We start from the raw sequence: 144179 nt of genomic DNA, 5'->3' as shown, positions 1-144179 counted from the left end.
AACGGGAAACCCATTGAATGAGAACTGTGCTTTGCTTACTGCCTGCTATTACATACACACGATACATATACACAGCTGCTAAAGCCGGGCAGCTTGGCCGGTGCTTGTTTGCCGGTGAAATGAAGGAATATATTCTTGTTGCTTTTGCTACATACACACGCACAGCTTAGCCGTGGTTGTTTGCCGGCGAATTGAATTGAAGGAATGTTTTTTTTTGTTGTTGCTTTTACTGCATACACACGCACAGCTCGGCCGTGGTTGTTTGCCGGTGGATTGAAGGGATTGAATTAGAAGGATGTTTTTGTTGTTGCTTTTGCTACATTCACACGCACAGTGCTCGGTTCGCTGGCTGCCTGTTGTTGGCCGGTATTTATTTCCATCCTTCTTCGTCTTGTGATGCGATAGGGAGGGACGTGAAAGCGTTTTTATTTTGTTTCTTTCAGACATACGCAATTCGGTTAACTTGGGAGATTAATGCCGGTGGGAGCAAATCGAATCAGCACCGGTCGCGTTATCTTCTTGTACCAATGATGCTATGTAATTGACTACACGCCATTGGCACAGAGGCTGAATTTTGGGTGTAGTTAATGTCAGTTTTTGATTTTTTTTTCCAATAACTTATTTGTTTATATCTTGTTTCATACGACGTAATGAAAGCTCACGCGAGAATTGAGGCCTTTAAAGCTGAAATGTCCACTTTTGAGCAAAATATTAACCAAACAAAGAAACCCAAATTAAGGATCATCTTACTCCGTATGTGAGAAAACCATCGGGTTTGTTTGTGTTTTCTGTATTCAAATTCAGCAGTTTGATCAAGTCTTTTCGCTACTCATCATATTTTTCAATTGTATCACATCCCATTCTAGTCATCTATCAGGAAAGTCTCAAGTTTTCACTTAATTTTTCTTTTTTAACCACGCGAATGTTAGATCCTGATCCGTTCTTCAGTGTAAAAATAACATTATTTGAAGTTTGGTGGTTTGTAACTCTTTATTCGGGTGCATCCAAATAAAAAAAATCTTGGGGGGCCCTCAATTAATTCTTAAAGTCTTTAATTTTGCATCATTATGAACACAACCTGAAAGCCCCGGAAAAAAACTCTGTGATCGGACCTGACACTTCTCGCTAATAATCGCTATATCTCTCTTGTTTCTCAACCGATTTTTACGCAATTTATAGTTTTGGAAACCTCATGATTTAACTCAAATATGTTATTCAGACAATATTCTGCTACAATACTTCAGTTTTTCCGTTGTTCAATGTCTAAGGAAAAAATTCTGAGAAACATGCTTCGGATAAAAAATTGTAGATTAGCTACGGAATTATCGAAAAAAAATTCTCTCCAAAAAACTGAAGTTGGAAGCTACATATACGTCTCTAATAAATATATATTTTTTGCAATTTTATAAGATCATGACGACAAAAAAGGTTAAAAAGTTGTAGTACATTTCAATTAAGGAATCGTCAATAATGTTTAAGTCACACCCGATAAATTTTGAAAAGAGGGTTGAAAAGTTTACGTTATTTAAAAGATTTTTGCATTTTTAGATTGTCAAAATACGAAACACAGAATTTTTGACGAATTTTCAAATTTATACCAATTTCATAACGATTCTAAAAGTGTAATAACATAAGCGCTGCGATACTTGACAAAAATGTTGGGATTGTTTAAGGACTATTTAGGGGCTGTTAAGGTACTGTAATGGGTAAAAGTTTCAGGGACGGATGAGGGTTAAGGTGCTAATCTTGGCCTTATTCCCCCACACAAATATGTCAAAATAAATATATTATAAACAAAAATTGATGCTTCAAAAATTGTATAACCTATTAAATAGACAGAAACTTTTCTCACTAAACTATTGAAATTTTCAGGAATTTTTATTTTAAAGAAAAATTTAATCCGCTTTCTTCAATAACTCAGTTTAGCGATACCTTAAACATCAAAAAATGTAACGGCCCTGCACAAGCTTTTGAAAGTTCTGATCACAATCTTGAAAATATTCATATGAGCAATTTAACAGACATAAAAAAAAACAAGAAATTTTCGGTTCTGTACATTTTATTGATTTTTTCAATATGTATCTATTATAATTTCTTCAAATATTGTTTTAAAATTTTTCTTTTTTATGGAAAGATAAAAGATGAGATTACAAGCCTAGAACTATGATAAAGAACGTTTCAAAATAACTTATATGACTTCATCATGAATTATTTTAACAAGTCTTCCAAGCTCAGTCGACAGAACGTATATTTCCTGGGTCGAGGGTTTCTATTTCAAACCCAAAAAAGACATCAAATAAAATTTCGTAAGTGTCCTTAGTTGTGAAATAGACAATAGCTGAGAAAAGCTGTTGAATATGAGACATAAGTTGTTCCTTCAATTTTTTAGACTTGACACGAATTTTTTAATTTTTGACTTATTTTTCTAATTTTGCAACAAAAAAATCTGGATTTAATTGGCCAATTGAGAGCCAAATGAGAATCATACGTTGAATTTTCTATTATTTAGGTATCGATTTATTCCTTTCGATATAAGTGAAAGTTTCAAATAATAAAGTTTGTTACACCGATAGGCAGTTTCTACTTACTGGAAAATTTTCGAGTTAGACATTTTTTGCGGCCCGCGAAGCTTTTTTTTAAATTGAATTTATTTCGCCGCATTTTCCTGCAAAAGATTGATTATTATCATATTTCAATTCTAGTCCACACTAATCCGATAATTATAAATATGTTATTTGCTGACTTGTTTGAATATCCACTTCACTCATTTTTATATGCATTCATCCCACAATTTTTCGGTCTTGTCACCTTTTTTCTAAATATTAGAACATTTATTATCTTTTTTACAGAGTTCAGTGCAATCAACATATTGCAAAAAACTGTTTTTTTATTCCGAATAATTCACAAGAGCATGTCTGTTAAATAAAGAAAATTATCAGAAGACAACGGATGAGCAATGGCATTTCTAAGCATAGCGTAAAAAATATGATTTTTTTAACGGTACTTTAAATGATAAAATATGATAAATGTTCTCAGCACTCCTGTAATCCGGAGTAATATTGATCACTTTTTTGAAAAATTTTCGGTTTTTTTCCTGTTAAGGAGAATGTGGCATGTTTCATATTTTTAAAATCAGTACTGGACCCCAATGAACGTTAAACATGGTTGAAGAAATTTATTAGACCACTTTAAATTTGATTAAAATATCGATTTTGTCTCTGTCTTGAATTTGATGCTTTGGGGTTACATTGATCAGTCTCTATTTTGACGGTTTTAACGAGTTTTCTCGACCATAAAGGATACAAAACACCTTCATAATATTTACAAATGCTAGTTTATCAATTTTATCTTGCTTTGTAACGTTTTCTTTTAAACATTTACAGTGAGGGGCAAAATAAAGTGTCCAAATTATTTTTTTATCATTTATTTTATTTTTCTGGTTAATATTCACCGAAAACACATCGTAATCATTTTTAAAATATTGTTTTTTATGTTCTTTTTAATTTTTGTTAATGTTGCGCTGGTAAAAAAAGAAAGTTTTTCTGATAGAAAAAAAAAAAACAATTAATATTCCAAAAAAACATGGGCAAAATAAAGTGTCCAACTCAAAAATCAATATAATTTCGATAAGTTTCCATCGCGAGGCCCCTCGAATTTGTTTGTTTTGTGTATTTTGACGTTTCATAAACAACTGGCTTGGCTCTGGAGTATTCAAACAGGTGTCTACATTCGAATAAGTTGTAAAATATGGAGAACGCATAAATTTCTAGTTAAATTCCGTTGTCCATCCGGAAACTGGTTGTTCGTGATGTGAATAACGGTCAAACGCACCGGAAAGTGGCCAAGCACTACATCAGCAAGACAGCGGTATCAAATACCATGAAGAAGATGAAAACGTTCGGATCGGTGATGGATCGCCCAGGAAGAGGACTGAAACCCAAGACAGATGCCAGAACGGACAAGAAAATCATTCTTGAAGTGAAGAAAAACGCAATAATAACGATCCGGCAGATACAGGAAGAGCTCCAATTTTCGGTATTGCGTTGTACTGTCCGTCGCCGCATCCATGCAAAGGAGTACCATAGAAAGATCGCAGTGAAAAGGCCTTTCATCAGCCAGGTGAACAAGGCTAAGCGGCTCAAGTTCGTCAAGGAGCACGCCGATAAACGGCTCGAATACTGGAAGACATTGTTGTGGGCCGACGAATCCAAATTCGAGCTATTTAACCGGAAGAAGCGGGATAATATGTGGCGCAAGTCGGATGAGGAGCTCCAAGATCGCCATATCCAAGGAACAGTCAACCACGGAGGAGGTAACGTGATGGTGTGGGGGTGCTTTTCTTGGGGTGGGGTGGGCAATTTGGTAAAAATTGGCGGAATCATGACAGCTGAGTCATATTCCAATATCCTGCGGTGGTATCCCTCATCAAGACGGGCCTCGAAGAGCGCTTCGTTTTACAGCAGAATAACGATACGAAGCATACGGTCAATCTGATGAAGTCATTTCCCCGTTCCTGCCGCATCAAACCCCTTGAATGGTCCCCACAAAGTCCTGATCTGAACCCCATCGAAAATCTGTGGCTCTGATTGATAAGACTGGTGTGACAAATTAAAAATACTTATTTTGATGCCATGGAGCATGCGTGGGAGGAACTCGACCCACAACACTTGCACAACCTTGTTGAAAGTATACCGAAGCACTTGCAGGAGGTGTTGAAGGCCGAAGGAGGCCATACCCATTATTAAATCGTTCTTGTTTGCCTTCAGTTTGAATCAATTTGAAGCTGTACCGATCTGGACACTTTATTTTGCCTCTGTTTTTTTTTGGAATATTAACTGTTTTTTTTTTTTCTATTAGAAAAACTTTTTTTTTTAGCAGCGCAACATTAACAAAAATTTTAAAAGAACATAATAAACAATATTTAAAAAATTATTACGATGCGTTTTCGTTGAATTTTAACCAGAAAAATAAAAGAAATTGAAAAAAAATAATTTGGACACTTTATTTTGCCCCTCACTGTATAATTGAAAAAAGTACTTTTATGTTGCGTATATTTCGGGGCAAAAATGAAAACAATTGCTTAATAGTTTGAGCTAAAAAATAAAAATGAAATTTTACCTTAACACATTCCTCTAGGCCCACTCACTATTTCCATTTTCATTTTTTCTTCAAAATTAACCATTTGATAAGGTTTCTATTCATTTGTCCAATACGGGCTTATTCTTCAAAAATGTCCTTATTTTATAAATATCAAAAATTTATCTCTGAAAGACTATAAAAATAGCACAATAAATTTACATATACATAGAAAAAAGTTGTTCTTTCACATTCAACAACCCGTTTGCTTCTAAATGCTTTTTGGTTTCATCAGGAGGGCTGTTTGTTTGCAAGCATTGGAAAAATAGATATTTTAAGATATTGAAATCATGTTTTTATTAACAAAAAAATATTTCAAATTCATACCAAATTTTGTCTATTTGATACTCAACTAATAGGCTTTCAAACGTAGAAAATAGTTTTCAAAAATTCAAACTATAGACTGAGTTATTGATGATAATGTTGATGATAAATTTATTGTTGGTCAAAGATACTCCGGTGATCAAAGTTACCCCGTATTACGGTACCAATGAGTTATGCGGAATATTAACAAGTACTATTTTCAGTGTGGCCCGCTGAAAAGATTTCCAATTAAAATGGACCCGTTAGTTGAAAAGGTTACTCTCCCCTGCTTAAAAAATGATTTTGAATTTGGAATCAACATACTGTATGTTTAAATTTAATATTCCAAGCTAATTACTTAAAACTAACATTGTTCAGCTTAAATCGAATCATGAATACAAATTACAATGCAGTATCTGAAATTTGAATATTGCAATTAAGATATTAGCTTCAATATTGTATTCATTAAAAATGAGTGTATAATAGAGCATTTTAAGGCAAAACTACAGAATATTGCAAATATTATGAAAACAAAGGTTTTAACTCAATAATTAACTTTTACGAAGACTTTTGCTTAATTTTTCTCCATTCAGTAAGATACGTGAATTTTGACGTGATCGAATAGCTTCAAAATAACTTTTTGTATTTTCTTTAAGTACTTTGTTAGTTCAACATTTATCAACGATTTGACTTCCCTAAAAACTGAAACTGGTGTTTAGAATTGTAAAACTTCTAAACGCCATATCAAAACAACTAGCGGTGATATACAAAATCGAAAATGATTCGAGTGAAGGACGCAAAAATCTTCCAATATCAAATATCAATACAAAGGCACAAGGTTGGCGAAATCACAAAAAAAAATCTCTAATTTCACAGAATTATGAGCAAATTTTCATCTCAGAATCTGTGTCACAGAACACAGAATTTTGAAAATATTCACAGATTTCACAGATTTTAAAATGTTGTACGTATTTCCAAAATCACAAAAGTATTGTCAACATAAATTTTGAAATTCTAACTTTGTTTTGGAAAAACATGCTAAGATTAATAATTTAAAGTGATTTTTCTTTAGTGAAATGTGAAAAAGACTCATTTCTTCATGAACTTTCTAGCAAATTTATGCTGTTCCCATCACCCAAAACCATAACAGAATTTCTGGGTAGATTCCATTGGGTGTTTGAAAGGACCCAACAGTTTATTTTTCTTCAGATTTACCAATAATGTCTTTGATAATTTGGATTCCTCTCATATATCACAAAACATTAGGTTTACTTCAGTAATAAAAGTATTCCGTACACAAAAGCTTAGCTCATTTAGAAATGGGAGACTTTCTATTGGTAGTAGTTAGCCAAGTTCCTAGTCAACGAATATGCAAAATATTGATAGCGTGTTGTTGCCTGTAAAAAGTATTGTCTTGCTTTTTTTTCAAATTGAAACCAATGTATTTCCGAGATGTTTTAGATGCAAGAGAAGAAGACAAAAATAATTGTGCACAATTTCCTTAAAAACCTATCATAATCACATCGAGAGCTGGCGACACCGTTATTTAAACAAAAAATTACAATTTAAGTGATGAAAAAGCATGAAAACATCATCAAGAATGTTCAAAAAGTTGAAAATATGGAAAGTTTAGAAAGATAAAAAAATATTCATTTGGTTGCCACAATTTTTTTTTTTTGACTTTCCCTTGATAAATCAAGCGTTCGACAAAATAGTAACTTATTTTTTTTATATTTTTTATCTTTTGACGAGGAAGAAAATTTATGATGAAAACATTCAGAGAAGATTCACTTTTCCCGAGTTCAACCCTCGGATCCACATCTGCACCCGAGGGCCCTTGTTCGTGGCCGTCCAAAACATGTTGCCAAACTGAAGCAGCATATCCATTACACACATTGCACAGCACATACCCTTTGCTTGTTCCAGACCGTAAGTACTTAAGCTGATCTCGTTTTTTTTTTGTTCGATCTCAGTTGGTTATCACCAGATCATACACGCATTTTTTGGGCTGCTGTGAATATTCTTCTGAATGACTTTAGCAAAAGGAGACATGAGCCGGATTACCATCAGCACCCAGAAAATTTCGTCAAAAATTCAAAACCCTTCTGTAATCGTGTCGTCCGATTCGTTCCGTTTCTTAACGACGCGTGTAATACTGGAAAAAATCATCTGGAAGTAATGAAAATTTATCTCACGGTGATTAATAACTACACCAGGTTCCCGTCGGCTTTGGGGCGCTCGATAAGCTCGATGTCCACATTACGCGTATGGGTAATTAATTTAGCGAATCCCCCGAGGGGTGGAATCAGGAACATGCAGTTTCGATAACAACTCTGACATCGCGCGCCACTCGATCGATGATGATTGATCATCCTTCGCACTTTTGCGAGCTGTACCAGATAGAGAAGGAGATAAATGACGTCTTCGTGTTTACCTTCCGGAGGTGAAATCTCTCCCCGATGGGATCCTTGCTTCCTGGGGTCCGGGGGAATATGATTGAGGATAGTTTTTGGGCCAGGAAGATCACTAAATTTTACCTTCCTGACAGGTCGTCAGCCATTGATCGTCGTTGTCGTGGTCCATTATTTGCATTCGAGGACTTCAATATTGAATCAACCAATCCACCAAATTATCGGTGATAAATTTTCCTCCAGTTGACTCTCAATTCGGCGGCTCGACAGAATCTCATAACATATCGCTTCACCAAGAGCCTTTCGAACGGGTATATTTCGTGATTGCAAATTAGATGACGATTTATGGAACCTTTGTTTTCCAATGTTGAATATGCATTGGCCTCGAAAATGAACGACAAACCCATCGGTTGACCAGTCGGGGAAAAAATTCAAGACCAATAGCCGTACAACGAATTAATCCGGTTCAAGACCCTAATCACATTCACGGTTCAGCGTTCCCAAACTTTCACCAGGGAACTGAATTTGAAATTGTAATATGTGGACATCAAAAAAATGCTCTTATCAAAAATTGTTCAGGTAAAAAGAAAACTCCCACGTCAATACCCAAAATAAATCCTAAAAACCCGAAACTTGTACAAAACAAACTTTGACAGAGAATGGTCACCATTGAAAATTTCGATGCATCTTTGAAGTTGGTAGCACTGCCCACGACGAAACTCCAACCGCAACCCTTTTTGTCGGTCATCGGACCCAAGAGGACATAAATCACGATTGATTAGAGAGATCCGACCAACAACTCGTCAAGGAGAGAAAATTGTTATTGCGGTGAAAATCTCCATCTAACAATTACGCTTTCCGAGTCGCTTAACAAGCTTGTTGTACATGGGATGGAACAAGACGCTTCCTAGTGTTAGTTGTCCATCCGTTGACGAAGTTCGCCTATTTGCTAAAGGTAAGTTCCAACTGGCGGAGATATTTATCAGTATGGTTCTACGGTGAGATCGGAAGAAAAAGCGAAAATTTGCCGCAATTGGAAATTACCTTGCAAGATGCCACTGAAAGCCAGACTAAAATTTGAGGTCAGAAGCTTGCGGGTCTGGCAACAAAGTTTTAGGACAACGACGACGAAGACGGTTTCTTAGGGTGACTTCAATTATGGAGCGCTTTATAAAGCGACGAACCCTGACCACGAACCAACTTCTCGGCGGCCTGGCATGAGGCAAGGCCGTTATGAGATTGGATGGGTTGTTGGTGATTTATCGGCCTTGTGTGGTTCGTTATCTGATGTGCAGGCATAATCTGTTAGGAAAAATATAATTTCTCTCCCCGATAGAGTGATGATGACTTGCTGACAATAATGATTTGCTTCCGGAAAGCGATTGTGGTCGGTCCGATGTGGTTGGATCTGTTAAGATTGATGATGCTTATGAGTGATGTAATTAAACATTACAATCCCTTAAGTTTAATCTTTGGCTGGATGGAAAATTTTTAATTTAGAAATTGGTTATGGAATTTGAAAAAAAAGTTAAATTCATTCAAAGACATATTTATTTGTCGTTAAATGCGTAGATATAGCTGACTTTTCAAAAGACACAATTTAAGTCCCTACGCATATTCAAACCAAAAACGGAGATCGAAAATCAAAATTTAGGACCTAAAAAACCAACATAATCATTCAGTCTTTTTAAAGAATAGTCATTGTTGATATGTTACTTAGATGCTTCTTATTATAATAATTTTATAGGTGTTGGAATTGAGAAAAACAAAAGTTTATGAAAATTTCATAAGAGCGTATGAAACCCTTTAACCCACATTAGTTAATTGACTTGCTATTATTTCTTCCAGCAAAGTAATTGATGCGTTTACCGAAATGCCAATCAAAATAACGAATCAAAATAAGCGAAGTTTAAATAAGTAATCTTTATTTTTATTTTTCATGGTTACTGAATTGATGTCCCTATTCAGAAGCAAACTATAAAAATGAAAGTTTAACTTCAAATCGAATGTCTTGAGATTGAATGTCGAAATGATTTGGCAACCCCTAAATGTGAACTGAAGTTTTGCTTCTTGGGCCTTGGCTCATTGTTGTTTGATAGCTCAATTTTTCACAGTTAATGCATCTCAAATTTTAACTACAAGTACAGATGATCTCCTCTTAGTTGAGGTGTCCAAACTAAGTAATCTAGAATTTTCCCCGGTTGAGAAAGTGGTTATGAAATTTATCTTGGAAATAAAATCGATGCGGAAAAATTGAATATGTTCAAAGCTCTATAGCATATTTGGTAATGTATCGGTCAGAAAGCCGAAAATTGCGCGTTCAAATCCTGCACATTGTAAATGGTAACTTTTTCAACATTTTCCTGATATATTTTTTTTCTTTTAACTACTCTTAAAACGCTTGTGAACTGTTTTTTACAGATTTATCCAAACTTCAGCATAGATTCAACAAAAATGTGTGCACAAATTTTATACTTACCTACTGCATATATGCCGGGGCCGTAGGAAGAACCAGCTTTTACTAGAAATTCATGATATTTACTGCTTATGTTCTCCTTTTCTTTGACCCTCATATTTCTCTAATATTTTCCATCAACTTGAAAATTTGATAATTTTTAGGTACGAAATGTACCGATAAAGAATTATAAGATTTGATCCCCTGTGAACAAAGCCGTGCAAACGGGGTGGGGGGGAGGTTTATTAGGGGTTTATCCCTTCCCCAAAGAGATTTTTTACAAGTAAAATTTTCACTGTATCAAGAAATTACTCGATCTTAGGAGGTGTTAAAAAACAAGTGTTAACAAGTAACTCAGAAATTTGATTCGCTTCCGTTGGAATTGAGGCTCAAATCACCCTAGGCTTGAAACATGTCATTTTACGTAACTATAAGACGTTCACAAATTGGAACAAATTTTTATTTGTAAATTTCAATTACGATTCAATCAACTTTTTCTATTGGAACTAAAAACTTGACATAAAAAACCCCTACCCCATCTTTCGAATGAGTTTTTATTAAGAAGTGTAACTAAACAAGAACAGAGTTCGAAACAAACCATTTTAACTTCAAAACTAATTTAATCTCTCGCGATGGTAAACAAAACAAGCAAAAAATCTAAAATCTGATTTCCTCTACTTTATTACTAAAAATTTCGATTAAGGAAATCGTTTTGTAATTACAAATGTTATGCTGATATCAAACATTTTTCAAGAAACCAAATTCAGTCCCAATTTTATTTAGTTTTTCTTTATCATCTAAATGCTCTACATAATATTTAAAAACGTTTTAATAAATTTCACAAAACCAAGAAAATTGCATTTCGAAATTTACATAAATCTTATCGTTTTTCAGGTTTCAACAAACTTTTAGATCATGCATCACCATTATTCTTTAATTGAATGAAGTATAATAAAAAGAATCCGATTCAAAATTGATAAGAAAAACATAGTTTCTACCTTCTGATCTTTCCAGGCCCCAATATTTCAATTGAAAGTTACAAAATCTCCAGAGCTTGAAATTTTAAACATCAAAACCTGCAGTTGAAAATTTATTAACGTTTCATTTGTTTATATAATATAAAATCATTTTCATTGAAACGATCATGATTTTTTAATTAACCTTGAAAAAGTTTGAAGAATGATCTGAAGTTCTTTAAAACTTTATTTTAATGAGCAATGTTAACTTAATTGGTTTTTGCTTCGTTCTTTCAATATTTACAATAAAACTTGGAATTTCTTATTTGTTTATTTTGGATCAGTTTTTTATTAACTGATCACAAAATCACCAATTTTCCACCATTTCCATTTCAGTATTATTGAACATAAACATATTCTTCTTCTCATAAAATTAAGTTAAACCATCAACTATTCAATAAATTCGCCTAAGTTCAAGATTGGTTCTTTGCCCTTATCGAAAATTTACAATACATATCATCGCAATCAAATATTTTTTGTTCAAATTCAAAATACTACAGCGAAATTGTTGAAAATTAAGAAAGTTGAAAACGAAGAAAAGAAATCTAAACTAAGATGAATAAGAAATAAACATTATGATCACTCTCCTTACAATCCTTCACGGTTAATTTTTTATCTGATCGTATTGTTATTTTAGAATTCAGTTTTTTAGATCTGCATTTTGGAAATGTACGGACCTGCCTGTGAATAAATTGAAAAATCAAAAAAAAATCTTTAACTTGAATCCAGATCTTTTTGGTGACTTCTACCAGGTTTGTGTTTCTTAACTGACTCTGATTGCAAATAAAAATTTAATTTTCAATAAAGAACCAAAGTTATGAAACTACGTTCTTCTTCAATTTGAATCCTAAATGAAATTCTCATATTGATAGTTCATTCTTGATTGTAAAACTTCAATTCGAGCTGAATTTGATTACAAATTTCGAGACTTAAATGAGAATTTATATTCCAGGTATGAATTCCTAAAAATTTAAAATTAAAAAGCAAAATTTGATCAGAACCCTCAACCAGAGATCTCCTACTTGATTCTGAATATGTGGGTTTAAATATATATTTTTTTTGTTAATCGCTCGTAATTGAACTTGTTAATTTGAACCAAAGTTTTGAATGAAGAAATTGTTTCAGATTTTTTAACTCCGAACTCATTGAACTTTCATATGTTCCTTTCTGCCTATGAATTAAGGATTAAAAATGTATCTCCAAATAAAAAAAAATGTTTAAAATTTTTAATATTTCTTATCAAATTCCGAAAAGATGAGTGTTTTTTTCGTACGTTTTGTTTAACGAGGAAGTAACCAATTGTTTTCACCCTTACCAATGATGACTGTTGAATATGAAAAATGCATCTTATTTTAGTTTAAAATGCAAAACCAAGATTCGAAACAGAATATTATCCCAATAATGATCCAAACTGAAAATCAAGAACTATAATCTAGGCAGGACTAACTAGAAATTTTTTCACAAATATCTGGGCTGGACAAATCCGGGTTATGTTATGTTCAAACCTTGCGTAAATTGGGCATATTGTATAAAAAAATTCTCCAGAATTCGACCAATATCCAGGCATATTTTGGAATTATTCCATTGAAATCAAGAAGAAAAACACTTGAAAGAATATTTTTTATCGAAACAAATCAGCCAATTTTGAATCATATTTAAGGCTTGTTTTTGTTCATTTTGGCAAAATTGGTCCAAACAATTTTTTTGGACGCAAAGTACATAATTCTAAGGAATCATTTTAAATTTATGTGTAATTTTACAAGTAAAATGAAAAAATCTGTGCATACCCTGGCCACCGGCAAGCTCAGTCTAACTTTTTGGAGTCTGTTAGACTTTTTGGAGTCTAGCTTTTGGAATCCAATATTCGGGACTAAATTGCTATTAACAAGTGAGAAACTTTTTGTAAACTGAACTAGACTGAACTTGACTTAGTTCTGAATCGAAATTGTTACTCTTGATTGTTGTTCATCAAAATTTGTATAAGATTTGAACATTTTAAGTTAAACGGCGTAATAAGTTTTTTCGTGTAGGGCCAAAGGGCCTAACTTCACAACTAAAACAAAATTGGCCGGTCAATCGGACGAAAAGGCGAAACTGGAATCGAAAACAAAAAAGGACGAAACTTGAAAATATTTTGATTTTAGTGAAAGAAGTTAAAGATCTTAATAATCAACGAACAATATCTGAATTTAATGCACATTTCTTGATTTTCTTGACCAAAAATTGTTTTATTTTTTAAATAGGATTTTAAAAGATCAAGGTTGCCAAATTGCCTGGTTTGTCCGGGTTTACCCGGATATTTAATAAAAAATATGGGAACAGTCCGGCCTGGCCCGGTTACCCAGATTTTATTTAAAAAACGCCCAGATTTTGCTTGGAGTTATTCACTTTATAAGTCAAATCAAACCAAAAAAAAAAACAAATTGTGTTGTAAAAATATTTTATGTATGCCTCCAAAACGATTTTTTTAGCTAGTTTTTAAAATAATCATGAAGGTTTTTTGAAAACCTAAAATAAAATTTAAAATCTGTCGATAAGTTTTGATTAAAACAAAAAAAAAATTTTTTTCTTGATTTTTGTTGAGTAATTTCTGGGTTAAGACAAAATTTGCCCGGATATTGCCCAGATTGCTGGTCGTCAATTTTGAAATCAAATGCCCGGATTTTCCCAGGTTTTATATAAAATTGCCGGGATTTGTCCGTGCTGAAAAAAAAACCTGGCAACCTTCGATTAGATGTAACGTAGTTTCAAACACGTTTTTCTTGTTTCGTGCAAAGTGCTGGTTTCGCCCTTATGAAATGTTACGCGAGAGTTTTTAAATTGGGAATGGGCGTACTAGCAATCCCAGTATACAAATTCCCATGTGTTAACACGTTCGCCGCCACGCTTATTTTGTAGTTTTAATAGCCGGACCGGGCCCAAAGAAATACTCGGCGCGACAGAATAAAAAAGGAGAGCTCCCAACTTCGCAACATGTGACTAAACTGAGCTGCGAACATGAATAAGAGAGCGTCACACGTTTTTGATGTGGCAGGGCCTCTCAGGGAATACACCCGTCACCCGAACATGGGTCCCATGGCGACGAACGTGTTAAACAGAGAAAGCAATAGCCTTCTCACTGTAATCTCGCTTGATGAGACTAGCTTTGCTTATGTTTACGTTTTGGCTGCTGAAGGTCTCCGATACTTGTCGGGAGACTTGAGAAAGGCATCTCTTCGTCTAGTTCAAAATATAAATTTAAACAAGTCCCAGCAACTTAAATCGCAGTTCAATTTGCAGGGTGTGGACGAGGCTTAAGAGTAAAGAGCTTTTATTCTTTTTAGCAGGCCCAAGTCCAATAGCGATAATGAGAGCGAGAGAAAAGAAAGCCTTACTACCCGATAGGAAACAAATCCTACTTTTTATCATATTTATTCGGGTCTCGTAGAGTGCGACGGCCGATTTTTGTTCTGATTAATAGACCGATTGCTACATGGACACTTATGCGAGTTTTTGCTGGACATCAGCCGATTAATCAGCCAACTGATTTATTGGATGATTGTGTAAGAACCTACTCAATCGGGTGATTGATATGGCGACAAGGTCACCCTACGAAAACAACTTATTATGTCAATTGATAGATGAATTAGACTTCGTGATTATTTACTCAACCCAACTAAATCGGGTCATTAACTATCCGTTTTTCCGGCCCATATTTTACTGTGACCGGGTCATTGCAGTATGAGTAATATAAATATTATATGCCAGCTCAATCATTCGTCGGCTGGGCAAAATTTGTTAAAATTTCCAAAGATAGGTTAGGTCAATCATTGAGCCTTCAATCCTTCATCGCATACTGCTTTAGCGATTGTAGGTTCATAAACCATTTTCTTGGAAATAGGTTGAAAGTTTTCCAACGTAATAGTAACCTACGAAAACCTATTAATTTCAACGATTCTTTCCGATTCATTCGATCAACTTACTGCGCTACTAAATCATATCCAAACTAACCCGATTGAAACTTAATAGGGTCATTGATTTGGGAGGGCGACATAGCCAGACTTAATCGGCACTCTACTAAATAGAATGGACAGCGAAATTTTTCAGCTGTCAAATTTCCTACCAGGTAGGCGGGAAAGAATATGATAAAAAACAATAGCAAACCACAACAGTTAAATCGCGCTAGGTGTAAAGTTTTCTGATTGTTACTCATCGTGAAGATCCTATTTCTATTGCATTTGCTAACTTAATCTTACAAATAGAGGTAGGCTTACATGTAAATATTCTAAATATTCAAGTGTGTTTCAAATAACTCGAAATGTTTAAAATTTAGGACAACATTCCAAACGCCCGCGTTCCAAGGAAGACCGGAGTAGAACCTTTTAAAGTAGAGATGAAGTTTCCATTTAGAAATGTTTAAAACGTAATGTAACGTAACGTAATGTAACGTTTACTTAATTGGAAATAAAGTTTTCCTTGTTACCCGTGATCCGCAAGTAACAAAATTAATAACAATAATAACAGATAACAGTCTTTGAAAAAGATTGAAAGCAGAAAGAAATTCTGGTCTCTCTAGAAAAAGTTAACAAATGTTATCTGAAAAGATTGAAAATTGAATGTGATTGTCGAAAAATTTCTCATAACAACGCTTCACATTTCCTTTTCATAGGGTCAACAGCTTCCGAAATGTTTTTTTGTTTGTTGTTTTATCAACAGTCATGCTGCCCAGCTTTCCATTGGCAAAAAAAAAACAAAACAAACGGTTCGCTACCGGGCCTTGGATGGTGGTTGACCATTGCCGAAAAGTTTAGAGCCAAGCCAAACATGCCGCCCGATTGATCTTTCGACAAAAGCTACATTTCTATCGTATAGCATCACCACCAGCAGCATCTTTTTGAAGTGTCGAAGAAAACATGCGTTCCAATGACCTGCACAACTTTATAGCGATTTTCCCACGCACCTACATACATCTACGATTGTGTGAAGGAGGGATACCACAAAACGATATAACTAGTCCACATTTGCGGGTCATCACCAAACGGTACCAACCTTTTGCTGAATGGACGGACATCGCGGCGATTTGAATCGGTACAAATTAGTTTCGGTTCGGATATCTCAGATCAACGTGGACGCACGTGTGTTTTTTTTTCTCTCTCGTTTTACTTTATGAGCCGATGGGAAAACATCAACATGGTTCTTTTTTTCGTTTTTAAATAGTCTGTTCGTCATCAACTTTTTCGGTTCAGCAGATTTGCACAACTTGGATTCCGGGGCTGGGATACTTTTGGAACGACAACAGGGACCATGCGTTTAGTCAGGGGTTCATGTGAGGAAGCTCTTGTTGGCAAAAGCGAAAGTGAAGACGCTCACTCTTGTTTGCTGGCTGGCTGGGGTCCGAATCTTGGGATTGCAGATTTATTGTTTTATGTTTTTTTTCGGGGGATTTTGGAAGACCTGTTCCGAGGATTGAGCCTCCCGTTCGGTTTGGATTTTGCGATTGTAAAGGTGATGGCGATTCGTTTGATTTTATTTTTGGCTGGTTATGACTTATGTAATCCAAGCCGATTTCGAAAAAGCCCACATGTGATGGTCGAAGAAGCGCTCAGGCCGGTTTCGTCGTTTTTTTGAGTTGATAAACTATGATAAATGAGTGGCACGGCTTTTCGTGCGCATACCTCAAAGAACATAACTCTTGCAAAGTTGATCTTATCAGAGGAACACGCTATGAATATTAATGTGTTCGAGGAAATTTATCCATAAGTTCGTCAAACTCTGCGTGAGAAGTGTCTCATCCGACCGAAAGACCCTTCGGTGATTGATGAGTGCTTGGATTTTGTCCTCCGGAGATTCAGATCAATCAATAGGGCTCATCAGAAAACCACTAAAATTCCATGCCCAAGTAGTGGATAGCCAGGCCATCTTCAAAGGCCCCCTTAAATCAACATAATTGAGCGGAATTAATCACGACTGCCAATGACCCCGAATCGTGCCACCGTTTGAGGTGAGTTTGCGCCTAGCCAGGCCAGGAAGGATGAAACCGATACCGAATCCAATCATGATCCCCCGTCTCCATTCCTGAAGTCCAACCCAAGTCAACACCCCGGTCGGTACGGGTACCGGTCAAAGGGTGATAAACTAGAGTTCTCCCCAGCAGCTCCGGCGATCGAGAGCGAGAAATCAGGCGCGAATTTTGCATAAGTATCCAATTACCTGCCAGTAATGGTGTCCGGAGTCAGCGATCGAAGTCGGACCGAAGGAAGGAAAAAAAAATAAGCCGCGCGATAGCAATTTGAAATAATAATCCGAACGGATCACACAATTCTTCTGGCGTTTCGGTTTTCGGTTTGGGATTCAGCGGCCAGCGGGCAGAACCGTGTCGTAGGACAGAAGCATCACGGTCATTCGGAGCACAACCATTCGATCGAACCTTCGAACCGAGGAATCGATTGGAAAGCCATTTGCCGGGGGCTATAAACGGTTGACTTTGCTATGCAACACGTATTGTCGCCCGAATCATCCAATTTGAATCGGGTGAAGCAAATCGTCTTGACTAAAAAAAAATTTTTTATTTTGAAGTCTTCTAATAAAGACGAGATTTGACTTTTTCGAAATGGGCTCAGGTTTGTTTGCGAAATTGGGCGATTGATTCGAATGGAGACTATAAATGTTTGATGAAGCCGTTGATGCAAATATGTCAGGTGTTTTATGTTCGCATCAACTCTGTGGTTTCTTTCCACATCATTTTGTGGTATTCCATCTTCTTTTTTTCAGCTTATTTAGATATGATATCAAGATCTGCGTGATAATTTCCATGTTATTTTACATTTTCAATAATACCAAACAAAAAAATAGACGAGAAAATACGTCATGATATATTACTAAAGGATAATTTAAACTATGATTTTCTACAAATAAATAACTGATACTAAAAACGCTGGATATATTTTATCACGATCCATGCTAAATCCATCTAAATAAAGGTTGTCAGATTGCCCGGTTTTATCCGGATTTGCCCGGATATTTAATACACAAGTTGAGAAAAGTCCGGTACGGCCCAGTTGCCCGGAATTAATCGAATAAATCCCAGATTTTGCCCGGATCTATTAACTTTATTTGCCAAACCTATATATCTAATCTATAGATATAAAAAAGGATTTCTGTCTGTCTGTCCGCCTGCCTGTTTCCTATAGATTCGGAAAATATCGAACCGATTTGCGTGAAACTTGGCAGGTGAGCTTCTGGGATGCCGTAAAAGGTTCCTATCATAGTTTAAGAACCCTCCCCCTCACAGGAAGAGGGGAGGGGGCCTTCCAAACAAAAAACAAATGTTTGCATAACTCGAGAACCGATCAAGCAAATGATACCAAATTTGGCATGGGAGAGTCTTTGAGTGCGGGAAGTTCCATGTTATTATGAAACTTCTTTCTTTTTATAGGGATAGGAAGGGGGAGGGGGCTCTCTAACAAATTTTTACATAACTCGAAACTTATTCAAGCAAATGGAACAAAATTTGGTATGGGATGATAGACGGGTCCGAGGAATGTTTAAAACAATATTCCTTCCCTTCTTCCAGTGGAGAAATAGGAAGAGGAGCGAAGGAAATAGGAAGAGAAACTGCAGAATAAATCGAGCAAATGGAACCAAATTTGGCGTGGAGAGTATTTGGGTACGATAAATGTTTCCCTGATTCTGATATCCCTCCTCCCTGCCACTGGGGAGATAGGAGGAGAGATCGGGACTCCTTTACAATTTTTTACATAACTCGAAAACTATTTAAACAAATTGAACCAAATTTGGCATGGGTGAGTATCTATATACGAGAAATATTTCTATGATAAATTGACCCCTTCCTTCTTCTATTAGGCAGATATGAAGGAAAGAATGGGGTTTCCATACAGTTTTTATAGCATATCTAGAGAACAATTAGAGAGAATGGAACAAATTTGCCATGACAGGATATTTGAGAACACAGGAGATTCATATTAATATTTGGTACCACAAGGGTCCTAATGCAATAACGTTGGCTTAACTTGCGAATTTATCAAGCAAATGGAATCGAATTTGGCATGGGAAAGTACGAGATATGTTTCTATGGTTGTCCTCGGAGTTGGCGGAGTGACCCTTCCACCTTGCCGAGATGAGAGAGGCGAGAAGAACTTTGTTGTATCGCTTAACAACTTATCAGTCAATGGAATCAAATTTGATGTTGGAAGGTTTTTGGGTACGAAAATGGGTATGATTATTAGAAACGTGTCCCTCCTGCAAGTAGTGGGGGATGTGAGGAAGGAAAGGAAGGGCTCCTAAACAACTTATTTTGGCGTAAATTGAGCACTTATCACTGGAAAGGGACCATCTTTAATAATAGAGGTTGTTTGCGTACGAATAATTTGAAACCCTTCCTTTATTCAGAGCAGAGTCGGAAAATACACAATTTTCTTTCATATTTTATTTGGATTAACTCAAAAACATATCAAACCAATAATGACGCCAAATCGTGTATATGACAAAATTCAGATACTAACAATGTTTACTGGTAGTTTATGAGCTCTTCTCATTTTTGAAGACGAAAAGGGTGGAGAATCCATTCAAATTATACATGCATTTTGGCATAATAAAAGAACTCATGATACTTATAAAAACAAGTGAAAATTTCATAGCTTGAAAATCAAATTTAATTTAATTTAACTGAATATCGAAACATCAGTTTCAGTTCTGATTTTAAAATACTGAAATTGATATAAAATAATGCCTAGTAAAAGAAATCAAAACTTAAATATTTTTTACAAATTTCATTTATTTTAAGCAGGTGTAGCAAAGCACACCGGGTCTGCTAGCAATACATTTAAAAAAAAATATGTTATAAAAAGTATATATTTATGAGTTCAAATCAACATTAGGAGCAATTTTTTAAAAAATCATGAAGGTTTTTGGAAGCCTGAAATACGATTTAAAATATGCTGATGAGTGTTCATGAAAAAAAAAATAGTTTTTTTTTCTTTATTTGTATTGAGTAATTCTAAGATTTTCAAAATAATTTCCAGGATATTTCCCGGATTTTTGGGTAGCATTTTCGAATCTAATGCCCATATTTTGCAGGTTTTATAGATAAAATAGTCCGGATCTGTCTGGCCCGGATACGTGCTAAAAAAATGCTGGAAACCTTATTCTAACTATATAAAGTGCCTCTCAAAAAATGGTATTTATTTCTGTCACTTAAAGTAAAAAAAAGCGTTAAAAGCATTTTTGATTAATTATTCAGCCCAAATAAATCAACTTTTTATTAGAATAAATAATTAAGTGGTTAGGGTCATATGTACTCGGATTACTGTTTATAATATACATAAACATCAAAACTACTGAACGGATTTTCATAAATTAAACCGTTCTGGAATTAGTGTGGTGATGTACGGCCCGCTTAATACATTAAGGACTACGAAGAATTCTAAGCTGAGAAACACAGAAATTCTGCATTCTTTATTTCATAACGCACAGGACTACATTTGACCGAAAGTATTGTGTTCAAATTTGTCAGAATAGAGAAAAAACGAGATTTCTCGTTTTCTATTCGCAATGTGCTAAAAAATCGCCGAGATCTCTCACAATTTTACATTTTTTGTACTGGTTCTACTGCTTTGTGTCTATTTGACTTTCATAAATTGTTTTTTTTTCGTCTAAACTATAAAGAGTAGCAGTTTTAAACATTCAATTGAAGTATACTTTTGTTGTGCCATTCAAAGGAAACATCTACTACATTTTTAAACGCTTCAACATTTCCGGTTGTTTTCATTTTCAGAAGTAAATAGTTTATTATCGTCAGCAAATACATATTAGGTATTCAATCCGTTTAAGAATGAAGAAAATGTCATTAAGGAACAGTTTGAAAGGAAGAGGTCTTAGATGATACCCCTGAACCAATTCAGAGGCTACAACTACGGGTTTCTATAATTAGTTTTCGAAGCAAACGATTTGTGTTAGATCGGCTTAGTATGATTGTAGCCAGGAGAAAACATTTTTCTTCATCGAGTACGTTCGTAATGGAACAATTTCGTCGGGAAAGGACAGAAAAGAAAAAATAGATGCTCTCTAGCTGCTCCATTTCACTTCGTACTGATAAGTTCTTCAGGTGATTCGTACGCTCTCATACTCACTGTGGTGTGGTCTTGTCTTAAACGCTCTACACAGTGGGGTAAAATTGGTGAAAAAATTTACACAGAGTGTGTAGGTCATAACATCATGTGTGGTGCGACCACTATTATTGCCCACCATTTTAGCCCATCGTAGTTAGCTATCGCTAACGCAACGGATCGTTCTTGAATTGTTCTTTTCTTTGAAGAGATCTAATTGTACTTAACTCTAAGTACAACTTTCAAGGATATGACTGCTAGCATTTCACAAATGCTAAAACCACCACTATGTATGCCGTGACCGAGATTGTACTCTTTTTGGTGTTGCAGGATATGGTAACCCTAAGCTAAGTCCCTAAGCAGCCTAAGGTGTAAATAAAACTATAGGCAGCGCTTAGTGATAAGACTCATTCTGAAGAGGGATGTATAAAATTTCACATAAATTTATGCTCACGATTTTCATTATTAAAGTTCCTAGATCGCCAAACATGATCTAGCCTTCTAAATTATGAGCCAAAAATCATTATGAAGCCCTCGAATAGGACACTTTGCAGCCCACTAACGAGGCAATAAATGCAATTATTTATTTTTTATTGTGGCACCGTTCCTAAATCTGTTCCCAACAACTGATGTATATTAGCTACTCATAACAAAATCACAGAAGGAAGCAGAAAAACACAAAAGTCTGTCTAACCTAAAATCGTGCATCCCGGTGCACCGTGATGTTTCACTGGACCCTTCAACCCGTAGGTACGGATCGTCATAAAAAAGGGGTCCCATGTAAATCTACCCCATCATCATCATATCATTAATTACCCGGGCCAATCCAAGTCAACTCCAATTGATTGTATAATTGTGATTAATTACCTGCAAACGCTACTATCCTCGAGATGACGAGACGGCCTGGACTATCCTCGTTTGGGGAGGAAACCTTCAAGATTTGAAGCTTGTTGGGGGAGAAAATCCATCACGACCTGTGTTGAGGCTTATGGTACAGATCCGCACTTAGCAGGTAGAAGCAACTGTTGTAAATAGCTGTCATTCGGGATCCCTGTCACAGTTTTGCGCCCCTCGCGGAAGAAAGTGAACCGTACCGATTTCGCGCTGTCGCCGCGGCAATTCGCCCTGCAGGGCGTGATGACTCCCATCGTCGTCATCATCATCATTACTGGAGGCGGCGGCACGGCGAGTATCAGTGGCCCCAATCCGGGCGCAGTCCCTACTTACTATTTAGAAGTTGCCATGTAGTTTGGTTATGTCGCATTCATGTTCCACGGCGATATCTGAGTATGGTTTTATGGGCCCCGCGGAATCCATCTGCTGGCGCGGGGGAGTATTTAAAGTACCTCCAAAGAGTCCACAGCTAGAGCTTGGCTCAGCTTCGAAATCTATCTGGTTGGCTGCTCGTGACTTTTTGTCTTATTTCATAAGTATCATCTACATGTGCCAGTACAAGCGTTGCAACAACTGACACGACTTCTACTTTTTTTCTACTACTCTGCGCCACATCATCCAATATTTCTCGCGTTTTTTTTCGGTAAGTCGATTAGAAACCATACTTCTGGAACCGTAAACCATGTCCGGAGCTACCATCGAGACCTGTTTTTCTGCCAAATCAGTTCCCTGGTGATCTACGGCCATCGGTTATTTTGTTATTGAAATATGTCTACAGATGGAAATCCTTCGTCCGAACTCCCCCTCCAGTTTGAGGCCGCGCATATCCGCCGATATACAGAAAGCAACTATCATTTCACCGCCCTCAACTCAATTTATGGCTTCATCGATCCAGCCAAACATTCTCCAAAGAAAATGGCTTGAGCCAATAAACCTGCCGCTGCCGTGCTGCCGTGCGCGAACGAAGTCAAAACGTAATTACTAATTTCCTTGGTTACCGATGGAAGTCAATTGAATAATTATCTCAGAAGCAGCAACGAAGAGTGCCTTCCTTCTCTCGGTGGAATCTCCGGTGAAATCTGTTGGCCGTAGGGAATCATATGACCATTTGACCTGGCGCAAATATTTAGGTAGATACATGAATGAAAAAGTGGACGGGATCGGGTGAAGGTTTTGGATTCTGTTGGGTTCAAATACGTGTCGATTTGGGAGGTCCTATTCGGGATTGCGAGTTGAAAATATCTCACTCAAAGAGATTACGAGCATCTTTACTTGTTGTTCATCAATTGAGACTTAAATACATATTTCTGAAGGTTGATGACAATAGAAAATAATTAAATATTGGTCGAATTTGAGAAATAGAACTCTTTCTTAAACTAGACACCCCCGGTAAATATCAGTAAGGTTCATCTTGAACCGTAATAAAGTAAAATAAATGTAAAGTTGAAAATATTTTTCCAAATATTTTTCTCTTCAAATATTTTTTTTTCAGGGATCTTTGTTCTTAGGGGATGATTCATCCCGGAATTTATTTTTTTCAAACGATGTAACGATTTCAAGCCTAACGTTCGTGAATTCCAATTGGTCAAAATCCTAAATATTTGATATGTCCCCTCAACTCGCTTTTCACTTTCAATATGGTTTTTTTTTTTTTTCTGTCCCCGGTTAAGATTTTTACCCTCAAAAATCTAAGCCAATAGTCTTGGTAGCCTCAGAAAAACTTGGTCCGTGGTTTTTCGATCTGAAAAATATATTGCAGGTTTTTTTAAAGCTATAACCATTCTGGTATTTTTGGTTTTTTTTTTAGAAAAGACGGTTCTAAGTTAGGCAGAAGGGATGAAACATAAACCTCGTCTTAAGGCGGGATTGAATAAAATGACAATAAATTTATGTTGATAGTTTTTCGTATAAGTTGAAATATTTCAGTTATTTGTGGAAAAACTTTAACAATAAAAAAATATAACAATAAAAATTTAAAATGTTTCAATATTGAGGAAGAAATGATAGAAGTGCAACAACCAAATGAATAACGAAAACAAAGTTCTTTATGTGCAGTGATTATGCAATTTCATAAAAAAAAAGTTGAAGAAATTTCTCTACGATAAAGTGGATTGCAACCATAAAACAAAATTTCAGTAAATTCTTCAGCTAAACGAAAAAATCTAAAAATAGAATTTATTTAGATATTTATATGAGATTCGTTTCTTTTTTTCTGAATTCGTATTCTTAAACCAAAATACGATTTTAAAGAAAAAAGTGGTTTGATTTCGGTTTTCCAACAACAAAAGTTTCTCTGAGCTGTTCTGCCTTTTTTTCTGTTGTCCAAATGATTAATTGATTTAGAGTTATTTAGAGCGCTGAATCCAAATATACTGTTACTATTTTTTTCTATCAGCTCTAGTTTTAAGGATTTAAAAATTACCTTTTGAAAATTGGCAAATATTAATTTCTAAATTTTGTGTTTTTCATTGAAAAGACAAAAGATATTCAAATAAATTTTTATATATTGAAAATAAAAGTTTTGAATTTCTTTAAAAGCTTGAAAAATTTCGACTTTTGGCAATTAATATTTTCAAAAAATTCTTTTTATTTTCCTTTTTTTTTCGGGGAAATACGGGAGTTTTAATGAAATTTTCAAGAAATTCAAAACCAAAAAGTGTTGGATATTATTCGAAGCCTAAGTTAAGAGAAGATCTTAAGAGGATTCGATTTCTCTTTAAAAACTTAAGAAAGATTCCGATTTTTTGTGTAGTGAACAATACGGGAGTTTTAATGATTTTTTTCAAGAAATATGAATCAAAATTATACGTAAGATGTGAAATTAAAGCATTGGTAAACACGTTTTGTAGTTTTCAGCAAAGTTTTACAATAAATTAAATTCTTTAATATCGAAAACTCTAAAACGTTCAGTAGCTTTGTCAAAAAAGTTCTATTGTATACTTTTGAGTTTCCTATAAATTGTGATTTTTTTTTTTCAAAACGTCGTATCCCTGAAACTACAACCTTTATTCTAAATTTGATTCTTTGATTGAACGAAGAAGAATGTGTAGGCCAAAATTAGTTTTCGTTTAAAACGCTTTGAAGTTTTGATTGATTAAACATTCAAAAATTAATTTAATTGGGATTCTTAACTCAAAATGTTCATAAAACACAAAAATAAATTCAATAAAATGTTTTGCTTTCGATAAAAATGGACTTTATTGTAGAGAATGTTCCCTTCAAAACGAGTTTCTTGATAGAATTATTGTAAATTTGTTATAGTTAACGTATGTTTGTAAATCACAAACCATATTTAATGGACCATTTAGATTTAGACCTAGCTTTTCGGAACGATCTTAGTTAACAACATTGCCACACATGGCACTGCTATACGGCTGATTTTGTGTATACAGGTTTGTGAAAGAAAAATTTCGCTAATCGAGTCAAATCTGAGCAACTGCACTCAAATTGGTAGTAAACTTATTAAAATAATGTTTAAGTACCAAAACATGAGCTTCTGTTCCAACCCAAAAGACAGTTTGGTACCAGAAGGCCAGTTTGGCTCCCAAAATAAAGTTTGACAGTGCTAATCTTTTTAACCCTTCGTTTCATGATTTTTTATTTTTCCTCAAAAATTATTTCAAACAGTTGGAAATGATGCGTACATCAAGAAAAAATAGATAAAATAAAATACGATTTTTCCATTTTTCCATACATTAATTGTTGCAAATTTGTTACTTTATGAAACGATGGGTTAATTTCCTTCGGCTTTACAATATCTTGACTCTCACTTATAGAGGTTTTTGTCTGTTGAAATGACGGGTCCTGGCTAATTCTCTCACTTATAGAGGTTTCTCGCTTATCCATGTTCGACTGTACACTTCACTGACAAAATTTAAAAAATGGAAACGTTTTGAAAAACAAAAGATCATCTCATAATCATAACAACCAGTTTTCATCTTGTTTATTGAAAATCTCTTAATTTTTTTTTTATTTGTGCAGCTTATTGCAGCGTTTATGTAATTACCACTAGAATTGGTATGAAATTGCCTTTCTGGTGAACATAAATTTATAGCGGAAATCTTGAGTTCATATGCTAAAAACTCATTGCAAAGTTTAATATAAGTCTTTGAAAATCAAATCTAAAGAAATTGCAAATTGACAAAAAGTTCGAGCAACAACTACCTTTTAAAAATCTTCAAACATTCCTTGTTTCGTAAAAATCTAAAAATGCAAAAATGTGCCAAATTACGTCAACTTTCCAATCCTCTTTTCAAAATTTATCTGGTGTGACTTTAGCAATTTTGACGATTTATTGATTGAAAAGTACGGTTTTACCTCCACTATTTTACATTTTTGCGGCCATGATTTCAAAAACTTTTATGAAGAGATTAACCACCGTAATTTTTGTTTTGTTACTTTGATTTATCGGCCTAGCGGTGAAAAGTGATGTCCTTTTTAGTAGGGACATCTAAAGATTAGGAAATTTTTATATAGATGGATAGAAGGTTAGAAGAAATGAAAGATGGTGAAAATGAGCGGGTAGAATTTGTCTAGAAGCATTACCATCACATACCAAATTTTTGTTCCTCACGAGCCTACTACTATGAAGTGGTAGATACAGATAGAGTTGCATCTACCACCACACATTAGTAGGCTTAGCGTGGTCCGCCCCACAAGCGAGAACTTGTAGTGCGGACGAACTACAAGTTCTCGCTTGTGGGGCGGACCACGCTAAGCCTACTAATGTGTGGTGGTAGATGCAACTCTATCTGTATCTACCACTTCATAGTAGTAGGCTCGTGAGGAACAAAAATTTGGTATGTGATGGTAATGCTTCTAGACAAATTCTACCCGCTCATTTTCACCATCTTTCATTTCTTCTAACCTTCTATCCATCTATATAAAAATTTCCTAATCTTTAGATGTCCCTACTAAAAAGGACATCACTTTTCACCGCTAGGCCGATAAATCAAAGTAACGATTTCAAAAACTTTCAAAAAAATATATCCTTGTGTGCAGTGTATAGCTTTTAATTTCAGTGTTCTTGGACACTAAGTAAAATTTTGTTTAAGAATTCCGCAGCAGATCTACAGTCCTTTTTCCGGAGCATGTTTTTTGGATTTTTTTTTCTTACACTTCGAATAACAGAAAGCTGAAGTATTATAGCTGAATATTGTCTGAGAAACATTTTGGAGATATATAACAATAGAGATATATTGGTTTTGGTCAGGAGTGTCAAATTGATATTCTAGGGACTGTAACACTTCGGGTTAAAACTAAAAACTATTTCATTTGTGTATCGATACTTTAATGTATGCCAAATTTGATCAAAGTCATTTTACAAATGTACTGCTGTTTTTATATTCAATCTGAATTGGATGGTGTATACTGAAGTGCATACGGTTTGAAAAATCTTGATTAGGCAAGAAAAAGTTAAAATATTAAAAAATAAAATCTATCTTTATAAATGTAATTAATTGTAAATAAGTTGTACTAGTTTTATAGGCTTTTGTACAGCATAAAAACACTTTATTTATCAGGACTCCTCTTATGGCTTTAAAAATCACCTTTTTTTTGTTTCGTCAAGACCTTTCGAGCCGTGTAGGGGAACTGGGGGTATAATGCCCAGTGTGGGCAAAACGCCCCACTGCGATATCTAGCTAGATTTACACTTATTTTAAGAATTCGGTACGCTATTCCCTTCTAATTAACAGAAGAAACCTTTTGTACAAAAAATTAGCATCAAGTGTGCGATAAATCCTTGCAAAAATCCAAAAATACTTTTCAAGCCATATTCCTTGCAATTTGTGCCTTGACTTTCGTAAGGAATTACGGTATCTATCGACAAAAAAAAATTACCTGGCATCTGTTGTAGATGAACACTGGTCTTGAAAATAATCACAAAACGAAAAATTTCCTTATTCAATTATTTTTCCTGTTATTTTGAACGAGTTTTAATAAACATGTCTAGGTAGGGCAAAACGCGCCATGTCCGTTTATCTCTAAGCATGTTTAATATTTGTTTAAATTTATATGCAGTTTCATCACAACAATTTTAAAGATATTTATAAGTTGTATTGGAAAACATATCTTGAATATAAACGAATATATTTAAAATTCCTAAATTTCATATAGATTTTATTAACTATTCACAAGAATTTCAGTATATTTGGCAGCACTGCGCGTAGCAATACATTTTTCCATCTGTGAAGTAGAATAGAAGTGTTTTTACCTGGCAAACACTTTCGGAGGCACTTGGATCAAAATACACTTATTAAACGTTAAACGGCGCGATTGGGTACACACATATGCGCATTATGCCCCTACTGAATCTGAAATCCAGTTTTCAACCTGCTCTTTAAACTTTATTAAATTTGTGGCCTTTTTTGACCTTCCAGTTATTCTAGCTATCAGATTTAGACAAAGAATAAACCAAACTTCCAAACACAATCGAAAATTAAAGTTAATCTTTTCAAATGTATTCTAAAACAAGGCTTTCTTCTTAACGTGGGCATTATGCCCCCTCTTCCCCTACATCCAAAAACCAATTAACCCATTCTCCTGTGATAAAAACCACTAGATTTTTTTCGGTTTTTGTAATATTTTATGTTTATTTCCTAAAAATAGCCTTCCGTCCCTCCGGTAAGTGTGGTTTGTAGCTTACTATAGAAATCATTCCTAAACCCAAAGAAGAGGTTGCAAAAATTAAATGCCACTCGGCGCTAACTATTTTTCAAAAAATGCGCTGAATGGTGTACTGCACCCAAGATGATCTGATTGAAAAAGCACTACTGGCATAAAGACTCGAGCAAATGATGCATGACCACTACATTCAAGCGAAACGGGAAAACATTTTATGGGATTCTCATCATATTGGTTTATTTATTCCAAAATTTAAAAAAAAAACGACATTCGAATTAAACGCAACATTCTTATTTCGACTTGCCAGTCCGATAACTTAACCATTGTACCAACTGAGCCAGTAAGCAAATGAAGGTTTATTGTTAAAATCCTTCTCCGAAACTACAAGATAAAACAGACTGCGTTGGCCGTCTGCCGTTTCGCCGGTGAATATTTTCATCCTCCTTAGTCGCTGATGGGAATGAGAATGGGAATGGGAATGGGAATGGGAATGGAATCGGAATGGGAATGGGAATGGAATCGGAATGGGAATGGGAATGGAATCGGAATGGGAATGGGAATAGGAATGGGAATGGGAATGGGAATGGGAATGGGAATGGGAATGGGAATGGGAATGGGAATGGGAATGGGAATGGGAATGGGAATGGGAATGGGAATGGGAATGGGAATGGGAATGGGAATGGGAATGGGAATGGGAATGGGAATGGGAATGGGAATGGGAATGGGAATGGGAATGGGAATGGGAATGGGAATGGGAATGGGAATGGGAATGGGAATGGGAATGGGAATGGGAATGGGAATGGGAATGGGAATGGGAATGGGAATGGGAATGGGAATGGGAATGGGAATGGGAATGGGAATGGGAATGGGAATGGGAATGGGAATGGGAATGGGAATGGGAATGGAAAAGGAGAAACTGTTTTCTATTGCAGGTTTACATACACACAGCACAGCTGCTTACTGCTGGATTCTTAGCTGGTGATTGTTTTTCGGGGGTTGGAAACAAAGAAATGTTAATTTTCTAATGTCTGTTAGTGCCGGCCCGGCATAAAATCTTATGCCGTTAATTCCACACCCAAGGAAGTTCATTATTTGAGTAGAGTCTGCTTTGTTGGTGTAGCCTCAAAACTACCATCTACCAAATTTCATGTTGAGGATTAAATAGTTTCCGTGTCTAAGGGAAAAACAGACAAAAAAAAATTTTTTGTGTGTCTGCCAAAGGTTAGTCCGGACTTTCCAAGCAGCATTGGACCCCATTGGTTAACGAGGGCAGTCAATTACTCTTATGACCATGAGTTTAAGGCAATAAGATACTGCGAAAATTTAAACAATTTACTTTTTGACAATTTTTTCTCATGTATTGAACAAATACGGAATGTTTTACCGTTACACTTCTTTAAGCTTAAGTTTCTTTTTTTTTTGGAAGAATCTGTTGAACAAGTATAAGAAACAAAGAATATTTCAAAATAAAAAGAGTAACTCCGATGCTTGAAAACGAACATAGAAATCGAGACGATACAAAATTTGTAAGCAAACCGAAAACAAACAAAAACCTCACTGATGCAAATAGCTTCGTTCTGCCTCAATCACATTGATCTGCAACAAGGTTGACATGACTTGAACAAATTTCACCAACATGCTCAAATTTTCCCACCAAACCTTACCTGACAACAACAGAAAGCCCGGGCCAAGGGGGAAACAGAAAAAAATCGTGATGTAATTAAAACAGCAAACACTTCAGTTTGGCTCGTCCCAGGGCATTGCTGCTCTGGAATAGATACTGGGCTACCGATGCATGGTGGCGACTCCACTGGACGAATGGGCGAGGACCTGCAGGTTGCCTCTTCTAATCAGTCCATCCTCATGGCTCCATTTTGGCCGGCCAAAAGGCATCTTTCAGCTGCCATGCCGCCGGGTGCATCTCCTACTTGATTTGGCGGCCTGTTGAAGTCTTTCGACTTTAACCGCACATGAACCTTCGCGTCGTCCGTCGAAACCGTCGAGGATTAACGTTTAGCTATGATAATTTTAATCAACTTCAATAAAACATTTCTCTTCGAACCGACGATGCTGCTGACGGATCACTGAAGGAGCTAGCGTCAGAAGACGTGAAGAAGTTTGCTGAATTTGCGCGCTAGCGCGCTTCACCAGATGCGCCAATTTTCTCACACTCGAACCTAGATGCATGTGCCAGCATCCTCAAGAAGTCGGCATGAATTGATGAGTCCCTAGAGAAGGCCGGAAGAGATTTAGGTTGGTTTTAGGTCCACTGTTGATAGGTGACCGCGGAGTGCAATCAATCAGGCTGCGGGTGTAACTGTAGTTACCTTGGTACTTTGTGCCGCGCAGCCAAGTTAGAGCCTGCCGTTTGTGCGGTACCATTTCTAGAAGCTTTTCGTTGTTTGGCTCGGTTGAGACCGCATCATCAATCAAGATTGCAATTAGGTTTACTGCTGCTGCAGCTCATGGGATAGATTTAAGGGGGAGAAAATCAGCGGTAACCACAAAAAAAAATCTCGTGGATAAAAGTTTTCTTGAGAATCCAGTCGATCGATTTGAATCATGCTGCCGATCGATCCTTCAAATGAAGGCGAACACCGGTAGCAGCCAATCATGCGTCCAGGAATATAATTAAACAAACTGCTGATCAGAAATAAATTAAATCTATCTTTCCCACGGGGAGCAGTGAGAGCTTTCCACGCACTAACCTGCAATCAGAAATATATACCAATAATTATGTTCGTTGATATCAGGTTTCAAGCGTTGGAGTTAAATTGCCCAGAGCCGAACTCAGATTATTCATTCAGCTGACGAAATTTCAATTCCCTGAAATTGAAAGGGATTTTAAAGTCCTAAGCTTTCATGACTGTTTGTTTGAAAACACTGTTTGGAAGCAAATCTTGTATAATGAAGTGAAATTTGGTATCCGAGGATTTTTCGGGTCAGAGATGGTTTGTATAATAGCCTCGAGAATCTCACTTTTTTTAGAGAGAGGGTATCTCATGCTAAATCGACTTGAAATGGGACACAACTCGAAAAAAAGTTCTGACTATTTCCAACAAAATTCTCAAGCTCGAAGAAATTAAAGACGTGTAGATGAAATTATATATTTTCCAGCGATATATTAAGTTAAAGATAAAACGAAGTTCACCGGGTCAGCTAGTTTATTTAAAAAAAAAACTAATGAGTAGATATGTATGAGTATGTTTTGTAATGTTAGACCACAAAGCAAAACCACTTTCAATTTTTTTTTTAAATTTTGATAACAGAGGTTAGATATTTTTGTACCAACTAGCCATCAGAAAACTTAATAAACTAAACATTTATTTATTCTTCTACGGAAGTACATTTGAGATATGAGTAGGGTGGTCGGTTTTATCGTGTGTTTTTTTTTTCAAATCTGGGATTTCGGTTTTTGTAATTAATAAAACCAATAAAATCGGTGTTTTTTCCAAAATATATCGAATTTATGAAAAAGTTTCGTCTAATTTCAGTAGTCATGGAATTTTATGTTTTGAAATAAAGTAGGAAGTTTCTTATCAATTTTCGAAACTTTTGGTTCTAAATTTTAAATTTGTGAAATCCCGGCAGCGCTTAGAACGATTTTTTATAAATTTTGGCCTGTTAAAAAAACATTTTTAAATCTTTTGACAAAATTCTAGTTTTTTTTATGAAAAATTCTGTGACAATTGAGAAACAATCTCAAATTTCCTTCAGCTGTATCTTTTTTCAGTCAATGTACACTTGTACAGTCTTTAAATGTAGTGACGCGATGGTTGGATAGCTGAACTGACATGTGTGTAAATTTCATGAAAATATATCAGCTAAGAGAGTGATGGCAGCATGTCAATGCTTTTATGAATGCCACTATAGTTTTAATTCAAAAAATTACTTCGAAAAGTTTTAGTAATAATGAAATCTCACATTTATTGAGCGTAGATTTTGAAGCTGATTGAGCAAAATTTAAGTATTTGGACTCATACATATTTCATAAAAAAAAACATTTAGGTACCTGTGTCAATTTTATGACAATGCCAAAGAATGATAAAACATTTACCGGAAATACCGATTTTAACCGAAAAAAAAACGGTATTTCTGGTATTGAGAAAATTGACGGTTTTACCGGTTTCGATAAAACCGTTTAGATCACCTTAGTAATGAGAGAATTAGTATTTCGCACGTTGCTAGCCCATCGGATAAATAAACTTTGATGGTTAAAATCCCTTGAGAAAAAAAAATGCTAGCCTCCATTTCAAATTTCCTCTCATCAACATGTGTTATAGGGTAAAATATAACTACAGTATGATTCAACAAAATCTGAATTTTGAAAACAACTCCATATAAATAATATTTGAGTGAAAAGAAATTTAAAAAAAATAGAAATGAAACATCCATTACATCGTCAAAGTTAACAAAATTTGAGCACAATGTTTAAACGCATATAAAAGTCGATTTTATGCATCTGCTCTCTGTGTTCAATCAACGTAGGATGAAAAGAGATACTTCCAAGTGAGCTTTCAATTATGTGAAAACTTAATATAGAAATATATACCTACTTAGTTCATCAAAACCTTTGATCAAAAACATGTTTCTGAGATAATGCATTAAATACAATATTCCAAAACAAATCCGCTGTCGAAAAAATCTTTGTTAATCAGACGTACCTCTTTATGTTTTTAATATTTTTTTCAACGATTAACCCACTCAAACTTTGCCAACAAACTGAAAAAAAAACCATGCCTCTAAAACTGCATGCCTCTCAAGCAAGAAAAATAACCGCTTATATTGTTTATGTCAAAGCTAAATCAACTTCAAACTTAAGTTATTTTTGTTAAAATTTAAATTCCAGAACAAGATTGATGAGAAACGTATCCTTTTAGCGTTAACAAAAATAAACAAATCCTTTTTGATAGATTCTACGTGAATGTTAATTAGCAATCTAAATAAGGTTGCTAAGTTTCCAAACCTGTTTTTCTCGAAACATCCTAATTGGACATGGACCCTTTTAACGTTTAGTACTGATTTCTAATTCTTAAAGGTTCTGCTAATTTCAAAACTATGGCAAATGAAGGGAGCCATTCTAGAAAAATAAAATGGATTGAAAAAATACAAATACATAAATCTGCAAGAAAAAGAAATTGGGAAAATATTACCGGAAAAATATCAAGACTGCAAAAAATGTTAGAAATGCAGACCTCGACTCGCACTTGCGCACAGAAAAACCTTCGGTAAAATCTGATGATATTCTGTATCATCAAAAAGTGTTTTTGTCGTGTTATTTTTTGTCGTGTTTTGTCGTGTTTACCTATCATAAACTCGCAGTTAATTTAACTTGTGCTGCCAGGTCTTTTCTTTTTGACGCTGAAGTTGTGCGGTAAATTTTTGAATCTTTGAACAATTTTGCATTTATTTTGTTAAAGTGAATATAGTAGAATGTAAATGTGATGCGGTCTTTAAGAAAGTTGCAAAACAGGTTGAAATTTTTAACATAAAAAAACCTAAAAAACCCAAGAAAATACATATAAAAATCATCAACTTGAGCCAGTCATGGATGGCATAACTCCTCCGATCGGCTTGTGCAGTGAAAGAGAATGCAATTTTTTTCCTCTGCTCCCTCTAAGCTGTTTGGGAAGAGACAAATCACACTGCAAATAAGAGTGCGATTATCCACACATAACAGTGGGTGAGAGCATTTACAAGTCACAACCGCTGATGAAGAGAATTTCCTTCTCTGGAAAAATCTAGCGCATAATATTGAAGAGAAAACTGAGAGCAAAAGGAGTTTTTTTTGGTAGGTACGTTTGGTTTGCACGTTTTGAACTAGGAAGTAGAAACCAAATCAAACGATTATTTCATTGAAACATAGACAGAATTCAGATTTGTGTAAAGGTAGTTAATGAGGTCGTTCTGAAAATAATATTATCGCGCCAGCACTAAATTTTACTTCTGAAGTCCCTAGTCTGCGTTCCGGTTCTGCCGTTTCGGCCGCAAATTTCTCGTGAAAGTTTTATGCATTCAAATGTGCCCGCGATCAGAGAACGAAAGAGTTGCGTGTGTTGAACCCTGGTCCTGGTCCTGGAATTCCGTCTTCCGAACTTACTTCCAACAAAGAAAACTGAAATTCCAAATTGTCAAAAGTCTGTGTTTTGCTGTCAATTCACCGGTGACGTTTCAGAAAACTTGATTACAATGGACAATATCACTGTTGAAGTAGCTTCCAGATTTAAAAACACCTTTGAAGTAATAAATTAATTTAAATGGTATTAACCGTCAAACAATTTTTTTCGAATGAGAGTAGATTTCAATAAAAAAAAATTTGTTATTATTTGTACTATGTGGGGTGGGAGTTAAAATATTTTGTTCACCATTTATAATGCGGTGTATGAGTATGACTGAAACACTCTTGGCCAAAATTAAACCTCTCAAATCCGTAGGTTGGGCAAAAACGAAAAATTCAATGATTTTGAACTTGATGACGTTTTTTTTTTGGTCGTCAGGTAGAACTTTTGTTTATCCGTATAATTCCCTGACAATTTTCGATAATATGTAGAAAATCCGGAGGGAATGCTGAAAATCCGTAGAATTCTAACATCGATCCGTAGATCCGTAGGAGTTCTCAAAATCCGTAGATCTGGCAATACACCCAGAACTCACTTTCTCTCATTCAGATGCGAGAGCTCTCACATTTGCTGTCCGGTAACAGCTTACAGCTCGTGTAAATTCGAATAACGACGCGAACATGATCGGCGGAAATCGCACTCGGAAGCCGAACAGAAAACAAAGCTGTTATTCCCGACTCTTAGTTGTTTGGGAGGTTAGTTAATATTGGAAGTTTTTTTAAATTTTTGATTTCAAGTTCCGGAAACAAAAAATCAAGAAATAAAACCTGTAGCCCTGTTTTTATTTAGAGTTGAATATTTGTGAAACCATGATAGGGTTCTCAAAACACCTAACATTACTTTCTCAGCATTGCTCTATCTTAACCAGTCGATCCCTAGATCCCTCTCATGTCGCTACCAGCACCTATGAAAGTTCCACACCGCATAAGATCGCACGCCCCCAGCATCCCCTAGGCCGCCTTCATAAAAATTATTTAATTTCCCATTAACAGCAAGAGGCCCGTGTCAAAGTGTGCTCATAGGCACCAGGGAACTCTCGAAAGGGGGAAAAAATAACGCCGGTAATAACACCACACACCAACACCGCCGATTATCATTATGAACCTCATAATTAATAAAATAAACGAATTAAACCAAATTATAGAGAAGGCCGCACCGAACTTTGTGGTTTTCATCGTCGTCGTCGTCGTCGTCAGCCTCAAGAAGCTACCCGTGTTTCACCGCGGATTGCTTCCAGCCAAAGTTGGTCAAGTTATAGGTATAGTTCGATTGGAAATAAAAACCAGCACAAATATGGAACCTAAACCACAGAGAACCAGAGAACGGGCCCCGAACAAATATGTGTCGAATCCGTGTGTAAGAATTTGAATCGTCGGCCATTTTAAAACCGTTAAAATTGGCCTAAAAACAGCACCACCTAGTGGCTCTTAGCTAAGTGACTCAGCTGTTGTTGTCGATTTTTTTTGTCAACAGTTGAGAACACTCAGAACATAAATAACCCAAAATTTACTTCCAGGTCGCACCAAAACAGAGTTCAGTTAGTTTTCTTTATTTTTGGGGTGTAGAAAAAGCAACATAATGAAATTTGCAGCAGGAACTATATGCTCTTTAAACGAAATCTTTTTCTTTTGGCAATGCTGCCTCATTTGGCACTCGTTTTGTATTGAGCCACTGATTTTGTTTGAGAAAAAAAGCAAACATTTTTTAGTTGTTTGAAGAGAAAGTTAATATAAGATTTAAATTATGTGTTTGTTTTAATATGAATAATAATTTCAAAAATAGTTCAGTCAGGATTTCTGTATGATGTGTTAATTTATGATACCCCTCTAATGGGTAAACTCCACTTTTTGTTTAGGATCAAATTTTTTTAAATCAAATTTCACTCATAACGAAGCATTTCAAATCTAATTAATCGAAAGTATCACCACCCATCTTCGTTCGAACATTGCGAAATTCTGGCATGTAAACATCGCGTCATTTCTGCCAGGATAGGACTTCAGTGCCTACTTCCGAAAATATCCGAAAATTGGAATAGCTTCTTAATATCGAATTTGGCCTCTTCGACAGAGCAAAGTAATTGCATAGAGGTTACCCGGACACCTAAGAATCCCAAAAGTTTAAGGGAATAGCAATAGGCATTAAAAACTAACTTGATATCAAAATTTTATAAATTCTTCAAATATCCCCCCCCTTCTATTATACTTATTACAGATATCCGATAACACCATGCGCCAATTTTTCACCGATCCTACCGAAATAACAATTTTGTGAAAGAAAAAAGATTATTGAACGAATTTTTAAATTTGTGTTCATTATCTAAATTTATTCTAAATTTTTAAAAAGAAATCAATTTAGTCTTGATGTAGTGAATTTCATGTCGACAAAAACAAACGCTATACAATTATTTTAATACCCGATTGAGTGACTGAAAATAAATTTGGCTTTGAGCGCATTTTTCATTCGTTGAAGGTACTATCGCCTGAGCGTGTAAAAAAAATGGAAAAAATAAAAGTACCGGTAACGACATCTGGTGGCTCTTAGCTAAGTTGCAAAAATGGGGTTGTTTATTTCGAAATCACTGTTGGTATTTTTACACACGGTTGGGGCTCCAGCCCGAACTCTGGTTCTCTGTGCCTAAACTACACACGGGCATCGTTTCTTTGATCCGCGTGGATCATCGCGCGGTAATGTCCGTCCATCCCTTGGAAACAACCGAAACCCTCGATTTGTTGTGCAGTAGCAGCTCTCTTATTTTAAGCTTGAGCAAAAAAAAACACTCATGAATTCGATCAGGATTGTTCAATACTCGAATCGATCAGGTTGCTTCCAAGGTATGTAAATTACAGTCTTTTCTTGAAGAAGTTCAACCAGGAAAAAAACTGAATAAGGTAGTGAAACCATGACTTTTTTTAGAGAAAAAAAATCTTTCATTTGACATATGGTGACTTCAAAGCACCTTCTGTTAAAAAGAACATCAATTTTTAAAATGTTCATCTCATGACATTAACGAAGAACTGTTACTGTTGAAAAAACAAAACAAATATAATAATAACGTCGGATTACAACTATTGTACCAAATCGTTGATGTTTCAATCTGATGGAATTCCCATGCATAATACGTAAAAAAAAGTAACTTTGAGGAAAGATCATGAGCAAAATCTGGCTTCAGGGAATCTTAAATGAGGATGCATCTTAATTTATAAATTAGGTAGTTGAGACGTGTTATTTTTTAATTTTACGCATGATATATAAAATCGATACTACCAATATGATTCGAAAGCTTCAGGTGTGATTTAAAAAAATCCGTGCAAACTGTCGTCTAACTCGCAACGAATACATTTTACTCATTGTGTTTGAGACGACAACTTGTGGCCAAAATACCATCTTTAAACCGCATTAACTTTTTTGTTATAATTCCAATCGATCAGGTGATATGTTTTCAATTCAAAAGTTTTAATAAACTTAACATTCATTCGATTGGTTGAGAAAAACATATTTGATGAAATACCAGCTTTTTATGCTTCTACAGAACACAATGTCTCAGAATCTTTTTCACACTTAAGATTCAGTACAACCCCTTCCATTTGTCAAATTTAGCTCAAATTTGGTATATGGCTTTCTGATTATTTCCTCAAATCAGTTAAGTCTTTTCAGCGATTGTTTCGTTTTTCAAGTAGTCATTGATTAAGTCGAATTTGTTAAATTTAATTAAAAATCCTAAATTTTCATAAAACAGTGATTTTTATCAAGGTTTGAATCGTAAATTTGATTTCACATGATGATACAAACGATATACTTTGTCCAGAAAAATCTAAGTGCACAAAAATCTGCATCTTATGATGGCAACGAGATAAAAAAAATTCCACGCTAGGTACACGTTTTGGTCAGAAATTGCTTATTTTCTGAAAAAAGCTTTATGATTTTAAAAATTTAGATCATTTAGAACTCAGATTTCTTTAAAAAGGAACTTCAAACATGATTTTTTCTAGTTTACCCCATACAAAAGTTTGTTCTCCACACCCTAATCTATCATTTAGAGTTCGAGCCCCCTGATTTTTAGACATTATCTTATTTTGGGACACCCTACTCTACTTGAACGGTGCAATAAAAATGTCTAAAACCATTTCTTCTAACTTACCAACTTATTCTTTTTCGAAAAATCAGCTAAGAATACAATACTTCAAATTTTAAAGTGAAAAATATGCAAATCAACTCTGAAAAAATACAATCTAGTTAAGGTGTTGTTTCAAGCTTTTTTTAAAATAATTACTGTCGGATGTATTCACTTTTTTGGCAAATCAAGCAAAAAAAAACAAATTGTGATGTACATTTCCTTTATTTGTGCCTCCAAAACGAAATTGTTTTGAGCAAGTTTTTTAAAAATGATCATGAATTTTTTTGAAGCCTAAAATACGTTTCAAATCTGTGGACAGGTATTGATGAAAAAAAATTTCAATTAATTTTTTTTTGTTGAGTAATTGCAGGGTTTTCATAAAATTTGCCCGAATTTTGCCAGGATTTATGGCCATCAATTTCGAAATCAAATGCCCGGATTTTTCCAGGTTTCTATATGAAATTGCCCGAATTTATCCGGCCCGGGTAGGTGCTGAAAAAATTCTGGCAACCTTATAGTTAACTATTAACACAAACAAACGATTAATTTAATTATAATTTTAATTTAATTTAGATTAAATCCTTATTTTCAAACCGATTAAAAATAAGGCCGGACAAAATTTCGAATCCTTCTTTTGTCGTTTAGAGTCAAAACATCACGGTGGGAGAAATACTAAAAAAATCATTATTTTCAAAAAATTAGAAAAATTTTAACAACAGCTTGCATGCAAAAAACTTGCATGAAACAACTTGCAATCTACATTCTACAAAACCGAAAAAAATATTTATTTAAGAAAAAAATTGGAAAAAATCTCGAATACAAAAATTAATACAACCCCTACAATTTTAACTTCTCTCTTTTAACAGTTGGACTGTTTAAATTTTCGAAGAATTTATCATTTTTCTCCATAAAATACCTTCAACATTATTTATCCCCAACCCCCCCCCCCCCCCTAAAATGAAAGATTTTAATCTGTATTACAATTTTATTGAACAAAAACTTAACGTTTTAACTTATGCTTCTATATTTTTTTCTCGGAATTCAAAATAACTCGCGCTTTTTAGGAAAGTTGATCGTTGAGTTTAAACAAGTATGTCAGTATTGCCCCCAAATTAGTCCAAATCAGATCTTAAACTATTGGCACCTACGCGGTATAATAGAAATTTTGTTGGCTTGTGAAATTAGCGATATTGAAGGCTGGTCTTAAATATTTGAAATTCACAAAAAAAATCTAATGATCTTGAATGAAAAAGAAATGAAGAATTAGATATTTGAAAATTGATCTCAATAATTTTGAATGTCTAGATCTTTAGAACTACATGGCTAGAAGTTTGAAAAAAACACTCCTAGGAGCTTACTCAGCCCTTCCAAGAAGGCTCAGCATGTTATGCAACTTGAAAATTGAAATCATATCCATATCTCTTAACCTCATATATAAGTCAAGAAAAGTTATTAATTTTTCTGGAAACTCACAAACAGAAATTTAAAGTTTTTTCTAATCACCAAAATTATAAAATTTATATTTTTCAATTTGAAAAAGCTGGCTAATTAAATTGAAAAGTTCCAAATGTATAACCAACGGTTAGTAATTGAACGGTTAGTAATTAAACATATTTTTTTTAAATCAACTATTCTGAAAGGTCGAAACTAGGTTTATGAGAGATAATGCCTTCAATATACATTGGTACCCTCTATAATGCCAAATGATAGCTTTGAACGCTACTTTTTGGTACTTGGGTATATCCATTTGACAGAATCTTAAGCCTAGTCAGCGTTAATAGTAAAAAAATAGTTCTATTTCAGTTATGATCTGTATTTTATCGTTTGAACTTTTATGTCACTTAATGTTTATGATCTTCTGAATAAAACAGCATCAGACAAATTTCAAGTCTATATTTCAGCACAGGACGTCGGATTCCTTGGAAATCAGTTATTCAAACACCGAATTATTGTCACCTTGTGTGATGTAACTTGACTGCAGATTCAAAATTTTTAAAGTGAAATTCAACAACAGATTTGTCATATGAAATATTCCAATTTTTCCTTCCAAATATAGATAACAGGTTTAAGGAACGCTATTATTTTTTCCCCGCATCGTTTCACTTCGTTTCAAATCTAAAATTCAGTCAGGATCAACTCCTATGGTGTTTATTTTTCAGCAATGGATTTTCAAATGAAAGACACATGTTTTGTGCTTCTTGGCCCATCTGAAAATAAATTTCCTCCTGTAGCTGCTAGCCAGAAGCCGACATCGATAACTTCGCCATAGATAATGAACTCGCTAAATATCACTGATTTTTATAGCTCCAAAGGGAGAAGCTTTTATATTCCTATATTTACTCGACACGGAGTTGCCTATCTATAGCGATAGCGATCAAAACGCCTATTTATCATAACCAAAACAAACCCTCGCTCGCTCCCCTCCCCGCTTGATTCCTAGATAGTCAACACTAAACGGACCTGAGTTCTATCGGAATAATTCATTCTAGCCGTTCAGCAATATAAAGGGAGAAAAATAGCAACGCGACAGAATGAGCGTGAAAATCGCAATCGGCAGCTAGCTACAGACAGACACTCACACCCTTTGCGCGGACTATTATTATTACTATATTCGTAACACCTGCCCGACCCACCGCGAAATCAACGGAGGAGAAAAAAGCGCCTCAACGCTACCGACGACGAGGACCCTGATTGCTTCAGAGGGAAGGTTGCCCGGCCGAAGAAGATGATGGACGATATGACACATCGCGGTGTTTACGAATCGCGCAACGGGTATATGGAAATTCTAATAGTTATAAAAATAATGGCAAACTGCTGTCAAGCAAGGGAGATTCACTACTCGGTGTGCGCACGGTGGCTGAGCAGGAGAGCCGATTTGGGCCACTCCCATCGACAAAATTTCCAATCCGCTGACTGGCTGGCCAAGGACCGACTTGTGCCGGGTCCAACTGTCAGCGGTAGTCTTATTCAAATTTCTTCTCAGCTCGCGGAACGACATCGGTTTTTGGGGCCCGGTACGGATCTCGACAAAAGAGATTTACTGTGATTATGTGATGTAATAAAATACTATTAAAATAAGGCGCGTTATCGATATTGGTGGTCTACTGAAAGGCGTCCGAGAAGATTTATTGGGTATGAATTAGAATATTGAGCGATCGTTCCACGAGCTGCCCGATTCTTCGCAGTAGTGATCGTAGCTGTCAGTGATCGGTTGTTAAATTATGTAGATTGATTCTGTTCGTTGTATATAACTCGCCAATTGGATAAAGTGTTTTAAAGACCGAGGAAATCCATCAAAGCAGATCTTCCCACGTGAATTATGATCTATTATGGTACATCCAGCAGCCACGCAGTGATTCATCGTTCGAAGATAACTCTAACCAAACTATTTTTCTCTTTTCCCCTACAGGTGCTCAACAACTTCTGCAGCAAGTTGTAACCTCACCGGTACCACCACCAAGCGGTATCCAATCGTCGACAATCCCTGCAGCTGTAGTATCTGCAGGATCTGCTACAACTTTGTCGACGGCGACTACAACGACGGCAGTTGCTGCGAGACCTTCTACCGCAAACAACAACAACAGCAACAGTGCCGTCAGGTTATCGGGCACCAGAACAGCCGTAGAGAAGCAGAACCTTCGCGAGTCGTCGTCCCAGCCGCTGCGGAAGGAATCGGACGAACGGGCCGGAACGATCGAGAGCGGTAGCAGCAACACCAGCATGTTACTGCTGCAGCCACAGGTGAGTTGGTTTTATGAGAAATTCCTTTGAGAATGCTGGTTTGAAGAGCCAAAAATACATGAACAATTTGAGGAAGGCACCAAATATTCCGTGATGCTTAAACCAAATTGAAGACATCTGTAACTGTTTAACATAAATGGGTCAATGAAAGCTATCAACTCACCTTTATCGATCCAACTTATTGAACTCAAACCAGGTTGATAAACTCGTCACCTTCGATACCAAAATTGGCAACATCTCTTCTATTCTGTCATAGTCACTTTTCTTACTACATAATTTTAGTTTGCCTTAAACTGTATTTCACAGAAAATTGTTTCTCGTATCTTCTTGAGGTTACATTTGATATATTTAGAGAACAATACCCTAAACATGCAACACTATCTTTTGTGAATAGCTGCTATATGCATAGATCAAAAGAAAGTTTCACATGTGCAATCGATCAAGTTGTTTTCGATACATGTACCTTCAAATTAAGAAATGCATCGCTCCACGTGCGCCGTATTTATTGCAAACTATGAATCACTTCTGTTCTAAATCATGGCTATTTTTGATGACTTTCTCTATTCATTTGAGTTTGTTTTTTGAAATAACAAAGAATTTTCTAGTTAATCGAATATATGACGAAGGTAGAAGGTAGATCTAGTGCAACACTAAAACAAAATCGTTACTTCCAAAATAAGGCGAATCAAAACAAAGCCTACTTATCGAGACACATCTTAAAAATTGAACGCAACGATAAACAAGATCACTCTACTTTCTGGAAATATGTCAAGGGTCGCCGTCTTACCAAACACCGTACCATCGTCTGTGTCGTTTCGAGATCGCAGGTTGGAAAGCGTCAAAGAGTTCGCTGATATGTATGCCAAGATATTTAGCAGCGTGTATAGTCTTCAAACTCGAAACTGTGCTGATATCTATTTTGATACTCTATCAAACTATCACATAAGACTGCCACTGCTTCATTTTACTGCCCAGGATATTAGTAAGACTCGTCAAAAGGGCCCGGTCGCGATGAAATTCCGCCGTCGTTGGCATCAAAACTCGCAACCTCTCTTGCCACACCGCTTAGTAAGATATTGAACCGATCGAGAACTGAATATGTTTTTCCAAGCCTTTGGAAAATGGCTGCAATATCTCCAATTCATTAGTCTGGAAACGCTCATCTTGTTAAGAACTAAAGATCAATATCAGTTCTTTACTGTTTCTTCCAAAGTTTTTGATGTTTTGATATATGAAAGGTTTTTTACTGCAGCTACTCCGATTATAACCGAATTTCACTGTGATTAACCTTATGTGTTATGTTAATGAATTACACACCGCAACTGATAAGAAAAAGCAGATAGAGTATATCTACATCGACTTCGCGAATGCTTTCGACCCTGTATCCCACAACATTGCTTTGATGAAACTAGAGCGCTATGGTTTTCCTACATGGGCAACTAGATGGCTGCACTCGTATCTGATGAATCTTCGAGGCTTTATCAACATCCGTGTAACACATTCTTCAGTGCTCGATATGCCGTTTTGAGTCCCACAAGGAAGTCACATGGGACCGTTAATTTTCGTGCTTTTTGTGAATGACTTGGCAACCCTTCTCAATTGATGAGTTCTGTATGCTGATGATCTGAAATTCTACAGAGTCATTGACTCAATTGTGGGTTGCGCAGCGCTTCAAGAGGATATCGAAAAGTTACTTTCCTGGTGTGGAACAAATGAAACGAAAATGAATGCCGAAAAGTGTAAATGTATGAGCTTTTTCAGAACCAGAGCTACAGTTACCTTCGACTGCATGTGTCACGACACTAAACTAGAAAGAACAACCATGAAAAAAGAGCTTGGAGTAACATTGGATCAAAATATCTCTTTTGCTCAGCATATGACAACAACAAAAGCAAAGGCTTTTGCTTTGTTCGGATTCTTTCGCCGAAATACTGCCAGTTTAAAAGACACTGTTCGCACAAAATATTAGTCGGCACAGTTTTGGGTGTACTCGCGCCACACCAAATTTGCATGTCTCACGAAGAAAGCGCGCATTCTATGTAATGAAACGAAAACTTAGGTCACTTCGCTGGAAGACCGAACATCCGCACAAAGCGGAGAATAAAAACAATTCAATTTGGTCTGTAGTATCAAACGCGCGCAGTTGTACCTATTGTACTTATCAGTTCCGTATCAATCCCGTTGTCGCTTGCAATAAAGTTTATTCAATTAGTAACCTGTTCGGGTTATTAAACGGAAATTAAACCTAGACTTGATTTTTTGAATCTAAGTCCGAAACTTCGGAACCGGTAGAAACAGACTCTTATGCTCCAAAAGTTGTGTTCTGTTCGCTCTTACGCAGTGTCTTGGAATGCGCCGTAGAGGGTCCAAAAAAGATTTCTCCGTTTCGCATTGCGTCGTCTGCCCTGGCGAGGTCCCGTTCGATTGCCACCTTATTCCGAAAGATGTGGTCTACTATCGTTGACGTCTCTAAGCCAAAGCAGAACTTATCTACAACGAATGTTCGTCTATGATTTGTTATCGATATCATTACGAATATTATCGATTGCCCGCAACTGCTTCATTTTTTGAACCTACACGTTCCAGCACGACAACTACGACCCTCTTCGTTTTACCAAGAAGCAGAAAAGTCTTTCTCCAAAATCTTCCACTACAGCGATGCTTCCAAGTTTTTAGCGATGTTTCTCAGTTTTTCGACTTCAATGTATCCAAACAAAATTTAAATGCTCAATTCGTAATGAAATCTTATGTTAAGCCGACTTTTTAACCTAATTTAAGATTCACTAATCACTAATCACTAATCGTACTTCCACAGCCAGAACTTATGTCTGAGTCCCAAAGAATAATAAAAGTGAGTTACTATTCTTCTTGTCTTTGTTCATGCTTTTTATCATTTTAACATAAAAACATTAAAATGATGAAAAACATAAAATGTTTGGGCCTACCATGGAGCAGAGAACGCAGAGACATCTGGAACACAGGAACAGAAGAAACGTGGACCACCAGTACCATACGTTTCGAAGGGCATTATCGTTGGAAGCATGCTAAGAAAAATGCTCCTTGATGGAAATACCACGCGTTATTTGAAGTAACTCCACAAATCACAGGGGTTCCTCTTCAATGACTGGAAATGATTCATTTTGTACACAGAAATCACAAAACATTAGACTAAATGCATTTTGTAGAAGTGATGTAACAAATATAACGATTTTAAAATTCTGAGATTTTTTATTTTCATTCAATTGTTTTGGATTTTGATGTACAATCATTTCTGGTTATCGACCAAGGATAAAGCGCCTTTACTCGCTCTTGAAAATAAAAAAGAGAATAGGAAAATATTATAAGAACATAAAACCCTTCGAGGTATGTTACGAACTCGAAAGATTTTTTAAAAATTAACCCTTATAATAGAAATAAATAAACTATAATAATAATCTCCAAATTCAAAACTTTGAAATGGTACAATTGTGTCCTGGTCACCAAAGCTAAAAATTGAACTTCTTGGAAGAATGTTTCACACAAACAAACTATCGGTAAAAATGAAACACATGATAATGAAGCACACTCAACCATGAATGAACAATGTTCTGGAAATCGCTGAGCCAGAAATTTCAGGAATCGATTCCCTGCAGTCGATAATATTCAAATGAAACCTAAATCTGGAGAATAAAGGATGGGAACACTCATAATCTAACCCTTATTTAACTTCATGTTAGTAAAATAAACATCATGGAACGAACTCACCAAATAAAAGTAAAACATCTGGCCTGTGTTAATTGATGGTGGATTTCTCTTTCCATTCTGCTCTCAATGATTTTCAGTTCCGTACAGGGCTTTAGTGGAACGCGGCTCAAAATATTCATCTTGCCACTCTTGACGATCACACTCAACTATCAATGATTCCCCCCTAAAATCTAAAACTTAGTACAGTTTCAAGCCATTTTCAGCACTTGGATATTGATTATCAAACGGGCCCGCCGGCCTTCCACAAACCACATACGCACAAGAATGAACGACCAAAAGAAAAAATTTGGTCGCAGCAAGCTGAACAAATGCATCGTGCCAAAGCACAGATTGAAAACTCACAACACTACTTATCCAATTTATTATAATTTTTCCATATTCCCTGTCACAGTTGTCTTTGGAAAAATTCACAAATAATATTCACAATATTGCAATGATAAGCGACACATTGAACACTAGAAAATCACCCATAATCAAACCACGCGGAAAAACCAAATCGAAGAGCAAAGACGACGTCGACACAAAAAACAAACCGTCCATTTTCGATCACCTTTGGATTTTCCATTTTTATCCAATGGGTCCACCCCAAGATTTGACTTGTCCACTTTAAGGCATCTTTTATCAACACTCCCAAGGCTTTATTTTGTTAATTCCCAATATAATTTCACCATAAACACTCGATTTTCTAAAAATTTCGACGGACGAGAAAAAAAACGCGTGCACTACTCCGGACCGACTTTTTAACCTAATTTAAGATTCAGTTATAACTGAGTCTGTATGAATACAGTCAAGGACACCAATAAATAATAATTATAAAAAGAATTTCTGGCTGGAGAGCTACCAGGGGCACGCTAAAAAGTACGTATTGCAGTCCATTTAAGAGATTTTTGAGATTTCATCCGCTAGCTGTCCAAGTTTCTTGCGCACGATTTGACCACCGTCTTCTGATAGTTTAAGCTTTTTTTACCTTGTTGACATGAGTTTTGGTTCCTTTTTATTTCTTCCTTGTCAAACCAGGTAGAAAAAATGACCTTTTTTACCACTTCTCCAAACGAAAAGTTTGAATCGCGCCATATTAAACCCTCAAGCTTTGAGGCCTTCATTGAATCGATCATCTTCGCTTTTATTCGAATTATAGCTCCACGAACGATTTAACAACATGTACCATTAGACCGAGTCGATTTGGAGTCATTTTTGAACTTCTCAAACCCTGGAGTCTATAAAGCTCCGCTTTGGTTCAAAACTGATCCATGATTTTTTGAAGAATTTTTAAGTAACGTTTACATGAGTAAATTTAAACTTTTATGTTTGTATGGGATAATTGAATATTTTGTACTGAAAATTCACCATAATTTTTGTTTGTTCTGTGGAACCAAGCTTGCTCATGGATTTTGTACCAATTCATAAAATCTTTAAGGGAAATTTTCTGCGAAACAACTTTTTTGAGATCCGTAAATTCGTATCTTATTAGACAAAAAAGTTGCAAGCTGTTTAACAGGGGTATGTTTTTTGGCATTGAAAAACAATAAATTCAATTGACATCACTGCTGGGTGCTAAGCGAGGTATTGCATGACTACTTTTCATACAATACTTCGCGGGACTTATTGTGACTATTCACAAAACAAAATTGCATTCTTAACGAGAACAATTTTTGGCATTTTATGCGAATTCATGTACTTGGGTTCCACCTGGACGTTGTTTGCTGCATCCCACTTCACTACCTCTTTTCTTGATTTAAACAACAAAAAATCAGTTGGAGGAACTTAACAAGACGCTCATAAGACTGAGTAAATTCGTGGTCTTTTTTTTGGATTTTCCAGCATTGGAGGTCAGAAGTATTATGATTTTAATAATAATAAAGTTTACATGCGTTAATCTGGATTATTATATACGTTTGTATGGAAAAAAATCATGGTTTGTTCTGAAAAATTATCATGAGTTTGCTTTCTCCTATGAATTGAAGTATTCTAACGTGTTTTGTAAAATTTTATTAAATTTTCCGCCTAACAACTTTGCCGCACATTTCTTTAAAGGCCAACTGGTGAATAGAGAAATGTTTTACCACTCGTATGCTCTTTCCAATTACTATGAATGTTTTGTGTTGTTTTTAAACAACACTTTGCATTAACAAGTTAAATTAGTAAAAATCAATATTGGAGTAGATTGCAAGTAAGAATTCGTTTTTACATTGTCGTTTTGTTCATCTTCTTATGAAATCTAAGATATAATTTGTAATTTTTTCCACAGATTAAAACCATCATAGCTGGGACTTTTTCAAATATTTTATCAATGAAGCTAGTAACTTATAATACAAACATCAACGTAAATGAAATTTACGTAAATGAAAACTTTGACCATTATGTTAAAGTCTTTTTTCTAAGTTTGTTTCCTTGAAACTGCAGCAACCTTCTCAAGATGTTGAGAATATCTACGATTCAATTGGGTTGAAAATGCTCCTGAAATTTTGATCAAATTGCTCGTCTTTTGCTGAATTGGAAAAAAATAATCAAAATTCAAACTCTTATAACTTTTTTCTCAAGTGTTTTGTTCTCTCGCGGTCTTCATTGTCAATCTTCATCGGTTAATCATTGAATTAAAACCTTTTTTTTTATCTTTGTAAGTTTTGTCAAGAATTGAAAAAAAAATCCTTCAATAGATTTTTATTAATTTTTAGAAGTTGTTTAGAAATTAAAAGGTGATAAAAAAAACTGAATGTAACTTTGGAATCAATGCTCCAAAATTAGTCAAACTTGATTCTTAAATTCTATGCACCTATGAATACATGAATTTTGTAGCGTTGTGTAATTCATCGTTCTACAGCTTCATCCTGCGAATTTAAGTGTAAGTTTAAACATTTTTGTTAATTGACTGCAACTTAGGATCATCCTTTATCTTACACCAACGTCGATGGCTTCGAATGATAACCAATAAAAAAAATAATTTGATTAAAAGGAGACATCGCTTGGTGAACACTCATATCAAACATAATAAGACTTTACAGATTTATCATGAATTACTCTACAAGCCTTTACTCCTTTGCACGCATTCTGAAAACATTTGAAGCATTGAAATAAGATGTACACGCTGTTTTATCCTACGAATCTTTAATCTACGTCGCAGACACCATTTTCCTTGTATAAAACTTTACGCAATCGATCCTTATTTTGATTTGAATAAAATTAGGCTTTTGGTTAAAATAACTGCAACTTTTTAGTTGCGATGTGAGACCAATTTCTATATCTGAACCTAATTTTTCTGTACCTACATATTTATATTTAAAATTTCTAATAACTTAATATTAGTTCAAAAGAGTAAAAAAAAATTCTGTTTTATCACCCCAGGAAAATCTGATTCCGATAATTTCATTATACCTACCTTGAGAAAGTGGTTCACCCAGAACAGTAACCCCTACGCTATGCCTGATGTTTGATTCGATATCAAATGATGGGATTTTATTACCGAATCTCATTCGGCTCTTCCCATCCACAATGCTAGGCGCAAACGTCGTCGTCGTAGTGTCGTTTAATGGTCGAGTTTTATGACTTGTTGCCAATTTTCTCCAGCCCACGTGACGAGGCTTGGGTTCGTCGTTTTTACCTTGCAGAAAAATTTATTCTCTCCGATCGACCAAAACACATCATCATCCTTAAAAGATAAATTAGACCGCATAGTGACAATAGGAATCCATAATGTGGCTATAATGTTCGGCAACTTTGGCCTATTGGAGCCTAGAGTATACCTATAATGCACACGATATAAGAGTCAGTTAGTCACTCTATTGACAGCGCCGATTAGGAGGAACGATGCTAGATGAAATTTGCATTTCGACACATTGAATTTTATGGGGGTTTCTTTGTCTCCTCGAAGAAAGATGCTAGCTGATGCTAATACAGCAGTTAAGTTCAGAAGGGAGGGAGGATGCTGGTAGAAAATGATTGAAGCGGGACGCGAACTGAATCCATATCTTCCATCTGTGAATCGAGAGTTTGGTTTAGCTTCGCCAATTTTTCGGACTGTTGGAGGCGGTTCATTTGAATAGTGAGTGCAACACCTCTTCCCCGGATTGACTCCAGCAGCGGTCTTCAGGGCAGACCGTTCAGCTCAAGCTGAAGTATTGCGGCGATATTTTCCGATATGGAAAATAGACGATCACGAGAGAGTAAACAGACAAAAAAAAACATAATCAAACTATATCTCGGGAGATCCGCGCTTGGAGCAGCACACCTTATCTGATTTTATTGGAAACCGTGACAATGGCGTTTTGTTGGATGAATCGATATGAAAGGCGAAAGATTTCTTCCGGAGTTAATCCTGGGCGATCTATTCAAATGTTCGATAATATCGTACCTCGGGGTACTCCATCGAATTACAGAAATAGGTAAATAAAATTTCCATTTTTTACAATCTTTCCCTTGACTTTTTTTTTTAAATTGGAGAAAAATAACATATTTTGCAATACCAACAAAAATTTCTCAACATCACCTACAGCATGTTTTATTTTTGAAAATGTAAATTTCAATAAAAAAATTATTGTTTACAAGAAATTCGTTGTCAACAAACATTTGTAGAAGATTTAAAGATCGATTAACTGCCTAGAAATGTTAAGTTTGAGCCTTGAGCAAATATAAATATCATTTTTAAACCTACCATATTTAAGGTAGGTCGTTAAAATTCAAACAGCTGTAACCTGCCAACCTATTTAGTTATGTTGAACAACTAAAAATATTTTGTTTTAGTTTTCATGTTTGTGATAACCAAACAAAAATAAAGTCGCATTTTATTTTATTTTTTTTTACTATTATTTTTCCCCTTTTATCAACTCAACGTAAAAATATTGGAAGGGCTTGTGATATAGCTCAGTTGGCAAGTCTGTTGTCTTATGAGCCGATGTCCACGTGTTCGAGCCCAAGAGTAAACATCGAACACAGTTGTACCGGATAAGTTTTTCAATAACGATCCGCCAACTGCAACGTTGATAAAGTCGCGAATGCCATAAAGATGGTAAAACGACTATAATCGAAACAAAAAAAAAGTAAAAATATTGGTATTTGAACGGTTCGAGGGTGTTATTTGTATTTCATAAATTTAAGTTAATACAATTTAATACGTGAACTTTTTCATGAAAAACCATTAAATTTTTTTAAAATTGTCAGATAACCTAATTTCGATTGAGATTTCTATACAAATGAAAAGAAAAATCGTGACAAAACCGTGTAGAATCGTTTCCAGTGCCACTTGTGCATTCCTCTTTTTATATTAAGAAAACTGTAGACCATATTGAAATAATACTATCGAAATCATAAAAAATGGTATGAAAAAGTTCAACAAATTATTTATAAACCATTGAATCCATTAAAGTTTTCACTTGATTTAAAATATTGTCAAGCATGTGTGCATCTTTACATGTAATAATCATCTAAACTATATTTTGTGTAATAGGGTCAGAAATAACTGTTTTCTGATCACTTTTCAGTTAGCGATTAGAGATTAGCAATCCCTGAATATCATAGGTTGTGCATTTATTGGTTTTAATAAGCAATCGTTAACAGTGGCCAAATTTTAAGAAATGGAACGGTATAAAATTACACGAAATTTTCAAAAAATATTCATACTTTTCTTAGCATTTCTTTGAGAACTCGTACACGGGTAAGCTTATGATTATAATTTTCATGGTTTCATGTAGTCTGAAAATGCTGGAATACAATGAAATACTTGGATATAATAATTTTGAGCGCCTCAAAAATCAACTTTCGGACAGCTTTTCTGGAGTTTGGACCACTGTGCGTCCGTGGCGTAGAGCATAGCTTTCGAGTCTTCTAAGCTAACGGTAATGAAATCAAATCTTGCTCGCTGCATACAAAGTTTACTTTCTTTGGGTTCGTGGTTTTCAGCATTTGAAAGATTAGCCACCATAACCTCGAAAGATGTACGCCTAGTGTTAAGTTAGAGGAATCTCTTCGAGGAAACATTTTGTTTTATTGGGATTCTATATGTGTTGGTGTTCGGTTTATTATTGATAGAAGGCAAATATTCCTAAATCACATGTCACATGTTGTGTTTTTTTTATTTCGAAACTACTTTTATTTGGCTTTTTGTTATTGCCCTGTTCGCAAAGCTTCTTAGTCACATTTTGTGCAAGGAATCAAGTCACCCCAGGGATCAAGCCTCATCACTATCCCCTAAGATCCGAGATCTGACGTTCCCACTTTTTTCAAGTTTGGGCTTTAGTGAAACTAAACAGAGGTTGAACCTTCAAGTGTTTAAGGAATGTATACGGTAAATCAATTACTTACTTCAGAATATATGTACCACCAACTAGGAAATCCGGTAAACGTTTCCCGAAAGAAGTGCATTCAATTTTACTGGTTATTATTCAAATTTAATAATACCCGTTTCGATCCAGCACAAATGCCAGTAGAAAGCAATCAGGCTGTATCTTGATTCTCTCGGGGGTAAAGAAATATATTTCCAGCAGGAAAAAACTGCCGAACAATCCGATTCGCGCATTATCTTTGCTATCGATCTCCGCACTCTATTAGATTGCACTGCTCGATTGGTAGGTCATTTGAAGATTTCCTATGGTTGGCTCAGTCAATATCCTGGGTGATGACTACACGGGAACGATCCCCTTTTTTTGCTGTTGCCTGCCTTCAACCGATAGAAGAGAGTCAAAACCTACATCTATCGCATAACAACATTCACCGCGCGCGCAGCCTTCTAGTTCACCTGCAGCCAAATCGCCCAGGAAGATGATACCCACCGAAAGGCGCAACCGAAACCTTTTTTTTTCATCCTCGCCCGGAGTCTAAGCAGAAGAAGTATGTACCCAGCCAGAGAGCCTGATTAAGGCAGGGCGCGCAGGGGGCAGAATCGCGCAAAAGACAGCAAACAAACTCAGCGGGTGGTTCCCGGTCGATGACGGTTTCGGTCGATCAGACGTCTCCGTAGTTCGAAGTCTCAGCACAACATATGCGCCGTTTGTTGTTTTGCTTTGTCTCTATCGGACTCTTCCACCCTGTTACAGACTACGAGAAGGGTCTTCTTGGTTGCCTTTTTGTTTCTCCATACAAATTTTGAATGGTTGCGCTTTTCAGTTTTTGGATCGAAGCTCTCCTCACCACAAATAGCTAACAGTTGAACAGATGAGCCTTAGTTTCACTGTCGTTTTCAATTTCGAATAATCGTCGATTTCCGGCAGTGGCCCACTAGGAAAAGGGAAGGCCTCTCCTCTGAAAGTTCAGAAAGCAAAACTTCATGAAATATGCTAAACTTGTATCAACAACTGACGAGTTGTAGGATCTATACTGGGAAAGTTCACGAATGCAAATAAATATGGTTGAATAACTTAACAACTCAAATAGGAATAAAATGGTTCAGATCATCTTTATTCAAATTTTGTTTATATCTTAAAGCACAGAATTCTTTAACTTAAACTGATTCTTCATTAGTAAATAATTCACAAATGAATTAAACAAACTCATTACCGTAAAACGGGGTAGAATTGATCACTTTTTCCAATATTTCTCGATTATTTTTTCTGTTACGGGGAATGATTCATGTTTCATAAATATGTTGGACTCCTATGAACGTAAAACATGGATGCAGAAATTTATTAGACTACTTTAAATTTGATTTGAAAATCGATTTCGTCTTTGTTTAGAATTCGATGCTTTAGGGTAACATTGATCAGTCTCTATTTTGACTGTTTTAACGAGTATTCTTGATCAAAAAGAATACAAAACACCTTCATAATAATTACAAATGCTAGTAATTGATGAACTAAGCCAGTTCGTGTGTTAAAGCCGAACAACAATTAAATCGAAAGATGGACCATGATGCTGCATATACTAAGGGGCTAAATTTTTTAACTTTACTTATAAAACTTTAATTAGAAAAAAAAATGAAATTTTGTCTTCATTAAATTCTCTAGGCCCTCGCACTTTTCCCCTTCAACTTTTACTTTCAAACTTTACCATTTGATAGGGTTTCCAACCTTTTGTCCTAGACTGGCTTACTCTTGGAAAACGTGCCTATTTTTTAAATATCAAAAATTTACCTAAAAAACAACAAAACCTACACCAAAACTATAAATTCACTAAGGGAAAAAGTTGATCTGTCACATAAATCAATCCTCTGCTTCTAAACGCTTTGATTTCATCAGGAAGGGTGTTTGTTTGCAAGCCTTCAAAAAATAGATATTTGAAGATTTTGAAATAACATTTTTACTTACATTTGAAATTTTCAAAAACAAACCAAGTTTTACCCAATTAGAAACTCAACATGCATTTTTTAAGCGAAGAAAAACAGTTTTTAGATATTTTAACTTTAGACTTTGTTATTGATGATTTTGTGGCAAAATTTCACGTTGATCAAAGTTGAAACCCCGTTTTACCGTACCAATTTCATTTCCTCACTTGCTTCTTTCAAGCTTTCTTTTTATAACTTAAGAGCAGTGAATGGCTACGAAACCGCTGCATGCTGTGCATGGAAATTTATAATTCATTTATTTTACACCTCCCATAACTTCTTTTTTAGTTGTTTTTACTGCCAGAAAAAGAAATAAAAATTTAAGGGGCGATTCATTCAATCCTGAATTAGCGCAACAAGTTTTAGTTTAGAATGGAAATTTGTAACAGCAATCTAAGATTTTTCATTCAAAAATTATCAGAGATGAACGAAAAAATAAATCTTGGAATTTCAAATATTCCTTGATTTTTGAAGTACATTTTATGATAACAAACCACAAACCTAACTTATACCAGAGAAAAGCTATTGGTTGTTGTACAAAAAAATTATTTCAATTTTTTTTTTCAATTTAGGCGTTTTCGATTGCTTATTTGAAAACTGTTTAACCATAGGATGAAATAAACAATTCGCAAAAAGCTGCCCGTGAGTTCGTTGATTTATATAATCTTGGCAAAAACATTTATAAGAAATTATTGAAGCTCTAGTCTGCAATTTTTAAAAACTTTTGAATGAATTTAGATTAAAAAGTATTGATTTCTGATCCATCAAACTTTGCCGAGCCCTTGAATTTTCACAAATATAATGATCATTCAAGTAGACCAAGTAAAATATTATTTAAGATCATTGAACTGGATTGGTAGCGTAAAATCAGGTGAATCGGAACAGTTTACGGACTATTTTCGTAATATTTCTGTGAAATTATATTACCAAAACTGAATCAAAGAAAAAGAAAAAGAAGTTCGGATTTGTTACTATCAACTTTAAACAGCAATTTTTTTAACCCCAAGTGGGGTAGAGACAGTAGCATATAAATCGAGGAATACGTTCATTTCAGCTTCCATATTTAATATAATCATTGCATCAGTTCGTTGTTTTTCACTATGTAAATATTTTTTTTTATTCCTTTTCCCTGTAATCATTTTTACTTATATTCGAAGAAATGATAATTGTAGTCAAGATTGTCCAAAAATTACTGTGTTTTTGCGGAAGAAAATTCTGACATTGTTTGATTTAACCCAGAAATTCAATAATGGTTTTTTTTTACCTATCCACCATTACCTATCATGTATGTTATAAAAAATTGAAAATGGCACAAAACTAAAAAAAATCTTTGAAATCTGTGAATATTTCCAAACTTCTGTGTTCAGTGACACAAATTCTGTGATGAAAATTTTCTCAAAATTCTGTTAAATTATAGGTGTTTCTGTGATTTAGGCAACTTGATTGTCGCGTCGATTATTTTTCATTGTTTCTAACATTTGAATATAAACCAATGTTTAGTAGTACATATTATCTAAATTTGTTCTTTTTTTCTTCTTAGTATTGATATATGGGTTTCATCTCTTTTTTTTTTTAATCTTGGATCATATTTTTCTTGAGACTAATTTTATTTATTTTCCAAGCTTCTATGAAGATGTTATTGATTCAAAGCCTGTTTCTAACTTCTGGTTCTGGATCAAGTTTTGAGTTTAAGTTCATCAAAGTTAACCTATTTTATATTCTAAATCTTTTTTGGATTTAAGCATCCAAGCATGAAAAGAAAAAAAAAGTGTTGTTTTTCTAACGTTTCCTGATTTTCCATTCTAAATGGAAATAAGTTGCGATTAGTTCATGTCAGTTTTTGAAGTTTTTAGTAATATAACTCTATGTTTAAATTTTGTTTCATAAGACGTACACAGCCTAAAAAAAGTCTTGTGATATCACGTCAAAAAAATGCTCATAGTTGAGTCGCAAATGGTACTTTATATTACATCATTCTGATGTACAAGAAAATATACACTAAATGTATCGTAGTAGACAAATTCGAGCGCGTAAATTATGTACCAACAGCTTTCGATGAAATCGTAAGCCGTTTTCATTTAAAGTTATTATTTTAATTATTTTACTTTCACTTGATAGCTGTTTCAATTTTTTCCGAGATATGGATCAATATTTTTGTTTTAAAATTAAAATTTGAGTTGATCCTTGCATGTAGATATAATGATGAGGTATCGTTATCATATTAAAACCAAGATTCAATTTTTCGAAAAAAATATTCACAAGCTTGATTTTAAGTCAATTATTGTCTATTCATAATCTCTTTTCTTACTATATTATCAATTACCTAAATTTTTCTGTTTAAGTTTTACGGATACGAAGCACTTTTTTATGCAATCCGACTAAAATTTTAAGAATGAATGCACTTGCAACAACCATATCCAGACAGTTGCACAGTGCAGAATCTACTAAATTTCTAGATCATTAACAGCTTTTCCGTATAAGGAACTGGATTCCTGATAATAATCATCACGATGAAACGTTGCAGCGATATTCCTCATTCGGCCAATCTTTGTACTGAGTCAAGCTGAGAATACTGATCGATGAGATTCCTTATCTACTTATAAATGGATGTCCCTTGGATGACCATGGCACTAGGTGATTGCAAACCTTATCACTTCATTTCTGTAACAATTTATAGAAAAAGTTTACAGAGAGGGTAAAAGAATGGAAAAAATACTCACCTTCACATCCAGCTGTGTCAAGTCTCCGGATCATTTTGTTCAACGAATGCATCGAGCCCATTTTCCTTCAAAATGACAAATAATGAAAAAAAAATTAGGATAAATAGTTTTGCTATGATTTTCTATGATAATTGGTATGACTTACCAGAAGAACAAACCCTTCTGAGCTCCGCAATCTTTTTCTAACTTTTTTATATGAAAATTTGTTTCAACGTCCAATAAGATAAACATTGGCTACTTGATGTGATACTTCATATTAGGTTGTGATATTACACTGTGTAGTTAAACAAGGGGTAATTCCGAACAAACGCCGTAAGCGCCGTTAGGGCCATAAGAGGGTCTCAAAACTGATCAAATGTGATAGTCTGTCATTCTATTGATAAGTTTCAGTTATAACTTGCAAACGTCACTGTATAAATTTTGAAGTTACTGTTATTAATAAAATTTATGTCTCTGAGAAACGAAAATCGTTCCCTCGTCAATGTGAATGGAGATAAAATGTCGTTTTTGAAAGTTTTACGTTTGATAAATGATGCTCCATGTGGTGTGATATGAGTTTTTGTTGAAAAAAATTTCCACCCATGCACTGCATACTTTTCAAGATGCGGGGTAATTATGAACACGTGTTTTCTCAGCATTGGTTCATGATTAAAATTTACTTTTTACCTTCAAAATTACGATAACCATCCAAATCTTGAAAATAAGCCTAAAACATTACTTTATATTTTTTTAGAATTGTGGATCTGTGATTATATGAAAAGATGCCTCCCAGGTATGAAAAACTGAAAATAACCTGTAACTTCTCAATACTAAATTTGAAAAATCATCAAATCTCATTACAATGCACTGTTTAGATGTGACATCAATCTAGGAACAAAGCCAATATCAAAAGTCAGCACGTAACAAGAATCGTTATAGTGTTCATAATTACCCTATAGACAAGGGGGTAATTATTAACATACGGCGCAATTATGAACAAACGTTTTACGCCCACAAGCTGCAACTTAAAAATTAGAAAAAAATCTTAAAATGAAGAAGGAAACCAGTCATTCATTTTTGGTTACTTTCCAGAATTTCAACATAAAAGAGCTACTTGTTTGAGCTGATAGTATGAAAAACTGAGAATTTTTGTTCATAAATACCCCACCTAGCCCTAACCTGTTCAAGTTGTGTACATAATATCGATGTGATATTAAAACATAAATTAATATTTGATCGGCTTACATCTTCAAAAATTACATCGGCCATCGTTACATTTTTTTGCTATGTAATGAAAGCGAGAATTATAAAAATTGGGTACCATGACTTAAATTTGATACGAACACTAGAAATTAATAATCGAATTCCACAAAAATATACCTAGTCGGAATAATCTTTTCGTCGTGTTCTGCTTCTCGTGACAACACAGCACAGACTAACACAACAACAAAAATTACATGTAAATCGGATGATCCCTGTAGGAGTGAATCGTGTACGTACATATAAACGCCATCATTTTGTTGTATAAGATTTTCTGAAAGTTTGAAAAGAATCGGTCTAATATATTATTTTTATAGTGTTGTTTCTGTGATGCAACTCAATGTGGGACACTTTAAAGGAACGTGTTGTTCATTTAAAACACGGATTTAGATATTTTTGTATGCTTTTCTTTTAAGCATTGACATTGAAAACACGCAGTCATTCAGCTTGGTGTATGAGTGTTAAAATAAACATTAGATTTTTTTTTGCTTAAAAGAATAATTATTTTTTATTTCACCTTTCAATTCATTTAGGTTGTTCTCATTACAGTTCGCTTCATTCCTTCACAGCTGGTAATCAAAAATTTCATGAGGGTCATTTTTTCTTCCACTGGCCGTCCTTGGTAACTAATAATCGCAAGGCTTTCACATCTTTCACATAACTTTTTATTTCTTCGATTCGAATACCACAACCTGCTCTTAACTCTATGAGAGGAATTGAATTTTCAAAATACCTTCCCAACCATACCACAGCAAAATTGGCACTACCGAAATTTACCAATAGGTAGAGTGCTCTTGGTTTTCGGTTTCTGTCCACTCATTTCCTGCAATTGGGTGGGGAATTCGACACTGTTTTTGAATCCAGTGTTTGGAGGTCTTCTCTGTATAAATTGGGCGTTTTAATAAAATATAATTAACCAAACTTACATACAATATGAAAACGAGATTTTGTTAAGAAGATTCAATCGATCAATTTGGAGCCTCTGACCGAAGGGGTAGGAGTGCATAAAAGCTAATTTCAGCTCGAGGATACACGCTTTGAAGTTGTTTTGTTTGGCCATTTTTCATATATATTTCTGGAAAATTAGTATCTTTTTCGAACATAAAAGTAAATTAATCAAATTCCAAAAATCTGAAAAAAAAATCACCAAATTTAGTTTGAAACACGGAAAATTGTTAACGCTAAATCGATCATTTTTGTACTTATACCTCTTTGACTCTGAGGGCCTCGTTTGTATTTTTAAAATTCACATCTAAAAGTACTGATAAATTGGAAGAGAAATCTATGAAAAATCATTTCTTCAAATAAGCTTCACGAAAACAAAATGTCACCCAAGCGTCGATGCCATGCGATTGGATGATGATCGTTCACCTTTTCATCAGACGACGATGATCGAAGAAGATCAATTTCCGCATCGCAAGTTCATCACAACAACCCGAGCCAATCCCTCACCAAATAAACGATGTCTTTCCCCCCGAAAACTGCGTGGGAGAATCTTGCGCAGTCTCAGTTGGATTTGGCGCGCGCGTTCAGTTCACTTTAATGTTTTATTGATGAAATGGGCGAAAAGTGTGATAAGCTTTTTTCGCGTTGCATTAACGGCCACCCCTAGGTTAGTTCGGTTTTTTTTTCGTTTTGGTGGTCGTGGGTCAAGTCGACTTGGCGGCCAAAAAGTCCTCGATCGGCGATGATGATTGACGTTTTTACGGTGCAGATGTTGCCAGATAACTTCTTGGTCGGTCACGAGGCTTTGCTGGGAGAAAGATTGAATTTATCGTGCATTTCGCCAAACCAAAAAAAAAACGAGGGAGCGTATGGAAAATATAATTTTATTGGTTTTTAAGTGGCTTTCTTTTATGCGCGGTTATTTATGCACAAACGGTCTGCAATTTACATGCAGGAAGCGCACAGAGCGCATGGTAGGACTTCCCAGTGTGGGCTGATGTAGATTTGGTGGAAGGAAAACGAGCCCGGTTGCCTAAATGCAGTTGATAAACTCCCACTAGATGCAACCGATAAGGGTATGTTGCATCCATCGCACGGTAGGACGTGCAGCATGGTTTATGATGAATCTGCGCATCGTAGACGGTGCAGAATGGATTTATGGATGTGTCTATCGAAGGAAGATCACTTGTATTCAAAGTTGGGCTTAGGTTAGCCCAAGGAACACACACGACGTTTGGCGAAAAGTAAATAACAATGAAGCTTTTTTTGTGGTTTTCAAACCTCTACTACTGGTCTCTCGTAACAAACTTTCTATTGGAAAAGTTCATAGTCCAACAAGTGACAATCTTTAATGAAATTTTGAGCCGGCCTAGCTACGGGATACGAGAAATACTTATCAGATAGAAAAGTGCTGATAACAGATTCACTTTACTCAAAATTGATTTCTTCGAGGTGTCAAAACAGTCAACTCTAACTTGAAATATGTGACCTCCCGGTCACATACTCTATTGTACTTTATCGCTAGACATGATGAAGCTAACATCGTTTATGAAGACAGCTCACAGTGCTAGCCTAATCGATTATCTAGCCATATGTGTCTAGTTTTTTTCCTCCTTTTCGACATCAACATAGCGAAAACTTCAGCTATGATAACCACTTACTGGTTGATTGAAACCGTGAACTATGAAGCTTCTGAAATAATAAATTAATGAATACGCGCTGACTAGGATCGCAATAAAGATAGCTCTTGTTTTAGTCACAAAGTCTAAATCTTAAAAATTATATTCAAAATTTATTATATATTTATCTGAAATATCAAAATTGATTGAAATTTATCCTAGCAAAAGTATTCAAACCTTGCTTTTCTTCAAAGAAATCGCATCCCATTGTGATCCATAACTTCGAAGGGGAAATCCATTAGTTATCACAGTCCATTCCTAAAGTGGGTGCCTGCCTGCTGGGGCCCAATCACAAGCTGACTTTTGATATTTTCACACATTTCAATGCTCGGTCAGTCATGTGGAAAACGACCATCATGCCTACATATAGCCACCTTCATCGAGCGTCTCTGAAGGGTGCCAGGCGCCATGCGGCCGTAACGTTTGGTGTGGAAAACAGTATCATCAACGAAATCACCGTACCTACTCGGTAGGATGGTCTGTTTAATATCCATTCAAACTACTGGTGCGATGCTACTACGTTTGTAGGGTGCTGGTTGGATGATAAAAAAAAACCCTACATTCTCAGATGTGTATGATTGTTGTTACATTTTTGTATGTAGAGTGACACGATAGGCGCGCGCGCTCTTCAAACCACGCCCCTTTATCACAAATTATATGTTAATCCATTTTCCCTCTTTTTTTCAGGCATCTTCTTTTAGTTCCATTTCTTCGTTTGATTATTTGCTATCGCAACAGCAAAACCACCCGGAACAATCGTACCATCAATTGGACAACTTTGGTCCCCCTCACGATCAGCAACCGACAAGTCAACAGCACCACCAACTGGTGTCTGGACTGCTATCCTCCACCCATCAACTAGACAAGTTTGCCGAACTTTTTGAATCTCCGCAAGCCCACACTCCGGCAGAATCCGTTTCTACTGAGTCGTATCTCGATCAAACCCAACATTCAAACAGCTCCAGTGACACTCTCGTAGGACTAGAAGATAATCATACTTCATTTGGTGGCTCTACCGATAGTATCCCAACTGCATTACTCAAAGTAGAACCCAGTCTTACCGACCTTCCGGATCCATTCAACACACCAGGTCCGTCCCGCTCCCAAACGACTGAACCGGATCAAGATCTTATACTTGAAACATCGTCAACCGAGGAACTTGGGCTTTTATCCTTACGCTCTAGCAGCGACCCAGTGTTGGCGAGCAGTGCCCGTCATCCTCAGCTTCAACAGAACCCCTTACAACTTATCCATCAACAATCAAGAACCGGCCCTCGACCAAATCCGTCCACAGAAGAACCCAGTGGCAGCGGTCTCAGTGCAATTCTACCTAGCTTCCAGGAGACTTATCCCATCAAATACAACCAACTGGCAAGTTTCGGTTTAAAAATGGACGAAGATTGCTTCAAAATCGCCGCCTCACCACATCATCAAACGGTGGGCTACGGTCATCACAGTTACGGGCATCACGGAGCGGTCCACCAGGGCCATTATGAGTACACCCAACATGCCGCTGCTCCGACGGCACACTTTGCCAATCCCTCGTCGGGTGGAACATTCTACACACCATCCTACGAACAACACGCAGCGGTAAGTCTTGCACCGAAACCACCGCTCCCCACGCCCGATCCACTAATAGATTCCGTTCCGCAGAACTACGGCGCCGTAACTCCCCAGGACACCTACTCCTTGCCACCATTCCCAACTATTGCCGAGCTTCACGTTTCCACGACCTGTTACCGTCGGGCTTCTCTGCCGCTTCAACGCTCGGAATCCACCTCCAGTAGCGAAAGCCCAAAACCGCCACGAGCGGGCATTTACAAGTACTCGGCTTTACCAAGTGCGTCCAGCTCAGCTTCCAGCTCACCGAGCTACATCAACAACAATAATCCCAACACGATCAACAACAACGAAGTTGCTGCGGCTGCTGCAGCCGCCGCCGCCGTTGGAGTCCCTTGTGTGACTCCCGTGCCACGTGGTACCACCCCTCAAAGCCCATCTCAGATGTGCGCCGTCTGTGGCGACACGGCAGCCTGTCAGCACTACGGCGTAAGAACCTGCGAAGGGTGCAAAGGTTTCTTCAAACGCACCGTACAAAAGGGCTCCAAATACGTTTGCCTCGCCGATAAAGCCTGCCCGGTTGACAAGCGACGGCGCAACCGATGCCAATTCTGTCGATTCCAAAAATGTCTGGTTGTCGGTATGGTCAAGGAAGTGGTTCGCACCGATTCGCTCAAAGGCAGACGAGGACGGCTACCCTCCAAACCGAAATCCCCGCAAGAATCTCCTCCAAGTCCACCCGTCTCCATGATTACCGCCTTGGTACGAGCTCACGTCGACACTACACCCGATCTCGCCAGTCTCGACTACAGCCAGTACCGGGAGCCCGGCCAGCATGAACCCATCATTTCCGAAGCGGAAAAGGTGCAGCAGTTCTACAATCTCCTCACAACCTCGGTGGATGTGATCAAACAGTTCGCCGACAAACTACCCGGATTCAGTGATCTCAGCCCCGACGACCAGGAGCTTCTGTTCCAGTCCGCCTCGTTGGAACTGTTCGTGCTGCGGCTGTCGTACCGGGCCCGTATCGACGACACCAAGATGACATTCTGCAACGGAGTGGTGCTGCACAAGCACCAGTGCCAGCGATCGTTCGGCGACTGGCTGAACGCCATACTCGAGTTCAGCAAAAGCCTGCACTCGATGGAGATCGACATATCTGCCTTCGCGTGTCTCTGTGCGTTGACCCTCGTTACCGGTAAGTTTTCGGCGATTAGTTTGTACCTACGCGAAAACTCCATTAGTAAGCCCAGCATGAGAAACTAGCTTTGACTATTAACAGGTTTGATATTAGTTCGATAAAATCTTGCAATGGTCAAACTCTGGTGGTTGGTCTAATGTCGATGGAACAATATAAAAGTTTTATAAGAATCTGCAAGTATGCTTAAAGGCTCTGCTAGAAATAAGTTAAAATTATTTTACTACCGTATAACTTCCAGGCACGTCCTTTGGCTACTACATTCTGCTTCAATGTTCATATTGGTTGCTAACTGGCCCGATAAGATCGTATTCCTTCGTTCAGACGAATCCTTTTGACGGTGCACCGGTCGGCATTGAATTTCCTGGCGATGTGATAGTCCGACTGCTCTGGGTTTACCTTGATCGTTCTCAACACTTTCAAATGCAGTTTCCGATCCTTAGTTCCATTATGACGCTTGGTATCAACCTGCCGATCGATTGTACGCATCTTACGGAAACGTTTAAAAACGCTGCACACGGTAGATTTGAACATTTTTAACGATTTCACGATTTTTGAACCCGTGCATGTCGGATTTTTGACGTGGGTGTCCAAAATTTATTTTCGTCTCGCGGCTTCTATCACGTGTAACTTTTCTGAAACAATACGAATTGTAATGAAATTTTCACCACTGGTAGAGGAAACATTCCAAAACAAAGTACTGTCAAAACATTCCAGATCCGACAACTAGGAGCGCTGTGGTATAATAAACAGTGCGTCTAGATTTTGGATGATTCATGCTTTATTAAAGAAAGGTGGATAGACAGACATTATCCAGGACCCCTGCGATGCTATAGAATCCGTGTGAAGCACATCTCTCAGATTTAAGCTTTTTTTCCTCAGATTTAAGCTTTTTTTCCTCAGATTTAAGCATTTTTTGCCTTGAGAGCATAGGAGATGAAAGCTTGAATCTGAGGAAAAAAGGTTAAATCTGACAAAATAAGCTTAAATCTGAGAGATGTGCTCCACACGGTTTGTATAACGTTGCCGTACGCTGGCATTAGTGCGCCAATAGAAAAAAGCTTAAATCTGAGGAAAAAAAGCTTAACGAGATTCACCAAGACTTAGTTAAAAGATGTTGGTCACACGATACCCAGATCCCTGTAACGTTACACGATTTGTCTTTGTATCGTGTGACCAACATCTTTTAAAGAAGTGTTCGTGAATCTCGTTTTTAAGTTTTTTTCCTCAGATTTAAGCTTTTTTTTACCTTAAGAGCATAGAAGATGAAAGCTTAAATCTGAGGAAAAAAACTTAAATCTGTCAAAAAAAAGGGGAAAACGGGGAAATCTGAGAGATGTGCTCCACGCGGTTTGAATAACATTGCCGGGATGTGCATCTATTGCTAAGTGTTAGTGAAGCTCGTTTTGAGGCTTTGTTTTCCTCAGATTTAAGCTTTTTTGTCTTGAGAGCATTGGAGACAGATCCCTGCAACGTTACACGATTTGTCTATCTATCGTGTTACTAACATCTTTTAAATTAGTTTTCGTGAATCTCGTTTTTAAGCTTTTTTCCTCAGATTAAAGCTTATTTTACCTTGAGAACATAGGAGATGAAAGCTTAAATCTGTCAAAAAAGGGGAAAAAAGGGGAAATCTGAGAGATGTGCTCCACCACATCCCGGCAATGTTATTCAAACCGTTTGTAGCACATCTTTCAGATTTCCCTTTCCCTCCCCACCCCCCTTTTTTGACAGATTTAAGCTTTTTTCCTCAGATTTAAGCTTTCATTTCCTATGCTCTCAAGGTAAAAAAAGCTTAAATCTGAGGAAAAAAGCTTGAAAACGAGATTCACAAACATTTATTTAAAAGATGTTGGTCACACAATACATAGACAAATCGTGTAACGTTACAGGGATCTGACTATAGGTGAGAATTTTGTTTCTCAGTTTCTCATTCATAGGTACATGGTTGCCAATTTTTTTTTTAAACATCTGGGAACTGATGAAATAAAAATCAGGCTACGTTAAAGTAACGGAAATTTCGCTCAACGTGATGACCTTTTTTCTTGGTCATCGCTCCACATATTCACTCTAACATGTGTTGTGAGCCTACTTCATTGAATAGTTCTACTGAATAAAAGCAATCGAAAGATTCCATTTAATTCCCTTTTTTAAATAAGAATTAAAGGGAATCTTTCGATTGCTTTGATTCAGCCACATATTCACTTTTTCACTTCAGCAATGGTACCTAATCCAGTTCCCTACTACCCATTTTCATCACATTCGCAAAAATCAGCCAAAATCAGGCATATTTTTAAAAATCAGGCATATTTTAAAAAAATCGGGGGATCTCAATGGCTTACCAGGTTGTCAGGCTGATCCTTGAAAAATCAGCCAAATCTAGAAAAATCAGGCACATTGTCATCTCTGCATAGATAGCTACGGCAGGGTGCCTACAGTTAGGGTATAAGCATTTTGAGGAAAAGTAGGCAAGGGGTATCAAAAGTATCTCTTTATTTCAATCCTTTGCACACAAAAAATTGAATTAAAATTTTGAAATTTTTATCTTGGTTTTGTTGCTTTCTAAAAGGGAATCTTCGCAGGATTCTGATTTAAATACCCTTAACTGCTTCTAACACTCTATTATTCCTTCATACAACTTTACTTTCAAAATTTAAAGGAGTTTGAATAGATGCTTGGGATTTTCATATGGAGTCTTCACTCCCAACCGTCACAAACACAATATTTTACGTTCTAAAAATCTGCAACTATTTTTTCTTAACCCTCAGATCGTTACGGGCTGCGAGAACCGAAGAAGGTCGAACAGCTGCAGATGAAGATCATCGGCAGCCTGCGGGACCACGTCACCTACAACTCGGAGGCGCAGCGGAAGCCGCACTACTTCAACCGGCTGCTCGGCAAACTGCCAGAGCTGCGATCGCTCAGCGTCCAGGGGCTGCAGCGGATATTCTACCTGAAGCTGGAGGATCTCGTACCGGCACCGCCGCTGATCGAGAACATGTTTCTCGCCAGTTTGCCGTTCTAAGCGTTCGGCAAAGATTCACGGACACAGTAGTACTTACAACAAGAAAGCTAGCTAAAGAAAGACTTAAACTGAGTTCAATTGAGATGAGAATTTTTAGGAAGCTATCATTTTCACTTTCGACCTTATAGGGAACATCGAAGATCGGGAATGCGAGATTGAGTGGAATGTATTATTATTTTCAGAATGAGAGCGTAGTTGAAATTTTACTTTAAGAAATTTCAAGAATATTTAGGATAAGTATAACTGTCACAACACAAATCATCGCTATGGAATGTCACTTCTGTTTTAGGTGTTTTATTGGGTAAGGTGAATGTTGATGCTGATGCATTCAATTAGAGGTGGGAAAATATAATCAACATTGTGAAGACGAGATATAATTGATATTTTCCCAAATCTGGAGGAAATCAGCTAAATCTATTATCATAAGTACATAACCATAAGCATGAATACAATAATTTTATGAACGAACTAAGACGTGATCTAAAGTTTCTTAGTACTCCATAATTTAACTCATTCTAATTTGGTATTCCTAATTGATGTGATTTTAACTTATCTGTTTCAATTTGAACTTGCAAAATTTATGTTGCTGTGCATTTTGAATTGATGTACCGAATGACAGTTTCAAATTTAATTCAGAATGATATCGGTTTTTGACTTTGATCTTCACACGTCTGAGATTAGATCCTAAAGTCCTCTTCAAATTATAGTATTGTTAATGACAGAGCAACAAAGCTATACTCACTCATGTGGATGATATTCTTTCAGAATCCAGCATTAAGCTTAATCCGTTTGGTATAAACCTATACAATAATGTCAAGTAACTACGTTTTTAAAAATTTCGGAAAATAGAAATATATAAAAAAAAGTTTGATAGAACGAGCCAACGAATTGCAACAAGGACTAGGGAGAACACGAGAAATAAAAGAACTGGTAGTACAAATTAAAAACCTAATAACTCGATATGATCGTTGAAGCCACCTCGACTTGTTGAACCGAAATTGAAAACTTGTTGAAATTCTCCGGATTCAAGAATATACAACATGAGAAAACTATTTGAGTAAGCTTATGCACCCTTCCTCCGCTGTCATCTTGAACAAAAAAAAATGTGTTTCAAGATGAATTTTATTTCTGTATAAGCGCATGTGTTCGTTCGATTTTAAGCTTTCAGCACGTTAAATGTAAATTTTAAACTAGATAAAAACAATGAAAAGTACATTGCGATATTCATATGCTAGTCCACTAAACGCTAGAGTTTCGTATCGATCAAAATTTTTAGAGAATGATATTTCGATGCGTGTTTACCTTATAGGTTTACGTGATTGGTTTCTGCCCTAAGCCGGAAACCGGTTCTTCCTCTAAATCGAGTGCATTCGCTAATTTCCAGTAGCTCTGATAAGAAAAATACTCAGAAATGTAAGCACAAATTTACTACTCCTTGCCAGTTAGCCGCTAGACAACCCTATGTTTAAATGCGTACATTAGCTCTAAGGAACAAATTTACGTTACCAGAACTTGCCATTGATCTTATTTTGTTAAACGAGTTTATTCTGTTTTGTTTTGTTTGATTTAGAACATGTGAGAGAGGCATTCAAGCTAATGCTACAAAGATGCAATACAGCATTGTACATACAATTGCATCTGCTACGTATATGAACGAAAGAAGTTAAAAAAATACAAAATCTTCTACGGATGGACAATGTAAACCAAAAACCAAAAAAAAAACAAAAGAGATGATCGAAATGTTGCAATCCAACTGCCATTTCAATCAAAATATTTACCCATAGAAAAGTGCAACTCTGAAAAAATGGCATCAACAAATATTTTCCCGTAATGAATCCCTTTATAGAAATGTAATTTTCCGTTGTAACAAACAAAGAGGAAATCTGTAGCCGTATACAATTGTAAAGGACCTCAATCGTAATGGATTGGTCAATGGAACCTCCGAAAATGTCACTATAGTGCCTGTAAGACCTTCTATCGCCGCTAGACCACTAAATAACCGTCTGGTTTGTCTCCTGTGTAACAAATGCCGGAACACCTGAAAGAAGACGATAGCTTTATTTAAGAATGACCTTTCCCTTTGCCTTTCCTTCACAGAAGAGATAACTCGAAAGATAAAAAAAAACTCGGATAAAAACTACAAACCTGAAAGTGCCATTTGATCCAGAATAAAGAAAAGTTTATACCAAGCGAAAAGATAGCAAAAGTGTAGTAATATACGAACACAGGAAACTTTACAAATTACAAATCCCCGGAAATGTAAAACAGAATGCCTTTTAAGTAACTGCAAGTACTTAGAGAAAAAAAATACATAACATAGTACACAAACAAGAATGATACAGCTTTTTACAAGACTCTCTTTTTTCGGTTGTTACAACCGTCGTCGATTTTAGAATCAATTTATCACAACAGTTTACTCGGGAAGGCAGTAATCGACAAATAGTTTAGGTCCAAAACAAATAATTTAGAAGCATCGAACTCATGATGACGAGAATCCTTTTTTTCCCTTTTCTTATTCATAGGATAAATTTGTGATATAAAAATTAATGATAGAAATTCAGTTCCGTCACATATTATTTTTCAAAATTGTTTTAAAAATATATTACATACCTACTAGAACCCCCTCCTTATATGTGATTTATACTAAAAACAAAGAAAGAGAGAAAGGGAAATACGAAGAAGTAGCAAGAAAAAAAACATCAACTATCTGAATCGACAATTTGTTTATTTTCACAATCGGATATTTACACGAATAAAATTTTAATATAACAGTTATACTCTAAACTTAACTATACAGTGATGACTACGACGACATTTTTGACTTAATCCCTATATATTTCTGAAGGAATCGTAACTTTTGTGTATCACAGAACGGCCAATTGAATTTAAAAATTACAGCAAGAATTTATTCACTCTACAAGCAAAACAAAAACCAAAAGACATCTCAAACATCATCAACATTTAGCATTTGTATACTTAAACCGACTTAGACACTTTTAACAATCTAATGAATCAACCGAAGATATACAAGAATGAACTTCAGCCTACAGCCGTCCGAAATTGTGGTTTAATTTCCGAATCAGTAATCTATTTATCAAACTATATCGAGTTCCCCCGTCGAATCAAAACAAATCAGCTTCTCTGACGCAAGTAACAGATAAACAAAAAATAGTTCTAAATGTTCTACCTGTAAAACATCTCTGTAATTTCCTTCATAATCCATAAGACCGCTAGGGGAAACCCCATTCTAGATAGAGTGATTCGATTCGTTAGTACAAACAAAAAAAGTGTATGCAAAAACCTTAGTTCATCAACCTAAACATCCTTCAGCGATACATTTTTCCTAACAAAATTAATGTGAACAGCATATGGTGGACGTCCGAATGAAACATATCCATAACAAAGCCTGTTAGACAAAATTTAAGAAATAAAAAATCCCAAAAAACCACACATCTCTCTCTCTTAAGAAGCAACAACTATCGTAAACCATATTACAGACTAACGTTGCTTCTGAACAAATTACAACCACAAATGTGGAAAGAAACAAAAAGTGTTGAAAACAACAAAAATAAATCCAGTGTACTAAGTAGGAGATGTATCTGATAAGATTTAGTTATTAAAGTAACTTTTCTCCTGATTATGGTAACGATGATATTTAAATCAAACACATAAAATCTCGACCATCAGTAACTTGAGCGAATCCTCAAGTCCGAGCAATGAAGAGAATCAATCTTAAAGATAAACTCAATAGTTGTTAGAAGAACAGAAGGATAAAAAGAAGTAACCTGATTAAAAGAAAAATTATTCCCGTACATCAAACAAAAACGAAAAAAAACGTAACTTCAATATGTTATCAATACAACAACAACAACAAAACCACAAAAACCTATAATTTTAATATAAACTGAATGTTGTCAAAGCACATAAATATAAATACTATAGAAAAATCAGAGAATCCGAAATATACATATACGTATTCTTTATTGTTAAAATATGTTCAAAAAATGGTGTTTAACTTTAGAATGGTATCACAATCCTTGGACTGTTAAGATTGACTTAATTGTGTTTTCATATTTATATTTCAATTTTTTTTAATTAATGGAAAACCTTTGTTCTAATTCAATAAAATCATTTAATTTTTTCGGTGTAAGCACTGTTCTCAAACAAGCATTTAGTGGAAAGATTTATAACTCTTCCAGTTTCTTTTCTATACACTAACTTTTTTAAGGTAGAAAATTGGATTCTGTGAGAATATTTCATCTTAATCTGATAATTGGAACCATTATTGTAATAAGAGCTCTTATAAATATGAATGTATTACAATAACGAATGGCATCCTTGTTCGATGGCGATCGTGAAAAATATTTCAGTATACTCCAACACAGTCATTCTTCGGTTTTGTTTGAGTTAAACTTATACACAGAAAATAATTTTGACTATTACGTGTCACTGAAACTGCAACCTTTAAAATAAATCAACCTGTAACTAACAAAACCTGTAATTTTAAATTGTTTTCCTTGAAAGTTAGCGAAAATTCATTTATTATTACAGCAATTGTACTGTAAAAAAGTTGTACACTGAAAATTATGTGTCACAAAATTTGTTTTTCGACCTGTAAAATAACGATAAATGTCCTGCTCCTTTTTGTTACAGGACATTTGCGTAATTTTACAGGAGAAGTAGGCCATGACTTTTGGACGACGCACGCGTTTTTATTTTCGTCCATCAAAAATTTCAATTGAATTTAAGTTAAACTGTAGATTTTAGTACAAAACAGTGGAAAATTCTGGGATAAGTGGCCGGTGAAAGTTCCCGCAGTGTTTGTGCTGAAACCTGGTTGGGGAAGGGTAGATTTTGTGATAGAATTATTTTGGTACTACTGGGCCAATGAGTGCGGTTCGTCTTTTTACATAGTTTATTACGGACGGAAGAGTAGTTTACAAGCCGTTTGATAAATGCTGTTTGATGTTTATTCTGGTGTTTGGATTGGAATTTATATGTTATCTAAACAAGTCCGAATAATTTAAACTTATACCACCGATTTCAAAAGTTGTTATGTGCCATTATCAGTGAAGAAGGGATGAGTCCCGGCATGCGATTTTACCTGAAAAGTAGCGTGATAAAGATGATGGCTTTGAGTTTCGAGAAAAGTTGCGTGATGATGCTCGGGTTTGTGAAAGAAAATCTGATTAATTGGTTCCATTTTCTTGACCCACCGAAGAGGAAGAATTTGAATGCAATGTATTTTGGTTTTTGTAAAATGATGCAAAACGATACTGTAGGGGAAGAGGAAATTTAGTGAAGTTAATTCAATTTTTGATGAGCAGGATCGTAGTGCGGGTGAAAGTTTTCAAGGAAAAATGTTGGATTGTGAATTTGAGTAAATGTAGAAGTAGGGGCTTCGCAAGAGGTGTGAAAAAAATTTAAAGCCTAATTAGAAATAGGCTGCCATGCGCCAAAACGTGTCCAGACAAGCCCGCGGCTGGTAGTGTTGTTCGTGTGTGCAATAAATGCAAACAAAAAAAAAAGCATCAAAGCAAGCGTTGCACGGGTAGCGCAATAGCAGAGAGCTGAACGTTCATTTTCATTCTCGGTGAGAAGTTTCCAATTCTTTACCTTTCTTTTCCTTTCTTGAGACATTCCGGAAACGTCCCTATACACTGCCACATTAACAGAGTTTTTGTTTGGTTTCTAAGACCTTTGGAGTATTTTTCTGTATGGTCATTTTACCTCTCAAATAATTGACAGACATGTTAAAATAACAAATAAATGTATGTAAGAAAAAAATCCCTTTCTTTTTATTACTTTCCGTTGAAGCTATAAAGTTAATGAGAACGTTTTTTTCCTAAATTTTCATACATTCGATTAATTTCCTTATACTGTATCAGCATTAAACCGATTTGATTTTTAATTTAATTTGATTCTTTTTTCTATTTTCGAATTTTAAAATAATTAATTTTGCATTCAGATGCATATGGTAAGATTTGAGTATAAAAAATGGTAAGTTTTGGCTATTAAAAAATGGTGAATTCGATTCTTGTAAAAATGGTGAGTTGTGAGTTTAAAATTCAAATTGCATTGAATTGCATTAAAAGGTAAGATAACCTAATTAAATAACCATATATAAAAGTATTAGAACGACCAATCAGTTGCCAATTGGGCAGGTATCTAAACGTATGCGTAATATCTGTCGAAGATCAATAACACCAAAAATGTTATTAATTTTGAAACGGTTGCGTAAATGATTGACTCGTTCATCCAAAAAACACATACACCTACACGTCAAGCATTCAATTCATAACAGTTCACACCAAGCCATGGTGTTGGGTATGTGGTTAGTTGCATTGCAGATTTGCCGTACTTATAATCTAAAGAATGCAATTAAGCGCATACGTTGACGAAACTGCGGTGAATCCGTGCAGCCATGGTGGCTTATTTACATACATACATACATACATAGGACATTTGCGTAATTTTACAGGAAATAATTTTTGCTGTATATACACTGAGGATTTTTGAATAAAAAATGTATAATTTCTGTGATGATCGCCTAAGGTAAGTTTCCAGTATCTCTAACTGAACAGTTAGCGGTGGTAATTGAATCGCTAATTCAGTCAAAATTAGCTATCGCTCATCAAAATTGTTTCAAGGCGACCGTTGAAAAATATTTAGAAAATTCCAACATGTCTTTCTTCAGTTTTGTATGAGCAAGCCAATTCACAGTAGGATGTGTCGAATTGCAATTTTTTTCGATTTCAAAATGCCTCTAGTCAAAAAAGTTTCCCTATTGGTCAAAACAAACGGGAGAAAAACGCAAATATTTGTTCGGATAAAGTCTTTTTTTTTTGTTTTCTTGAATATTTTGATCTCACGCGCTGCAAATGATATTCCAATATATGGAGCTTACTGGAAAATACTCTGACTAAGGACTGTATTCGAAAAAAATGCAACACTTTCATTTGTGAATAACTTTTGAGCGCATGGATGAAAAATTTCACCCCACTAACGGGTCTACCATTTTGCGCACGAATTAACCATCGCATTTTGTTTATTTTATTAAAGGACAACCTTTTACCATTAAGACACGATGTTTGATCTAATTTTTGTTTTTGTTTGTTGGGCGAATCAGACAGAAATATTTCCTGCTTTAACACTATTCCAATTGAAAGGTTTAGATGGCGCTTTGTTAAATCCTTCACTTCCCATACCTTCATGGAAATAATCAATCTTACTTTTATTCAAATTTGGCTAATTGTTAGATCCCATAGGACTTCAAGAACAATTTACCACATTCATTTTGGTCACGTAGTTGATTTCTAGTTGTTTTGGGGTCTCTCCATGGGACTTTCCTAGATTTTTCATAATTCTGCCCAGAAATTTTGGTCAAAAAATTTCTTGACAGATCGTCAAAAAATTTGCACATGTGAACATTTCATTTCTAGGTAGTATCACTGAAAATTTCATCAATTTTCATCCATCCGTACAAAACTTGTTTACAAATGCAAGTGTTGCATTTTTTTTCGAATACAGTCCATACAACTTTGCGCAATATGAAAAAGCGGTAGGAGTAGAAAAAAAATAGTTATAATCTCCCACCCAAACAGAGCATTATTTATTGTTGCATTAAAAAAACTAGCAACACTGTTTTCTCCACTCAATTTTCAAAAATATTATTTAAACAGAGTTATGATAAATCAAAGCAATCGAAAGGTTCTCTTTAATTCAACCATGGTATAAGAAAAATAAGAGTTTTGAAATGTTCTGATGACATGATCTACATGTAATTCTCTATCGTTTGCAAAAATAAATAAAGGTAATCAGAAATTTAAAGTCACCAGATGCCATGATTTTGCAAAAAATAAACTAAAATCAGGTTGAACTGTTTTATTTCTTCACCATTTTAATGAGAACAAATATGAACATAAAATTAATTGGTAATATCACATTTTGAATTAATTTTTGACATTTCTAATCATGCAGATTGTTGAGATCGAACAAATCCATGCAATTTTTCAAAGAAGTAAAACTAGCTTGAGTGAGGCCTTCGAAACCATCTAGTCCACGCGTTCGATTCCTTGGCAATTATATGGCATATTTTATTTATGCTTCAGCAATTCAACATTGAAAAAAGGTCTGGGTTTGTTCGAGTGCAAGAAGCTGCACGATTTGAAATGCCGAAACATGTTTGTTAAAATGATTTGTACAATTTATTGTAAATTCATATTTGTTCAAAAATTAAAATAGGAAGAAAAATTATACAATTCAACCTGATTTAAGTTTGAATTTTTTAAGATCATAGCATCTGGTGAAAGAATTTAATGTAGATCATTTAATTATAACATTTTAAGACTCTAAAATCAATAACTTGCTTTTGAATATTATATTCCTGAAAATTGGTCTTACACAAAGTTGTAATCAGAGAGTTTTCCAGTAAGCCCTATATATTGGAATTTAACCACTGATAAAATTTAACTTGCATCGCGTGAGAACAAAATGCATAGGAATTCCATCTGATATTCATCTAAATTATCCGGATGAATTAATATGTAAAAATTTCTGTGTCCATACAAATATCAAACTCGTTGCGCTTATTTAGGAATCAACAAAAACATCTTATATTCTACACAGATACTTGGAGTCCCAAGAAGTATCGGAAAACGTATGGGAGCCATATGTTAAAAATATACAGCGGTCTAACTATCACACAAAAAAACCGAATCAAATCTGAAAACAAACTTTAAAACTTGTAACGCTGCAAGCTGAAGTTCATCCCAGTTCCACCGCGAACTTAAAACCAATATGTCAGCTGCATGGCTCCACCAGCCGTTTTTTGCGTATCCATAGTGCTGGCCTGCCGCACAAGCCGCTTCATCGATTGCCTCCGGAAGCGTGCGATTTCCAGTGGGGTCCTCTCGTTCGATGGACCAGCTCCATTCAGTGGGATGGCCGTGTTCAGCTCCAGGGCCGTATCGGACGGGTCGTGTGATAGGTTCTCGTACGATCCGACCGGCGATTTCACCACCGGTATGCAGCGGAAGCAATCGTCGAAGGACCAATCCTTGCCGAACTCTTCGCCCTCCTCCAGCGTCTGGGGCAATCGGTGGTGAAGCGTTTCCGGTAGCCGCAGACCGGTGAATCCACCTGCCACCGATACGCAACCCATGATCACGAGTGGCAGAATAAGGTTGTCTTTACCCTGAGAGAGAAGAATGAAATTTAAGTTCAGATTGATAAATACGTGAAATTGTTTATTAAAATTTGAAGGCTCAATGCCCAAAAGTGGGATTTATGAATTAGAACAGCTGTATCTTGCTCTTGCCAATAGCTTTTTACGAACTTCCTCTAATGAATTACCTGAAGTGTCTAGTTCTAGTTTATAGAACTTTATCTTACGTCAAAATCAAAGAATCTAGAAATTTATATATACATTATACAAGGTGACAGGGCCGTAGGAAGAAACGCCTCACCTCCCTCACATGAGTCGTTTCTTCCTTTGCTAACCAATTTTTACCATGACACTTTTGCTCAAACAATGCATGAATAATACAAATCAAAAAGATATTTTTATACTGTTTGATTATTCAATCTTAAGTTTTGTTACATTAACAGTTTTTCGTATTAAATAGAAACTTTTAAAAATACATCCATTAATCTTTGAAAATGTAAGCTATATTTATATAAAAAAAATCTTAAGTAATAAAATATGCAACTTGAAATCTGCTCTAAAAATCTGGTGAGTTAAGCATATTTGATTTGGATATGGAATAAGGTCTTTTAAGAAAGCCTTCAAAATAAATCAAACTTTTTTTTTCAAAGTGATAGATTAAAATTTTGCGATTCAAATCATATTTTTATAATCATTTTCCAAATAATAGATTTTGGTTTGGCTTTCGAAAACAACTGCAATATTTACAATGTTAAACAAAATATAAAAAATATGGAATACCCTGCTATTTGTTTTACAGGAAAATTACAGGAAATATTATTCATTGAAAATCAATTCCATGACAAAAATCCTGTGGATGATTTGAAAAGAATAAAAACCAGATTTTTTTCCACTAAGAATGACAAAATAAACTCAAATTCTACTTTAAATTTGAAAATTTCTGTTGAATTATGTATTCAAAATGACTTGTTGGAAAGTTTGAAATTTTGAAATTGAACTAAAAATTAAAATTTTTGTAAGCTATCTCTTGCAATACGAGTTCCTCAAAGAAATAGTCATATTGATAACTTTATCTTGATTGTGAAACTCATTTACGAGCTTAATCTGAATTTGAATTTCGAGTACTAATTCTAAATCTTAATTCTGCATGTAAACTCATCATTTGAATTTTGGATTTGTTTCTGAATTTCAATACGATTTCTGAAATTTTACATAAAAAAAAAGCAATTCCTGAACTTAGGTTCTTGAGGTAAGACCACGCCCACCAACGGTTGCTAAACCTCGAATCGAGTACATTCAGCAACATATTTATCAACCCATCATCGCACCAACAGTTGCTAACTTGATTCGAGAAATAGCATTCGAGCAGTAGGTTGTTACAGGATTCGTTTATGTAGCAACCCGGTAGCAACGCAGCCGGTAGTCGCTATCAGAAAATAAACAAACACAATTACCAACCTGGATCGCAACAATGGGTGCGAAAATAAGTAAGTAGATAAAAACGCAAACAATCAAAACATCTAAAATACCGACCGAAATAGCAACTTACGGTGGGCTTGGTCTAAGAGAGAACTTAGATTCCAAATCAGCATTCCCATTATAAACTAAGAATTGAAATTTGTTCCAGACTCTCAATCATGAATCTGTAATTTCAATTATGATGGCGAGCCAGCCAAAGGCTGAAGGTCTCTATAATTAAAATAAAATCTGATGTTTTGGGTTTCAATCTGAATTTATAATGTTTATGATTACTATTGATCCAACATGGGAATTTGAATAAAAATGTAAATAAAATTAAAAAATGATGAATTTAACCCCCGAACCTGTTACTAAAGAATGATACTGGATGTTATTAAAACTCCTGTAATTAGAAAAGAGCATTAAAACCGTGAATCTGCTTGAATGAATCAGATCGATCAAATTGAACTACATACGTTTTTTTCCGGATTATCAAATTCAAAATTCGGCACTACTTAATACGAAGCACTATTTGAGAACAAAGTACACTAGCAAATTTTTAAAATGAACCGCTTACAAATATTCCTTAAGAAGTCCAAATATTCCATTTTCAAGCTTGATGTTAAGGTGTCTTAAGATTCCTTCAAAAATAAATAGCTCGGAACATTTTGACAAAGAAGATTCTCAACTAAACATTTTGAAAAACCAGTATAAATTTAAAAAGAAAAAAAATTATTAGTTAAAAAATTCTTAAATTAGCTGTAAAATAACTGGCAACACAATAGAAAATTTACAAAAACTCTGTTATGAAGGCGTATTATCTAGGATCATTTTTATTGAAGACAGAATGCAGATTTGCGTTGATGTGAAAGTTACAACAACAGCACGACTTCAAACTAAATATCGCTTTTGTAAATTTTCTACAGTGATACCAGTTATTTTGACAGCTGATTGTGAAATTTTGTATTGTTAATTTAAATTTTTTTTTGAAGTTCTATTTTTTTGCCATGATTATTCGTTGAAAATCTTTTTCGTCGAAATGTTAGGAGTTATTATTTATTCTTGAAGGAATATCAATACATAACTAAGCCAAAAAAAAGAAATTTTGAAGTTTTTTAATTACAAAAATATTTTGTGAAAATTTCTAAAATTTGCCCGTGTATTTAGTTCACAAATCTTAAAAAAAAAATGATGTTCGAGATCCTCCAATCGTTTTTGTTCTTGAAAAGTGCGTTGAATTGTGGAAAATCTACTCCATAATGTGGCAAATTTAAAAAAAATGCTGAATTGTTTTTCTTGAAATTGTTTTAAAAAAGAAACCGCAAAAAACGAGTTAGAAAATAAATCTTTTTTTTTGTTTTCAAGTTCTGGTCCTGAAAATTTGGAAGTCGTTTCAAAATAGAGATAAAAATGAATGTTGCAAAGCTTTTGAAACGGTTATGAAACAAGTTGTGACAACCAACGATGATGTAAATAAGTTAATAATGAAAGAATGAGGAAGAGAAACAATTCACTATAAAATGATTAAATTGAAACTTTTTTCACTCATCTCAAAACTTCAAAACAAACCACCTCCAATGCTTTTCTAAGTTTGTTTCAGAGATAACAGTAACTTTTACGACTATTCCTAGCAAATGTTGATAATTTTTAATTTTTTATTTTAATTTATTTTATTTTAATTTTTATTTTTATTTGTTCGAATTTGTACATTTTTGGAAATATCAATCAACAACTTCTAGAAATAATGCTTGGTATTAATTTGAAAAATTTACTCGTATATTTTGTTCGCAAGTCTTTAACAAAAACAGTGTTGTTCATGATCTCCCGACGGATTTGTTCGTGGAAAGTGTGTTGGAAAGAGAATCAACACCCCTATAATATGGTAATTTTTCAGAGCTGTCCCAAAATTTTGATAGATCTTGTCGAGACGAAAAAAAATTTGAAAGAGCTAAGAAAGGGAGGAAATAGTTATAAATTGGAGAAGATGTATTACGTAAGGTAAAAAGTGACAAACATGTTCAACTAGCGTGCCATATTCCAAATTAAGTCAACATGCAGATGATTTTCACTGTCAGCTTTGTACTAATTTTATACCAAAAAAATCTTGTTTGTTTCATAACTTGTTTCTCCCACTGTAGATTTTTAGGGCTCCACAGTGCCTTTTTTGTCTCGTCAATCGTACCCATGTATACCAGAAAACCAAGTTTCATATATTTTTGCCCAGTCTTTGTTGCTTATGATATCAATATTTTCGAAACACCAAAAAATGAATACGATTAAATTATTATATTACATTTTTTTTTTAAGAGTGCAGATGATCAAAGTCATATTCAAATTCTTAACCCAACCGAATGATCATAATGAAGCTGGGCTATAGTTGTATTGAGTCCCATGAAGTGTAGCTAATCAACACAAAGGTCAGAATTGGAAAACAAAAACAAATTTATTTTAAAAAAATCAAAAAATTAAATAGCAGGGCTATAAAAATCAGTAAATTTGATTTGTAATTGATACAAAATATGAAGATGAAAATAGTTTTGAAATATTTTTGGAGGAAATTTTGTCTTGACTTTTTAAAAACTCATTTATAAAATTTAATTGATAACTCAAGGAAATAGAATTTTTGTGGCCTTTGTTTAAATTATTATACTGGGTTTTGACCAAATTTGCTAGAATGTTGCTCGGATTTTTGGTTGACAATTTTGAAATCAAATGCTCTGTTATTTTCCAGGTTTTAGGTGCTGAAAAAAATCTAGCAACCTTAACTTACATCCCTTTGGCTCCAAGGGCTTCATTTAGAAATCAACGCTCCGAAATTAGTCCCACTCAGCTGTTTAAATTCTTGGCACCACGGAAAAAATTAAAATTGTATTGTCTATTGTAATTGATGAACAAAAAAAAAACAACAACAAACATATGATTCGGAATTTGTTTATTTTCCTCCATTCAATCAAACAATTCTAATTTTCTAATTTTAGAGATATAATGATACAAAAAGTTAAATTTTACAATTTCTAGAAGTTTGAAAAGATAATGCCTACAAATATTTTAGAAATTATTAGAGAGAATTTTAAAAAATGTGTTATTCCATTTAGCAAATTTGTAGAATAATGCAAAACCATGTGGCTTTTGCTTTAACAAACATCCAAAGTTCAATTTGGCTTCAAACTTTTTTTTAAAATCATTGAAACTTCCGGGGAAAAGAAAACCAAAAAATTTTATAACTTTTTTTGCAGGAGTCAAAATTTTACACTGTTTGTGGTATAAATTTCATTGACCGCTTTATTTTTGCATCACGGAATGTAAAATTATAGCAAAACAATCTATTTTTATTCACTTTTTGAAAACAGACTAAAATAACATAAAAAATTGAAAATTACATCTTTTTTGGATAACACTCGAGAAAAATTGCATCACTCGTGATTTAGATTCCGTATACTTTTAGACATTTTTGCTGTGTTCATCAAAACCCTTCATCAAAACCCTTTTGAGCATTTACAAGAACAAGAAACACAAATTAAAGATGGAGCTAAACAAAAGCGATTGGTAATAAAGTAGGTAATGGATATGAGGTTTTAGATGTTTTTGCTAGTTCTGTTGAGTATCCTGAGTAGTGAACACCTGCAAATGACTACCAGCTTGTTGATGTGTCAAAGTAATATTGCGTATTCAGAGAAAAATTGGATTTACGCAACGGTAGTTAGACCCGAAATTTGACAACCGTAATTTGATAGGTTGCATTTTCGTCAGTGTAGCCGAGAAACACTAAAGCGGGTCATCATATGATTTGTATATCGTTTTTTTAAGATGCATTAAATAATTATTTGAATGAATGAATCGACTTTTCGGCTAGTTTTGTAAAATATTAGATATCGATAAGAGTCGGTTACTTTAAAACATCTATGACTTATTTGAAACATTTTTTATACTGTATATTATGTGATAATGTTAAATGTTTGTGTAAACTCAATTCATTCAAATTTAAGATTTCAAGTTTAGTTTTTATTCAATTTTTCTATTGCGCCAAAACTAAATTTAACTTCAGAAGTCGGACTTCCAACTTCCGACGAAGAAAAAATATGTTATAACTAGATTGTCGGAAGTATGTGTTGTCAGTTCCCAAACGATGCACAATATTTTTTTTTAATTGAGTCGAATGGCGATTTGCAACAAAGCGGTTTGACACGTTGTTGGTTTTATATAATATGTTTATAATTATTTTCACGTCGCAATTTTGGGATTTTCCTCCACAAGGATGATTCATCGCTCAAGATTTTTCAGTCGTTATTTAAATCGTTATTCAAATAACGATTGGCAAATCGTGAGAAATGAATCATCCTTGCGGATGGTAATCACCAAAAATCAGAAACTTAGAGAAAGCTGGCAAAAGTAATTTGACTACTTTTTGGCATTTTTACCGAAACTAAACTCTGGAATAAGTTTTTGACAAATTGTACCGAACACGAAAATTTACCAAAAAGATTTAAAGTTCGAACGAAAAACACATTTTACTGTATATGCTAATCCTTCAATTTTATGTACACGGAAAAATAGTGTTATTCATAAAATGTATTGAGAATACACATTCATTGAGACTAATCGATTGATGCTCAAAATTTGTATATCCCCAATTCAATTTTGGGTAGATTTGGGTTGCCAATATACAAATGTAAACTAAAACACGATTACGCAGCTCTGTATAAAAAGTTTGCTGTTGTTGGAATTTCATTTGCAGGGATGTCTATGTGAAAAAAGGGAAAATCGTGTGTGCTTTTTGACGGTGGCGAAAAAACTATCAACCTTTTTTAGCTAAACCGGAGTGTTAGATGATGAAAAGTAATGAATATTAACTTTTCGTACGCTGTTTATGTGGATTCTGTTCATTTCTGGTTCGAAAATCGGTAAATCTAAACATTTTTGTCAATTCAAACTGCTTCAATTTGTTTTTCTTTCGTAGAACGGACGAAGCGAACAAAAACTTCCGGAACCGGATGATATTCAAAATTAAACTTCCGGGACGGCCATTGAAATCCGGTGAATATTGAATACCAACGCAAATCATTTTCCGAAGGACCATCAGACTACGAAGAAATTGAACGAAAAAAGAATGGAAGATTGGTTGGAAAACTCTGGGTCGGATTTGCTCCAGCCATGGGCAGAGCAGGTAATGTTTAATATAATGAAAATCATCAAGAGAATTTAATCTAAAGAGAAATTGTAATTCTTTCAATAGCTGTCGGGCCCAGACGGAACCTGCTACTTCTCTTGGTAATCAGGAATTGAGCCACAGTGTGTTAGTCTACCCGGGCTGGCCACTTCAATTGGATTAACAAGCGTCATATTGGCTCAGGATACTTAAAATGCTTTGGCAGAAGAAAAAAACTACTGGTTGGAGCATTCCGATGTGCACAAAAAAACAAACGAGGAAATACGAGAAAATATCGTGTTTTACATGGGCTGCCGCGAAACATCGGATTCTTACTTTTATCTGGTACGTATTTGGAATTAAATTCTGGTGAACAAATCATACAAGTATTTTTTTTTTTACTTTTTAGTGGCTCTACTACATCCCATTAAAAAACGGGTGTGCTTGAGTGATCAGCTAAGAGAACGGCACTGGATAACATTTTCCCTATCAGAAGGTCAGGAAATCGGAGATTGCGGCGAGGTCGGTCAGGAACTTCGTCCCCCAACCTTCCAGTATAGTTCGAACATTAGCTTCTAGGCGCTGAGTAGTAACATTTGGGGAACCTTCCGAATGGAACGTGAGAATTAGCATACGTTCAATTTTCTCATTTATTTTTTTTTTTATCTCATGATATTGAACCCGACAATCCTTACGAATTTGGATGAAATGCATATTGTAAATATTGATGATTGATTTGTAGTTAATAAAGAATACATTTTTGAAAAGAGACTTTTTTCTTTTTAGAAATCTAAATTTTTCTTTTGCAGAGATTTTTTTAATGCATGGGCATCCCCATGTCAAAATATACAGAATTGACTAACTGGCTGAAAGCTTTCGAATGTGTAAAAGCTTTTTGCTCACGCTCTGTGTAAAGCGTCCAAACATAAAACTAAGTGGAGACACTTTTCTCGAATCTGTATGGATTTTTATACAGAACAGAGTAACTTTGTTTACCGTGTATAAAAATACGGAGAAAAACAATTCGAAATTAGCTCTGCATTCTTTCTTCTTCTTCCTTCTGATTGAAGTTATAAATCAAGTTTACCAAAGTTCTTTAGGTAAACAATGTTCTAATTAGAACGTTACCATGTGCAGTAATCATTTTAAATGGTGTGAAATGTTGCTGAAATATCATGATTGATTCTGAAACATGATGTTTGTCTTAGTAAAAAACGCATGAAAGTGTTTTGAAGATTTATTTCAGTTTCAAAGTTCAGTTTCCATGGAGAGTTGAGAAAATCCATAATAAGTCTGAACGAGCAATATTTGGCGAATGAATTTTGGAATTAAAATTATTGGTTTCAAATTCTGAACATGTTTAGTTATACTTCTTAAAGAAATCCCCCCCAATCCTTGAGACAAGGTAGAGTTTTGAGTGTCAAGGTTTGAATTTCAATACAAAAGGTTTCTGAAATTACATTTCGAAGTTTACAATTAAAAATGAGGTTTAATTTATGAACGTCATATAGTGTCATAAAATGAAATGTCTTAAGCCTAGTATGATCTGAATACCGAAAAAATCTCCATGGGGGTGGGGTTAAACCAACAACCCACTCCCTCCTTCCCATTCGCACGGACTTGAAAGACACTCTTTGCCAGTTCTTGCATTCATTCCCTCTGTGTAAATGTCAAAACCTCTAGTGTTGATGAGTCAGACTTACCAAATACGTGATGAACGGGATGACGATCAACCCCAAGCCTCCAATATAACTGGAAGTCCCGATACCGACACCTCGGACCTGGGTCGGATAAAGTTCCCCGGCGAATGGGTAAATGATGAGGAATGAGGCCGATAACATTGACTTGGATACAAGATACAGTACTAGGGTTTCGGATACTGCATTTTCTGGTAACAATACTGTTGCAACACAACTGATGCCTCTAAAATGGTGGTAATTGCGTTAAAAAAACAATTTGTAACACTTTTGTACAATCTTACCCCATGATCATCAGCATGCACATCGGCCAACGTCTTCCGTACCTGTCCATGATGATCCAACAGACGATGTAGCTCGGGATTTCCACCAGGGATGACAGGAAGAAGCTCAAGTACTGGTTTTCACCCATGGAAGGTCCATAGTAGCTGAGCCCCAGATAGACCGTTTCGTTGACGAACCAGTTTAGGGTAATGAGGAAAGTTTTTAATCTCATGTTGGGTGTTCGACAAAGATCGAACGCCCCAATGGAAACTTCTTCTCGCTTCACTGTGCGATTTTTCTCCGCCAAAACTCGCTCTTGAAGTTTGTTGCGGAAAGACGATGGAAGCTGTTTTCCGTTAACTATGGCCATTTTTTCTAGAATTTGTAAAGCTTCTTCTAGTCTTCCTTTCATCAACAGCCATCGTGGTGATTCTGGCATCACAAATAAGTACAGGAAATAAAATAAGAATGGTACCGATGTATATAGTGTGAGATGGATCCAGTCGCGGACTAAATATGTTACCCCTGCTAGCATCATAAGGCCGAATGTGTAAAAAGTGCAGGTCATTACTGTTACGAAGGATCTGTAGTTTGGCCCTACCAGCTCCAGGGCAATGATGAATGGAATTTGGTAGACAGCAGGAATGGTAAGTCCAACAATCACCCGGCTGAAGGCCCACATCCCGAAATCAGTACTGGCGGCTGTTATGAAGCTTCCCAGCAAAAGTGTCGCCAGGCAGGAAAAGTAGGAAGTCCTTCTTCCCACTCTATCGTTGAGCATTCCAAACAAATACACTCCCACGGGTCCTCCGGTATTAAGTGCCACCAAACCCAAGGTTGGGTAGATATCGTACTCACAAACGAGGTTAAACTTGAAAGGAAACAAGACTCAAGGTTAATTTATCCATGGCAAACATTGCTCGTTGACCAACAGATTTTAACACACAGCTTGAAACGCGATATGGTAAAAATTCCGCTTCAGTTATTTGCCAGTTGACCAATTTACGTAAGTTTCTTTGCGTATATTAACGATCCGTAGAGGTGCCTTACATATGCCTACACACCATGTGTGACATGATACTAATACCACTTATCGACCCCTTTTCCAACTTTGTCATTCTATCACACGGAACTAGATTGTTGGTTTCCAAATTTTCCGTCAACCTTCCGGAACATTTAGAACCAGTTGTTGGTTTCCCTAAACGCATAATTGTATCATTTTAAAAACTAACTCATATTTTTTTTTGCCAGCTGTGTCAAACAAAATCAATTAAATTTAACTCTTGAGTAATATGAGACAATTTTAAACGTCAAGTGATCCCCTTTACTTACATCTATAACGATTGAGGACGTCACCTCCGATGTGTTGTACGTCCAGCCATCCCGGCAACTCTCCAGCGGCCAGGAACTGTTAGGCACGACGTCACTCAAGTCGGGACTGTCGGCTAGAATTTCCTTCCAGTCCACTGCGTACCGGGTGCATTTGCTGAACTGTTCCGTTCCGTCATGCTGGACATTTAAAGGCGAACGAAGGAAAAACAAACAAATGGACAACGTGAAGGAATAAATTAATCAACAATCACTTATTGGGGAGAAATTTCAAAAAAAAACCTTGGACTATCGAGTTTAGATCAATTTTTATCATATTTGATTAAAAATGAGGCTATAATAACGGTTATACTTTTCACAGAAGAAAGAGAATAGATTAAAAATATACTATTTAAAATTAAAAGAAACTACCATGGTAGACTTGAATCTGTGATTGATGATGATGACATTTCAACTTCTTAAATGTAGGACTAAGAATTTTACTGTTGAAGAGAATTCCGGTTATTACTGTTGACGATTTGACTAATTTGAATAAAATTTCTCAATACCAGTGTTTTCCGACTTAAAGCAGCCCTTGCATAATTTAAATATGTAAATGTAAATCGTCCGTGTATAGATGCAACAGAATGGTTAAGTAATTGAACTATAAATTCTCTGTGCTTTAAATATCATTTAGGTAAGTATGTATTTGATATGAAAGTTTAATCATATTATTGTGTTATGTTGTCATGTGTATAGTTAAAGTTCTTACGTAAGCACAAATCATATAAAAATGAGTGATATTATTGATGTCTTTGACTATTTTCTCTCTGTGTACAGCCATTAGAATCTTTCCCCAAGAAAACTGCTCCTGTTACTAATGTGTCAATTTGACACTCCAAAAGTAAAATCTAACTAAGTCGTTTGAATTATAATTAACTTCATATAAAACTTATATCAATAGAAACCTTGTAATGTCAGTAAAATATGTTTAGAACATTATATATAGCTAAAGCTACTAGTTTTCTCGTTATTCAGCATGAAAAAAACCGAAAAAACATGCCTCAGGATTAGGAAAACTGCAGTACTTCATATATTACACGTCCAAAAAAATATTTGTCTTATGCATATGAAAGCTGAAGTTAATGCCCACATCATGAAGCCAAGAAATATTTTTTTAAATTTTTTTGTGGTGGCGTAGCGAGTAGGTATTTTGTTAAAACTCTACCATCGCTCAAACAGTATTTTCAGTAAGGTAGGTTTTTCAGACCACTTTTTTGAACTTTTTGTGACCATTTCATTGAAAAAAATTTAATAAAAAAAATTCCTTGGATTCATGATGTAGGCATTAACTTCAGCATGAGTCTCGAAGTTTTGGCAAGAATACTTCCTCTTAAAGATCGATTCAATTTACTATCACTCCGGTTCCTCATCAGGTGTGAGGTCATGAACCCATTGATGATTGTAAATTTCGAAAGGTTACTTGAGCAAAATCTTCAAACTAGATTTATGTCTGTTACCGTGTCCTCATATCAATGCAGGTCAATCCTTCTTCGTATTCTCCAACTCGTGTTTGTAACCCAGAATACGATCATTCTTTTGTCCAGTTTAATTTGTCTATGCAGCAGGAAATTTGTGGAATCCCGGACACGCACCTTTCACTTTTTATTCTACAAATTTTCGAAGCTAAATTTATACACGTCGATGCTGAAAAAATGTTCTTTGGAGTGTTCAACGAAATATTTAGCACCTTTTACAGTCTCGAGTCACCATGCTCTGTGTATAGATCAGAATTAGCTGCTATTCAATGGGCCTTGGATAGTATTGCCACATGACCTGTTGAACACTACTTTATTACAACTGATAGTCTCAGCTCTGTTTAAGCGATCCGCTTTATAAGACCAGGAAATTATACGCCGTATTTCCTCAAAAAGATACGAGATATATTGACCACTTTATGAAGACGTTGCTTTTCCATCACCTTTGTCTGGGTCCCTTCACGTTGCTCGATATTAGGCAATGAGAGGGCAGATTCCCTTGCAAAGGTGGGTGCGATGGAAGGCAACATTTATCAGCGTGAAATCGTCTTCAACGAATTCTATTTCTTGGCTCGGAGGAACTCTCTTGTCAACTGGCAGCGCAGATGGGACGAGGATGAGTTGGGTCGGTGGCTCCACTCAATTATCCCAAGGGTAAGCCTTAAGCCCTGGTTTAATAGATTGGACCTAGTCGAGATTTTATTCGTATACTAGCTGATCCCATACGAACTCCGTTTCGCTTTCAACTTGTAATATGTCATGAACAGTTTGTATCAAAGTCAATTGCCAAGCATTTTCCAGATGCACTTTCGAATTCATTATTGAGTAATAATTGCAAAAACTGCACTTTTTCTGTCGTCTGCAACTACATTTGAAATCAGGAATCAATTGACCGTGCCAAAAAAAAAACACCGTGTATAATTTTCGACTCGATCGTTGCATAACAACGTAATTATTGCCAAAAGGTTAAACCCATTTAGGTGGCCTCTAATGCAATCTTTGATATCTGAAATCCATTGCCCTTTCCTCAAAATTCCCGTGTGCAAATTTTCAAAGCAATCCGTTTCATAATAACGTCAATATTGCTAAAAACGGTAACAAATTATTTAATAAGGCTGACCCCTTTCGTCGACCCCTTGCAAAACATTTGACATCTGAAATCGATTTCCCGTCCCTGAAAACTATCGTGTGCAAATTTTCATCCAAATCCTATGTATGATAACGACGATATTACAAAAATATTGAAAGGTTAATATGGACGATCCTCTTTGTTGGCCCTTTACACAAAATTTATAACCTGAGATCGATTGCCCGTCCCTCAAAACTCTCGTGTACCAATTTTCATCAGAATCCGATGTATAATAACATCGATATCACATTAATAGTGGATTGTTAATATGTACGACCCCTTTGGCCGACCCCTGATTTTAGCGAACAGTTAATATGGACGACCCCTTTGACTGACCCCTTACACAAAACTTGACACCTGAAATCGATTGCTCGTCTTTCAAAACATTCATGTGCAAATTTTCAGCACAATGCGACAAAAAGTAACGTCAATATCGCGAAAACAATATTTGTCTTGTATGGATGACCCCCTTCAGAAGATGTCATCCGAAAATCTGAAAACATTTTTTTTCCTTCCTGGTCCTAATGAGCATCCATGCCATGAAAAAAGTGATAAAGTGATGTAGACCTAAGCAAACAATTGTAAGCCTCAAGATATGAGCCGTTTCAAATAAAGAAATTATAAAAAAAATAGGCGAATTTAGCCCGCACGGTTTGAGGCTCGGCATAGACAATAGTTATAATAAAACTGTTTTCGCGAAAGTTGAAGAAGATTTTAACATAAGAATTACTCCAATGTATAGAAAACAGATGCCTGCTCATAAGACTGCTCCAACTTTATATGGGAAATTTCAAGCTTGTGAAATGTTATGCGCTGCAGGCGTAAGATGATCATAGGCCTGTACAAGGTCTCATGCCAAATTTGGGCCAGATCGGATCACGGGAACGCTCAACGAGTCTAATGTTTGTATGGGATTTTGAGACATTTTGTTCGGGAGGAACATGAAAATCCAGTTTTCATGAATAATTGTTATCCCCTCGGCCGATTTCTTGCCTAAACTATGAAAAATATTTCATCCGAAGACTACATTTCAATTCGACTTATTATAAAAAAAAAGTTATTCAGCTTCAAAAATGGGGTAACTTTTTTTCAGGGTAATATTCATCACTGTTAATGCTGCGTCAAAATGTTAAGCAGTGTCTCTCATTAATGGTGATGAATATCACCCTTAAAAAAGATAGCTATTTTTTGAAGCTTTATAACTGTTTTATCTTAACTCGAATCGAAATGTAGTCTTGGGGTGAAATATTTTTCATAGTTAAGGCTTTAAGAGAAACTGGATTTTCATGTTCCTCCCGAACAAAATGTCTCAAAATCCCATACAAACTTTAGGCTCGTTGAGCGACCCCTTTCCGTGATACGATCTGGCCCAAATTTGGCATGAAACCTTGTACTAGGCCTAGGATCAACTTAAGCCTGCAGCGCATAACTTTGATGTTATCAGCATTCTGTTTAATAGGCACATATAGCCTGCTTATCCCCTTCTTCCTCCAAATCTCTGAATATAATTTGCAGTAGGTATACATATAAAATCAAAAAAAGTTTTTGTAAAAAATAAACAATCTTGTTGGGTTCAATTTGATTTTTTTTATTCAGTTTTATTTTTTGTTCCCAGTACTTATTCAATAGAATTGATGAAGTTTTCTTTCTTCTCTTAAATAGTATCTAGGTAGCACTGAAGGAATATTTTAAAGTGTGTACACCTACAGTTTTTACGTGAACAGCTTATTTAAAATATCAGTAGATTAATTTATTACTTCATTATCATCTTTAGATCGAACTCGCTACTTAACTCCCTCCAATGACTAGTGTACACGGGGTTCGCACTCTAGTTAAATTTAATGAGATACAAATACTCTCGATATGTATAATCAAAAGCCTCAACAAATATTTTTCGATCTGTGATACTTTATCATGGGGTACGCACCTCGCCGTGCCCTACCGTGTTCGAGTCAGTTAATCTTAATGACGGGTGTGAATAATTAAATGCAACTTATTCACACGTTAGACAGAACAAAGCCATTCATTCATAAATTTAAGCACAAAAACGCTCTCTAGCGATAGCTGTCTCTATCAACGGTTTCCATAAATTGATAGCGTTTATCTTAATCTTAAAAAAGTATGTTCACACTGCCAGTTGCGTTTCTAAGTCAAGTAGATGTATATCAATTACCTCAATTAGCGGTATTCCGTGCAGCTTCATCTCTTCCAGGCTGAAGTTTTGTAGCGCCGGAATCTGACACCAATAATCACCGGGAGTGTCGGTCATGAACAGCTGATTGAAGGCACCGAATCCGCACGGAATGCATGCCGGCAGACAGACAAACCATAGCAGCAGCTTCTGGTACCGACCGAATTCTCCTATCGTCGGTAGCAACTCATCCAGGTCGAAGGGTTCCTTCAGGTTGGCAACGTCCGTTCCGGGTTGCGTCATACGTAAGCCGTTAGTTCGATTTTTTTCCGTTGAACGAGAAAGTACGGGGTGAAATAGAAAAAACAACTTCGTTAATCGGTTCTCGAGGTTCAATGGATTATTGTAAACAGGTAACAGGTTCGCAACGGATTAGCTATTACAATAATAAGAATTAAATGCGCAAAACAGATAAAATGGCATTGCAAATAAATGAGACATAAGAACTCGCATATCCTTTTCATCTTTACAGAAATATTGAGTGATAACCAGCTAGGTTCTCAAGTGACGAAAATATTATAATTTTTGTGCACCACCAAATAAGCTTTTATGACCTTTAAATTATATTGATCTGAAATGTACGCACTGCAACATGATTTACACATTGTTTCTCAATTTTCACCATCATAAATTTATTTATTTTTCACTTTAATCCATTTTAAAACGCGTTTTTACTTAAATTTGTTGACCTGGGGCGTACAGAGCTCTTTTAACCAGGGCAAGATGAGCGTTTTCTGCCGTATAATCTAGCAGCAAATTCAACTCGCTGAAGTCAACTGAACAATAGAGTTACAGCAAGACTTGTTTCATCTGTCGATTTGGCCTATTGGTAAGGTGTCGGAGAGTTAATCAGTAGGCTCGGGTTCGATTCCTGTTCGAGGGGATTTTTTTTCACATACCATTTATGATTGATGTTTTTGATTGTTACATTATACGGCTATTTAGTAGCATCATCCGTCAAACAAAACACCAGAAACATAATGTATGAACATGTGTTAATTCTTTGAATTCTACAAACAGACGTAGATTATTTTGTTATTGCTTTGTTTGATGAAAACTTTGTTTTTTTGCCTCGCCGTTTAGTGCTAAATGCATCGATCATGAATAATAATCGAACTCGAGTCTACTGATTACCTCTCCGACACCTTACCAACAAGTCAAGCTGTAGCTCTATTATTCAGTTGACTTCATCGAGTCGTATTCGCTGCTAGATTACCCGACTATTTAAGTGTCTGAACACGAAACAATGATGTAATTCACATATTATATCTGTTCTCTATGGTTAAATAAGCGTTTTTCTTAAGGTGGCCATTATGCCCTTATCTCCCCTATAAACAGGTAATTTATATTACAATACCACCATAATAGATATGTGTCAGTAAGTGATAATGAATCATACCACTTTTTTATATATTTGTGATGTCATAACGCAGAAAGCACCAATTGCAGATTTTTTTGTTAGGTTCGAATTAAATTTCAGCATGTTTTCTGTTAAAAATGTTTTTGAAAAAAAAGCTTAAGGGTGCTGCATACATTTAGGGATAAAAAATACTACATAAAATTCTACTAAAAATTAATGTTTGGATGGATGAAATTTGAAATTAACAAACGCGTGATGCAAAACAATCATATTCCAGCATATGGAAACGAGATTTAAAAGGTGAATTGTTGATTTGCATTTTGATGCATTTTAGCCCAGACTGGTAACTGAATTATAAAAAAAACTTATTTATAAAAATTTGGTGATTGTCCGAAAAATAATTTTACACCAACAGTGTTGGTATAGAATATTAAAGGCAATATTAAGTTTGTGGGTGATATCACTTTACCAATCCGTCATACTGGGTATATTTTTTACAGCATCAAAAAATTATAAAATTTGTACATTTATTGCTCGATTTTTTAAATTTTTTATAAAAATCAAAAACTTTTAAAAACTATTTCACAATGTGAGAAACTATGTCATCATCATTTTGTTATCATTAAATGAAAACTTTTTTACATTATATTAAAATAATGAATTAGTGTCGTGGTATTCAAAGGTTGCATCGTTGCATGCTGTTGCCTCGTTTGATGGTATACAATTATACATAATGAGTTCAATGCCCAAAACCATAACCGTTCAAAAATTGTGGATCCATGCTTTTCGATCATTTTCGATACATTTTGAAATGTTTTTTTTTTTTTCTAGAAAAACATGTTACGGTAGCTAATATTTCGTTAAATTTTAATATACACCTACATTTGTTAAAAACCAATATGTGGTTCATAAATTATACATTATACATTCAAAAGCTTAATTAAATACTACGTAGCTAAGCACCTTATTAAAATTACTCAACTGAACTTTATTGAAGGTGATATTTTCAGCTTGATAAAAATTTCAACTCTAAAAAAAATGTTACTTTATTTTAAATTCCAATGGGGCTTTAAAGGTTTTAAGCAATTCAATTTACAATCAGAACCGATTTTTCAGTTTAAGGTTTTAGATTAGACGTTTAATGTTTATTTCTGACTTATGTATATTTTTAATTTTACACACACATTACAATCTAAAGAATAGTTTTCAATCCTTTCATTTTTCATGCAGTAAATATTTCAAAGAGTTTTCCAGAAACAAATGCCATTCTTTCTATCCGTGCAATTGTTCTTTGTAGAAAAGTATTTATCTAAGTCTTCCATGAAACTTTGTTATAAAAAAAACGTCTTGTTACACTAACTTATATAAAACTCTTTATAGTGTTATTTTGCATCCCTACAGGATGTTATGAAAAAGAAGGTAAACCTCGTGGTAGAAAACAAATTCTTTCATGATAAAATTGTTTCAGAGACTCGGTTTTAAAATTGCATTTAATGAAATAATACATTCCGAGAAACAAAGTTCTAGCCAATAAGAGAATAAAAATCAAATAACAATAACAACAACAACAATAACAAAAATGAGAATTTTGCTGAGCTTGAATTTTATAATGGCGTTATTTGTCTTCAAAAAGCCACTTGAATCATTAGTCAAGTCGATTTCAATCAATATGATAAATTTTTCACGGATAATTCTCTGTATTAGAATTTTAAAGGGTGTGTCACATCAAATTGCATCACGGAAAAAAACGCTGTAGAAATTTAATTTCTAGGAATTATATCTTCAGCTTTCGCTTAGGTATAATCAGATAAGAGTGTTTAGACCAAGTTGGCCATGCTTCTCTGTCAATTTTTCGTAAATTTGAAAAAATGTCGTCGAACAAAAAAGAGCATCGTGAATCAATCCTGCGCACTCATTTCGAGAATCCGGAGTTGTCATATCGGGACATCGATAGGATGCTGGGAATCGTCAGATCCACGGTCAGCAGAGTACTAAAACGATACTTCGTTTTACCTCTGGTTAGAACCTAACCATCGACCGGAAGGTGAAGAACGGCAAAAATGGATTCTCCGTCAGTAAAAAGATCACAAGCGCGAAGTTAAGCAGTGTAGACGTTCATTCGTCCAGCGGACCAAGCAGCGGGAGGGCCGGCGTACATACAAGGTTCAGAAGGCTCCTAACCGCGACGAAAGGCAAAACATGGTGGGGAAGACGCGAGCCCGGAAGCTGTACACCGAAATGCTGACAAAGCCGCATTGCCTGGTAATGGACGACTAAACCTACGTCAAAGCGGACTTTCGTCAGCTGCCGGGCCTGTTGTTCTTCATCGCAAAGGACAAATTCAGCGTTCCGGAGGAAATTCGCAAGCAATAGCTATCCAAGTTTGCCAAAAAGTACATGGTGTGGCAAGCCATCTGCTCTTGCGGAAAGCTGACGGGCAGGTTTACCTTAAGGAGTTCCTACAGAAGCGCTTACTACCACTATTGGAGCAGTGCGAAGGCTCGACCATCTTCTGGCCGGATCTCACTTCGTGCCACTATTCAAAGGACGTGTTGGAGTAGTCCAAAGCCAACGGGATCACCTTAGTAAAAAGGAAATGAACCCGCCCAACACGCCGGAGAAATATTGGGCGATTATGAAGCAGGCCCTCCGGAGGAACCCAAAAGTTGTCAAATCGGAGGCGGACTTCAAGAGAAAATGGATTTCTGTTCAAAAAAAAACTACAACCTGACGTTGTACAGAACCTTATGGACGGGGTAAAGAGGAAGGTGCGAGCATACGGGCTTGGGCTCGAAGTATGAATAAAAAGAAAATGCCAAAAGTTGTTTTATAGTTTACTTTCCAATTTCTACATCGTGTTTTCCGTGATGCAATTTGATGTGACACACCCTTTAGTTCCACTCAAGATCAGATTTTGGTTAGTTCCAATCAAGATCATTTACCCTACAATCTGATCCAGAACAATCTGACACTTTAATCGGTGTGAAATGTTATTCTTGTAGGAGCTTTTAATTCGACTAAATTACAATGCCTTCTTTTCACTTCAACAGTATCTAATCGACCCGAATAACCCGGGTGGTTAAAAGGTCTCAAATAAAAAATAATAAAAATAATAACAGTATCTAAGCGTTATTCAACGTATTTTTGACGTTTCCTAGGAACGTATTTACGATTGCTAAAAAAATTCTGTTAATGCCTTCAAGCTGTTAAACAAACCAAAATATAAACGAATGTAAAAATTCAGAGGGGTGAATGATAGTTTCGATAACATGCGCTTCAAAGTTGTCAAGGTGTTCGATTTTTCATATATTTTTCGAACTCAAGCAGTTTTAATTGATTCATAAAAGTGTTCAAAAAAAATTACTTAAAATCTGTGTTTTGCACCAGATGTACATTGAAACATGAAGAATCGTTAGGTGTATATTTAACTCCAAATCAATGATTTTGGCACTTCACCCCTCTGATCCTGAGGGCCTCAATTAAAGAGGTTCAAAAGCACAGTCACGTTAAAAATTTAAGCTCAAAGCCTTGTTTACACATCTCGTGCAAATAAACATTAAAAGTAATTTGTCAATAACTCAAAAGCGCGTCACAACTAATGACACAAAATGCTACACAACATGGTGGAATCGATAAGGATGGATTAAAAGATAAAAATCCAACTGGGCTTGTTGTTTAAAACCTCCTTAAACTGTTTTTGTTCCGATTCCCCCGGTTTTCATCATGTTCATCATGGCGGGGTAATCGGAATGAAAAATGTTCTAGTAGGTTCTAAACAACAAGACCCGTTGGATTTTCACCTTTTAACTATAGAGTTATTGACAAATTAAGATTTTTCTAAAACTTTGAAGAATTGAAGGTTTTGCTTGAGATAAAGACTTTTATGCACATTCATCGATTGTTAAAAAAAAATAGATTTTCTGAAATAGTGTCTTCTATTTTAAGTATTCTCTAATTTACAGATACAAATTTTGTAAAAAAATTTTGCTCTTTTGAAACTCAAATTCACCCGTCTCTTTTCAATAGAAAATATTTATGAGTTATAAACTATCCTGAATTTTAATACATTCAATTTAAAAAAAAATTAAAAGTCTCTCAAAAATTCTTATGGTTTTATAATTATCATAAATAATTTATAAAAAGTTATACATCTCCAGACTGAATACATCACACCTACCCGTTTGATTTGGGCCACTAGAGTTAGCAGTGGTTAGCGCTTTACAAAAATACTGATTTTGTATACATACTAGACTGCCCCAAATGACCCGACTTTTGAAAAAGTTATGCGCTGCAGGCTAAAATTGATTCTAGGCCCAGTACAAGATCTCATGCCAAATTTGGGCCAGATCGGATCACGGGAAGGGGTCGCTCAACGAGCCTAAAGTTTGTATGGGATTCTGAGACATTTTGTTCGGGAGAAACATGAAAAACCAGATTTCATCAATAACTTTGGTTCCTGTCGGCCGATTTCTTTCAAAAATGGGTTTTCTTAAAGCCTAAATTATGGAAAATATTTCATCCGAAGACTGCATTTCGATAAGAGTTAAGATAAAAAAGTTATTAGGCTTCAGTTAGCCCATTTTTGAAGCCTAATAACTTTCTTATCTTAACTCTAATCGAAATGCAATCTTCGGATGAAATATTTTTCATAATTTAGGCTTTAAGAAAACCTGTTTTTGAAAGAAATCGGCCGACGGGAACGAAAGTTATTGATATAAAACTGGTTTTTTATGTTTCTCCCGAAAAAAATGTCTCAAAATCCCATACAAACTTCAGGCTCGTTGAGCGACCCCTTCCCGTGATCTGATCTGGCCCAAATTTGGCATGCGATCTTGTACTAAGACTAGGATCAATGTTAGCCTACAGCGCATAACATTTCACAAGTTTTGAATTTCCCATACTAATTTGGGGCTGTCTAATACATACACAGCAAACAAATTCTAAAAGTATACGGAGTCTAAAACACGAGTAGTCTAATTTTTTACAAGTGTAAATCGTAGACGATGTAATTTTCAACTCCTTTTGATGTAATTTTAGTCTTTTTTCAAAAAGTGAATAGAAATATATTGTTTTGCTATAATTTTACATTCCGTGATGTAAAAATCAAGCGGTCAATGAATTTTATATCACAAACAGTGTAAAATTGTATGTTTGATTTAAAATTAAATGAAAATGTGCAACTTGTGTGGCGCGCGTCGGATACAAAGTAAACAAGTAAGAAAATTATTCGAAAACGAGTCGTAGGCGTAGCTCTAGCATTTTCATAATCCTGGTAGGTACCATAAGCTGGTAGGTTCAAAATAATGTCATATTGAAAAAAGAATGCAGTTGGAATTAATCAATTTTCTCTCCATTGCAGCAAGATCAGATTTTTGAAAAAAATACATCGTGATAGAATTTTACATCAAAATCGATGTTCCGTTTTCGTGCATCGTTTTCGGTCTAAAATTACACGAATTTTTCTTGCTGTGTACCTTTTAATTTTTCCAATAGTGGAAAATGTCAACCCATTAGTTATTTTTTTACGCAAACCCCCTTACCTCATCTGGCTTAGATTTCTCCGCTGGATCATCTTGGGTGTCATTGTTGTTTTCCATTTACGCCACGCAGCTTCTCCCACAATGCGATGTTGAAATCACCCAACCTGAACTTTATTATTCAATTAGAATAAAAGTACCTGTGGCTGGAATGCGACATCAATGCACTACATGTACCCTTTCGCAACGGCACCTTCAATATCGATCTGTCAGATCGTCGTCAGCTTTCCTTTCAATAACGTATAATTCCTTCCACTTTTCAATCAGCTTCTTAAACGTGAAACATAAGCCATCACTACAAATTATGAAAAAGGTGCCCTAACATCACACAAAAAACAATCGAGGCGTTGGAAAAGTCGGAAGATCATTGGAACTCCGTTGCGTAACAGAAAAACTGCATTAATTGGAGGCCATGTTTATTCTGGTCCAAAAGCATGGTCTACGCGAGACTTGAGCGTAACACAAAATCACACCGAACTAAACCGCGCCCGAACCTCAACTGGTGTGGGATTCAGCGAATTTTCCGGTAGCGAAATTTTTGAGCTAAACGACTTCCTCGAGGTACCGACTACCCGTGAACGATGACCACGCCGCCGAAGGGATTGGAAAAGCGGGACACCGAATAGCTAATCCAATTACGACTATCATAACAAAAATAATAAACAACGCGAGAATTAGGCGACACAAGCGCGTAGGAAAAACACCAAACAACACGTTGAAAGTCGATTGATAAACTCAGGTAGGTTTGTTGCCTGCTGCCTAACTAGTATCCAAAACATGCAAATAGATTGTAAATTTCAGGAAACGGGATCCAACGTGGATCGCAACTGCGTTCTGGTCAAACGCTAACCTGTAACTGAAGTTATCTTAGAGACACCCGCGGGAAATAAATTGCAATACGGGTTTTTTTGCAAGGTATCAGATCGATTGCAGGGCAACAGATTCGCTCGTCACGGTTAGGTCTCGACGTTGGAAATCAGACACCTACCTACATACGCTTTCAGAGAACCCTATTGTACTCGATCTAGGGAAATAAACGCTTACGAAAAGGAATCATACAAACAATCGTTGTTTTTGAAGAAATAAATAATCCGGGTGAAAAGTTGAATTGATTTAAATTAGTTTCCGACAATTTATGCAAAGTGCGATCAAATTGAGAGGTTTTAGTGGAGTGGTTTCAATTCGGCGTAAATCTAGATAAACAATACATTAAAATGATAACACCAGTAGTGTAAGCTCATCATTTTCGCAACTCGGTGGTGTTCAGATACAAGTTAATCTTCATAAAATTCATTTCTTGACACACATTTGATATTGAAGATATTTAAAGTTCTGATGATGATAGAAATTCGATTTAAATAAAATATACGTAAATAAAGGGGAAAAATGGGTGATGGAAACGAAACATTTTTCTTTCTCTCCTAGCGTAGCATAAAGGGTGTCCACGATGAAATTGCCACACACAAAATTGATTCGCAAAATTTGAGTTTTTATCCGATTGCCATCAAATTTTCAGGGATTAAAAAATAACTATTAAACTTCATTTTACCATTTTACTCGTATTTTATTTACAGTTCATACGCAAATGGCGCACCTTGGCCTTAACCCCGGCCATAAGATTCTACACAATCTGTGAATCAATCGTTTTTTGCAAGTATACACCATACTTTCTTCAGTTCCTCGACTGTCTTCACTACCTTAAGTCGTTTAACCCTCATCCGCATTAGGGTGTCATTTTGACACCATTGCAAGTTTGAAGGCTTGTAACTTCTTTCAGAAGCTTCAAAATACAAAAATTTCTTCGGGGACCCTAAATGAATTCAAAAGTTCTTCAATATTGCATCTTTACTTTTTTTATGGACGAACCCTGGAAGCCTGGACAAAAAAACTCCCTTTTCCGACTTTTGGTGTCATTTTGACACCACAAAAGTAAAATCTATTTAAGTCGTTTGAATTATTATGAACTTCATATAAAACTTATATCAATAGAAACCTTGTAATGTCAGTAAAATATGTTTAGAACATTATATACAGCTAAAGTTACAAGTTTTCTCGTTATTCAGCATGAAAGAAAAAAAAATCCGAAAAAACATGCCTCATGAAAACTGCTGTAGTTCATATGTCACACGTCCAAAAAAATATTTGCCATATGCATATGAAAGCTGAAGTTAATGCCTACATCATGAAGACAAGAAATATTTTTTTAAATTTTTTTTAATGAAATGGTCACAAAAAGTTTAAAAAAGTGGTCTAAAAACCCTACTTTTCATTCGATTGCTAGTAAATACTGTTTGAGCGATGGTAGAGTTTTAAAAAAAATATGACTACAAAATGTATTAAAATTCCAACATTTTGCTGTCTTTAGATTTTTGATGCAACAAAAATTGAATTAACTGGAATTTTTCAAAGTTCACTACTTTGCGCGATTTTTTTACAAATTGAAATTTCATCTGTTTTTGTGGTCCACTGTCAGGTTGTACCCAGATTATCAGTGCTTTTACTTTGTTTGGACCAATCAAGAGTATATTCAATGGAAAGCACATTTAATCTACATTCTAGTGAGGTGCTACAATTCACGCTGTGAGATTTCACAAAAATATGAAAATTATAAACGTAAAATCATTCCTGAATTTCTAGAACTACAAGCACCGCGTCCAGCAAATCGTGTTTGTTTGCTCTCCGAGTAGGTACGGTGGGTGGTGATTCGGGCAGAGAGCGAAGCTGACAAACGAAATAATGATGCGTGTCGTGACTAGCAAACGAGAACTACTGTCAATAGAAAATTTCCAACCGCGAAACGTACGACACGCATCATTATTTCGTCTGTTGGCTTCGCTCTCTGCCCGAATCACCACCCACCGTACCTACTCGGAGAGCAAACAAACACGATTTGCTGGACGTGGTGCTTGTAGTTCTAGAAATTCAGGAATGATTTTACGTTTATAATTTTCATATTTTTGTGAAATCTCACAGCGTGAATTGTAGCACCTCAATAGAATGTAGATTAAATGTGCTTTCCAATGAATATACTCTTGATTGGTCCAAACAAAGTAAAAGCACTGATAATCTGGGTACAACCTGACAGTGGACCACAAAAACAGATGAAATTTCAATTTGTAAAATAATCGCGCAAAGTAGTGAACTTTAAAAAATTCCAGTTAATTCAATTTTTGTTGCATCAAAAATCTAAAGACAGCAAAATGTTGGAATTTTAATACATTTTGTAGTCATATTTTTTTTAAAACTCTACCATCGCTCAAACAGTATTTACTAGCAATCGAATGAAAAGTAGGTTTTTTAGACCACTTTTTTAAACTTTTTGTGACCATTTCATTAAAAAAAATTTAAAAAAATATTTCTTGTCTCCATGATGTAGGCATTAACTTCAGCTTTCATATGCATAAGGCAAATATTTTTTTGGACGTGTAACATATGAACTACAGCAGTTTTCGTGAGGCATGTTTTTTCGGATTTTTTTTCTTTCATGCTGAATAATGAGAAAACTTGTAACTTTAGCTGTATATAATGTTCTAAACATATTTTACTGACATTACAAGGTTTCTTTTGATGTAAGTTTTGTTTAAATCGGTCTAACACGCCAAAAGTTATAACGATTTGAGCTTATGGTGTCAAATTGACACCACAAGTGCTGATTAGGGTAATGAAATCTAATGCGGATGAGGGTTAAGAAGGTGCTGCTTCATAATCACCCACTACTTCTCGATGGGGTGGAGCTCCAGAGTGTTGGGAGGGTTGAACATTTTGTATGTATGTATGTATGTATGGTTCCCCCATCGGTAGCAAGGTCCAGCCTATGTCTGTGTGGCTTGGCCTTCGAATTGCTTCTCAGGCTTCCACGGCCGATGGTTCGTCGAGAGAAGGCATCCAACCTTCAGAGACCTACAATGGTTGGCAATCCACTCCGCTTGCAATAGTCTCCTCAGTTTTACCCCAGATGCATTCTCTCTGAAATATATAATTATTTATATAATGAAACACATCTTACCTGTAGGCAACTTATGGGATTCGAACCCAAAAGTTTTTCTTGCCGATACCGGGAATCGAACCCAGTACACCTGGGTTACCAGACTCGCGCCAGCCTATCCGCTAGACCACATCAGCGCTCTGTTGGGGTGGTTGAACATTTTTGGCACGAAATTGACCTTATTGTCCGCATACCACTTCAGCACGTCCTTGGAGTAGTGGCATGAGGCCAAATCCGGAGAGAAGATCACTGGAACGTTGTGGGAGTTCAGGAGAAGAAGCAGCCGCTTCTGGAGGCATTCTTTCATGTACATCTGTCCGTTCATCGTGTCCTGGGTCACGAAAGGTGCACTCCGCTTCCCGCACGTGCAGATGTCTTGCCAAACCAGGAATTTCTTCGCAAATATGGACATCTTCTGGATGCGGACATACTCCGGAACGCTGAACTTATCCTTGGCCGTGAAACACAGATTGCCGGGAATCTTTTTGAAATCGGCCTTCACATATGTTTCATTTAACTTTCGTCAGCATGTTGAGGAACAACTTCCTGGCACGGGTTTTGGCAGACTTGTTCTACTTCTCGTCGCGATTACGGGCTTTTTGTTCCTTGAACGTTCGAAGCCTAACCTTAGTTTTGGTCTTCTGGGCAAAACTTCGGCCTTTATAGGTGCAGCTTCTTAACCACATACCGAACGGAGGCGTTCGGGTTTCGATTGCGCAAGGTTTTCTCACGCACGAGCTGTTCTTTCGACTCCATTTCCCCGAGTTCAGATCACATGACTTTAAAACTTGCAGGATTTAAACAATGATTATGAACTAAATCTACCCAAATTTTCATTAAATTCTACCCAACGGTTAAAAAGTTAGAACAATTTCATAGTGTGGCAATTTCATCGTGGACACCCTTTAGCATAGCATTGAGTGACTACACTCATCTTAAATTGGCTGATACACAAGGTACAACTAGTATCAAGCCCAACACAAGATGCCAAAATGAGTATCTGGATTCAATACTCATTTCAAGTGTTGCAATTGAGGATTAGTATAGTACCCTAATTCACACCAAGTCAATGTCAAGTCAATGTAATCATGTAGGGATAGTCTGATACAGGAAAATGAACTTTTCAGGTGCAGAGAACTATTCGACCCTACATATAAAGATGCTGTTTCAGAAGGTAAGTGAAGGGTTATTTATTTTTATAAGAAATTTAAAGATTGATCAACAAGAGATTTTTCAAAATGAACAAGTACACAAAACAAAACGGAAAGATCTCACCAATTTGTGTACCAGCTGAGTTCATGAATAACTTGAAATGATGAGATCGATGCTGCAATGACACCATCATTCGCTCTGGTATAGGATCCTGGTTGCTTTGTATTGCCACTTGCTGTCCTTTGAAAATCTTTCATTTCATTTGTATCACAATTTCGTATCATCCGGAACCTCTAACTTGACGCGTGGTCGCGAAGCGTACTCGTTGTTCATTCCACTCTCACGGAAAAAAATTTTTGAAAATAAAAAAAATGGGAAAATATAGGTACTAAATATTAATATAGATGCGTTATGTTCTGACTGATAAAAAAGTATTCAATCTAAAAATATCGAAAACAACAAATGTGTTATATAAAATTTACTCAATAGATTACTTGAAAATAATAGAAAGCTCTAAAACTAACCTCAATCTCATGTTTAATTATTTTTCTTTAACTTAAACGTACCGACATTTTATAACGTAACGAAGTATCAATCAACAAATTCAATTTCCCAATGTTCATATTGACAAATTGTAATGTTTCAAAACTTCATGTAGAATTGGGAAATATATGACATTTCTAGTTCTAGTTTCAAAATTTATCAGATTGAATTTAACCTTTTCCTGAATTTTGAAATTTTTTAAAGCCAAAAATCAAATTGCCAAATATTTGACAACAGATGCAAATTTTGAAATGTGTTTGTATCTTAGGGGGCATCCATAAATTACGTAACGCTCCTAGGGGGGGGGGGGGTTGACGGAGTAAGCTCTAGCGTTACGAATTGTGACTTAGGGGAGGGGGGGAGGTATGCTCATCGTTACGTAACGATTTTGTTCCTAAAAAAATCAGTTGAATTGCAGCTTTTTTGATATCATGCAATATCACCAAAATCAGCTTAAAATTTGTTAGCCTTAACAAGATTAAAACTGATTTTTAACCATTCCTATTTCAAGATTCTAAGATAGACTAAACGTGTATTGGATATCCGTGAATTAACCGTTGGAAAACCGAATATTAGGTACATTTACTCCCAAGAACTCAATCCATCCTTAAGATGGAAATTTTAATATTTGTTCTTAATTGATTTTGATTATTCCGATCAGCTATTTTGATTATTCCGATATTTTGCATAACAAGTAATGCTGCTTGAACAAATAAAGTAAACAAGGTAGATCACCAGTTAACAAGCACAGAGCATCTCGTAATAAGACAATTAATTTACTTTATCAGAGAGTTATCATCAATGAGTACTAAAGAAGCGATTTGGATGGATAACAATTCCGTTTTAAAGAACATTAAAAAAATTATGTTATATTTTTTTACCTTCGAATATCAGTTCTTAAAATCATGGGAAGATGGGGGGGGGGAGGGTGATTGTCAGCGTTACGTAATTTTCATAGGGGGGTAAGTCGAAACGTTACGATTTGTGACATACGGGGGGGAGGGGGTCAAAAAGTGCATTTTTTGCGTTACGTAATTTATGGATGCCGCCTTAAACATTCGAAATATCGTGTTTCGGAAAACATAAAAAAATTCAACTTCCCTGATTTTGTTTTTTTTTTTTATTCATGCTTTATTTTTCAAATAGTCATACATTCTAATTCAGAAGCAACGAAAATATCGAACTTCAACTTTTTTTTTAAAATTTCCATCGTAATTGTTATCAAATATTTAAGTTTACCAAATATTTGAAGCATGAACAAAAAAAACTATTCCGGGCACAAGTTCCAAGCACCTATAAATTCAAAAATGTTTAAAAACAACAAATGATCTAACATCCAAATTATAAGCTTTTAGAATTATTTAAATATTTAAGTATTTCCAATTTCAAACTTCTAAATTGTCTAGAAAACCAATTGTAAAGTAAATAAAAACAAATCACAAATATTGATCAATTGTGATTAGTTTTGAAAAGTTTATCTTATTGAATTTATCGGGAATTAAATTATAATGCAATTTCACCAAAACGCATTGAAAATTATATTGTTATTAAAAAAATTTAACTCAAAATGGATAAAGCTTTAATTTTCGGTTCTTAAATCAATCTTTCTGGAATAATTGATAAGACTGGAACAACTCGGGAATAATTAAAAAGAGAAAACTATTATCTAAAAAAACACCTTTACGAAGTAAACTCCGTAAAAAAGAAAAATCGTATGTAACTAACACTGTTTCCAAAATCCTTTTTTTATGACACTTGAAGATCTATCACCAAACATGCATGATTGTAAGTTGTGTGAAATTCATAAACCATTAAATGCCGTTTAACTGCATAAAAATAGTAAAGGCGAATACTATCGTTTAAGATCGCTTACAACGTGAAAAATAAATACAAAGAACGGGCTCACCGGGAAATCCAAATGAAATGGCGATCTCAGACAATTGGGAGGAGTCCACCAGGAAAACTGTTTGAATAATCGGAGAGTTTCGAAAGTTTCCGTAGTTTGATTGGTTCCGTTTCAAAAGTTGTGTCTATTTTCCGAATTTTGATTTTTTAAATTTTTGATGACAGAAAAAAAAACGCGTCCTTTCCACTCAGCCACAGCCTACCAAAACGAAATTTGTTTCTGTCTCTCCTTAAGAAAAATCCTATTTTCAAATAAGACAGTTCTGTCAATTATTTTCTATCAATCGAGAAAATACTCGCCATATTTATTAAATAGGTTTAGCAGCGATGTCATATATAAAGATTCTTCTGTATTATACAGATTTTTCAACGCCAATACAGATAAGATACAGATACAGATTTTTACACAGGTTTTCACAGATTTATACAGATTTTTCAAAACTACAGTCGAACCTGGATAAACTAGAACTGATGAATTTTGATGAAATTTCGAACTTTTCGTCGAATACCACTCATCATAGTTTGGACACCCTGTTCGCTGACCTCAGCGGCCATTTTTTCCACAATCTCTTCATCTCTGTTGCATCCCGAGTCGACCATTCTTCTTCATCTTTTGCTGGACAATTGCCAAAATTTTTCGATAGGGCGGAATTTAGAGCAGTTGGGTGGGTTGATGTCCTTTTCGACAAGATCCACCCCGTTGTCCCGATTCCACTATAGTACCTCTTTGCTGTAGTGGCAGCCTGCCAAATCTGGCCAAAACTTTACAGGTCCGTTGTGAGATCTAATGTACGGAAGAATACGTTTTTTCAGGCACTTCTCCTTATACATCTTGGAGTCTATGGTCTTGTATGTCACAAAAACCGGGGTTTTCGTCCGCAGCTGCAAATACCTTGCCAGATCAAATACATTTTTGCAAACTTATCGGCAAAAATGAGTTTGAATTTGGCGGGACATCACCCTGATCAGTAGTGGCTTGGTAAAATTTTTGGCCAGGAAGCCGCCCAAAATCCATCTTCACGTACGTTTCGTCATCCATGAAAATGCCCGTTCTCAACACCTTCAAATACAGTTTCCGATCCTTAGTTCCACTATGACGCTTGGTATGACCCTGCCGATCGATTGTATGAATCTCACGGAAACGTTTGAGAACGCTGCACACGGTCGATTTGACCATTTTTAACGATTTCGCGATTTTTTAACTAGACCACGTCGGGGTTTTAACGTGGGACATTCCAAAATGTCTCGTTTCAAACATCTTTATCATTATTCCAATGTATTGAACTTTTCAATAATTGAAGAACTGGGTATTTTGACAGACCAAGTAGGTATGTTCTATGAAAATAATGATCAAATTAAAGACAAAAACTTCAAATTAGAGTTTTGAAAATCGGTTCATTTGGGAAATGAAATAAAGCTAAGCAAAGCCAAAATTGGACGTCGTTTTTTTAAGTAAGATGTTTTTCTACCGGAAGATCTGAGATAGCGGTCAAAACTTTCATTGAACCCCAACATGTTTATATATTTTTGGATGGATTGGTTCTTGACGATTTCAAACATCAATGAAACACTTAAATACAGAAAAGCTGTTAGAAGTTATGAGTATTTTAAAAATAGATTGGATTTTTCGGACTTTTTACTTTCTGAACCAGTTTCTGATAACCTGGTAATACTTATCGACTTTATTTTGAAATGTTGAGTACCGTAAAACGGGGTAACATTGATCACCGGGGTAAATTTGACCACCAATAAACTTTTCCACATTATCATCAATAACTCAGTCGTTAGTTTGAATTTTTGAAATCTGCTTTCTACGTTTGAAAGCCTATGAATTGAGTATCAAATAAGCAAAATTTGGTATGTATTTGAAATTTTCTTTCTGTAATTTCAAAATCTTAAAATATGTATTTTTTTCCAAGGCTCGCAAACAAACAGCTCTCCTGATGATACCAAAAAGCATTTAGATGCAAACGGGTTGTTTAATGTGAAAGAACCACTTTTCTTCTTAGTATATGAACAGTTAGAGTGCTATTTTTATGATCATTTAATGATAATTTTTTTATATAAAAAAAGAGGACATTTTCCAAGAGTAAGCCCGTATTGGACAAATGGATAGGAACCCTATCAAATCGTTAACTTTGAAGAAAAAATGAAAATGGAAATAGTGGGAGGGCCTAGGGGAATGTGTGAAGGTAAAATATCATTTGTATTTTGAAGCTCAAACTATTTAGCAATTATAATTATTTTTGCTCCTAAATGTAGGCAGCATCATAGTTCTTTTTTTGAATATGAATATTTTTAAAATAAAACGTTAAAAATCAAGGTTAAATGGTTAAACTAGCATTTTTAAATATTATTTAAGTGTTTTGTATCCTTCATGTTCAAGAAAACTCGTTAAAACCGTCAGAATAGAGACTGATCAATGTCACCCCGAATCATCATATTCTGAACAGAGACGAAAACGATTTTTAAATCAAATTTAAAGACGTCTAATAAATTTCTGCATCCATGTTCTATGTTCATAGGAGTCCAGTACTGGTTTTAAAAATATAGAACATGCCACATTCCCCTTAACAAAAAAAATAATCGAAATATATAAAAAAAAGTGATCAATATTACCCCGGATTACGGTAATTAGAGTAAATAACCTACACAACAAAATCAAACTACAACTCAAATTTCCCCGAAAGGAATATTTTGCGAACGGCTTTGAAGGTTAAGCGAGAAAAAAAATTATAGTCCTTTGGTCTCTCGCTCACCACGTTTGGCTGTAAATGATAAATCACCTGTTAATGTACCATTAAAATCATTAAAAAACGCAAATCAACAATTGAAATAATTTTAAAAAGGGTTGGGACTAAATTTATAAAGAGTTATATAATATAAAGAAGTTCACATTATAATACGTTACGAAATACAATCATTCTTAACAAGATATGAAAACCACCCTTCTGAAAATATGCAAAATACTGCATAAATTTCGATAAGCCAATTAATATGAAATCTTTTTTCGAAGAACTTTTCATCTAGGGCAGGATGTTCTTTAAGTTTGTCACTGATAGACACGGGGAACACTCATACAAGATGAAATAAAGATGAAAGTTTTAAAATTTTTAAGTGAGTTCAAATTTAAATTCAAAATGCTATTCCATTCTTGAAGGCATCCTATTTATTGAAACAAGTTCATACCCATAAATACATGCAAAAAATGCTTGAAAAATTTAACTTTGATCTAATTTAGATAAACAAAATTCTTCAGGGTGGTTCAGGTTCTGATTTGAAATTATTCATGATAGAAATTTCATCGGTTTAACCTGATATTCGACATGTTATACATATATTGACAATCACTGAACCAAATTTGAAAATAAATTTTTTTTTTATAAATATGTCATGGTTGATGTTGTAGAATATTCTTTTTTTTTTTTGTTAAAGATAATATTTAGTTTTTTTTTTTCATTCATAATTGAGGCGCTTGGGATCAGAGGGGTGCGAGTGCCTATATGATAGTTTCAAGAAAACGTAGGGGGAAGTGTTCCTAAATGCGCATGTTGGGTTATATGCGCATACAGCCGATTGACGATATGGCTGGAGATTCATCATATCTAATCAGTGCAGTTTGAGGGTAATACGCTTTTAACACATGGCATGAAAAAATTAAATTGTTATATTAAGTCGAAAAAATTTAAAAATTCAAACAAGATTTTTGTCAGTTTTGTTATAATATATTGAATTTTAATTATCGGGCGTACAAATTATGTGAACAAAAATTTTAATGGTTTTTCTTTCTTATTCATCTGGATATCGGAAATTCAACAAATTTAAGCTTTTGGCGAAGTTGTAAATGATAAGATATTGGAATAAGAGACAGGTTCTGAACGCCCATAACAAGGCAGGTTAAATGCCTATATCAAGAAAAATAGATGAGTCTTATAAATTTTTTACTTTTTATCATCTAAACATAAAATCTACGCTCAAATCACGATCTTACACCGGAAAAAGAAGAACTTAATACTGATCCGATAAAAATACGATATGAACAAAATATTACCATGAAATATGGCCATATGACATATCTAACAATGTTTCATGCAAAAGAACTAGTGATGTAAAAAATTTCACCAAAATTTCTGCCTTGACGTATGCTTAACATCCGTTTCTACCATTTTCAATTAAATAATATCAAAATATTGCATGTGTTAATGAAATATAGCTCAAAACATAAATATGTGCATTTAACCCGCCAGTTTCGGATATCGACAATTTTGACTTCTTTAAGTAAAAAATTATTTTCACAAAACTGTGAGAGATTTTAACAGAAAAATTGCTCTACCGTATATAAAACAGATGTCCGCTCATGTGTTTATAGTTTTTAGACTCCTATCTATTGGAATATGGGAGAAAATGAGTGCTTTCCTTAATATGCGCATATAGCCCGCCTCTCCCCTACTTCAAAGTTGTGAAGGTGCTAGATTTTTCGTATATTTTTCGAATAGAAGCAGTTCTAATTCTATCAAAAAAGTGTTAAAAAAAATTTAAAAAAATCAAGTTTTGCACCAGATGTACATTAAAACCTGAAGAATCGTTATACTTAACTCAAAATTGATGATTTTGGACTTGCACCCATCTGATCCTGAGGGCCTCAATTTTAATTCTAAATCAGATGCTAAATTAATTACAAAAATCTATCAACTTTAATCTTATACCATTAAGCACCAAATACCAGATATTCTATATTGCTCCTTCGCCTTTAGATACTTAGAAAAAAAAATCAAAGTTCAAACTTTAGAGTGTCTTAACGTCCTAGAAAAAGCCAATGCTTAAAAAATGCCAAACTTGTGAAGTTTGGTCTAAGGTTGTCGAAATATAAACGTTTAATTTAAGATTTTCTTCGACTGAATTCCTAAGATGTCTGACTGAAAATATTGAAATCTGGCCCGTATAAAACACATTAAAATTATGAATACAAGAATTATTTGCTGATTATGATTTTAATCATAATCGATCAGAAAAATGTAACGCAATGGATCGTGGGTTCAAGCCAGCTGAAGTATCTCGGCGAATTTGGAATCATGTGTATATACGTTACTTCGGTACCTTTTCAGAATTCTTTATTTGTTTTGAACAATTGGAAGGGAGTAATGGGCCGTTCACCAATTACGTAAGCACGATTTTGGAAATTTTTAACCCTACCTCCGCCCCTAGTGAGACAAAGTAAGATTTTTCATTATAATGTGATTTAGTGTTTTTGGTGCATGTAGGTTTGAATTGGTTTTTTTTTATAAATTATATAGAACAAGCAGTATTTCTTTCATTAATTCAAAGGCAGTAAAAGATAGATAACATAACATCAAAAATAACCAAAAAATAAATAGTGAGGAAAATAAATAAATCTGATTAATATAGTTTCTTATGGCTATGACGAATTATCAATGTAACATTTCTCACGTAAGATTTTTGGAAACCAAAGTATAAAATATTACAAAGGGTTTGAAAATAAAAGTTTAACTCAATGATTAATTTTCCCGAAGACCTTGAGTAAATTTTACTTATGAGTAAAAGTATTCATTTTGTTATTTGAGATAAAAATTCTAGTATAAAAATTCTAGTATAGTTAGATAGTTAAATAGTTACCTTAATAAATCTTATTTTTGTGATGTCAGAAAAAGTAATAATGATGGGTACTGAAATCGTTCCTTGGTCTGCCATAAAGCCTCATGCTGTGATCTTCCTTATTAATGGTAGATAAATCAGTTTTTTTTACCAGAAATTTAACACTTCGTGGCATTCTTCCCTGAAATAAAACAGAAACAAGATGGAAAGGAAAACCAGCTGGGAAGAGCGGAAGAACTTGGGACCAGCGAAATTATTTTATCCAAAGAGCAGCTGGTGATTTCTCAACCGTACAAAATGTTCCTTGTTACAACGCTATTGCCTGCCAACAGTTATAATAGTGTCAAGATAAGACAAACTGTGCTCTTTGCTCATCATATCGACAAGACGTTCAAGAGTTCTGCCTTGACCTTCCATGGTATGTGCGATTTTTAAGACAGAAGTGGCTCCTGAGATATTTCTCTGATTAAAAAGGAAGTTACTGAAGGACAGATCCTAGATTTTTTTATAAACAAAAAGTGTTTAAGCTACGATGACTTGGAATGTGCGATCAATGAGGAAATTTTGAATGTACTTACCAAGTTTTACACAGAACACCACACAAAATGTATGTCAATCGAAAGAGGAGATTCTAATGAATCTCTTGGTATATAAAAAGTTACCAATTTGAGTTCAAATTTTAGAGAAATCACGCTAACAAAATCGCGTAAACCGACCGACACGAGGGGGAGTTCGAAAAATGACAAAAAAGATGTGAGTTTCATTACCATATACTGAACAACTGAGATTTTTGAGGACCCAACTATGTTCTACGAAGTAATAATAAAGTTAACGAAAAAAAACTAAAATTTGAATTTAGAGAATCGATCCATTGGTAACCGAGATACAGCAATGCAAAGCCAAAATTGGGTGACTTTTTTGAAGTAAGAATTTTTTCTACCAAAAGTTCCGGGATAGCGGCCAAAACTTCCTTTGGACCACCAAAAATTTATACATCCATGGATAGATTTATTCTTGACAATTCAAAATATTATAAAATCAGCGCAATATTTGGAACCTGTCTCAAGTTATAGGCATTCTAAAAAGAGCTCTTTTTCGGGACTTTTTTCATTCGGAATCAGCTACTGGTGATTTCGTAAAATATTTCGACTTTATTTTTCAATATTGAGAAACTAGAATAAATTATCTATACAATGAATTAAAATTCATCGAAATCGGTCAATATTTGCGGCCAGGAGAACGTACGTAAACTGCAGGTCAAATTTATCAAAAATAGATTTGTACGGAAATTTTGCGAACGGCTTTGGAAGGTTAACATTTTCCTCCGTCAGACCGTCAGATGATATGAGTTGCGACAAAACAGTTATTGAGAGTAGAAAAGAGGTATGCCAATCTCAACGATATGCTATACAAACTACAACAGCCCAATTTACCCGTTTAATTCGGAACTTACAAGGGATTTTTGCGCTCCCACTTGACACTTACGATTCTGCCTATAATAAGGCGGAACAAATATCAAATTCTTCTTTTGTCGCCAAAATATTTAACGCGTTCCAAAATGTATATTTTTAACATTTAATGATTCATGTAACATTGAGTAAGTATCAAAAATGGCAAAGTTCCTAAAAAAATTAACATTTTTGTTATATAAAATTCTAATTAAGATCAAGGACGTAACGTCACGAAAAAGGTACATTTCTGTACAAACACGTGAAAAGGATCTATCTTCAAAAGTAAACAAAAACCATTTTCAGTACCTCATGATAGGCCAACAGTTGCCCTACTTAACGGTAAAACCCTTCTGAGAAAATAATATTCCGTTACACTGAAAACTCAATTTTAGTAAAGGATCTATAAACGTTCTAAAACCAGAACTGCCATCACATGGATATACACCCTTTACTCCGGAACAATTTTTCGCTACTATTCCGCAAACAAACTCAAAATAATCAATTCGACTCTTTATTCAACATAATAGCATAGTTGCAAATGTAAGCGAGCTTATAACTAAAGCTAAAAATAAGAAAATAGCAAAGGGTGTATAAACAGGTTAGACAAAACATTACGTGAGCTAGGTGCTATCTACGATAGCGCGTTGTTTTTTTTCATGAAAATTGATATACCTGTATTCTAACATGGAATGCTTCTTAAAAATCGTTTGTCTTTCATAGAAACCAAAAATTTGGAGTGATTTTTAATTAGGGATTTAAAAAAGGTGGTTTTTTTTAAACGCGTTTTTCTTGATACGCCATATATGAAGATAGATGCTTTTTATGTGTTGGTATAGATTTGACACTTTATTCAACATAAAAACATAGTTACAAATGAACGCGAGCCTAAAACTAAAGCTAGAAATGAGAAAATAGCAAAGGGTGTATAAACAAATGAGACAAAATATTACGTGAGCTAGGTTCTATCTACGATAACGCGTTCTTTTTTCATTAAAATTGATATTCCTCTATTCTAACATATAGAGGATGCTTCTAAACATCGTTTGTCTGTCATTAAATGCAAACATTTCAAGTGATTTTTAATTAGCGATTTAAAATAGGTTGTATTTTCTTCAAATGCGTTTTTCTCGATTCGCCATATATGGAGATACATCCTTTTCATGTGTTGGTACAGATTTGTTTAGTTTTCTTTGAACCTACAAAACTACAAAACTTTGTGGTCATTTAGATATTGGCGAGAGCTTTCCAAAAAGTCCAGCCGTTCCCGGAAGCACCTGCGCAAAGTTCCGTCGTTACGTCACGCTTTAAAAAACAGGTGAACAATACACATTGGCTCATACCATAAGGCTTTAAGAAGCGAAACTCGTTTTGTATATTTGCAATAGTTTATTGATTATTGATATTTGATAGAGGGTAAAAAAAATCGTTACCTTCACATTTAACACGTTCGTCGCATTGGGACCCATAAACGGGTGACGGCTCTCTTACTCAAGATAGCCGCTCAGCTTCACCATGCACTGGAAATGTGGAGCTCTCTAGCTTTACTTTCACGCTCTGAGAATATTTTTGGGCGACGTACGTGTTAAATACGTATTTCTATTTTTTTTTTTTTTTTTTTGGGATTTACAGTCAAATAAAGTTTGTGAAAATAGGTTCAGTGGTTTGTGCGTTCTAGCAGAATTTATAGGAACCTAATTTTTATACTGAGCTTGCGCCTCTAAGTGTTAAATCGAAAAACTTAACTCACATTTTTCGGCTAAAAACGATAAATATGTTATAATATCTGATGGGAAGCATATTTCAAATTTCCATTTTACTTTCAACAATGGCAGTTTATTTTAAAAAAATATATAATGAATTTATGAATCCAGTTACTTAGGGAGATTGACTTTTAAGGAACGATTTTTTAATCACTAGCTGACAGTGTGAGATGAGCATATGACACAAAACATAAAGCCTAGTCCACACTCGGCAACTTGAAATGCGATTTCGGTTGCTGAGACTTGTTTATGTTTACATCTTGGTTGCTGAATGTCTCCCATTCTAGTCGGGAGACTTGAGACGAGTATCTCATCAAATGTAAACAAAAACAAGTCTCAGCAACCGAAATCGCAGTCCAAGTTGCCTAGTTGGACTAGGCTTAAGAGAAAACCTAAATTTTTGCCTTATTCGATCAAACGGTGAAAAAAATCGATCCTTCTGTTTACTGTCGAAAAAAAAATTCTACAAATCGGCTACATCACGAAATCACGTCGCGATTCTTAAACCCACGTGTTATCAGGCGTAGCATTATCGCAGCAGAGGAAGTGTACGAATAATTTTATTCTTTAAATCAAAACATACATTTTCGAGTAAATAATAATGAGTTCAATCAATATTATATATTACCTATAGATACTTTTTTTGGGGTCAGTTTAAAAATCTGTAAATATTTATCCCTTAGAAACTAAACAGCCATGTTTCAACGGTTTTATAGAAACCAAGAGCTTTCTTAGCGCAAGTTCAATATTTATAGCAAAATGTGGAATTTTTAATTTGTTCTCTGAGAGCTAAAGCTTTCGTGAGAGGAATTGCAACTCTCTTGCGGTGAAACAAAAAGGACCATAGACAAATTAAAAACGTTTGTCAAACAAACGAATACCAAACAGATGGTTGACTCACCAATCGAACAAAATACTACGATAGTTTGACAAACGCATTGAGCGTAAAGCCTAGTCCACACTAGGCAACATGAACTGCGATTTTTGTTATGAGACGAACTTTGTTGTCTGTTGTTGTTGTTGGAAACCTGAGACGGTCTTAGTGTCTCCCGAAGAAAATGGGAGACGCTGAGACCGTCTCGAGACGAACCGTCTCCTAGTGTGGACTAGGCTTAAGTAACTCACATGAGACAAAACAAACGGAATAAACCAAATAAACAAAGCTGTTTATAGAGAGCATCAGTATTAATCAACAGGTGTACTGATAGCAGTGATTATTATCCTTCTAACAGTCGCCAAACGCCTTCTGATGCATTTGGCAAAATGTCTTGGGAGCTCGTCCTGACCGGAGTAGCTGTATATTTCATTTACAGAATTGCACTCCTCGCAGGAACTCTTATCACAGCACCTTTACTGGCTTTGGTCAACACCTTGCACAGGATCTATAATCCTCCGGATTTCCCGATCTCATCCTACATCCTCGGCAATGGCGTTCTGAGTCTGTTCACTTTTCCCATCGAGTATGGTATCTGGGTTATCTACAAAGTGATCGTCTATCTGGTTCTGTTCCCATTTCGGTGTTTGTGGTTTGCCGTTAAACTTGGTATCTCGGCGCTCAGTTTGCTAAATACCGTAGTTTTGTCCGTAATGGTGCTGAAGCTGATTGCAGCCGGCGTAAGCTTGTACTACTTTCGGGACCTGATATACAAATACATCCCTCTGGACCCATCGGAAGTATTCTCACTGGAGAAGATTGGAACGATGCTGACCAGTTGGAAATAAAAGTATTAGCATTAAATGTCAAACCTGTTTAATCATAATAATATAAACTAATAATCTGAAATACGTTTTGTTTTTATTCATGAGAAATTGGATCTTTGTTACACCGATATATTAGAGAGTTTAGAGACTATAAATCGCTTTGATGACAATTTTCAAAGTAAACGGTCGTAATTTGTATTGATATTGAAAAAGTCTTTAATTACCTATGTCATTTAATGATGCCGTGGGTTTTCTCAATAGCTATTTTTGAACCCGCCTTGCCTTCTGATCTTTCAATTTTAATGGCATGTTCCACCGAACATGCCATTAAAATTATAATCACTTCTGATCTAAAGCGCCTCTGTTGCTCTCTTCTAATGCTGCACAAAATTTATTACAAAAATAAACTTTTTCTCTTTAGAGAATAAGAATATAGAGAAAATAGGTGCAAAAATCGTTAATTCAGTGTTTCAATAAAACCATTAATGAAACCCGTAGAAGCTTTATTTGTCGCTAAATTCTTTCTGTCTCTCATTTAAAAAAGACGACGTTTCACAGGATACGACAGAAGTTCTTACTAACAGGACGATGTCTGAGTGGTTGCAATTACTTAAAAGAATTCATACTACTGCAAAGCCTTCGTCAAAGAATGGTCAGCTTACACATCATTCATCGTTGGCCAAGTTAAAAAAAAGGCAATACACACAAAACTTTCGGGGCTTCAATTAGCAAAAATTCGCTGTTACTTCCCGTTAGCAAAATTATTTTTTTACTTTAGAGTTAGCAAAAAGCTAAATTTGCTTGATTTGAGTAAAAATTAATGTTTCTGGCCGCTTTTCTTTTGAATAACAGCCGCCTTTACCGCCGAAAAGAAAACATAAGTTCGGTTACGGAAATTCGGTGCCAGCGGTGATTTTGATGACCAAGCGGACGACGACCAAGCGGACGACGACCAAGCGGATACTGGAAAGCAAACAGGTAAAGACCAATCTAGACGTAAACAAACTTTTTGAGCTTTTTCATAAGTAAATTTTCCATTTTTACCAGGATGGCGCTCCCAGCGAATACAACAACAAAGCCGGGGATTCACCTAAGAGGTTGCCAAGTCTCCGAATATGCTTAATGTCGGTCGACGATGGAAACATCCGGAAACGAACGGTCAACCTACCAACATCCGGAACAACCCGATCCAGGCGCCAGAAAAAAGTAATTATTGGTAAAGTTCGAAAAAGTATTCACAACGCTGGTGGACAAGTGTAAATCCAGAAAATAAATTAAAGTGAATGGTGAAAGCATCAGTGTTTTTTTTATTTTAAATTTGATAACCTCCCTGCGTTTCTAAAGGAAAAATTATAAATTTTGTAAACAAAAATTCTGGGCGGTTTTTTTCTTCGGATTTTGCTAGAAATTTGAGTAAAAATTGCGGCGGCTAACTTTTTCTCCGGTTTGCTAAAATTTTAGTGAAAAAATATTGCTTAATTGATTGCTAAGTTTCTAGCTGGTCAAATTTGAGCAAAATTTTGCTAAATTCCGGCCTCGAAAATTTTGTGTGTACGTTTGGCTGGTCGGCCTTTATCATTAAAAGCCGCTCAGAAGTTACATAAACATAGATTCCCAATACGACGTTTGCGTATACATTCGTTGAATCTACACACAAAATTTTCGAGGCCGGAATTTAGCAAAATTTTGCTCAAATTTGACCAGCTAAAAACTTAGCAATCAATTTAGCAATATTTTTTTACTAAAATTTTAGCAAACTAGAAAAAAGTTAGCCGCCGCAGTTTTTACTCAAATTTCTAGCAAACACCGGAGAAAAAGATTGCTCGCAACCGTTATTTCATGTTTCTTAATGTTTTCTCTGGAGAATCAGGGGAATGTTTGAATATTGAATGGAATACACAAATTTCATTCACTTATAATTTATTTTTTATATTTTTTAATATTTTTTTCAAACTTTTCGTAAAACGGATGTTCCGATACTGCATGGGAACGCACCTACTGGCGAGCGAAATGCCATTCCACCTTCGTCAAAGAAAGCACCGGGATGTTTTCCGGATGCAGCTTGTTGAAATTCCAGTTGTCGGACTGTTGCGGGTTTCATGTTGCAGTTTGAACCTGGAAGAAAAAAAAACAAACACACAAATTATAAATTAAAAAGTTGGAGAATCTAAATACTTTAAGATCGGACCTTAACTGTAAGCATCCGATGTCGATTCAGCTACCATTTAGTCGTGGAGTTGGCCACCACAAGAACCACCAGCAACGAACATCCGGAACCGCACTTAATCGCGACAGCTTTTTATTTTTCTCCCAACTGGCTCGGCGGCTGGTTTCTGTGAACAAAGCGGCTGAAAAACCTTCGTTTTGCTAAAATCAAGTAAAATGACCTTTTTTATTACTAAAATCAAGTAAATTTAGCTTTTTGCTAATTCAACAGTAAAAAAATATTTTTGCTAACGGAAAGTAACAGCGAAATTTTGCTAAGTGGAGCCCCGAAAGTTTTGTGTGTACACAGTAAATTTTTGCCTCGATTTCCAGCAAAAATAATTGCTGGAAACGTTCAGCAATCCAAAATTTTGCTGGAAACCAGCAATCGGTTTTCTAATTGCTGGATTTTTCAGCATTCGGTTGTAGTCTTGTCATTTTTGCTGGAAAATCAGCTAACGATGTTCAAATTGCTGGACTTTCCAGCAATTGATCGAGTTTGCTGGAAAATCAGCAATCGAGTTGTCAAATTGGAGTCTGTTTGTTTTCGTACGCTGGAGCAAGGTGAGACTCTATTTTACGAATTTTGGTCGGATTAATATAATTATTTTTATTTTCCTCTATATTCTAGCAACCAGGCATCAAGTCAAGGGTAAGTTTTTATTGGACAGGTAGATATTCCATAAAAGATACTAATCAAAAAATTTTTTTTACAGGTGGCGGATGATCAACACCTTGGCACAAAGCTGCCACCCCAGAGTCGATGATAGAAATTTGTAAAAAATTGTGTTTCTCGAGATAAATAAATCCCTTATTGAAAAAATGGGAAAAAATAATTGTTTTTATTGCTAATTATATGCACAGCCAATATTCTCAATTTAATTTTGAATTTAAATATAAATTTGATACTAAATACGGCCGGTTGTTTTGAAAGAAAAAGCTGGTTTCCAGCAATCTGGATTGCTGATTTTCCAGCAATTTGAATTGCTGGAAACCAGCATTAAAGTTTGCTGTTTTTTCCAGCAATTTAAATTGCTGGAAATTTTGCTGGAAAGTCAGCGGGACAAAAAGTTTTGCTGGTTTCCAGCAAAAAAAAATTTGCTGTGTACACAGCAAATTTTTTTTGCTGGAAACCAGCAAAATTTTGCTGGTTTTTGTCCCGCTGACTTTCCAGCAAAATTTCCAGCAATTTAAATTGCTGGAAAAAACAGCAAACGTTAATGCTGGTTTCCAGCAATTCAAATTGCTGAAAAATCAGCAATCCAGATTACTGGAAACCAGCTATTTCTTTCAACACAACCGGCTGTATTTAGTATCAAATTTATATTTTAATTCAAAATTAAATTTTGATTACTGGATGTGCATATAATAAGCAATAAAAACAATTATTTCCTCCCGCTTTTCAATAGGGATATATTTATTTCCAGAAACACGATATTTTTTAAAAATATTCTATAACACCGGCTGGGCTGGCAGCTTTGTGCCAAAGTGTTGATCGCCACCTGTAAAAATAGTTTTGATAAGAATATTTTAGAGAATATCTATCTGTCCAAGAAAAACTCACCCTTAACTTATTATCTGGTTGCTAGAATATAGAGGAAATTAAAATAATTATATTAATTTAACCAAAATTCGTAAGATAGAATCTCACCTTGCTTCAGCGTACGAAAGAAAAACAAACTCCAAATTGACAACTCGATTGCTGATTTTCCAGCAAACTAGATCAATTGCTGGAAAGTCCAGCAATTCGAAAACCGATTGCTGATTTTTCAGCAAAAATGACAAGAACACAACTGAATGCTGAAAAATCCAGCAAATCGAAAACCGATTGCTGGTTTCCAGCAAAAATTTGGATTGCTGAATGTTTCCAGCAATTTTTTTTGCTGGAAATCGAGGCAAAAATTTACAGTGTACACACAAAACTTTCGGGGCTCAACTTAGCAAAATTTCGCTGTTACTTTCCGTTAGCAAAAATATTTTTTTACTGTTGAGTTAGCAGAAAGCTAAATTTACTTGATTTTAGCAATAAAATAGTGCATTTTGCTTGATTTTAGTAAAATGAAGGTTTTATAGCCGCTTTGTGCACAGTCAGCAGCCGTCGCGCCGGTTGGAGGAAAAATAACTAACTGACACGATTGCGCGCGCTTCCGAAAGTTCGATGCTAGTCGTTCTAGAGTGGTGACTAAGTTAAAAGCAAAATACTAGCCAAATCTACACCGGATGCGTACAGGTAAGGGCCGATTATGAATTGTACAGATTTATCAATTTTTAAATTCAAAATTGTTTGTTTGTTTTTCTTTCTACCAGGTTACAACTGAAACAAGAAACCCGCAACAGACCGGAAATGAACCACTACTAAAATTTGAACGAGCTGCTAGCCGGCACACTCCGGCGCATTCGTTGATGAAGATGGCTTGGCATTTCGCTCGCCGGAAGATGCGTTCTCAGGATCAAAACTTCCGTTGTACGAAAAGTGTGGAGTGAAATTCAAAAAAATGTGTGAAATAAATTGAAAGTAAAGGAAAATTTGTGTATTCTATTTCATACGCAATCATTCTCACTGATTCTCCAGAGAAAAAAAACTATTTTGAAATTTCAGATCCGGGCAATCTTTTCCTCCGGTTTTTGCTAAAAATTTTAGTAAAAATTGCGGCGGCTAACTTTTTTTCTCGTTTGCTAAAAATATAGTTAAAAAATATTGCTAAATTGATTGCTAAATTTCTAGCTGGTCAAATTTGAGCAAAATTTTGCTAAATTCCGGCCTCGAAAGTTTTGTGTGTAGAACCTTTTCCCAATCTACACACTTAATCTTTTCTCCTGTGGTCGGAACGATTTCGTCCTGTATTTTCAACAGCTGAAATTACAGGACGATTTCAGGACAGCAAAATAGCTCAGGAAAACCATGCCCTGTAGGCTCGCAACAGCTTTCTCCTGTGATTTGCAGAAAGTTTTCGGTCTATCCTGTAGGCTCAGGACTGTTTTCTTTCGATGTTTACATTGAAATTGGAATGGAATAATGTAGAAAATTAAAAATTTAATATTTTTCAAATCAATAAACTTTTATTGTTCTTAATGAGAAGCATATTATTAGTAAAAGTTTTGTTAGTAAAATAACGACGTCGCTGCTGGTCGCCTGAAAACAAAGAATGGAAAAATGTTAATTCTCAGTCATTTAAGGTTCATTTTTAAAAACTTACCAGCTCAACCACATGTTTGACGGTGGAATCATGCCACGAACTGGGCCGCGAGTTGAACGACGGAGAACCATTCGGCGGGCAGTTGATTTTTTGGCATATAACTGCGCTGGAGGATCCTTCGGGGAGAACTGTTCCTCCAGCCCGGACTTCAGCAACTAACCTTTTTCGGGAAGACGGCTATAAATACATGACGTACGTTGTTTATAGAAGAAAGGAGACAAATTGGAATCATTACTGTTAGATTAAATAGTTTAAAACAAAAGCCACATACTTTCACTTCCACGATGAAACCAACAGCAAGCTAATAAAGTCTGCAAAAAACACATTTCGAAACCACCACAACTGTCATTTAGCAACGTCGCGAGATACAGGAGACTTCTATCCTGAATTTGTTCGTTTTCCTGAACACTCGAAAGGAAATTCCCTTTGAATTTCAGGATCAAGGGTTTGTCACGTGATTCGGTTAGCTATCTACCCGCGGCCCAGGAAAACACTTGTTTTTGACAATTCCAAGTGTCATTTTGAGCTGTTTTCCTGTAATTCAGAGGATCATAGTCCCGAGCGGAATAATTGCAATCTTAGTGTGTATGGAGTGGTTTCCCAAGTAATTATAAGCACTAAAACATAGCCCTTAACCAACTATATTCCCATAGATAACTCTGAATTAATGCTTGTTTTGCACTATATGCTTATATAATGCAGAATTAATGCTAAAAAGGCGAAATAGCGGGCTGAATAAATGCTATCACGCAACATAGTCTTTAATAAGCAATACTAATGCTGGATTAGAGCACCATCAAAACATCATTTTTCGCCAGCCGTATAAAAGCATTAACAATGCATACTTAGAATATCCTTTAATTATTTAATTTATTGATCATGATTGATGTGAAACGGGAAATCAAAATAGGAAATTATTCTTTGATTAATTAAAATGAACAAAAATAAAAAAAATAATATCATTATCTACAACATCAATCAACCTGCTGAATGAAGGATTATGCCTGCTTAATGAAGGGTTCTATGAAATGAGAAGTGATTATAATTGAATTAAGAATTACCTTTGATGAGTCTCGATCCGAGGATCCCGCAGCAGCCTTTATCTTTCCTTGCGCCATTACCATTTCGACCACTCTTGATGCTGATAAGTTAGGTGAAAACCCCGTACTTCAAGGTGCTTCAAGTACTGTTCGGGTCACACCAGCTTTATGAAAGCTTAATAAAAGCTTTAACAGGAAGATTTTGTGTCACAGTCTTAATGCTTGTTAGCTTTAGATAGTAGCTCCATATGTGCATATCGTGGTATTATTAGTGCTAATAGTGCTATGCATTAATAATGCTTATATAAAACTGAAAAGCATTATGAATGTTGTTTTAATGCTAACTTGCATTAGAAATGTTGATTTAATGCTGATTTAGGGTTATGGCTTAATGCTTATGATTACTTGGGTAGATTCCTATGCGGGGGCAGCTACGCTGGATTCGTTGTTGTCTACTGCGTTTCTACGTTCTTTTATTCGTGTTTTAAATGGTCTGGCCAATATTCACCGCTTGCTAGTCTTGAACGGAATCTCGTAAATCCTGTAAATGTTGGATGATCAATAGGTGTATTTATGTTTTGTAACAATTGCAAACAGCTCAACTTCCGGATCTTTCTTCCGCTATGACCTTGGCTTTCAGCAACATCAAGCAATTATTTAAGGTGTTGGAACTTTTGTGTGCAACTTTTAAAACATGATAAGAAGGAATCTTTCGAATATCGTTAGTAAGTGGTGGGGGAACGGAAAACTGACCCTTTAAATTTGATTTTTCGATTGCGGAACCTTTTTCTCTCGTGTTTGTGAAGAATTTTACAAACCAAAGATGCTTCCATTTTCACTTTCAAACTCGTTGTTTTCCATAGGTATGTTGTAGAAAACATGTGCCATATATAAAGTGAAACGCAGCTTGTTTTTGAGCACCGAAGTGATTGGAGTCAACCGTTATGAAGCGATCGGTAGATGTTGGTTTTCGAGAGATACCGAATTTCACTGTATTATAGAAGATCAACATAAATCAAGGAATGTGAGTTTTCCATCCATTTCTTTCTCTACGGTGTATTTGACTAGGCAAACAAAAAATCATATGTAAGCTGACCATCCTTCGACGAATACTATGCAGTAGTATGAACCTGTGTTAGTGTTTTACTATAAAATAATCGTCTAGTAGATGGGCAACAACAAAAAAAAGTAATTTTGAATCCTTTTTTCGTTAATAAGAACGTTAAGTGAGTTATTCTGAAACAAAGCGGAGAGCTCAAAACGAGTTTGGCTCCTCAAGGTATGAGAGTAGTCAAAATGAAGTTCAGAGTTTTAGCGCAGAAGATAAAGCAAAGAGAGGTTCGGCTTTTTTGGCTCGTGAGCTTCGCTAACACAATGAAGTAATACAGCTTTAGATCTCTTAGGCTCTAAGAGTCTCAAATCATTTATTACCCTTGAAATAAATCAACACAACGCATCGTTTTCCGCATTTATTTACCTTTTCATACAAAAATATGATACTCTTTATTTCTCAACAAATAATACGTAGTCTAAAATGAACTGAAAATACCCGCTCGTTATTACAACGACAAGGTCTCAACAACCGAAGAAGAAATTCGCTCTGATACGAACTTTTCCAATTCCTATTCACTTAAACATTTCAATGTTGTGTTTATTTCGCCTTGTTCATAGATTACAGAAAGGACCGTAATACAAACTCTTATTTCGTAGCTTACGAAATAATTTAACAGTTCCCATAGGATAAAATAAACAGACAAGATGATATTTTGGCAGTCATGTAATTTTTATTCAGTCATCAAACATCAAATATACAAACAATCAGACTTACAAGGAAATCTCACTTACACACTAAAACTCGTAATACGCCTTCAAGGGGTTCACTTTTGACTCATACAACGCGCATCAGGCAAGCACAACCTCAAACAATGGCTTGCTATCCAAACGAATAACTCTAAATGACTCATGTTTACTCCTTAAACTTCTACACTCTCGCAATCTCACGCGCACATTAGATTCATTTTATTTTGCTTGTTTCTCACATGGAAGCATACAATGTATGTATTTCGAAGTATAGTGTGTGTCTTGTGTTTGTAGACGTGTATATTTATAATCGCATATGTTTTTCTTGTTTTCCAAACAATATTATACGCGCTAGCTTACAAATAATCATTTTTGTTTCTTGTAGAGATAACACACAACACCGATAAACCGTGCATTCATATCACATTCTTGCTGATTTTTAACCAACTCACAGCAGTAAAAGGAAACAGCCCAACTTGATTCATCCTGATTATTTTATGGCCAATGTTTTCGTGTAGAAATTTACTTCCATACCGTTATTTGTTATGAATTATGGTTATTTATGCTAGGAATGATGTCTCATCAATGTTGAGCATATGAAACTTCACAATCATTCTTATGCACACAATCATTACTCGGTAAGAAATCGAATTATTTTGAAACCTCCAAAGTTCCTTTTTCTCTTTGTAAAAATTTGATTTTTCTCTTGATTTTCATTTTCAGTTATATCGAAAAAAAAAATTCAAAATTGAACGCTGATAATGTTTTTGTTGGTTGTGATATTTTCGTATGTTTTATATGCTGTGATTTCTGCCATGTTCAAAAACCTTTGGAGACTTCCCATTTTTTTCCTTTAGAAAATAAGATTGTTTTTCAATGTTTTGACGAATTATTAAGTTTGCAGTGATATTATATCGCTTACAATCACTCATGTGTGTAGGTGTATGTTTTGTATGTCACAAGTATCGTGGCTTCTTCATGGTTTAGGTATGTACCTTTAAAATCAGTCGTTTTTATTGAGAAAGCTTTTTTGTATATTTGTTACATTTTCCCAGTACAAGAAGTATTCATTTATTCATTGATTTTCTGATACCAAATGGCGGTTTGATTGTTTTTAAATGTTGTTTTTTTACATTTCGCCAAAAAAGCTTCCTCAAATCACAGTTGTTTTCATTATTGTTTGTTTCTTAGTTCAACTTGGTAGTTCAGTGTTTGTGTCTTAGGTAAGTCAGTTGCAGTTCATTGTTTATATAATTCCTACTTACTTTCTAATGGATTTTTTTTCTTGTTTTCTAAATTTCAATATAACCATTTAAAACTATTCAATCCAGCTGCTGAAAGATTCGGATTTTGAGCGGAATTGTCACTAACGGATTTTTTAAAAATTAAAACATAAGAAATCCTTTGTATTCAACCTATTATAATAGGACAACAAATCACTGTTATAAATACAAATCTAAAAATTCAAAAAAGTATTTATATGTGAAGTTGTGTGATTTTCACTTTTTTGCCAAACGGCCATTTCCATTTTTCTTCAAATATTTAAAAAAAAAACATAAGAAAAATTGCGAATCATTCCTCCGAAAGATAAATCTGAACACAAATTTTGACAATTCCATGCTTTGTGAAATTCCCAAATTCAATGCGATTAAATGGTATGTCTTCGTATCATTAGTGCAAGGATTTATTTTATGTTGTAAAAACAAAAGAATAAAAACGATAATAATGAAAGAATTCAACTTTTAGATAATTTTGAACCGTTATAAATAATATGATACTTTCAGGCATGAAAAGCTTGAAATGAAACCTTTACCATTTTTGTGTTTCTCGAAGATTTTCCCAAAAGTAATATGATTTATTTCACAAACATTTGAGATTGTTTCCAATAAAACAGAATTTAAAAAAAAATTGAAATAAATATATAAATAGGATATATTAAGCAAAAATACAAAAACCGTTAATTAGATTTGGTTCCAGTGATGATCTAAATTTTTAAAGATTTTAATAGGACGAAAATTATTATTGATCAGGATACTTTCGCATATAATATTATTTTATTTCCTCTCCTCATTATGATCCTTTTTAACAAGAAGTACGTGGAGAGAATGAGAAGTATAGCAACATCCACACTTCCAAGGCCGATCTATAGCAAAAATGTCCGCTTCTCGTCTAGTGCATTTCATTCCATTAGTTCTTGATTTCTATATTATTATTTTGTTTTGTTTTTTTTTTTTTGGTTTGATTTAGTCACTCGTTTCACAGTATCTTGTTTCAATTTTGTAAGTCTTTGTTTTTTCCTTTTTGTGTTGTTTCTTTGTATGTACCTGAGCAAATTTCGTTTGTATTTTTTATTGTTTGGTTTCAAAGTTCTTGCCATTTGTAGCAAAAGAATTTATACGTTGTATTAGTTCATCGTTTTTAATATCCCACAAAAAAGAAAATTGCAAGCTGTGGAGAGCGTGTTTTTAAAAGGAGCTCTCTTTTATACAGCTTAACTTGACTAAACAGCGAAAATATAAAATTTGATTCATGATTTTTGCCAAAGTTGAATATTCAACAAAAAAAAACCAAAATAAAAAATATATAAAATTTATAGAAAAAAAAAATTAACTGCTCTTGAAATCAAAAAGGTTAATTTTACCTTCAGGAGGCAGAGAATTACCTATGTATCTCGGTAAATTTTATCTTTTTTATTTAGCGTGTTTTATTTTGACTAAACATAGTTCTCTAAGCTTCAATTCATAATAAACAAATATTTTTGAATAAATATAATTTTGAATTTAAAAAATCAACTTGAAATGCGCTTGTCATTTCAAATACAAAAAAAATAGAAAAATAACTTTCGCTTTACTATTTAGAACTCGTTTGTTCTGCTAAAAATTACAATGAGTGGGTAATAAGTTTATAGTGTCGTTAAGTCGATTTCAATTTTCAGAATTTGCTATTCATTTATTCATATTATTAATTCATTGTGTTTAATGCATGGCAAATACTTTCTACTGTTTACAGTTCGGATTCTAGCTATTTTTAGCAATTATTAGATTTTTCCAAACAGTCGAAACCAGAATTGCATATGTTTTTGATTCGCTAGATAGTATCTCGCCTAAGTTCGACTAAATCAGTTATTTAAATCAAGCGAGTTTTGGAGCTCGGTATTACGCATATTGATTTTAACTTAATAAGAATTTAATTGCGAAAAACCATCATTGATGTCTGAAGTCTAATTAGCACACCCGTGTCTCTAGCTTCCTGTCCAAGTTTCAAGTGATTGAAGAATTTAAATATCAATTTTGGATTACAATGAAAGTATTTTAGCCATTTTGTTTGCATCAGTAAATTCCTTTTCTATATTAATATTATTATTATTGTTTATTGTTCAATAATTTCATCAGCTTTGTTCAATTTTTCGCATGTATTAGTGTAAATTTTTGTTATTTTTTATGTTTGTGTACCGTCATTTACTGTACAAATTACTTTGCGTGTTTTTTCGTCAGAGTTAAGTCACTATTGGTTTCGTTTTAAACTAACGATTTGTCACAACTGCGATCAGTGTACAATTTAAGAAAAAAAAATTGAAGCTTGCATTAGTATCTAATATCCGATATGTAGAATTCTATGCCATCGAAAGAAAAAAAAAAGTATAAGTATATTTGTAGCTGTATCTGCACAATCAACTTAAAACTTAAAAAATGCATATAGTCTTAATTTTTATTATTTTTTTTTTTTTTTTTTTTTTTTTTTGTATGGGTTTATGAGCTACCTGGCTGACCCGGAAAGGAAAAACAGATCGGGGGACAGAAGAGGAAAATTTACATGAGAGTAGAATAGCTTAGAGTAGGATAGCGGCAACAGAGCCCGAGGGTTCTGAAGCACCAGTTTAGGGAAGCGTTAAGATAGTGCTCGACGGACTGGGACAATTGGGCCCTACTTGAGCTTCGAGTTAACCCAACCTCCAATTCAACCGAGCAGTAACAGTATGATAACATACGCCAAAGTCTCGATATCATTGCAAGAAGGGTTCACTATCTTACCGTAGTTGAATTTTCCCTACCTGTCACCTAGCCTTACTCATTTCAATAAATTTGAATTTTTGGATTGTTTTTACTGAGATTAATATAGATTAGCTAATGAAAAATGTTTCCAACTATGTCAATGTTAAGAGATTAAGAACAAATGCGTGGAAACTCGGTAATTATACAAAAAAACTAGAACGACAAAAAACAGAACTAAAATCAGAATCTGTCTATCTGAATCTCTGGCGTAATAATTCTACAGAAAACAAAAAGTAATTATACAGAGTTTTGAGAAATTCAAAAAAAAAAAATCAATATGATTGTTATAACACTTATCAACAGTACATAAAATGCATCATCTGTTATTTGTGATGTTTTCACTAAGGAATACTACCATTGTTTGGAAAATGATAGATTTATCATACGCACCGCTGTGAGGTTGATTTTTGTTGATATTCTTTTCAGTAAGATTAAAAATAATAATAATAATAATAATAATAATAATAAAAGAACACTCACCTGCGACGAAGAACGTGTCTTACCATATGCTTTGCTCAAAGCCTGTTTAGATTTTTATAGTGAACTTCTTTAAAAATAAAGGACCTAAAATATAAAACTTTATTAAGCAAATTGTATGAAAAATCAAATCAAATCAGGTCAAACAATCAATTCTGACCATAATCTATTCGGACCATATTGTACAGTAAGACGTTTGTTAAACGCCGTGGGGCCAACACGTAGGTTCCGTTTCACTGGTGTTCATCAGTGATCCGTTCGTGTTCGCAAGATCTGATGTGATACACTATTCGATACTTTAAAATCTTGCACGAGAAGATCTACCCATTTCTATCACGGCTTCTTTCTTCTTTGAATTTGAAATATAATTTAACGACAGACAAATCTACTACAGAAAAAAAGTACCTATTACAACGAAAAAGATTTTTTTTAGAAATCTGTTCAAACAGCATTCTCATCCAATGAGCCTCTAGATCTTGTAAAATGCTTGGTTTAAGAATAAGCCTCCGAAATTCATAAACCGCAAATGCACACTTACTAGAGCATTGGGGAGACGTATACCATTATATATCTATTCTATTTCTATCTACCATATCAGTACTTAATTGTTAACGTTCTCATTCAACTAATTATGGTATCTACTACAAAATCACCCACCTATCCAGTATCCTAAATAGACTATCCTAAAAGATTGATTACAGTTGTTTATCTTTCACAATACTATCTGTTCTGACCTAACTTGCGCATGGTGGTCAACAAGTGGAAATATCAACTTATATATAATTGTGATATTACCACTGCGCAACGCTCTTTTTGTCCGATGGAAGGGAGGGCAAGTGTTTCAACTCCCATTCACCTTATCAACATGGATCATCAAAGGAAAAATAAACGTCATTATAATTATTAAACCACCTTTAAATTATGTTTCTATGATCTCATATCGAATAAGGTTATGTGCTACCGCCCTGTCAGGTTCATGTTAGTTTTCGAGCTTGTTTCCAAACCGTGAACTTCCATAAACACAAGAAAGCACAACATCGCCGTGACCCAATAGAGCCTAGGGTACGGGGTCTTAATTTTTATTATGAGGACAAATAGGTTCAAACATATGTGGAGGCACTTTATGCACTATGGCTAATCCAAGATAATTTTGGAAAAAAAGTAAAGTAAAAAACCAGTTATTTAATTATTTATGTGTTCAGTGTTAGAGTTCTTTTGTCATTACGCATACATACATGTACAGCAGTATACTTCCGTATTCGGATTGATATAATTCCATAACTTCAAATACAGAATTCGAACACGCTTTCTATAAGATCAATATGATTCACACACGTTCTTACCTTAAAAACCATTTCAAATAGGAACATTCGTAAACAAGATTTCTCGCAAATCTCACACATTCTCAGCATATTCTCTATACACAGAACATCATGTTAACACTCATGAAATTTTGTTTTTTTTAGTATCATTTTCAAGTGGCTTGCATTTATTCCGTTCAAAATGATGTACTATTTGGTTAGTCAACGATTGGATCTGAATTTCAGGTCCAAACGTCACTCGCTTCGCGGGTCTAAAATGTTATTCTTCTCTTGAGAAATAATACAAAAATAAATAAAAGTAATGAACCAATAAAAATTATATCATGTCACACTTTATTCCGAAGTGCTGTAAGTATAATCTGATTTCTAATGTATTTTAGAAACATTTTTATAAGTATATCCCAAATATTCCTAGAGAAATGCATTTATTGGGTACATCAGATTTATCAAGAAAAGGCTGTTGATGTTTAGGACAATACAATTCCTTGAGCTGATTGAAGAATAACATTATATTATCTAAAGATCATATCAGCTTTTCTCCAACTTCAAATTATTCACATAACGGAAAGCTCATAAATGGAAGCCAACAAACCACTCTATCAATTTTGTCCATTCCTTTAGCCTACAACCATGTGTTTACCACCACCAACCATTGACATACCAATATTGAGTTCGCTTCTAACTTGGACGAACCCATTTCACTTTCGCAAAGCTAGCTAGCTCAACACAATCAAATCTTAAAAGTTAACATAAACTGTTCTCATTCTAAATTAGTCATCAAACACTTGCAACCACTCCAACCATCGCACATACACCAAATCTTTTTTTTTTTATCTGTTCAGTAACATGACTTTGCCTGTTTTTTTTTTGTTTTTTTTTTACCTTAATTTTATGTATTTTCATTTTCAATAATGATCAATCTACACTGCTTCTTTGATTTTTTCCTATCTTTTTGTTTTATGCAATTGAATTTCTGTTCTCTCTTATTTTATTCTCCTGGTTAAGTTTTGACTGAACAAAATTCAAGTGCAGAGAAAGAGGATCATTAAAGTTTCAGAAACTGTTCTTTATTCATGAATGTTATCTATTTTTAAAAGTCGGATAAATGTTTAAAAAAAAAACATCAACTCGCAATTTCGTTCTTTGTAAATGCCAAATTGTTTTATTTTTTTTCGAATCAGAACAGTTTCATTCACTTTCAAATTGTTGTTCACTTGGTGGTATGACGCTTCCATGTTATTGTATAGTTAATTAAATATTTTTCCGTGTTAAGGATTTCTTACTGTACAGAGATGTTCGTGTTTAAGTGCTAAATCTGTTTTAATCATTTTTTTTTTGTTTCGTTATGGGTGACTTATATGTGTACCTTTATGTAGAAGAGTTCATCATGTAGGCTCAAAGCCTTTTTGCAGTTATAGATTGTTTCTGCTTCTTTACTTAGTTCAGAGTAAAACGGGTGCCACGGTGAAAGAGAAACATTTTCCAGAAATTTATCATTGAATAGCTACATAAAACAATTTCATTTTTCCATATTAGCATTGAAGCATTCTCTCATTAATAGTCTCATTCCAGTATTTTCACTATGGCACACACGCTTCCACTATCATTCCTGAATGGGGAAAATGTTTACGAGAAAAATTTGTATTATTTATATATTTCTTACAGCAATCGCTTGCTCTAGGTTCGGGTTTTGTTTACTTAGATTTGAATAATTAATTTACGTTAATTAGCTTATAGAGAATAATTTTACAAGTTTATTAATGGTGCGCAGCCCGCACACGATTAACTGTGACGTGCAATAGCTAACTCCCCTGCCCAGTGATCTGGATCGGCCAGCGACATTAGTCTGTTCGAAAATAAACTGATGATTTTTTTTAGAATGTACTTATAGATCAACATTTCACAGACAGAAGTATTATTAACGAAGAGAAAGAAAGGGGACACACGATTTTGGTTTGAAATTTCTGAGCCGCAGAGCCCAGATAGGTTATCGAAACAGAATAAATTTTGCCAACATGTTTGAACGCCAAATTCATCCCTAAAAACACTATCTGGGTCCTAAGCGGGGTAGCATTGCCACATGTAAGGTGCTTTGTTCTGAGATGTGAAAGAACTAACCTCTAAATCTGCCTCGAAAATTTGTAGCGGTGATGATCGCTGTAGACTACTACTGGAGTGTTGCTCAGGGACTTGGAAAACTAGAGGCGATGGGAAACGAGAAAAAATTACATTGCTGATACGGTGTTTCCAGTACCGGTTGCTGAGTTGGCACCACTGCCGTTGGTCGTGGAGTAGTTAAGGGTGTTGCCATTGATGCTGGATGAAATCTGAAAGTAGCAGAGAATCAATTACAATTGAAAAGCAATCGAGTCAACAGGCTGGTGAATGGACTGCCGCGCTAGTGATTATATTTCACAACGGAATGCCAACAAATGATGAATAAGTATCCTCAATCCGTGCCCAGTGGCATGATATCACTTTAGTATCTGTGACAACATTTTGGATGCACAGGATTGAGTTTTTCTATAGCCTTGAGAAATTTGGAGAAAACTGTGGAGTTTCAGTATAATCCAACTCAAACACAAGGCGACAGCACAAAACCACACAAATGGCGATACAATGAAACGACCGCAATGAAACAATAATCATGTCGACCATGATCAGATTTGTTTGAAGGATTCAGATCCTGCTTCTTCCAGAATGTTAGAAATACATTTGCACTTGGGATTAGTAATTTTTCGTCTTAGCTCACAAATGAGAGTGGAAGCAAGATATAATATTAAGAAAACTGGGTTCAATGGGGTTTCAAAAAAAATCATAATGAATGGATATTCCATTTTTTGGTTGATTTGATTTGGTTGAATTCACTATGACATATTTTAAGTTTTTAAGTTATCGACGGAATTAGATTTTACATGTTCTTTTTCACCAGAACTACGAAAACTAATTCATTCAACGGTCATATCAAGGTACGTTTTAGTGTTTTACGATTACCTGTTTTTATGACGTTTGTTTTTTGTTTTTTTTAATTTAAATTATCATTCAATTTGTTTTTAATAATATATAAAAAAAAAAACAATGCTCGCATCCAAGTTTGTTGATAATGAGATGAAGGAACAACTGTGAAACAGGAAGATACCTTAATCCGAACTTAAAACCATGCCCCGGTTATTGCTTCATCATTACTGCATAGTACCCTCTCATCTTCGGCGAAGCAGACTAAGAATTTGGCTACTGCAAAAAGAAGAAAACCATTAACGATTTACCGTCAAATGTTACATGGCAATTGTGAAATTCAACCACCCCCAAACGTTGAAATTACTTTAAAAAAAAGTTTATTAGGAGAATGTTATTTAAAAAAAAGCATATTTTCGTTTTGATTTACGCAGTTATGTTTGAACCAGCATGTTTGCAAAGGGAAATATGTAAGTATAAGCAAGAATAACGGTGTCCTTCAGGATATTACAACTCCTGTTTATAGGCACAAATTAAAGCGAAGAGCCAAGCTTACAAAATTTACCTAGTCAATTTTTATTAGACTCTCTTCTTTAAAAAAAAAAAAGATTCAAATTAAACCAGAATTGCATGATCATTCAGGTGATAATGAAAAAAAAACACAAAAATTTATTGATAGTTTGATAAACACAAATGTCAAACGAAATATGAAACAAAAAGCCAAAAAAAACTAAACAAAAACACAAAGCGAATAAAAGCTTCAAATGATGTGTGTTATAAAACGTTATTATTTTACCTTAACATTTCGATCGGGGGAGATGCGACTATTCATCCTTCCGAAACGTTGCACTTTCACAGGAGCACTTTCAAAACCATGAAACATAACAAGCTATGTCCTAAATTCACGCACACATTCTCTACAATCAAAACCAATGCAATCATTCTCGTGAATGTTCGTGTCAAACTCTAGCTACCAGTTCATCGTCGCCTAACGGATTGATAGTCAATGGGTGAAACGCAGGAAAGATGAAACAGAATAAAAATTGAATTTCCATGTACAACAATAGATAAACAATAATATAATTATTCCGGGCATACGCAATGCTTCATTCATACACACTTTTACACAGCAGCCAAACACCATGTTGACCCTTAGCTTTTCAAAACTTAATACGGTTTATACTTACCAACTTGCATCGTTGGAAGGATTTTTCAATTTTTTAATCTCTTTCAGGGCCCAATTCGTAAGAGTTTTGGTACGGCTGGTGCGAGAATTTCTGCCCTCATTCAAAAGCTGTTGAATTTGAATGTCTTCCAAGAGAGGTAACAGCGGCTGTCCGAATGCCGAACACATATCACCAATCAGACCAGCTGCTATAGCAATGTTAGCATCAGACAGTTCCGTATCCTTCGCAATTGAAACAATGTACCCGACAATGTGAGGAACATGCGGTTGTAGTAGAGCAATGTCCTCGTGAGGCATTTTGTCTACCCCTTTGAGTCCTTGAACAATTCCCGTGTAAGCTTCCAAGACACTCTCCCGCAATTCATTCAGATAGTCAATCATGTCGTAGTCATTCGGATCTACCTGTACTTGAGTCGCGTGGCTCAACATTTGCAATACAATAGTTAAGTATTTTTTGAAGTCTGGACCGATGCTGATAGCCATATCACCAAAAACGGACAAAATCTGTGGTTTAACGCTGCGATGCAATGACGAATTGCTAAGATTTTCCAGAAGAAGCGTCATAATTTCGTCGCAGTATGGAAGAATATTGCTCCTCAGACCACGGCAAATATCTCCAGCAAGCCCAACGGCCGTGCAGCACACTTGATATTCTTGATGATTCTTGAGTCCCATGTACAGATATTCTTTGAAAGCGTCCATATATTTGATGAAACCTTCACCCAGCAGATCAACCAATGTGGATACAGCCATTAAAGCATCTTCCTGCACGCCACCAACTTTTCCAGAGCTAGAGTTGAACATGGTGAGCAGAGCGGTCATAATAGCATCAGAAATTTGAGGCGCATCTTTAGCATCAACCTTTCGTAGCACAGATTGTAATGTTGCGCATAGCAGCGACTGGAGATCATTGAACTGATGTCGATCGGTGTGTGTCGAAATGTGCGATTCCATCTGTAGGACCTGATTCAATCTTTCCAAAATTACCATCGTAGTCTTCTGTACCGATACATAACAATCTTGAGGGGAATTTTTGATCATCTCCATCAGTGCCTCGTAGGCGGAAGATCTTAAATTTGCCTGGGCTCCATCGGCACGATCTGTCGTTTCCAATAAGCTGCTTATGATGAAATCGAAATATTTTGTCAAACAGTACGTTTGTGGAGGATCATCGTCAACATTAGCTGCCTCATAGGCTGCCTCGGACAGCCCACTGAATGCCCAGCACACGTTAGTGGCCACACGTGGTTCAGCTTTAAGTCCGTTCAGTAATGCATTCAATAATGTTTCCAAATACTGTTCATTTATCGCTGCTTCGGGAATCACCTAAAATATTTTGAATTGTTTTTTTGCACGATGATTCGTTAGTATTATTTCAACTTACCTCACAAATTCGACCGAAAGTCCAAGCGCATGTATCCCTCACGATGACGCTCTGGTCGTACATAAGCTCAATAAGGGTTGGCATAGCTTGTTCAACCAGCGGTTTTAAAGTGTTGGTTTCTAAACCACTTAAAATAGAACCAAACACCATCAAAGCTGCATCTCGGTAACGCCAATTTTCAGATTTTATGTTATTGTTCACAAACGGCAATACATGTGGTACTATTTCATCCTCACAACAGGTGGCCAACAACATCAGACATACTCCGGCCGATTTGGACGGATTCCAATCGTCCTCATCGTCAAATTCTTCTTGTCGAGTAAGCTTTTCCATTAGAACCGGCGCAAGGAACTGAAGCGCACCTCTAGCGTAGTGACGGGAAACACGATGTGGAGGCCGCCCTGCTTCTGCAGCTTCTTGGGCCTCAATCGCTAGATCAATTTCTTCATCGCTAACGTTGGACCAAAATTCAATACCTTGGAGCGATATCTGTTCGTTGTCCGATTTCATGGCCTCTAAAGTGATAGGAAACAATGCCTGAGCCATGTAGGCCTCCATGTGCTGGTAATACAGAGTGAGTATTTTCACCAAACACTGTAAAGCAGCTACGCAGATTTGCGGATCATTGCATTGTGTCGCTTCACAGACTACTTCCATAATATAGTTACGTTCGGCCGTTTCTTCGAAATTGGCTTTGGTAAACTCCAATGAATTAAGCAATGCATTAGTAGCCGCCAATCGAACGTGGTTAGACGGTTCGGATTTACGCATACCGTGAATGATTGCCGTAAGGATCTGATTCGATTGGTGTTCCAAAATTTCGGAGTTGATATCCTGACAAATGTAACCGATAGCTTCGAGAGTTGCCTCTCGTTCCATTTCCGTGGATTTCTCATTGACAACATTCTCTACCAACTTTTGCATAAGATTTGGCCATTGATTCACAGGCAGCTCCGTTACCGCTACGTATGCAACGCACTGTGCCGCCGAAGATGGTCTCGTTGTTTCGGTGCCCAGAGAGCCCAAGATCTGTAATTATTTACAAAATATTTATCTTCTCTGGTTTTAAACATTGAGGGTTTTTTCGATCTTACATTCTTTTTTATGTACTCTCTGACGTCTTCAGGAAATGACCGCCACCGTTCCTGATATTGGAACTTAATGGTAACATCTTTACTGGTAAGTTGATTTTTCAACTGTAAACCGGCGGCCATACGAGCCACCGGCGAGTTCCCGGGAAATACAAGCACATCGGAAAGTGCTTGGAGGAAAGCTGGAAGGTTGGTTTGGGCTGCCTGTTCCAAAAAGTTTTTTGCTGCCAGCAGCTCATCCCTGTCTGTGAACAACAATATTTAAAAATGATTAAAATACGTTGAGGATGTATATATCTAATATTATTTTTAAGGACCATGCTTATATAGTGATAAGATTCTTTAAAAAGAAATCCCAAGATCCTTGGGTTACATGTAACACAAAAATACGTTAAAATTACCAAAACGTCAAGAGTGCCCTACTATCAGGCTGTGGAAATGAGTCCCAAAACGGAAGTGAAATGACCAACCATGACAAAATAATATTAGTTAACAAATCCAATATTTTGTTTTAAAAATTTAATACTTTTGATAGTTTTTAATATTTGTACAGGTAAATACCTACCAACCTACTACTAAATCGTTTATGAATAGGTATTAAAAAAAATTAATCCTTAACTTTGATATTTTAAGTTAAGGAAGTATAAAAAATAGTTATTCTTGTTCACACGAATCTTTTAAACAGCGAACCTCATTAGGCGAAACAAATAATAAAAATTGCCAGCGGTTGCCAACTGCACCTTGATCATGAGCATAAAAAAATAAGCGCTAATTTTTATCTTGCGATGCGAACACAAAACCAACGAACATCACCTTCATATGGCTGGACTCGTTTCAGTAAATTTTTGAGGTTATGTGTGATATGTCCAATTCTCTCTTGACGTGCAATTGGCTCTCATTAAAATATATTGAGAGAATTGCGAACGGGGGGCTCACATCTAGATCTAGTCAAACGTTAGTCATGTAATCTCTCATAGATTTTTTAAAAATAATTTTTAAAATAAATTTAGAAATTTATAAAAAGAAAATCGTAAAAAGCTGCTTTGCATAGCCAATGATTGGACAATTTAGTCCATAGTTTAGCTTGCCAAACTTGCTTTGTAACCTTTTCAAATAGTTTTCATTAGATTCTGAGTTTTTATTTCAAAATAATTATAACTTGTTCCATGAAATACTTCTCATGTAAGCAAAAATTAAAGCTTAGGAAAAGTCAAAAACAGTATTATCTCTTTCATTAAAAATTGGATTTCGTGCAATGTTTTGCAGTCACAGTTATCCGTACAAAGGTTGACTGAAAAGAGGTTAGCGTGTAGAACTCCAAAATTCCAGATCCAGATTTTACACTGATTTGACAGGTCGCACGAATGTACAAGTTAGCACAAATGTCGCAGTCATGAGTGCGCAATCCGATTTAGTGCTCTGCGATTAATATTTAAAGCGAAATTTTTCGCAGCGTTCTTAGAGCAAGTTCACTGGTGTTGGGAAAAAGTGGTAGAAATTTTGACACTTACGGCACATTTTGAAAATTTTGCCATGTAAAAACATTTTTAACATATCTAAATTAATAATACAATGGATTCCTGGTCACTCAGGACACATTGGAAACGAGCGAGCAGATTATGCAGCCAAGCTAGGAACAACACGTACACAAATAGAACATCATCACATAACAAAGGACGATTTACTTATAACATTTAAGAGAAATATAATCAAAGAATGGCAAAATACGTACAACAATATCTCACAAGAAAAGGGAATATTTCATTTCAATCACACACCTACAGTTAACTTAAGCCCATGGTTTAAGAACACAGATTTCAGTACATTAGATGTTATCATCCTAAACAGACTTAAATCAGGACACACAGCGACTAAAGAAAGACTCGCCAAATGAAATTTGGTTGAATCTAATTTATGTGAAACCTGCAAAACAATTGAAAACGTTGATCACATACTATACGAATGCATCAATTTTAATCAACTTAGATTTAAATATGACATACTTACCAACAAAAAACATCTAAAGGATATCCTCAAAGAAAAAAACGTCACTGAACTAAAACAAATATCTGAGTTCTTGCGAAACACCAAAATGAATATATGAAAATACTCCAATAAACAAATAACAATCCTATCTATACACCAAACTCATTTGATTTTAATAACTGATTTCTAACCCCACGAAATGAGAACGAACGGTCGTTTTAAATATCACGCGAACTGTTCAAAACATAACAGTCCAATAAACCACAAGACTTGGCAATATGGAACGATAGGTCCGAGCCAAAAGAGAGAAGAGAAAAAAAAAAAAAAACATTTTCAAGATCTGTGGCCTTCTAGTTTTTTTACAACACGTGTTGTACTTTCGCATGCTGTGATGCAAAAACAGCAATATTTCTATCACATACGACTGAAATAGAAACAGTGTTGTAAAAAAATACAACGCCCCAAGATCGTGAGAACATGGTAAAATTTTCAAAATGTCAAAATTTCTACCACTTTTTCCCAACACCAGTAAACTTACTCTTATTCCCATATATTGTTTTTTTTTTAATTTTAACAATTTCTAAAGCATAATGGTTATAAAACTGTTGGATTTTATACCCTTAGAGCAAGTTCAATGGTGTTGGGAAAAAGTGGTAGAAATTTTGTCACTTTTAGCACATTTTGAAAATTTTGCCGTGCAAAAACATTTTCAAGATCTGTGGCCTTCAATTTTTTTAACAACGCGTGTTGTAGATTCGCCTGCATATTTCTATCACATACGACTGAAAAAGAAACAGTGCTGTAAAAAAATACTACGCCCAAAGGTCTGAAAACATTTTTGCGCGGTAAAATTTTCAAAATGTCAAAATTTCTAACACTTTTTCCCAACACCAGTGAACTTGCTCTTACTGAAAAGAAAATAAAAATTATTTTATCAAGAAATCTAGTTTGGATTTAAATCTTTTTTTTTTAATTCATCAATTACCGCCCAACCTCGAAAAGTACTCCGTTGGACCCCCCACAATCGGATCCTCTCAGTCACCAAAAATTGAGCAACCGTTCCGTCTGATTCAAAAGCGCGAGACGTAATTTTCAAGGCGATTTTTTTTTTTCAATTTTCTCTACTTTGAATATGCTGGCCAATTGAATCACTTTCGCCTTCCATGATGTTGGGAGGAAAATCACATAGACGATACAGTAGCATAAGCAATAAGAATAAACCTTTATAGAACAGAAAGCAAGCGGGAAAACACTCACCTGGTGAGACAGTTTTTTCGAGGACGTGCACGATTTGCATTGTGCAAAATGGTTCCGAAAACACCAATTACGATTGCTGAGTTGCGAAATTTCTGGATTTTCAAACCCCCCAAAGCCGAGACTTGGACGTGGTTTTCTGACGAGCACAGCACTCGCAATGTATCGAACGATGTATGTCCTTTTTCACGCCAACGGAACTACTTCCTTTCAATGTCGTGATGGCTCCAGCTTAGACAAAACTCACCTACAGCTTACAAAAAAAATGGAAAGGCCGTTTTTCACTTCAGCTTTTAAGCTGCAGGACGGTGAAGTCCCGTAGCAATTTTTGTCGCAAGCTGTAGTACAAACCGTTGGCAAAAAAATTCCACACCAATTTCCTCGGTATAAACGCCGTAAATCACGAATAGAGCTGCAACAATTTCTACTTCACTTTGTCAAACTGCGCGGAACAGAATATGGATGGCAGAATCGCGTTTTTTCCTTGTGATGGCTCTCCTTCGTCGCTTCTATATCGGATCTGACTCGACCGGTGCTGCTTCTGGCTAGCTGGCTGGCTGGCTGGTGTGATGTTGGTTAATCTTCTCTTTTCTCCGTTTGCTCGCTCAGTTGCGGATTCGAAATGACGGATCTTTCAGCGCAAATGTGCCAGCCAGATGCATGGGAATGCGTGTAATCGCAAATTTGGCACCCCTCGTTTATTTTTTTTTTCGCGCGGATCTTCTTCGAAGTCCGCAGCCCAATGGGTGCTGTCAAAAAACTGGCGTGTTTGTCAATTACACGATTAAGACAGTTTATGTTAATGATACTAAATTTAACTCATATGAATAATACAGCGCGTTTTTTAAATAAATTTAACCGCTATGCAAACAAAAATCGAAAAAATTGATTTAATTCCCGAAACCTGTGTAAAAGATCGTGCTAATTTAGGGATACTATACGTACTCTTTAAAGAGTACATGTACTCTTTTTCGATCGAGAAATGGGCGTACACTTATTTTTGTGAAATTTATTAAAATTTTTACCATTTTATGTACTCTTTTTGTTTTTGTTGATAGACATTTAATCTGAAAACCAACGTATTTCTTCCATTTTATGAGATTGTTTCACATCTTATTATGTAAAAACTACGAAAGGAATATAGCTTACAACAAATTAACTTTAACATCTTGTTTTCATTAACATTTAGTCGCAATAAAGTGAGCCTTTGATTAGACAAATAGTAATTAATATGCAAACAATTGAGGTAATAGCACAGACTAATACAGACAGGACACTCTTTTCCAGTTTTTCGCAAGATTTATGGGCAATGTCGGCACCAGAGGCGCATCGATCGCACAAAAGATATCTAAGCTAGCGATGCAATTTTGGTCAAATTTTAAGCTTAAAATTCAAGTTGCTATGGATCGTTTGTTATTGTTTGTTTGATAGAAAAAAGTTTACTTAGCAGAAAAAATAGGATACATCTTTTTGAGAGCAGCAGCAGTCCTTTGACCGAGACCAAACAACGCAGCCAAGTTCGGAATAGTTTTGTTCGGTTGTTGAAGCAGAAACAAGGTTTTTATCTGTTAATGATTAAGTGTTCAAATTATTCAAAACAAATTTCTTTCCAGCTTTTTGATTTCGGTCACATTAAGAAACAGTTTCTGCCAAGCACTTCCGGGAGCTTCAAATTTTATTGGGTAATCCGGAGATCATCGCGTGGACCATCGGGGACACCAGAGAAAAATGGATTAGTTAACAAAAGCCGCTATTCTACTGGATCCGGATTTATTCTACAGGGCCTGCCAGCTAGTTTTAGAACCTAATTAAATTAATTTCTCAAGAATAATGGCAAGGAAGGTGCGGTCTCTGGCAGTGGTATGGACCTGTACGTTCATTTTATCAAAATTATCAAAACGTTTATAAATCACTCATAAATTATTTATTCAACACAATAAAGCTCACATTTACTTACTTTTTACATTTTCAAGTTTGCAATAAAGAGTTCTAATTTGAAAGGTTTTTTTTTATAAAGATGCAATTGATTTTTGAATTTGAAGAGAAATCCGAATGATTATTTTATTTCAAAACTTATGATTTTCCTCCCACAAATTTTTGGAATTTTTTTACTTTAAATTGAAATAATTATTCTGAATTTTGGTTTCCTTTTGTATTTTTCTCGGGCTTGAATCTGACTTCCCGGTTTTCACGGTGCGATTTTCCATTCGATTCCAATCCATTTCCATTCGACGGTTGGATTGATCAGCTTTAGTGTCCCAGCCTCCAATGTGACCGATCTTGTGTTCTCGGTGCATCGCACATGAACCTAAGTAGATTGGCCAGCACATTGACGAAGCCTGCGATACGCGTTCTGACAGTGATAGCGCGTAGTTAGTTTCCAACCAGGGGGATGCGGTTCTCTTCAACCCGTGTTGAGCACATCTCTCAGATTCAAACTTTTTCTCAGATTTCAGCTTTTTATCTCAGATTTCAGCTTTCAACTCCAATGCTCTCGAGGCAAAAAAGCTTAAAACTGAGGAAAACACAGCTTAAAAACGAGATTTTAACACTTAGCAAATAAATAGTGATCACACGGATACGTAAAGAAATCGTGTAGAATTGCATACTCCTGGCTCCACACGGGTTGGAGAAAACTGCATCCCCCTGAGAATTGCATACTCCTGTTTCGAACCAACGGAATCCAGTGTGGACCTAAACAAAATTGACCGTTCATCCTTGTGTGCAGTCGTGCGTGAGTGAGTGGTACAGCGCTTCTTTCATCCCATCCAGGCGTCGTCAAGCATACCATGTGTTCGGACTAGAGTCATCAACCTAAAAAAAACACAAATTTAAAGCAGTGGAAATGTACAGTATTTACTATTTCGGAATTCCTGTATGTCTCCATTAGCAGCGCACTTCCGGGGATGTTCCGCTTTTACGGAATGAGTTCAGCGACGCCTACGACAAACTTTCAAATGATCAAACAATTCTGAGGATATTTTTCCCGAGTTTTTGTTTGTTTATATTTTTACTGATCGATTAATATTTTCCCTGGCTACTTCGACAGTTTTTAAGGTTTTCAATGGTTAGGGGCAATGTCGATACCAGATGGCAGGGCAATCACTTAAGAGCACTTTTGCGAAAAATTGGAAAGAATTTTCTATGGAGAGTCATGTCTGTATTAGTCTGTGGTAATAGCTTAAATGCGCAAAAATTTTAAATAATGTAAACGAAAAACAAAACAAACTGAGCCAGAACAAATTAGTACGGACGAAAGCCATTAATTTGTAAGTTTGAAATAAAAAATTGTAATTGATAAGTATTAAATTGTAATTTAAAATCAAGGAATATTTAAAGAAGGTAGTGTCGAGGCAGCCTTGCTTTAGTATTAGTACACACTGCTGTCGTAACCGATTGAATTAATTCAACCGGAATTCTTCCACTTTTCAGTTTGATCGCCATCAAACAACGGAAGACCTCCTTTCTCCATTTCATTCTTGTTCAAACTGATTTTCGTTTTCTCTTTTCCAGGCATGTGAAACTCTCTTCAGCGTTGCCACATTCAAATCTGTATTCTCACTTCTATATTCTACACACATTCTAAAGAATGTGGAGATCTCCATCCTAGATAGAAATCATCTAGTACTTTTTATATATTTATTCAATTAGTTATATGTTAGAATATTTTCTTTATACATTACTTGACATTTCCTATATATTTTATTTTTATACATGATTATACCTACATTCACTACAACTGCGACGTCACAATCACGAAAAATCTGTTAATTTACTAGGAAATTTGTCTTTTTCTTTGATAATTTGAAGAATTTGCTGGAAATGTTCCACTTTTAATACCTGTTATTCTAGAAGGATTTTTACTCTTCAAGAATGGTACGAAAAAAGTGGGATTTTCGAGTAATTTTTGCATGAAATAGACCATCTAAGTTCGAAAAAATGGTGGATTTTCCCTACTCAAATTTGCAAAATTTTAAAATTAGTTCAAATTCTTCCATGAAAATGATCAAGTCAGAGCAGTTTAAGATCCTTATTACAAAAAAAGTTATCAA

The 144179-nt window shown here is 35.3% G+C and overlaps 3 protein-coding genes and 1 long non-coding RNA gene across 9 annotated transcripts; 2 read left to right on the top strand and 2 right to left on the bottom strand.

Moving 5' to 3' along the window:
* Positions 1 to 42479: 42479 nt before the first annotated feature.
* On the top strand, positions 42480 to 67726 carry LOC129748179 (probable nuclear hormone receptor HR38). The gene is made up of 5 exons (XM_055742686.1): positions 42480 to 42507; positions 42585 to 42916; positions 62179 to 63081; positions 63145 to 64249; positions 67018 to 67726. The coding sequence occupies exons 1-5, from the start codon at positions 42495 to 42497 to the stop codon at positions 67272 to 67274; spliced, it is 2610 nt and encodes an 869-aa protein (XP_055598661.1). The 5' UTR covers positions 42480 to 42494; the 3' UTR covers positions 67275 to 67726.
* A 2252-nt stretch (positions 67727 to 69978) lies between these two features.
* On the bottom strand, positions 69979 to 98917 carry LOC129743885 (carcinine transporter-like). The gene is made up of 6 exons (XM_055736116.1): positions 98072 to 98917; positions 91154 to 91378; positions 86338 to 86514; positions 85026 to 85876; positions 84748 to 84967; positions 69979 to 76470 (listed from the first exon to the last, which is right to left on the bottom strand). Exons 1-6 carry the CDS (start codon positions 98126 to 98128, stop codon positions 76063 to 76065), a joined length of 1938 nt encoding a protein of 645 aa, XP_055592091.1. The 5' UTR covers positions 98129 to 98917; the 3' UTR covers positions 69979 to 76062.
* LOC129743886 (uncharacterized) lies at positions 82598 to 83724 on the top strand. Its single transcript, XR_008736713.1, has 3 exons — positions 82598 to 82799; positions 82856 to 83389; positions 83454 to 83724. It is a non-coding gene; the product is annotated as an uncharacterized LOC129743886 (long non-coding RNA).
* Positions 98918 to 118184: 19267 nt separating the features above from the next.
* Positions 118185 to 140630, bottom strand: LOC129745596 (importin subunit beta-like). 6 transcript variants are annotated; one of them, XR_008737159.1, is made up of 6 exons: positions 140131 to 140629; positions 136891 to 137132; positions 135797 to 136825; positions 134414 to 135738; positions 132390 to 132587; positions 118185 to 118293 (listed from the first exon to the last, which is right to left on the bottom strand). XR_008737159.1 is itself a non-coding variant. In XM_055738758.1 (6 exons), exons 2-6 carry the CDS (start codon positions 140168 to 140170, stop codon positions 132497 to 132499), a joined length of 2727 nt encoding a protein of 908 aa, XP_055594733.1. In that variant the 5' UTR covers positions 140171 to 140380; positions 140479 to 140629; the 3' UTR covers positions 124077 to 132496. The 6 variants fall into 6 exon arrangements, 4 of the variants coding, with proteins under 4 accessions (XP_055594733.1, XP_055594734.1, XP_055594737.1 ...); XR_008737158.1 differs by lacking the exon at positions 118185 to 118293 and adding an exon at positions 124077 to 132132; XM_055738758.1 differs by lacking the exon at positions 118185 to 118293 and having other exon boundaries at positions 124077 to 132587; positions 140131 to 140380; positions 140479 to 140629.
* Positions 140631 to 144179: the final 3549 nt, after the last annotated feature.

Source organism: Uranotaenia lowii, chromosome 2 (genome assembly GCF_029784155.1).
Source record: "Uranotaenia lowii strain MFRU-FL chromosome 2, ASM2978415v1, whole genome shotgun sequence".
Classification (NCBI taxonomy): Eukaryota; Metazoa; Arthropoda; class Insecta; order Diptera; family Culicidae; genus Uranotaenia; species Uranotaenia lowii.
Note: the sequence above shows the minus strand (reverse complement) of the source record. Positions and strands in the feature narration are given on the sequence as shown.

Bases quoted from the DNA above. Each gene is read 5' to 3' on its own strand.
- LOC129748179 (XM_055742686.1), top strand. The intron at 42,917-62,178 runs GTGAGTTGGTTT...TCTTTTTTTCAG, and splicing joins TGTTACTGCTGCAGCCACAG to GCATCTTCTTTTAGTTCCAT. The intron at 64,250-67,017 runs GTAAGTTTTCGG...CTTAACCCTCAG, and splicing joins TGCGTTGACCCTCGTTACCG to ATCGTTACGGGCTGCGAGAA.
- LOC129743885 (XM_055736116.1), bottom strand. From the start codon at position 98,128: ATGGAAAACAACAATGACACCCAAGATGATCCAGCGGAGAAATCTAAG. The intron at 86,515-91,153 runs GTAATTGATATA...TTAAATGTCCAG, and splicing joins ACGGAATACCGCTAATTGAG to CATGACGGAACGGAACAGTT. The intron at 85,877-86,337 runs GTAAGTAAAGGG...TTTCCTTTCAAG, and splicing joins CGTCCTCAATCGTTATAGAT to TTTAACCTCGTTTGTGAGTA.
- LOC129745596 (XM_055738758.1), bottom strand. From the start codon at position 140,170: ATGCAAATCGTGCACGTCCTCGAAAAAACTGTCTCACCAG. The intron at 137,133-140,130 runs GTGAGTGTTTTC...TGTTGTTCACAG, and splicing joins CGAAAAAACTGTCTCACCAG to ACAGGGATGAGCTGCTGGCA. The intron at 136,826-136,890 runs GTAAGATCGAAA...AAATAATTACAG, and splicing joins GAGAGTACATAAAAAAGAAT to ATCTTGGGCTCTCTGGGCAC.